At 40.9% G+C, this 121,492-nt stretch overlaps 8 protein-coding genes and 1 long non-coding RNA gene across 20 annotated transcripts; 3 read left to right on the top strand and 6 right to left on the bottom strand.

Annotated features, from left to right (window-relative positions):
* Positions 1-977: 977 nt before the first annotated feature.
* pum1 (pumilio RNA-binding family member 1) lies at positions 978-28,471 on the bottom strand. Of its 2 annotated transcripts, none has more exons than XM_023285132.3 (23): positions 28,320-28,471; positions 24,156-24,328; positions 20,759-20,881; positions 20,311-20,379; positions 18,248-18,353; positions 16,633-16,826; positions 16,100-16,272; positions 15,717-15,981; positions 15,525-15,618; positions 14,248-14,346; positions 13,992-14,134; positions 13,454-13,592; positions 13,122-13,256; positions 12,346-12,645; positions 11,963-12,205; positions 10,024-10,294; positions 8,104-8,233; positions 7,751-7,885; positions 6,898-7,035; positions 6,108-6,233; positions 5,792-5,913; positions 5,005-5,197; positions 978-2,708 (listed from the first exon to the last, which is right to left on the bottom strand). In XM_023285132.3, the coding sequence occupies exons 2-23, from the start codon at positions 24,315-24,317 to the stop codon at positions 2,577-2,579; spliced, it is 3,492 nt and encodes a 1,163-aa protein (XP_023140900.1). In that variant the 5' UTR covers positions 24,318-24,328; positions 28,320-28,471; the 3' UTR covers positions 978-2,576. The 2 variants fall into 2 exon arrangements, with proteins under 2 accessions (XP_023140900.1, XP_023140901.1); XM_023285133.3 differs by having other exon boundaries at positions 18,248-18,350.
* A 2,119-nt stretch (positions 28,472-30,590) lies between these two features.
* On the bottom strand, positions 30,591-37,979 carry nkain1 (sodium/potassium transporting ATPase interacting 1). 2 transcript variants are annotated; one of them, XM_023285136.3, is made up of 8 exons: positions 37,843-37,979; positions 37,178-37,543; positions 36,212-36,349; positions 36,016-36,096; positions 34,918-35,115; positions 34,627-34,687; positions 33,348-33,429; positions 30,591-32,487 (listed from the first exon to the last, which is right to left on the bottom strand). In XM_023285136.3, the coding sequence occupies exons 2-8, from the start codon at positions 37,229-37,231 to the stop codon at positions 32,478-32,480; spliced, it is 624 nt and encodes a 207-aa protein (XP_023140904.1). In that variant the 5' UTR covers positions 37,232-37,543; positions 37,843-37,979; the 3' UTR covers positions 30,591-32,477. The 2 variants fall into 2 exon arrangements, with proteins under 2 accessions (XP_023140904.1, XP_023140903.1); XM_023285135.3 differs by having other exon boundaries at positions 37,738-37,957.
* A 3,227-nt stretch (positions 37,980-41,206) lies between these two features.
* On the bottom strand, positions 41,207-50,191 carry snrnp40 (small nuclear ribonucleoprotein 40 (U5)). Its single transcript, XM_023285158.3, has 10 exons — positions 49,955-50,191; positions 48,132-48,261; positions 47,897-47,990; positions 47,188-47,353; positions 46,929-47,051; positions 44,205-44,325; positions 44,037-44,119; positions 42,530-42,591; positions 41,659-41,762; positions 41,207-41,505 (listed from the first exon to the last, which is right to left on the bottom strand). The coding sequence occupies exons 1-10, from the start codon at positions 50,063-50,065 to the stop codon at positions 41,456-41,458; spliced, it is 1,044 nt and encodes a 347-aa protein (XP_023140926.1). The 5' UTR covers positions 50,066-50,191; the 3' UTR covers positions 41,207-41,455.
* A 1-nt stretch (position 50,192) lies between these two features.
* On the top strand, positions 50,193-55,056 carry zcchc17 (zinc finger, CCHC domain containing 17). Of its 5 annotated transcripts, none has more exons than XM_023285144.3 (8): positions 50,277-50,321; positions 51,098-51,167; positions 51,853-52,030; positions 53,121-53,221; positions 53,321-53,412; positions 53,489-53,589; positions 53,717-53,856; positions 54,148-55,056. In XM_023285144.3, exons 3-8 carry the CDS (start codon positions 51,892-51,894, stop codon positions 54,313-54,315), a joined length of 741 nt encoding a protein of 246 aa, XP_023140912.1. In that variant the 5' UTR covers positions 50,277-50,321; positions 51,098-51,167; positions 51,853-51,891; the 3' UTR covers positions 54,316-55,056. The 5 variants fall into 5 exon arrangements, with proteins under 5 accessions (XP_023140914.1, XP_023140912.1, XP_054874100.1 ...); XM_055018125.1 differs by lacking the exon at positions 50,277-50,321 and adding an exon at positions 50,523-50,650 and having other exon boundaries at positions 51,098-51,192; XM_023285145.3 differs by lacking the exon at positions 50,277-50,321 and adding an exon at positions 50,524-50,650.
* Positions 55,057-58,760: 3,704 nt separating this feature from the next.
* Positions 58,761-62,701, bottom strand: fabp3 (fatty acid binding protein 3, muscle and heart). Its single transcript, XM_023285137.3, has 4 exons — positions 62,494-62,701; positions 60,594-60,766; positions 59,196-59,297; positions 58,761-59,115 (listed from the first exon to the last, which is right to left on the bottom strand). Exons 1-4 carry the CDS (start codon positions 62,564-62,566, stop codon positions 59,062-59,064), a joined length of 402 nt encoding a protein of 133 aa, XP_023140905.1. The 5' UTR covers positions 62,567-62,701; the 3' UTR covers positions 58,761-59,061.
* Positions 62,702-69,871: 7,170 nt separating this feature from the next.
* Positions 69,872-82,024, top strand: dclk3 (doublecortin-like kinase 3). Of its 2 annotated transcripts, XM_023285141.3 has the most exons (7): positions 69,872-70,101; positions 71,646-71,860; positions 72,441-72,572; positions 77,146-78,339; positions 80,375-80,507; positions 80,593-80,760; positions 80,847-82,024. In XM_023285141.3, the coding sequence occupies exons 1-7, from the start codon at positions 70,035-70,037 to the stop codon at positions 81,515-81,517; spliced, it is 2,580 nt and encodes an 859-aa protein (XP_023140909.2). In that variant the 5' UTR covers positions 69,872-70,034; the 3' UTR covers positions 81,518-82,024. The 2 variants fall into 2 exon arrangements, with proteins under 2 accessions (XP_023140909.2, XP_035810901.2); XM_035955008.2 differs by lacking the exon at positions 69,872-70,101 and having other exon boundaries at positions 71,051-71,860.
* An 858-nt stretch (positions 82,025-82,882) lies between these two features.
* On the top strand, positions 82,883-93,648 carry zftraf1 (zinc finger TRAF-type containing 1). Of its 2 annotated transcripts, XM_023285142.3 has the most exons (7): positions 82,883-83,379; positions 83,645-83,979; positions 85,060-85,154; positions 86,937-87,080; positions 88,161-88,372; positions 88,535-88,713; positions 91,305-93,648. In XM_023285142.3, exons 2-7 carry the CDS (start codon positions 83,692-83,694, stop codon positions 91,515-91,517), a joined length of 1,131 nt encoding a protein of 376 aa, XP_023140910.2. In that variant the 5' UTR covers positions 82,883-83,379; positions 83,645-83,691; the 3' UTR covers positions 91,518-93,648. The 2 variants fall into 2 exon arrangements, with proteins under 2 accessions (XP_023140910.2, XP_023140911.2); XM_023285143.3 differs by having other exon boundaries at positions 82,883-83,979.
* A 1,307-nt stretch (positions 93,649-94,955) lies between these two features.
* arpp21 (cAMP-regulated phosphoprotein, 21) lies at positions 94,956-105,551 on the bottom strand. Of its 4 annotated transcripts, none has more exons than XM_035955009.2 (20): positions 105,396-105,551; positions 101,197-101,358; positions 100,887-101,075; positions 100,732-100,770; positions 100,562-100,627; positions 100,352-100,463; positions 100,014-100,152; positions 99,378-99,515; positions 99,190-99,289; positions 98,987-99,082; positions 98,864-98,901; positions 98,702-98,758; positions 98,177-98,367; positions 97,550-97,690; positions 97,347-97,465; positions 97,122-97,196; positions 96,874-97,038; positions 96,368-96,470; positions 95,611-95,717; positions 94,956-95,452 (listed from the first exon to the last, which is right to left on the bottom strand). In XM_035955009.2, exons 3-20 carry the CDS (start codon positions 101,046-101,048, stop codon positions 95,294-95,296), a joined length of 2,007 nt encoding a protein of 668 aa, XP_035810902.2. In that variant the 5' UTR covers positions 101,049-101,075; positions 101,197-101,358; positions 105,396-105,551; the 3' UTR covers positions 94,956-95,293. The 4 variants fall into 4 exon arrangements, with proteins under 4 accessions (XP_035810902.2, XP_023140921.2, XP_023140922.2 ...); XM_023285153.3 differs by having other exon boundaries at positions 100,887-101,052; XM_023285154.3 differs by having other exon boundaries at positions 95,611-95,714; positions 100,887-101,052.
* Positions 105,552-114,105: 8,554 nt separating this feature from the next.
* LOC129350716 (uncharacterized) lies at positions 114,106-119,936 on the bottom strand. The gene is made up of 3 exons (XR_008604200.1): positions 119,362-119,936; positions 118,605-118,674; positions 114,106-118,518 (listed from the first exon to the last, which is right to left on the bottom strand). It is a non-coding gene; the product is annotated as an uncharacterized LOC129350716 (long non-coding RNA).
* Between the last annotated feature and the right edge of the window lie 1,556 nt (positions 119,937-121,492).

Below are 121,492 nucleotides of genomic sequence, written 5' to 3'. Positions count from 1 at the left end.
GGGAATTGTGTGTCTTGGAAAATTCATCTGTAGCACACAGGATAAGCAGTAATACAGGGTCCACCTTAAAGCTTTGTACTTTTGGGTGTATTTTGAAACACTTCAGTGTCAGAGTCCAGAGGAGCTGCTTGCTTTTATCCCAACTGATCTTCCCCCACAGCCTAAAGCTTAAAGGACCTTTCATACGGTTTAAGAACACTGCAGGTAATGCACCCTTCACTTCTCTTCTCGGGCTTTTGTTATAGTCTCTTTTAAGAAATCCACGGCATTAACACCACCAGCATCACACCCGACTTGGCTCGTTTTCAAAGCAACATCCTCCGCGGCTGCATCCGGTCAGGCCCGGCAGACAAAAGCCAAACAGGCGAGAACAGGTTTGTCTTTTGAGTCTCCTGAAATGATGCAACCGGAGGATCACAAGATGGATATTTTTGACAGACACCTGCTAAACTCCGCAGCGCAGCCTGATAATCTCCCGTCACACTCGGTGCGCTCGTTACTCTTGTCAAAATCAGCGTATCAGGCTACTGAATGGAGGCAGTCATGGATTTACTTTTACCCCAGAAGCTTTTCACTGTTGCTCCTCCAATCGTGATCATATAATTATCTGGATCGTCAGTCCAGGGAGTCAAAATAATAGCCACATTGTTATCGGTACACACGACTTAAATATTCTTTACCGGGTGCAGTCAGCCCTATTCGGCATAGCTGGCTGTCAGTTAGAGCGGTGCCATATTAAGGTGCCAGCCTCATTAATCAGCCGCATTTATGGAGAAAGTGGAGCATCAGGAGCAGGCTCCCTGGTCCCCTCTGTGACTCATGCTGAGCAGTCGCATCACTGCAGACATGTTCATTCAGATGAGTGGAACAGACTCAATGGCACAGATGCAGTTTTCATCCTGTTAGAAAATGAAAACACTGATGTCCCTTCATCTCTGCAGAGTATCAAACATACAATGAAGCACACTTGAGACGGCTCAATTTTCAAAGATTTTTTTTGTTCAGTTTGGTTTCAAAATAAAGATCACACAATTGTTTAGAGACAATCTACAACAGGAGTTACAAAAAATAGTTGCCCAGGCAATAAGCATACACAGGTTCTGTTAACTATACACATATGGTTACAGGTGTGCTCGTAGTAAATATACACAAGGCTGCTCCAAATGTACACCGCGCTGTGGCGGGCTGCCTCTCTCACCCAAAAGGACATGGACAGTATGATACAGCACTTACAGCACTAGAGAAATGCCAAAAAACACAAGAATCTCCTCTGTACAATCCATGGGTTTACCCCTGAAAAGGGTCATGGGTAATTGAGGGGTTTCGGTGGGGTTTAAATGAATAAAAGTTAATTCTCCCACCCGGCCAGCATACCCATCCGCATGACACATTTCATGGGGTAAAGCATTCCTATAAAAAGATCTTAAAAAAAAGTCAAAAAGTCAAACAAAAAAAAAAAGCTTTAAACATAAACCAGAAGACACCACTAAGTCTAACAGAACGTGTCCGATTGGGAGTCAGTGGGAGATCGACGTCTTAAGTTAAGCAGTGACGAGATAAAGATAAAACCAAGCGTGGCGAATCTTTGTACAAGTACTACGCTGTATAGAAAGGGCTTTTCAAAACAAAAATTTGATATTACAATTTACAATATACAACAACTCATATGTCACAACCAAGGAAGTGAGAATATACACTGAAATGCACAGGTTTTTTTTTTCCAGAGTGAGCTTTTTTTTCTTTTTTTCTTCTCATACCAAAAAGGGTGGTAAAGCACTTTTACATTACAAGGGTTTACAAATGTACAATTATACAGTCAGAAGTATGTGGTCACTACTAGGATACATTATAGATACAGATTCAACATCAAAAACCAGAAAAACTACAAAGTTTTATATATATATTTATATATATATGCAAAGGTCTACACCAAGTATACACGTTATATTTATAGAAGCAAGACCAGAAAACGAATCTCCCATGCTAAATGATCTGTCTGCTGGTTAGCTGATGGCGTGTGTGTGTGTGTATTTGTCTATGATTCTGTGACGTCAGACAAATTAAATACTCATTCCATCTCATAGTGGTAAATAGCTAGGATGGGAGGAGGAGAGGACACTAGGATTGTGTGTGCAGCAGTAGCAAAAAAGTGAAATGATTTCTGAGTTTATCAGAAACAATGAAAAGAGGAAATGAAATAAAAATTTTTAAAAAAAGGGAGTGAAGCGATGAGTGGATGACCTCTCTCTCCACCCCCTGTCCTCCTTCACCCAGTTCAGCAGGGCTGGGCTCAGGTGGGGGAGGGGTGACAAAATAGACACAAAAAAAAAATAAGGCTGCCTGTAGCAACAGGCTCCTCCCGATGGGTTGTCATGGAAACAGTGGTACGGGGGTAACTCCACGTCCTCTGTGGGTAGGATTCGGAGGGAGAAAAGTGGGCAGGGTGCTTTCTTGAAGGGTCAGACGGGGACAGTGGGGTGGGGCTGGCAGACGTGATGGCATAAGGAAGGTGAATCGAAGGGTGGGGGCAGGTCGGTGGTAGACATGATTTCGGGGTGGGACATGGGGGTGGGGTTTTACATGATGCCATTAGGAGGGCCACAGAGGGGACCCAGGTCAACGCCGTTCTTCATGTAGTACTTCTCCAGCTTGGCCAGGATGTGTTTTCCATACGTGTACTTCCTCAGGGTGGAGATGTGAGGCCGGATCTGCACAGGAAAACACAGGTTGGTCAAAATGGACGGATGCACAATACACAACACCTTTTTTTTTTTTTTTCCTCTCCCCTTTCTTTGTGCAGAAATCGCATACTGTCAGAGCAATCTGGGTTTTTTTTTGCCAACATCAAACACCCATTTATCTGTATTTAAGTCAGTCTCTGCTGCGTTGCCTGGGAAACCATTGACCAGAGGAAGATCGACTGATGTGCAGTCAAATGAGGAGGTTTGTTTCTCCTGCTGATGTCTTTGGGGGTTTAACAACTGAAGATGAAACAACGGGTCATTCAATCCAGTCAGTGATTATACATTTGCAAATTTGAGAAGAGCTCATTCATTCTACATAACTGTAATTTATTTACCGCTGCTCTATTTCCATTTGTGAGTCATAATAAGCTATTTCAATTACTTTTTGATATGCATGACGTGTTTCGATTGATCCTGAACACATTAACAGTAGTTTATGTAAATAATCTAGATTAATAAACAGCATATTCCAAATAGATTTTCATCTGTTAAAATGTATATTTTTGGTGCACTCAAGAGCACGTACAGTCTCTGGGATGCTATTTAAGTAAAATATTCAAAAGCTGCCATTACCACAACACTGACCCGTCTGCACGCCTGAAAGCTCTCTTCTTCAGATGTTGTATTTTAAAAAGGCCCATCACAGCTAATCATGTCTATACAGCATCTCCCAGCATGACACAAACTGTGTAGGCAGCTTTCCAGCGTAAGCTGACATGAACTTTTACAGGAACTGCCCTGTAATCAGCCCGTACAATCCTTCTGTTTCCATTATAGTGTAGGATCCAACAGTTTTGACAGCGACATCAGCTCTGAGGCGCCAAAATGACAACAAATAATAGCTGCTGGATGTAATTCCACCTCTGTGAGCGCACAGGAAATAGAACACCAGAAGTTTATGTTAAACTATGTGGTCAGTTTTACATTGATGATGGTGATGTAAGAGAGGACAACACTGCTACTCAATGAGGACGTTGAAATGGCAGAAAAAAATAGCGCTCACAGTCCTCTCCAAATTTAAGCAGTCAGTGTCGAGACCTGCACAGCATTGAGATGTATCTACCCTGGAGTAGATAAACACTGCCTGGCCAAAAGAAAGTCGCCACCTGGATGTAACTAAGCAAATAGGTAAGAGCCTTCCATTGGATAATTACTGCAGTGATGAATACGTTTCAGCTGCAACAACTTATTTAACCCTAGCTGATGCAGTGAGGAGCTTCTCATTTCTTAGACAGCCATGTTGGAAGACATATCCTGTGATAATGGAAAGGATGTTAATCTGTCTCAGAAGGGTCAAATTATTGATCTGCATCAAGTAAAGAAAACAACTAAGGACATTTCTGAAACTACTAATATCAGGTTAAGAACCGTCCAACGCATTATTAAAACCTGAAGGATTGTGGTGAACCATCATTTTTGAGGAATAAACATGGTCGGTCATGTGGTCTGATGAGTCCAGATTTACCCTGTTCCAAAGTGATGGGGGCATCAGGGTAAGAAGAGAGGCAGATGAAGTGATGAACTCATCATGGCTAGTGTCTACCAGCCTGTGGGGGTTAGGTTTATGATCTGGGGTTGGTCAGGCTCAGCAACATTATGTTCCTAAAGAATGAGGTCAGCTGACTACCTGAATATACTGAATGACCAGGTCTTTCCATCAATGGAGTTTTTCTTCCCTGATGGCATGGGCATGCTCCAAGATAACGATGCCAGGATTCATGGGGCTCACATTGTGAATGAGTGGATCAGGGAGCATGAGACGTCATTTTTACACATGGATTGGCCTCCACAGAGTCCAGACCTCAGCCCCATTGAGAATCTTTGGGATGTTCTGGAGAAGACTTTGCACAGTGGTCTGACTCTCCCATCATCAATATAAGATCTTGGTGAAAAATGAATGCATCTCTGGACAGAAATAAATGTGATATTGCAGAAGCTTATCAAAACAATGCCACAGCGAATGTGTGCCATACTCAAAGCTAAAGGCAGTCCAACAAAATATCAGTGTGTGACCGGGTGGTATATTTTCTACCATGAAAACAGCCCTGAAAGAGGTTCTACAGGTTCAGCTTCAGTGGTCAGAACCTGCACAAATGTTTGGCCCACTACAATGGCAAAATTATAATGGAAAATTTCACTGAATACCACAAGGCTTGTGAGTAACTGCAATAAACCTTGGACTTGAACAAGTCTGGACCCCACATCCTTTATCCCAGTATTTTGATGCGACACGTACAACAGCTCCTGCCCCTCCACCAACCTTATGCATTACGATTTTGCGCTGCGTTGGCTCGGCCACATCAATCATTTTCTGCACCACGTAGTTGGCGTACTGGTCCTTCATCATGGTGTATAAGGCACTGTGGGGGCCCTCAGTCAGGCTGCACACTTCATCTATCAGTACTGCCCGTTCTGCCCGTGACGCGTGGGTCACACACTTCTCCACCACATTACTGGAGACAGAAGAACGTGGATTTAACAAGAGGCACATCATGTTCATAACAAAAGAAAAACACTAGTAGTTTGTTATAGTTTATCACGTTCACAAGAAAAAGTTTTGTTTCCTCTCAATTCAGACAGTTCGCTTTTTGATAAACAAACATGTTTTACACCAACGTGTTGGTCTTTGCATGCGACATACCTGTCACCAGTTTGAAGCTGTTTGCCTACATTTAAAAGCAATTTCAGAAAATGTGCTGTTCCTCATTAGTGTGCAAATGTATGCAGAAACAAGTTCCAGAATCTACTCACATCATTTACACCATATGGGGTACTTGTGATGTAACTATGAAGCTTCTACTTTACGATTCTGAAGTAATTATGCTCTGAAAAATGTGTCTATGTATTCAGAGTAACAACATAGTGTCCCACATGAAATGTAGCATGGTGGGAAAACATTTTAAAAAAATATGAAGGAAATAAAAACTCAGTTCCAGGTCTGGATGCAGTTGAGAGGAAACAAAAGGAAAACCTTAAATCTTATCTTATAAAAGAAGATGGAATACGATGATACCTAAAAGTGTGTGTGTGTTTGCACTGGAATTTACCTGGCAAATTTGTGCTGGCTGAGTCCCAGTACATTGCCTCTGATCTCAGCCACTATTTTACTCTTATCCTCAGCTCGACCGTGCTCCAAAACGTGCTGGATCACATAGTTGCCATACTGGTCCTAAATAAAACAAGCCACAGAGACACATTAACTAAAACGTGAGGAGGACAGCTGGTGCCTCTGACGTCACATCAAACATAGCCAACTTCAAAAATCTGGAAGCTCTGAGAGGAGCTTCATTTGAGCCAACTTGAGGTGTCAAGATTGGTAAAAACAGACAGCACAGAGTGCTTGTTTGTATGTTTATGTATTACCTGCACTAGCTGCTCTGTGTGTTGATGGAGCTCCTCGAGAATAGGCAGCGTCTGTTCAGGAAGGCAGTGTTCGAGAATGCGCTGGATGACTCGGCAGCCATAAGGGTGAGTGGAGAGGGCAAAGACCTGAGAGACACATGTAATATACATCGTCAGTCGTCTCATAGACAAACACACAGCAACAGTGAGGTGAACATGGCACTCATGTACCTTGATTCAAATTCCTCTCACTTGTGGTGAGAGTGTACATTGAAAAGCAGAAGCAAACTATCAGAGGAATACTTTCACACACCCAGACCACCCCTGCAGGGAAGGTAAAAACTAATTCCTGACATGCTTTCAGTTGCACAAACAAATCTGAGCCACCAAGTGGAAAACATGCAATTACACAACATGCTAATGCTTGAGAAGCTAAACACTCGCACATCAGTGAGATTTACTGTCAGAGCATCTTAAGTGATGTCTCAAAACTGAAACCTTTCATGCGTACTTAACAAAAGGATAATGCACAAATAGTCAAAATCTGTCTTTTAGCACTTTATGTTAATGTAACATTTAGCTAGTGGGTAGAAGATGGCTGTTGCCACTGGGCTGAGGTTCTGTTGCCAAGGCAACGTACTCTGTCCCTGAAAAGGACTGAGTATGTGTGTCTATGTACTTTGGCGGTGACAATATGCTTGCTGCCTCAAGGCAGCGACAGTGAATGTGTATGTGGATGTCAGCCAAGCACCAGCAGGCGTCAGTGATTGAAAGTGGAAATATTTTTTGAGCGAGCACAGAGGGGACCTACCTGTCCCTTAAAGGCGTCAATGATGAAGTGCAGTGCGTGAGGCTGGACACATTCGATACACTTCTGCACCACGTGGTTACCGTTCTGATCCTTCACACACTTCAACACATGGCCGTCCAGTTCCCGCACCATCTCACTCTGCAGGGAGGGGGAGGAGGAGGAAGAAAAAGCAAAGCAAGAGGGAGGCAGAGTGTGGAGAGGGACATGTAATTGTTTATGAGAAATCAAATCTTACCTGAAGGCATTTTGCAAACACTCTGTCATTTTTCACTGTGGCTCACAGCCCAACAAATAACACTGGGCTTTTAACAGGTGCCCTGGAGAAATCTACCGGGGTCCATTAAGAAAAGATGGATAAGTTGCTTTCTCACATACACACAAAGCTTACCTTTTCCGAAAACACTTAATTTAAGCAAAATTATTTCCTGTTGATATGAACATAGATTTATTTTAGTACCCGCAGTTCAACATTTGCATATAAACTGTGGTGTCATTAGCCTAGAGTGCTTGTAGGGAACCTGCTGTTAGACAAGACAGCAACAAAATAAAGTAGATGAAAAATGCTATTTCAGCTTGAGAAGTGCATCTCTTCATTGATGAGACATTCTGCTTGATAAAAAGTTGTGATCTATGAAAAATAAACGCTCATTCACAACTGAATTACGAGCATATGTAGCGGATATGCTTGAAATTGGAACACTAGAATATTTTGCTCATTTTCCGTCTCTTAGTAAAAACCAAATCACAGCAGGGCTGTGACAGGATGTGTTTAATTAAGGTCATTTTAGTGCAAAGGTACAGTCTGTTTCCCTTGTTTACACTCACACATTCAAGCGGGCACGGGTGTACTTACAATGACCTGCTGATCTGAGGGGATGAACTCCAGAGCTTTCTGAATGACCCTGCAGCCGTACATCTGCAGGGCCAGAGACAGCACGTGACCTCGGATCCTCTCTGCCAGAGCCAGCTTCTGGTCCAGGCTGCCAAACTGAAACACAAAACAAGCTCATAACTCCTCTAATCCATTTGACAATAAATGACAAAATGGAGCTCATTTAACACATCCAAACAGGCTATGAAGCTCATAAAAACCTGGTGTTGTTCTGAAGAATAACTGACTTGGGATTTTCCCACGTATTCAGTGTTGCTGGCTCAAATCACACATGACACACTCACTGGTGAGAAATATCAGCTTGTCATACGCACCTCGAAGAACTTCTGGATGACATAATTTCCAAAGACATCCACCATGAGCTGGTAGGCCGCCTGGAGTATCTCACTGAAGACAAGCTGGCGCTCCGCTGAACTTGCTCGCTCTAATTTCAACTGGATAAACCTTAAAGAGACAAAGAGGATGAGAATTAAATTGACGTCAGACATCTTTTAAATTAGACTCGGCAGATGTCTTTTGTACTCATTTTGTTTTCCAATTCTTTATTTTCGTTGAATAAAAGCCACATGAGAAAGTATACAGACCACTTTCTTAAAATCCATTTAGTACATAAAGGGGATTTAGAAAGTTTGGATGAAATTGAAGACAAATAAACACATCAGAGAGTGACAGAGCAATAAAGTGAGACAGCTGCTCCTATATCCTTAACCTGAGGGAACAGTTAGACAAAAGGAGATGAAATTCAGAGTGGAAAAAAAATAGTGTTGAAGGAACCGAGCAGCCTGTGAGGTGACGTGATGGATGCCAGACCAAAGAGAGAGATAAAGAGGACAGTGATGCTGAAGAAACTGAGGAAAGAAAATGTCTGGTATGTGCACACTGGACGTCTTGATGTATTTTTAGACTATTTCAGTGGAAAAGTCTGCATCTGAGGCATGGCCGGTTAAACCCCAACAGACCCAGAAACCAGGACCCCAGAATGGTCTCCGGGGCCCCCTGCCTCTAAACTAGCACATCACTGGACTGACTCAGAACAGGGCAGAGATGGTGACAGATTAATGATGCTTTGGTCTTAATTGTTAAAATTAATAAAAGTCATTTAGATATACAGGCTAAAGCATCACAAAACACACAAAAGAGGCCACGTCTTGTACATTTCTTGTGTTTTCGCACTCTTAGCTATTCAGAGCCTTCACCAGCATTAACTGAGCATAAACCTAAAATATGGAAGGGTAGTTTTGTCAGTGAAGGATAAACAGGAATGTCCAGAGGCCTTTGACATGGAGACAACAACGAATCCAGCCTGTTCACAGAATCTGTTGAGCGCAAAAAGAAACATGAACTTTGATCCAGCAACTTGTCCAGGGTTGTTTTCCAGAACTGCCTTTAGGCTCCTAAACAGCACAACGTTTCACTCCATCCCACATGTAATCAATGGTCAGTTTGGGAGAAAAAAAAGCCTTATCAACCAGAAATATGGTTGTACTCACACAATGTGGGACACATCCACTGATACTTGATTTTAGGATTTGCTGACTGAACTGAATGCTCAGTGTGACTGCTGCTGCAGCCCTCATTTACACACCAAGTACCAGAGTATTAGACAAAGCTTATTTTTTTTAAACACTAAATTTTCTAAATAAAGTGGCACAGATGGATGATGCAAGCTGACGGCATGCTCATTGATCAAAAGACTAGCCAAAATATCGGTAAGTTGATTGGCAGAATATAAATCATTAACAACTTAAATTAATTAAATATTCAGTTAAGTTTAGGAGTTGCAGCTTCTCATTTGTGAGGATTTGCTGCATGTCATTTGTAAACGTTCAGGCATGCAAAATAAGCAATTTGAACTGGCATATTAATCTATGTATATAATCATTAGCTGCAGCCTTTCTTTGTATTTACCATCATTACAATTTAACACACGTTCATTGTACAATGCGGTATAGCTAAAAACTAATACTGTACAGTAAAACACAGACTGCAACCAGCATTTTATTGGACCTATGTTCTCCTATGTGATATTCAGTTAACCTACTGGACAGCTGTTATTGCGGTATATTGGGGCCTTCAGCGGTCAAATTTTGATGCCGGATTGACAGACATTATTGTGATGTTCTCTGACTTGTCTAAGAAGCTCTTTAATCAAGTTGGGACAGACTTGGAGGGCACTGGTGGTTCATAAGTGCTTTGTGTGATATTTCGAGCTAAAGTGATTTGGTGCTGCGTACCTGCTGCCGTGCTGGTCCTGGCTGAACTCCATGATGTGGCCAGCGATGTCTCGGAGCTGCAAGTTGGGGTAGCGGTTGTTCCTGAAGTCCTCCAGCAGGCGGCTCCGGCCCGATGGCATCACGTCTGACATGCCATAGCGTAGCCGTGACGACGGGAACAGCTGGCTGCTGGGTGAGAAGAGGGAGGAGCCTGAGCTGGCAGCGCTGCGGTACTTGGCCTCCGCTCCTGGAGCTGCAGAGATGAAACGCCCGCTGCCATTGGTCAGGCCTCCTGAGGTGTCAGAGAGAATAGGGAGTTGATTGTCACAAAATAAAATAATTACCAGGCTCAAGACAAGCTGCCACATTATATTAAATTGAGTGTTAATACAAGAACAGTAGTAAAAATTATCAACATAATACCAATTCCATGCATATATTTAAGAAAACTGTTTTAAATATAGTTTCTTCCTACATATGCAAACACATAAATGTGCTATAGCGGCAAAAACAAGACTTACATGAACACATGAACTTAAACATCTTTGTCTCGTCAAACACTGCTGCAATGACGATTCATTGCATTGGTTAAGATGGATTTTTTTCTTAATTGATGATACTGCAGCATTAAAATTTTCACACTGTGTCATAAAAATTACATTTGGGCTCTGCAGCACAGAAACATAGCACTGGATGGCAGCACTGCCTAAAATATGAAGGTGCCCATAAAAAGTGTGTCCAAAATCCAAATTAAATTCAATGACACCACACACTATTATTTCAAAATTATTGACCTCCTTGACATAGCCTAATTGAACAATGATGAGTTCTGTTGCAGGTTTAATGCATTATACAGCTGCAGTAGGTGTTGTTCTGAAAGTGCTCATGACACAGAGTCAAACCTGCTGTATATGTAAAATTAAAACAAATCTGTAAATGCACATAAAGCAGCATTCTCAAGCAGCATATGAACCAGGTGGTAGCTAAACACTTGTCATATGTTTGCTGGAGGAGAATGAGTCAAACCCTATACAGACTATAAATATGCCACTTAGAGTGTGTACTCGGTGTAGCTGAGAATTTCAGTGCTGAGTTTCCCCTTTTAAAAGACACCATTTATCGCAGTTTATATTCGTACAGTGTGACACCTACAAATACTTGAAAGCAGCCAAAGGTAAGCAATGGATTGTGGTGATAATGAAGCCTCAACTTGGCTGTCAGTTTATTTGACTGTTGTTTCATCAGACTTGAGTGGACTGTTTGCATTACACTCCACTTTGCCAACTGTCAATCATGCAAAACACAGAGGATGCAACAGAAGCCATGGTGGGTAATTAAATCTTCAAAACAAACTGCCTTACAAGTCTACTGTCACATTTTAGTCTTCTGGCTTAGAAAATCACTAACTGAACAGCAGCTGATTTTGAGCTAAACAGGACATGTTTAACATCTGAATTTTTAAAAAAATTGAAGCGTCTAAATGCCATTTACATTCTGCACTACACAAAAACGCACATATTACATTTTTAGGATTTAAGATTACAAGACAGTAATGTACAAAAATGTTCAGCTTACACCAAATACTGAGCTATTACATGCCTGGACATTTGCCAACATTATCTACATCAAAACCCTACATAGGTTCAAGTCCTGCTCAAAACCATTACATACATAAAGCTCAGTAAACCTAAAAATAAATTCAGCTCATAAAAGTCTGGATCATGAAGGTTTTATAGGTTTACTTAACACAACAAATGTTCTTATAAATTGTGACACACATCGACTAACTTAAACCAACTGCTTAAAACCAACTATAAAATGTTGACGTTAATTGATATTTTGCAGAATGTAAATATAGTTTCCACTGAGTCACAATCATGACAACAGGTATTTCATGGGCAATAACAAGGCACACAACATCTTACTGGTAAGCAGTCACCAAAATCAAAGAGAGACTCACCAAGATTGAGGTTGGATGAGGAGCTGTGATTGGACAGGGAGGGTGGAGGAGTGAGGGAATGGGAGGGCCCCTGATTGGGTAGAGGCATGCCCACAGGGCCAGGGGATGGACTGAAGCCCAAGGTGCCGTTATAGAAGCCTCCGTGGCCGATCGGGGTGAGACTGGAGGGTGTGCGTTTGTACAGCTCACTGTTGCCTGTCAGGGAGTCCCGTCTGGAACCGCTGCCACCACTCGAGTTGGCCACTAGAGGGAGACAAAGATGTGAATTTCAGCATAGCGTCTACAAGAAGTAAGTATTAATCAACTGCTGTGCTGTTTGTTTAAACTTGACACAGCTACATTTTAGTAGAAGCTATGACAGAGTGAAACTGATGTACTCCTACCTGCAGTGCCAAAGCCTCCCAGAGTGGCCCCGAGAGTGGCACCAAGGGAGGATGAGGCAGGCTGGCTGAAGCCCAGGGAGGCAGACCCTGGTCCAGGCTGGGCAGAGCCTTGTGAGAAAAGAGAGGAGCTCTGGGAAGAAGAGCTGAGGGACGAGGATCCATAGAAGGAGCTTCCTCCCAGAGCCCCACCAGGGCCACCCTGCTGCTGAGGCTGCTGGGATGTCATGGCACGGAAGGGACCATTAGCACCCCCACCTAGACCACCGTTGGCACCACCTGCAGAGGCTGCTGCTGCTGCAACTGAAGAAGGAAACACGAGTCGGATAAGGGTACAGTAAAAGGTCAAAGTGATTTCAGTTTTAACTTGGAGTATAATGATGTCCTGTCAAACCAATCTGCGGAAATAATATTTAAACAGTTAGGCTGAATAAATGTGTGTGCATCAAATAAAGTAATTTAAAGTATGTTCTGTTTTAGCTCCCCAACAACGCTTTAAGTCAACAACAATACTGATGCAAACCCAGCTTGATTCTAAAAAACACTGACTCATGGGAACCACTTGTACTGATCTAACCCTAGACCTGAAGGTACAGCCTCGTAATCTCGTAATTGCATACTCTGGCTAAATGGAACATTCAGAACATGTTTTTAAGGCCACAATATGTAATCTGTTGTTTTGTGTACATAACAATCTTCTTTGTCCTGCAGCCTACAGTGAATAACACAAGACAGACAAGTCTTCTGACTATGTGCTTTACACAAATACAGTGTGTTACCTGCTTGGGCTGCAGAAGGAGATATGATGACAGAGGCAGGGGCCATGAGGCGGACAGGGCCACTCCTGGCTCCAGTGTTGACCACCAGGGCCCCTGTCTGATCATAGTAGGCTGCAGGCGCTAAGACTGGGTACCCTGCAATGGAGACAGCAGCAAAGACAGATTGAGAGTGGACCTAAATTGATGTTGTTCCCTTCATGTTGATGGAGGGGGAGATGACTGCTTCTTGTTTGAAGATTCACAACAAAGATATGCTGTAACGGAATGTCATTGAGTTTGTTGGCACTGCTTCGTAAGTAATGGAAAACCTATTTGCCGAGTTTTGCACTCACCAGGGACTCCTGCTGCTAACCCCTGGCCAAAGGCAAGGGCTGAGTTGACTGCTGCTGCTGCAACCAGCTGGTCATTCTGTTGACCCTGCTGACCTTGGCTGGGGGTCAAAGGCCGCTGGCTTCCTCCAGCACGCATCACCTTTGCAAATTGAGAAAAACGTGCATTTGAATTGCCTTCACCGATATGCAAATTTATGCAAAACCTGCTGTACTGAAGTCACACAGTACTCTGAGTTCATCATGTATGACTCTTGTAGTTAATGTTGTAAGTTTTAAGACACATAGTGGCATGTAACAGCCAGAATGAGACCACATGTTTATAACTACATAGGAATATATGGGTGAAGCACAAGCATATTAAGAACAGCAAAGGCTGATAATCTATGTAAGCTGGAAAGGGTTTTCTGTCTATAGATTTAACCTGAGCAGCAGTAGGACTGCCTGCACATTTCATTTGGCACATAAGAAGAGCTCTGACAGAAACATCTTGAACCAGGGTCAATCAGTGCGTCAGATTTTTGGCGTGTAGCCGACCGACCTGCTGTTGGTTCTGCTGGCCCTGGCCTGCCGCCTGCTGATTGGCCGAGCTGTTGGCTGCAGCAGCTTGCTGCTGGAAAAGGTTGGCAGGATAGACCCCCCAGGGGGTCACACCGTAGTACTGAGGAGGCATCACTGCTGGCCCTAGACACAAACAAATACACATAATAATTGTAAGAGAGGATGACCGTGTTTAAGTGTATGTGATCAACAGCATCTAAATTGAGCCGTGGGTGTGTTTCAAGCACACGTCTCACCAAGTGTAGCTGCTGCTGCTAGTCCCGCTGCGTAGGGGTCTGTCCCTGGTGGAGCCGCACTGATGATGTAAGGATTGGGCACAAATGCTGGGGCCAGACCTGGAAGACACATGGAGCGGAAAGGTGAGCCAGACCCAAGAGGTTTTACATAACACATGAAGTAAATTCAACAAACTTTCTGGAGTTTCATCACATGAAAAACCTGAAAAGATACTCTGCAAATCCCTATCTAGACTGGTACACGGCCAATGTTTCCTCAAGACATATAGCTACTCTGTTTATTTGTTCCTAAATGAAAAACGTTAGTACATAATAAACTGTTAAAAAAACATATCTATGGACATGGGGGACATTATTAGGAGAGAGTTATGCCCTCCCAAAAGTATTTCTTAGGATGTGTTGTCTGCCTTAAGTCTAATGTTTTTATTAGTTGTTCAGAACGGCTGCACTGGAAGTCCCAGGAAAAAGCTGGTGATCATTCAGAGGAGGATAGAGGGGGAGATGTGATATACTTTAAAAGCAGTGAAAAATGTACCTTTACAGGCAATCTCTTCATGGAGACACTGCTAGTGTTGCATTTCGATTAACTCAGGAAAAGGGTCATAAATATTTGAGTAACAAATGAAAAGAGTGAGAATAAAATGTATGGTGCCTGACTTCTCCCACCTTCACACAGCTGGCTAATAATGGTATGAATCGGGTATGAAAGTCAGAGTGTCTGTTTTAGAAGTTAGAAAGATTTGCCGAGACAGAAAAATTCGACCAGCCAGGGCTAGCTGGTTTGGTGTTCCTGAACTTTCAAAATAAAATACTACACAAAGCAAATTAAAATAAAAAACAACAACATTTGTGTCCTCCGAACTTTCCTACTCAACTAAACAGACAAACCACATGATTTGTGATGACGCATTAAAGATAATGCATTGGTTGCACTACACATCTTGGAGTGTTAAGTTACTTAGGAAACAGAGGACGGCATAGTGAATGAAGAACAGCAGAGACTGGACTGACATCCTTAAAGAAGTGTCAAACCAGCCTTTAGCCTTGAGTTGAAGTGACAGGCTTCCAGGAAACAATAGGTATAAATAATCCTGTGATCTCATAACTTCAAGCAACTCTGTGAGAATATAATTATGATTCAGATCATGATAGGCTCACATTGACAGTGAGAAAATGTGTGAACTAAATGTAAAATATATCTCAAATAATAAGCTGTTGGCATTTAGGTCTCTTGCACAAATGTCCCTGTATATCCACAAACACACACACACTCTTACCAATGTGAGGCTGCTGTGCAGCTGCCAACGCGTACTGCTGTTGCTGGGCTGCTGTTAACTGCTGCACTGCTAGGGCGTTGTTTCTCTGAAACAGCTGCAAACAGCATAAGGACAGGTGAGTCATGGTTTAATGTCACGTGAGCCTAATCTCACACAGCTACTGAATAATGCATATAAGCCTGTAGCTCTTACCTGTTGCTGGTTAGTGTAATCAAATAAACCCACAGTGGGTGCAGAGTCCATGGGCATCTGAGAGTTGTAGTCAAACTGAAGTGGCTCCATCACCGACTCCATGGGGTCCATGGTAACACCACCCTGTTCCACACCAGAGAAGTCCTCAGGAGGTTTGGGGCCTCCACCACCTCCCAGGGGTGTCAAGCCCTCAGCCCCTACACCCCCAGGACCTCCCAGCAGGTCACTCTCAGGGCCAGGAGCCGGCATGTTGCCTGGGGGACGACTGCAGGGACGAGAAAGAAGTAGAGGTTCAGTTTACATCCAAAGGATGTCTATAGAGCAACATAATCATTTCTCTAATGAGGTGTATGCATGTGTCATTGTGTCATACAGAGTCCTACCCAAACTCTTTGACGTCGACGTCGAGGCCGTTCTGTACTGGCAGCCCATTGGGGTTGATGACGTCGCTAATCACATCAGATTCACCTTCTGTTAACTCTTTTAGTTTCTCTCCTTCAAATGTCGTCTTTGGCTTCTCCCTCTTCTCCTCCTCCACCTCTCCATCCCTCTGTCCCTGCGTGAAGGAGAAAAAACAAGAAATAAAACTGATGCAACAGAAGTGCAGGGGTGCTCATGACATGACAGTGATAAATGACAAACACACGGAGGTAAGGAGCCTGAAGGTCAGACTGACATGGACAATGTGACAGACAACAATGTCCCTCGCCTCTCGACGGAGGACAAACAGTGGGAGAAAATGACAGACTGGTGTGTTGAGGTTATGGAAGCAATGATTGTTGCTGAAAGACTTACACAAAAAGCGACAGTTATCATGATTAGGAAAACTGAGATGGAGGGAAGAATTCAAGTGTCTGACTAAAGAGGCTGTGATAACACTTATAGACAGGAAAAGAGAAAACATTTCCAGACTTACATAGGGTCCTTTTCGGAGGCAGGAATCCAGTTTGTCAGCCGGCGAGGAGGAGAGAACATACTCTACCATGCTAACTCCTAACCCTCCGCTCTCAGACCGCGGTGACATCACAGAGCCCACCCCAACTTCACCTCCGCCATGGAAACCCTGCCCTGGTCGACGGGACACCATGATTGGCTGAGACACTGAGTGATCTGTCATAAGGGGGACAGGGTGTGATTAATAACATTCATGCACAAAGGAACATTATGTATGATTCTCAAAATGTGCAGCTTAAAATGTGACTGCTTCAAACTAGTGCTGCATGATTATGACTGAAAATGATCATCACAATTAATAGCATTATCCTTTGCTTTTAGGGACATTATATTTTTATTGCACTTTAACATTTAAACAGCACCACTTTTGCTCATATGTTGTGTTACATTCCTGCTAATCTATAAATCCATGCATCAAAATAAGACAGGTCCTGCTTATTTACGGTGGACCCCCAAGAAGCAAATATAAATAGAATACTACCAAAACTTTTTAACTAGAAGTAAAACAATAGAACACTGCACAGCATTGTTAGTAATGATATCTAAATTGACATTGGACAAGGATGGGAATTCAATGAGATAATGTTTCTGAAATGATTCTTTATAACCTTCGTACTGCTGTATGTTGTGTTTTTTCATCTGGCTGAACAAGTTAGTTGTGTTGCTTTGCAGCACCGACACGCTTTACATATAACTTCAAATTCTTGCCTCAAATCCTGATATATGAGTTTCATCTTGCACGTCTCTGGACTGCAGCCACAACTTGCAGGAAATTTTTGCACAGGTTGCTGCTGCAGGCTGGCATTTGCCGCGGTATGACAGTTTTCCAAAAGTGAAACCAAAACATCTCTGTTGCTCCCCAGTGGCTGGCTGTTAGTTTTAAAGGTGCTTAGTTTGATATGCAGCAGAGTTCTCCAAGAGCAGAGAACTTTTTAAATGTCAGTATTGCAGCTGATCAGGTTCATTTCATTGTGGGTCGTCTGAACGTCTGAACATTCCCACAAATTTTGTTCAGCGGATGACACCAGGAGCCTAGTTGAGTTTATATTGCAATGAAAAATGAACCCACTATAAGTTAAAATGCAACAAGAGCAGAAAACACTCAGAAACTGCTTTGTGCTCAGAAGGTTATGCTGTATGTTATCAGCAAACTGTTCAAATACCATTATGGACATGTAATTTATCTTGTACTGTAATGCACAATTCAATATTAAAACTTTCACTTTCTTCGCAAAATTGAACTGATGCACAAGTGGTGTCAGACTGGTCCAAAAATGCACTGACATTTCTTTTGTCATCATGTCTACAGAAATAACTACAATGTGTTAACTTGATACAGCAGAAATCTCAAACCTCATCACCATCTGGAAGAACGTAAGAGTGATTTCACTTTGACACCATCTTTTGATTCTGGCAGGAATCTAAATATATATTTTCCAACTCCAGATAGTGACTACTGTGGTGATTTTGTGATGCGCTTTTGCAAAGATACCACCATGTTTCACAAGTTTTTCTGCACTCATAACAGCCTGCTGTCTGCCACTGTGTCACAAACACATCCTCTGACTGGTATTTACCTGAGGCGCCCCATGCACTGTCCCTCCACTGGTCCAGGAAGATCCCTTTTGGTCCATCTTTCCCAGAGTCATCTGTCTCCCAGAACTTCTTACCAGTTAGCAGCTGCTATAGAGACAGAGGAGAGAAGAAATAGGGAAATAAAGACAAGGTTAGTCTGGTTACACAGATACTGCAAGCATTTGAAAAAGGAGGCAAAATAAAAATCATTCTATTCACAGGTAGAGGAGTACTACTCTTACCACTACAGCATATCAATTTGGTACTTTAACAGTATTCATATCTTTTCTTTTAGTTATTTTTTACAAATTATGAACAGAATAAGCATTGTTTTAATTTGCCTTTTATCAAAATTTCTTTTGTTTATTCTTTACTTTTAATAAAAAAAATGTAATACAAGATTTTTTTTCTTTGACAGTATATTTACTATGAAGTATTAATAGTTTTGCTTAAGAATAAAGTTCAAATCAATTATTCTGTCACTTGCAACAAAAAAAAAATTTAGTTAGTGAAAGGATGTAAATGATGCAAGAGTTTACCTGCAGCACCCAAATAGCCACAGCTGCCCTGCAACTGAATTTGTGAGTGACAGTTCAAAGGATAACCTCTAAATTATTTTCAGACTGAATTTCTAATCCAGTTGTAGTTAAACAAGCTGCTGGCTAATGGTTACTTTTAATCTTTAACCCATGTTTGTATAGTTCAGTTAACCCTGCGTGAGGGCTGTAGGCTAACAGCACACATAACATCATAAGAGCAACAAGAGATCAACTGTGAGCTCAGCAGTCAAACCGGGGAAACAGCAGAAATGCATCACAAAATTGTTGAGATAATATGTGCATGATAACATCTATTTAGCAATAATAAAAAGGAAATCTATTTTCCTAGTATCTCCACCACTGGCAGCTAAATGGATGGCATTAGAGGTTATTGATCCTCCAGTATTTAACTTCAGGGCATGTTTAATGCCACGTTTCAGTACCTATCGCTAGCTACACAGAAACAGTAAGCTTTTATAACCAGCGATGTGAGCAGAAAGGTAATTAAAATGGTGCTGTCTCACAGGATAACCTGTAAATTGTTTTTGCTTTTGCTTTGTCCGTATTGTTGGTGTCAAGCAGTCAGTGATTCATTGCAATTTCCAGTAATACGCACATCTGTGGAAAGTACTTTGACCTCTGGCTGAACCCCAAACAAATATGTACCGACCATTCTAGCTGTATGAGTGAATCAAAAACAAAATATCGCACTGCAGCAATTCAGGCTAGTGTGCTGAAGCAACTATTTTTACAAATATATTTAAAATGTCATTAATGGGTGTGAACTGTTTTAACTACTGTATGCACTCTAAAGAGATTATGGCCTCTTATCAGCAGCGGGTAAGTTTCTCCCTTCACGCTATATTACACTCAGCACCCTTTTCATTGTAAAAATACTTTATTTCTAATGCGACCATTATTTTCAGGCAATAGCGGGCAAAAACTCTGGGCTGCATGAGGACTTGAAAATTTAAGAACTGTGAAACTATGTAATGCAATTTTTTAAACTTCATAAGCTGCAAAAGTATATTCAATCAACATGAAACACAAACATCAACTGTTAAGCTATGGCCCAACATTAGCTGTATTATCAAATAAATACCCACACCAGTTAGTCCAATCAGCTTAAATTAGGCACCTCTGCTCAATCTCTTCTTGTCTTTCAGAGCTCCATACTCTGGATAAACAATGCCAAATGAACAATTTGTTCACCTGAAAAGTCTTCTGATAAACAATAAACTCTTTCCTTGGAATTCCTGTTTTTCCAAGTTTGACTCTTTTCAGGCCATCAATCACACATCTAATCAAGCTACAAAATCTAGGGAAGTCATTTTATTGTCAAGTGTTGACATACTGCATCTGGCCTCATCAAAAGCAGTCTTTTAAATCTCAATTTCTAAATCAAAAGTGTGGTGGTACACTGTGAGTAACTACAACCCAAATCCTCCTTTAAAAAGCTTGAGCACTGAAGCTACGAAGTCATCTTCTTGAAAACATAAGACCCTGACCATCAACTTCAGTCTTACCTCTCCCATAGCGCGTCCCTCCAGAGCCAGAGCCTGGAAGTCATGGTTCAGCTCATCCATGGATCGCACCTGCAGACAGAGACCCCAGTGAGACAGGAAAAAGAATCGCAAAAATGCCTGACATATTCAGCCAATTTATTAAACATAAACTCACCTTTAATTGCCAAAGTTAATTAGTAATTATCGTAACAAATGATTTGCCTCCAACATTACAGAAGCCAAAACTGCACTCAAAAGATTGTTCAAATCAATTAAAATCTACACTATGTAACTGAATCAGTGGCTATGAATGGAAACTCAAACTAATAAAGACTTTCTCTTTATCCCACATGTTATGCCATGTTAGCAACAACAGCATTTTGCAGGCAGAGAATGTATTCATTTTGATGCCTGAGGTAAGCTTTTACAGCTGCATAGGTCGTCACTTGTGAAACACTAACAAACTAACCTGGCTATCATGGATGTTGTCTCCAGTGGGCCAGCGATGTTTGCCGGGCTGTTCGCCATGCTGCCGCTGAAAGAAATAGTCTACCATGGCATCATCCTGGGAACGTCCAGCGCCCGCCACACCCTTAGAGACACACAAGTACAGACATTAGACTGAAATTACTGGAGAAATAAAACTATAGGTAGGATTTAAATTATTCAACAGTGTTTTATAGACTTGATTATCAGGAAAATACAAACACCCACAGATTTTAGCATGCCTAAGTTCAAATACATGTGGACTACACACATCAGAAATCTGCAACTGAAGAGTCAAATACCCCTACTAGTAGAAATGCTGTGGGTGACAAAGGTAGACCAATAAAAATGTAAATACTGACAACACAACAAAATCCTCTGGTATATTGTTTTCAGCAAGATGACTTGAGTCTCTGTGCAACAATAAAAAAGTGTTTCATTTTTAATTTGAATGGAGAACAAGTAATGGACACAAGTACCTCAACATCTCTGCCACAATAGTTAAGTGATTCATCTGCAGGAGGTTAAAGAAAATCTAAACAATAATACACATGTGGAAACAATCCGATGTTTTCAGCCAGTTAATTAAAAACTATTCATCCAAACATCTTTTCCAACCGTAAAACCACATACCGAGGAGGTTCAATTCATCATAATATGCATTTTTAAAACTCAGCATCATCAACAAAACATCGATGTGGGTCGAGGTATTTAGGGAAACATCCTATTTTCTAAAATTCAAAATAAGAGGCAGAATTTCTTTTCAACAGAAAATCTTAAGTTACCTTCCTCTCTTACTCATTTTGAGGGTAAACACAAACTTCCCCACAAAACACTGCCATCAAAGATTCAACAGTCAACATGTACTGGAAACAGCTGGGTTTAGTCATTTGCTGTACACGCAAAGCGTGCAGTAAGACATAACCACAATGTCAGTCAGACTAAATTGCTACTTATCAGAAAGCCTACAAGGTTCTCTTCAGGATTAGCCATGAAAAATACTAACCTTGTTATCAAGAAATAACTGTTTACTATCACCTGACACCATCTCGGGACCTTAAAATGTTTCCTTTGCTATGCAACCACTGCATATCACAGACTATCGAAGCAGAGGCACCACATTCTTCAGGCCTATCACTGTGCAGGATGCTATCAGAATGGGGAACCACATTTCAGACGACCTCACAGTTTACTATTCAACTAGTACAGGGCACTGCAGATTAGTTTTATCATGCAAAGTGCATAACTCTGAAGAGACTACTAACAAACACAAAAACTAACAACCACTAAGACGGACATATTGCTAGCTGACTATTAAGTATTACTGTAATTCTATTATGTCTACAACAATTTTAATTTAGCAAATATTTTCTAAATCAGTGACTTAGTATTTCCATTTGTAAAATGTAGATAAACTAATATACATGAATATTACGAGATCATAGCCCAATTGACCAGAGCTCAACATCAATCAGCTAATTTTTTCTAAAAGACAGTACAAAAAAAAAAGACTACAATTATACAAAACAGGAATATGCAAAATGCTCGTCTAGGAAGCCACACCAATCAAATATTTAATACATTTACTATCTAATTAAATTATTATTATTAAATTATTATCAAAGTAGGTATTCATTCATTTTTTAGGTCACTGACTTATTATTTTCAATTTTATTCTGTTATAATTACAAAACCCAAGAAAAACCTAATCTGCATTTCACAAATACAACACAAAATCTTCTAAAAAGGTCACACATGGGAAACATATTCATAATCAGCTTAAATTTTGAACATTACACCCAGCAGTCACTCAGTGAAGGCATACTCTTTGACCAAGCAAGTCTCATATCTGCAGCATTATTGCTTTGTTCCAGCATGACTCGGCAGTCACAGTGGGGAAAACGACATCCACTTCTATTTTGTGATTATTTTTGTCACTAGCCAGCCTTGGGTGTCTCTATTAAAATGGCACAGTATTTGTGCTTTATTTCTAGAAACATAACTAACTTTGTGGAACAATATTACCCGTATGTGTATAGAAGTTTCTACTTGGAAGCCATAATGCTGTCAAATAGAGGATCTAAATGATGAAGTAGGCTCTTGTCGGTTTGGCTTATGCCCTGCATTTATTATGCCAGTGATGCTAGGTATATAAGCAGGGCTGACCTCACTAGCATCATTTGGTTAGCAGATAACAGCCAACACACTGCAACAACCTTTAGCCCAGTAAGATAAGGTTCCAATAATTTCATGAGCTGTTCTGAATCAAATACAAAGACCAAAAAACTTGGAAAGAATACTATACCCTTATCGGTTATTTCAGACTGCACCCTTTCTATTGTTGTAATATGCTGAACGTGACAAATACAGCTGCTAACAGTTGCTTATTGGTAAAGTTAAATAGATGGACATTTACAGATTCACCATCTCTTACCAATGTACACACTGTAATCATTATTTGGTTGTTTTTTATTGAACTGATATATGGGTTTAGCTCATAGGAACCCTTTTAAAGTACTTTGACATCACGAGAAGCTTGGCAACATGATAAACTTGCTCAGAACTAAGTAGGTTAGTATGTTCTGACTACTGCCGTTAACTACTGTATGATAATGCAAACTAATAAACACAGGGATAATTTGATGACTCACAAGACCAGGGTAATGTAACAGCATTACCAATGCCAGAATAGCTGTGGAATAACAACCAAAAACACTGACTGAATGGCCAAACAGTCATTGAGAATTTTTAGAATACAGTGTTTCTAGTAGCCTGTGTTACCACACTTTACCAGTGCTGTGTCATGCCAAACTATGATGCTGTTAAGTAGTTGGGCCAAACACAGCCAACCTGTGCCAGTTTAATTCTCAGCACCTAAACTGTGGATATTAACTGGATACAAGACAAAAATTTCAGTTTGTACATTCTCTCTGTGTTCAGCTCGCAGTACTTTTTTAACCTTCTGCCTTAATTTGTGTTGTTTGGAACTTAGTCTCACTCCAGTGTGCCTTACTGTATTCTTCATTTATTGTTTGTTTCAGCTGTACTGCATCTGTGCTAAGTTGCTGCTACAGTAAACTGAACATCTGCTGTTGCTGCTTCACGCGAAGATATTTCCATTGGCGAACCAGCGTGATGCCTTTATTGTGAGAAAGTTAGACTACTTATAATGTGTTTATGTCAGAGTTAGCTGAGCTTCATTAGCGGCTCATGTAAACAACTTTACCCATATGGGTAGTGCAGCTCTACCCATCATGGCTGTTTACAACAAGGCTTAGTGCAACTAGCCCCGCTAACAGTGGAAAAACTCTATTAAAATACAAATGCATCTGTTCATGAATGAATAAAAGGTGTGAGGGTGTCAGGGTGGTGGGTATTACCTGCTGGCTGGGGGGTGTGGCCTGAGGGGTCTGCCCAGTTGGAGGGGCATGTCCTCCGCTGCTCAGCACCACGGGCATGCTGGGAGATGTACTTCTATGGTGGGGGCTGAATGAATCCTGCCAGAGCACTGCTTTCCTCTTCAACACACACACACTGCTCATTCCACCACAGCCTGTCCAGAGAGAGATACATCTGTCACACAAAAACCATGGCATACCGGTTCAATACTTTGAGCAAACAAAATGTTTGATGAGTTCTGACCAGTTTAATGCAGAATTTATTCATAAGAGGCCATGCGGACTCTAAGCACAAGTGACAGTTTAAAAGATGTACCTACCTAAAAATAATGCAGTCTAATAACTAACTCCCCTGCAATAAATCCATCATGGAGATTCTAATATTCATTTTTTATTGGAGGCTGTAGATTAAAAGCACATCTGCTCAAAGTGCATAAATGAGAAGTGACAAGCCTATTGCAATACTCTTACACAGCACCACAACCTACAGTCTACACAATGATCACAATATTGAATCAACATCTCACCTCTATACAACAGCTTCCACAAAAAAATAACACTTTTGTAAACATACATTTTATGCAGGGTCACTGCACTGACTACATTAGCTGAGCCGTACCTAATAAACTGGTAGGTGAATCTGGTTTTAAGCATGCAAACCTCCTTTTGTTGTGTTGCAGCAACAAATTGAGTCAGCGATGCATCAAGTCTTAATAATAAAGTCAACATCAAACAATAGCACTTGTACAGTGAACTTTTATTTAAAGTCTTATGCCAGCATGCTGACTTGTACCTTAGTAGCTAAAGTTCACAGCAATTAAATTTTGACAAAGACAAATTATGATCCGTATTCTACACATTAACAATATAAGGTTATGAAAACAGAGATGGCTGCAGACATATAGTGTAAAAGAAATCTCATCATTTGCATGTTATTTTGTGAAGTCAGTGCCACAGTTCTGTAAATCTTTTCATAAATCATTCCCACATTAATGAGACAACCAAGTCATGTTTTTACATTTGAATGGAGCCAAATTTCATTCAGTGATTTTAGAATAGGAGCAGCCTCCCACATTTGACCACACAACAGAGATGCAAAAATACATCAACAACTACTGCATGCAAACCACACTTGGCTGCCAGTTTATTTGCTAAATCACACAACTGCACTACAATAAAATCTACCTTCATGATGGCCAAAATATATTTGCATTCCAATCAGTAAGGCTAAACATTAGAAACACCTCTAGGTATAAAACAGTACAATTCAACAGCACCACAAGCCACAATAACCATAAAAGCTGAACCAACAACTTGCTTCAATAGTTTAGCAGCCATTAATTAAATTTGTGACTCCCCAGAAAATGGCCTACAGTGCATGCTCAAGTTTGTAGACTGCAGCCACATAAGAGACAGCACCAATGTTAATCATACTGTAGGTGTAACAGTCTTGGGGCCAAGTGGCAGCCTGCTATTACAGCTACTTAATTGCCAACAATCAGAACAAGAGTTAGGATAACAGATACAGATATAAAACAGAGAATCACTTTACAAGCCAGCCCTGGCGACAGATGATTCAACTGCTGACCTGCCTATCTGCAGTAGCGTGACATACTGTGAACTTCACTGCACCACTCTGTACTTTTACTGAAACCAAAGACTCGTGCATGAACTGCCATCACATGGACCACAAAGATAAAAGTACAGGAAACTTGTGAAACTCCTACAAACTTCTCATCCCTAACCAGTATTTAGACTAACATCCCAGTAATCTGAATATACTAAAGGTCATTGATTAGTTAGCCTTCTCTGGGTCAAGGTGTTCTCTCTGTAGACATGCGTTTGCTATGAAACCACAAAAAAGCATGGCTTTGGGTGCAACATGGTGGCAGATCAATGCTGTTGCTCACTGTAGAAGTCCACGTGGGCACAGCCTCATCACAAGAGTACACACTCAGTTGTCATTTTATTGGTGTCAATCATTTAATACATGAGTTCTACAAAAAAATCCCACTTTCAAGATCACAATGTCCAGTTTTTGTTTAAATTTTTTGTGGTATGTGTTTAACATTTTATCCATCCCATATATTTATTTTATTAAAATAGTAAACACTATTTAATCCAACAGAATACAGTTCAACAGTGTCATAAACAACAGCGTCCTTGTATTAGATGGCACTAACTAAAAAAATTTCCAATAGACTGAGGTGCATAAGTGAACTTAAAAAGTTCCATTTACATAAGGGGGGTTAGTGACGTTATTTGCAAAGACGTGAAGACAAACTGATGGCCCGTAAGTAGAAAAATGGAAAGAGACAAACTTATTACAATACACTTACACAGCACTGCAATCTAGAGCCTCCAAATTGACCACAATTTGAAACCACACCTCTCTATAACAGCTCCCACAAAAAATTACCACCTTTGTAAAGGTTCAATTTAGGGCAAGGCTGTTGTATTGACTACATGACTTTAAGTGTACCTAATAAAGTGGTAACCAAGTCTGGTTTCAAGCACGCAAACCTCTTGTTGTCATGTTGTAGCAACAAAAATATAGTCAATGATGTATCAAGTCATAAAACTACAATGTGATGTCAAACAATTACAATCTAATCCAATATATTTATTTTAATGAAAACTTTGACACACCGGTTAATCAAACCCAATAAAGTTTAATAGCATCATTAACTACAACCGCCTACACCGTGTTGGTCAAAGTTAGGTGCTCTTTCGAAACCTGCACTGCATAAATGGCGGGACTTTAATAGTTAAGACTGCACAGAGAAGGTCAGTGACTTAATTTGACAAGAAATGAAGATAAATTGGTGGTCCTTTTAAAAAAAGGAACCTTGTTACTCAACTTGGGTAATGACTGAAGGGCAGATTGTCATTAAGTGCAAAGTGGTAAACCCAAGAAATATGCAAGCTGTTTGGTGGTCATGGGCAACATTTGGTTTGCAGCAGTCAGAGGGATATAATTTGTATTTTACAGCCTCTCTTATCCAACAAGCTCTAATCTCTGTTAAAATTAGCAGTTTCATATTAGTGTCCCTACAGGCCACGAGGAAATTACTAGCAGTTCCTTTTACACTGAGCCATATACAGTAATTACCTGTGCCAGACACTGACACTATGAATCCTCAAACACATGCAGCTTTCTCTGCTGTAACCACTATGCAACACACCCCCCTGCACAAAGACAAAACCACGAGCTGACCGGCTGAACAGTCCCATAAGATACAAACAAACCAGCCTGCCAACCGATCGTTCACATGTGTAGTGCTGTCTTTGTTTTCCTGCTGCACTCTTCATTCGGCAATAAGGAAATGTTAGCTCTTTATTCCTCTGCTAGTGCTCGAAATCCGGCTGAGAAACACCCGGAAATCCACCACACGGCACGGCCATTCGCCTAAGAGAGGCGCACACGGCTCGGTGTGCTCCAAGTTTAACTCAGGCACACTGTTCCATAGTCTAACTGGGTTAATCATTCAATACCGGGGATCAATCCACCGCATACCGGACACAGACAGGGGTGTGACAATACGAGCAGGCAACCTGCAGCTAGCAGGAGATAACGTTAGGTGTCTCAACACAGACAGACACTTCTCCCCCAACAGACATGACACATCAAAACCAAACACAATATGTGATGGAAAAACGGTCGTGACAATTACCGGGGGTTTCCTTTACATGCATCTGCCGCCACTCACGCCAGCCTGGGATCTGTTATGGAGGGTCCACTGCCCATGTCTACCAACAATAACACGGCCTCCCGACACAAGCTCAGCCCGGGCGAACCGGTGGCTAAACACGGGTTCCACGCAATGTTTTTAACGGTGGCAGCAGCCTCCTAACATAATTATTTTGTTATTAATAAACACCCGGAGGTCTCCACCTGTCTGCCGAGCCCGGAGCCCCACAGGTCCCGGTGACGCGGATGCTAACAAAGGCCCGAGAGCTGTCTGGAGCGGAAGACCGACACAACGGGAGGAAGAAGGCAGCCAGCAGAAAGGGAGGCAGCCGCTACAGCCTCGCAAAATACTCCCGTTTAGCCCCTCTCAGAGCCGCCAGAGCGACAATACCGGCACCGGTAGGTGGATAACTCATGTCCCGTGCTACCACGACCGGAGACGAGGCGATACTCACCGGCGGAGAGGGTGGATGGTCGCGGATTTCGGCCCCAGTTTCTCTCTTACACCCCAGGCTTTCACTCCGACAACATGGCGGCTCGACGGAGGAGCAGGCAACAGCGCTGCATGACGGGAAAGGATGAGAGAGAGCATACGGTTCATTGCGCCAACCGGGAGGGGAGGGAGGGTCACACCGGACCGGTCCCTTTGTTATGTGTGTGTAGAGTATTTGTATTGTGTGCTGTTTTTATTAGGAGTTGTGTTTTGACCTAATTCACATGTTTTTCAGCGGGAGAAAACTATATAATAAGTCAACAGATATTCGCTGTATAATGTAACTGAAAGGGGGATAATAAAATACATCTGCAATATCACAAGGAAAATATTTAAAACTTTCTATATGCTATTAGTGATAAAATTGCGCAAAAATGACAATATCATGCATTATTATACGGGGATATTATATGATTTTGTCGCGGTGGGCTGTACACAATGTACCGGGGTCTCTACGGTAACGGGGTGCTTGGCAGCCATGGCAACGTGCTGCGCCACACGGCCAGAGAGTGTGTGTCTGCTGGACGCTCCGTTACACCTCCGGAATGTAAGTGGTCGGCGGGAACAGGGGGGAGAGAGTGTGGCCCACAAAACCAAAATACCCCAGCGGACCTTTGGGAATGTGCCAACGGCGACCCCGAGGCTGCAGACCGGGAGGAAGACTGTCCTGAACCGGTGTGTGTATGACGTAATGCGGATGCAGGAGATAATGGCTGCCCTTAAAGAAAATCTATGGTAACCATGTGGACAGTCCCTGGACTGATATATATATATACACAGACCAGTCATCCTGCGGTAAACAGACACAAATTTAGTAATCTATGAAGTATGCATATGAAGTCTTATATTATTTTTAGACATACAAGATAAATAAAACAAGATCAGTCTCTTTCTTTACATCTTAAACACATTTGCAGCGTCAAAATATTAAATTTGAAACCTGCAGGTGCCACTTGCAAAGTTGGAAGAAGGACAGAGATCTTGAGCTACAGTCGAAGTACTTATATCAGAATGAGTGTACAAATACACATGAATTTAAATGTGTACTAAAGTGAAATTACACAAAAGGTAACATCAAAATGTACTTAGAGTACGAGAAGTAAAATGCACATTATTCAGAATGGCTCATTTCAGATTAATAATATAGTTAATGACACATTATTGTGTTCATTACTTTATTGTTGAAGGTGGTAAAGCTGATTTAAGTACTTTATGGTTTACATGTTGGGTATAACTTGTGATATATCTATATTATATCTACATTATAATCTAGATAATCACACCCTATTTTATTTGATGATTATATATGATTTAATATTATGAGACTAAATCGCCAAGGTCTAAAAAATTATAAAGAACTGAAGTTATCCAATAATTAGTGGAAATGCTCAAGCAAAGTACAAGTAAGTCAAAACTGTTCCACTTGTAGAAGTGGAAGAAACACTGAGATCTTGTAAATAAATACCACAGTGTGGAATTACAGTTAAAAGCAAAATCTATTTTTTGCTTTCATAAAATTCCAAATATAATAGCATCAGAATGTATGTAAAGTAAGTAAAATTATTATTATGTAGAATGGCTCATCTCAGAATCTAGTATATAACCAGACTGTAATTATCAATTAATAATCAATTTAATGTTGAAGCTGATTTAACTACTTTAAATGGTTTATTTGCTGTTTATTTGTTTATTCCCCCCCCCCTTTTATCAGAAAATATGCCAAACCGTAATCTAACAACTTAAATTTTGATCAGTACTTTACTAGTAATTATTAATACATAACAACATTTTGGCAAAAGGTACTACAGGTACTTTTCTGTAATTATAAACAAAAAAACACTTCATTTCTATGTGATCTTTCTATGGATTCATCATGACATTATTTTCATCATCCCCACAGAATATCAATTTAACACTTTAAAATTAATGGAAGTAAAAGGTCACAGTAAGCTCACTCTTTACCACTGCAGTGATAAAAGAACTCCCTTCATGAATATTGTACTGTTATGTTTGTAATTTTTTACTGTCTTTTTGTGGCATTTATCACATTGTTTGACAAACTAATCCTCACTGTAGAATATCAGCTCACTAGAGTGCATTATTTATATAATCCTCTAAACTAATCTGGCAAAAATTCTGTACTTCATAATCCCAATACTAATATATAATCAAGGAATGAAAGCATTCAATTTAATAAACCTTCGGACACTCTAGGTGACAGATGACAACAGAATTTAATGTAGAAAGTGTATTTTTATTATTTCAAACTTCATCTTACACCCAATAAGGTCTTCATCATACCTGTCTCCCTCCTTCCCTCTTCATGTCTCCAGTTACATCTACAAAAACTCAGAGCGTTTCACTATGTACGCACTTTATCCTCCTTTATCTCTATGCTCTGAGCAGCGAATGAGCGTCAGGGCCTATGTCGTTAGTGAGATGATAATGGAGAATATTAGCTGCAGATGGGTTAAAAAGTAGTGTGAGGATACGCAAAAAGAGAGAACAAGAGAAACAGGTACAAAGTAAAACTTTGCTGTGTAACCCACTCCCCGACTCCCACCCACCCACTAATGCAACCCCCTTTTATTCTAAATGGAACCAACAAAACAATCATTGGCTGGTTATTTACATGCACAGTATCCCCACTGCTCCCACCCACCCCCACAGACATACTAATGCCTGATCCCAAAGCCATCTGCAACCCTAATCAACAGTGGCACATGTACAACAGGTTAAATTTATTTACCTGAAAACAAAACAACCTGGATATTTGACTTGATTTTCTGACGGATAAGGCTGGTGATATTCTGTTTTTTTTTTTTTTTTTAATTTAACTGTGATCAAATCTTATGTAAAAAACAAAACCAATCAGGAATTGATCCCTCTAAGAAATACCGTCTCCAGAGCTGAAGCCTGATATAGCTTTTTCCTCTATGCAATACCGCTCTATTTTTGTCCAAAGCTATTAAAAACCCATCAGTCAGCCGGACCGTTGCACTGGATGACACTCCTTTGTTACAAGAAACTTGGACACTGTAGTTTATTCTGAATGAATCACACACACCGGCCCGCTTCTCAACAGAGCAGCGTATCCGCAGCTGAAAATAGTCCCAGTAAATTTACAATCACTACACCTGTTTGAGTGACCTTTGCTAAAAACCACAGTGTCCAGCTGCTGCAGGAAATAATTTGTTCCTTTTAAAAAAAAAAAATAAAGTAGAAAAAATGGGCTTGAGTGCCACAGACAAGCTGCTGGGAAGCACTGAGACGGGATAACACATTGACTGTTTTGGTCTTTTCATGGGATTTTTTTACAGTAATAAACATATAAAATATCACCAGCCTTGTCCTTGCCCTTTCTACTCCACCAGCCCTGGTTTATTACCTCCACAGGCCCAGGCTGTGAGGTGAAAAGCTTAAATGTCAACAGTGGGTTTTAATAGCCAGGCAGGAAGGAGAGATGGCTTTGGGAACGGGAATCATAAGACTGCTCTAGTTTGACATCAACACATTCTAAAACGACAACAGGTACGAGCTGTGCCTCTTTTTATTATGTGACCCCACCCACATCCCCACGCACACACACACGCACGCACGCACGCACGCACACACACACACACACACACACACACACACAGGAGCACCCACCCCAAAAAAAAATAAAAAATTCACAGGGGCACCAAGTGGTAAGAGTCCAGGGTGCAACCACGAAGCACCAGCTAGTCCTGTGGAGTTACACAAGTACACGCACAAACACACACACGAGTGGGAGTGTGAAGAGCTGGCAGTTTAGTGAACTGTGTCTTCGGTGATTTGACAGACGTGTCCCAGCTCTTGTTCTCTGCATCTCCTCTGCCCTCCACCACGTCTCCTTCATCTCACCGCACCATCTGGCATGCTGGTTTCTTCCCTGAGCTCTGTACATTCTATTCAGGGCTGTATTTGTCAGACACAATCACACATGCACACACGCACATACACCTGTCCTTCTGGGTGGGGTTATGTCCATTCCTCAGGTAAACTGTGACACAGAGAGTGAGTGTAATCAAGGGCGACCGCCGCTTTCCATCCACAGTGACACCATCAGGGGTTGGCCTGAAGGGGGCGCTAGCAACGGTTAACCAGCCCTGGGATGCAGAGAGGAGGACATCAGCGAGGTTTACAGCCAGGCATTCATGATACAGTATACTGCACTTTGATATGATTACATAAAAGGGGCACTCCATCCATTTTACACATGACGCTGAGTTAATCGTCATTGATCAACAGTTTCATAACATCTTTATGTGACTGTGTATGAAGCTTTGTAAAGTCTTGGGTAAACATTTTACAGCTGCAATGATCAATCAATCAGTTGATGACTACTAAACTTATTCCTAAATATTTTGATTCTGGCAATCAATGAATCAGTTTAAGTATATTTATGGGTATAGGAAAGCCAAAATTCAGTGATTCCAGCTTCTCAAATTTGAATATTTTCCAGTTTCTTAACTCCTTTATAACAGGAAACTGAATATTTTTGGGTTGTGGACAAAAAGAGACATCTGAGGACGTTATTTTGGGCTTTGGAAAACCATGACTGACATTTTTCATCATTTTCTTACATTTAACCAATTAATGAAGAATACAATCAACACATTTATCTGCACTGAAAATGATCATTAGTTACAAACAGAAAAACTTTTTAAACAGAAAAACTGTTATAAAATGGGAGATTTGGAGTTTTAAAGACAAGACAAAGATGCTGTTAAGTTGTATTTTATGCAATATAGGGTCCAGTGTTTGCCATACAGCAGCTAGTCAGGAAATTTTGACCTCTGCTACTTTGAAATTTAAAATTATTTTTTAAAAATCTGTCTCTTTTGAGTCGCCCGACTTTATAAAATTGCAGTACCAAATTGTTGGAGTGCCCTTTGAAAGACAAACAGATCAAAAATAAAGACATTAAAATTGAATTAATTTGGAGGATGTTTTATTTATAACTCACGTGTAAAGAGGCTGCAGTTGCAGATGAGAGGACTTCTGAGGAGGCTGGTAGCCATAAGAGTCGAACCCACCGATGAAGTCAACTTCAGAGAGAGAGAAAGAACAGAGATGACATCATTCCAAGTGTTGTCTTTCGAAATCAGATTGTATTTTAATACCTGAAGGCATCAGATTGTATCATCTAATATATTCAGTGTACCTTCATAATACCGCAAACCTACTGTGACATCAGTATCTGCAGAGATGCATTTCCAATCTATCCCCCCGATACATCATCTCTGTCATTGCCTCCGTATCACTGATGCATTGTTCTAATCTTTTTCAATCGATTCAGGGAACAAATGTACAAGAAGCCAGTTGATATAGAAAACGGTCCCAGATTGTCTACATTGTTACACTGTTTTCTCCAGAGGCAAGATATTTTCCTGAGATGTTGAATTATTACATTATATTTTAAGATGAAATATGAGCACAGTGAAAATATCCCCAGGATTTGCTAAATTTACAACACGTTACACATGTTTTGCAATAAAGTCGTGCAAGACAGATTAAGAAAACTAAGTCAAAGCATTGGCTGTCACTAGCTCATTGCACAGATACTGGTATGTGGTATATACTGTATGTCAGCTGATAAGGAGCAAGAAAAGCAAGTTTTTCCATTGAAATGCGCTAACAATTATTTTTTTTTGCACTGTATAATGTCTCACTTTGTACATATGTTGATCAAAATTACAAATTTAAGGCCTTAAAAAATCAATATTGGTTAGACTATAACATAAATGCATCCTAAACAACTAGTAATAACAAGTCATGGTATTGTTACTTTAACACATGCATGTGATTATGACAGCCTGTTTTTAAGACATCACAGACACAGCATGGCCTCCTTATACATCAAGCTTCTTGTTACAGAACCTAATTTCTTCTATTGACTGCAAGTAAAACACAGGTGGGAAAAATCATTCAGACACACAGATGGCACACCCAAGTCGACAGACAAGTACTAGCCAGCAGACAGACGGACAATCTCATGGCGGGAATTTCGTCTCTAATACTCCCCGCAGATGGAGAGCTCAGATCACCCAGAGGGAATCCTCTGCAGAGATAACGCTAGGCATGACTCATGCAGGAGGAAACGAGGCGATAGCATCACTGACAGTCAGAGCCACGGATCTCTAATACAAAAGCACTTTCGGCAGCATGACAAGTAAACCTAATCAGCTAAACAAGGCGTTAGAAGACGATCAACAAGCTTTTAGGGAGAAGACGAAAGCACTCACAGCTGTCCTCGTCGTCCTGGAAGACTTTGCTTACGTAGCAGGCATATACGAAGCCAAAGAGCTGTCGGGGAGAAGAGATGGTCAGATATAAGATGATTGTTGTTGTATAAGCTGAGTCACTGCTGACTTAAGAGTATCTGTCCGAAATTTCACAGAAAATGTTTTAGAGCAATGTGGAGGGTCAGCACAATAATGTGTCTTATACAGCGTTTGTAAAATTTCAGTACTGTGCTGGTGTGCAAAATCAAAAATCAATGCAACAGAAAGTTACTTGAGTGTTAAGATACGTACAGCCAAAAGGACCTGAATGGCTGAACTCAACACCTCGATGTACTGGTAGTCAAGCAGACACCCAGATACGGTGATGACATGGTGGTCATCAGGGGCCATGTGGGAGTCCAGCACTGGCGTTACCAGGCAACCAGGACCGTGCTCCATCCACCACGAACGATGAAGGGATGTGTTGAAAGTCATGAGAAAGTCTCTGTCCTGATAACACACCGACACACACATACATATTCATGAATGTACGAATAATGATTATTCTCATTAAGTGCACCTCCAGCCTATTACAACATTTCAGAACATAGTGACAATCCCTGGACACCAAAGTGGAATCAGTCCTCAGATTGGAAAAACTGTAACCAGAGAACACTTAGTATTAGGAGTTGACCAATGTGTTTATTTTTTTTTTCCAGGGTTGATATTGATACAGATCATTAGTAATCAAGGTAAACAATATTTGGAACTAATACACATCTGCAGTGAAAATGAAAAGCAATCAACTTTACCACAAAACTTTTTTCAAAATGTCTTTGTTCAGTTGTGCTTTGGGCATGTTTAAGAGTTATCACTCAGTATTGATCAGTTGTTACCCACGACATGCAACCAGTCACATAAGGACTGCCTCCTCCAGTGACAGTGGAGGATGCATTAGACCCAAAATAGCACATTTCTGAATTCATTCATCATGAATTGGTCAAAAAAACAAACAAAATACTGATAATCAGAAAAATCTGAATATTGGATACCAGCAGTCCTTAAATAAGGACCTGCTGGGTAAATTTTGGGGATCAGATTACAGAAAAGACATACATATTTAGGTCTCTAAAATATGCTAAAATAAAACAAGAAGTAATGCCACAAAGCGTTCACTCTTACAATAACCTGGCACCAGCCTGTTATAAAAAATCTAAGTCTAATATATGCAGGCTGTGATGAGGAGTTGCAAATAAACACAGCTTTGGTTCAAGACAAACCATAAAGGTGCAGAAGTCATTTGGAAGTTTAATTGATTGTTAAATGACTGACAAATCTATGAATTGACTTATTGTTTCAGTACTAAAGAAGAGCAAAACTGTTGTTTGTCGCACAAATACTACAACTTACTTGAGACAGGTTTCCAACCTCCAGGTAGAAACAGATGATGAAGGAGTTCCAACCCACCCAGAGAACCAGCCAAACTGCATACTGGCAAACAGAAACAGGGGTCAGTATTTGTGTGAAAGTAACTACACACATGGTTAAGTAAAGCCATTAGTAAACAGGAACTGTGACCACAGTGGGATGCGATGGATATACTCACAAAGATGAGGTATCTGAAGCGAAACTGCACGGTGCCGAACATGCCCAGGATGACAGCCATGATGTGCAGGAAGTTGGCCAGAATAGGGGCCCACTGGTAGCCCAGAAAATCAAACACCTGCCTCTGGAGGGCCGCCACCTGGGGGGCAGGGGGAAGGGGAGGGGTCAGATACACACACACACATTTGCACATTAGAAAACCAGCACGCGTAAGTGAGCACATATGCAAATGAAACACAACACACACAAGTAATCAAGGTTTCACACACACCAGATACACACGCACACACACAGACAGTGACAAGGACACACATACACAGGTCTGCCGCAGTTGTTTCCATGGTAACTGCCTGGAGCACCAGCCAGTCCAGTGACTGTAAAAAGAGGAGCACCCCCAAAAAGCTCCGCCAAATGAATGAGAATCTACGGGCCAAATCCCCCTGCTGCACAACAACTCATCAGCCTGGCAAACAATGGCTTCGACAACTAGCCCACTCACACTGCTGCTGTTTCTACCTGCATCACAATCACTGCAGGAACAGATGATGCCGACTCTTATTACACACTTATTACATTTTACAGGGGTAGTCTCAAGCTATCTGAGAGCACAAAGAACATCTAACTTTAACTCCAGAATGGAGACCAGATGGTGAACAGGGCCTCCTTGTCCTGTGTGTGTTCTTAACATTCACATGGTTTTGCCTGAATAAAACTATCACCCTTCTCTTTACAAACATAGACCATCCTGACACCAAAGCACCCCCTGCCCTGTTCCCCCTGCTTCAAAGACACACACCCTCCCTGTAATGTGACATGGACCCCAGCAGCTGCAGCTCAGAGCTGCTGTTTTTAGAGTGACTGTACAGAGAGGCTGGACAAAAATGTCTGATTACAAAGTGTAGTGTGCTCTAATTATGTCTTCTTGGTGAGTAGAGTGGTGCTCACACACACAAACATGCACACTTACCAACTGCAATGAACATATCACCAGCAGCGTGCATCTTCCGTCGCACTTCCCCATTTTGGAGGGCTCAGGACGCGGCTTGGAGCCGCGGAGGCTCCGGGGGAAGGATGGATCCCCGGTTAGATCCAGACTGCCTGGTTGCCTCAGCTCACACCATTCCCGGCTGAATAGACTTGCCCAAGGCCGCCGCCTCCTCCAGCGACGCTGGTCTGGCGCTGGTGCTCACAGCCACTGACCCATCTTGGCCCCTGCTTTAGTCGGTAAATACGGGCGGTTTTCAGGAAGGAGAGAGGTGAGGAAGAGGAGGAGGGGGTCCACTTCACGCCGGCCTGCTGCGGTCCGACCACCGCCGAATCACCTCGGCCACACCTTCCGAAGAGGGGACACACAAAGACACAAAGAGAGACGGAAAGCTGTCATAACGTGCCCCGGGCTACACACACAAATGAGCATCATATGATACCGGATCACACGGGGGCGGCGGGGAGGAGGGGACCGACCCCGCAGTGCTGCTAACGTTCGGCTACATGCGATCGGACACAAAGCAGCCCGTTGTGACTCACGGTTTTCTCGGAGCGGGAGAGTCCTCGTTCCCCCCTCAGCCGCCGCCGTCTGGATCCCGTCCTCCTCGAGGAAGACGAGTCAAGTCAACGGGCGGTTCTGCTCACCGGTACCGGGGTTCTGGGCTCCTTCGCTCCGTTTCGCACTGTCTTTTGTCAACAATCGGTGCCGGGGCGAGCGCAGGAGGAGCCGGGGGTGGGGGGTGGGGGGGGAGGAGGAGGAGGAGGAGGGGGGCTCTCAGTCACCGCGCGACCCCTTAAGGAGGAGCTGCATGGATTCTGCAGATGCGCGTGCGAGAGTGCGCGCGACGGAGCGGCAGCAGCACCGCGAGGCTCTCGAGAGAGGATCACAAAAGAAAACGGGGTCTCGCGCAGGGTGAGGAGATCCAGACAGGCTGAGGGGGAGAGCAGCCGGAGTGTGACCGCCTCACCGCACCGGCAGAGCGGACTCACAGAGGAGCCTCCGCCGGCCCTGCGGTGCCGCTCGGCTCCTCAGCCTGCGGTTATGGAGAGCGGAAATAAACACAATTAACAGCCTTGTTTAATCTCAGCTACCACGAGCCCGTCCAACAAAGCGAACTTCATGTCAGTTCACAAAACTATCCGAGATTAAAAGACAGATAAAGACCGTACGGGCTATCACACGCCCTTATGACAATCACTGCAAGACTCTTCATTATATGGTTGGTTAGAATTACTGCTATCTGTCCCACCATCACTTCACTCTCAGATAATAAAACAGATCAAGCAGTTTGCCTAAAGCACATTCACCTGCTGGACTTACGTTTTTCAATACATAAACTGTTGTTCTAGTCCATGTTGTTGGTTAGTAGGTTCTTTTGTCAGTTTTAACTGCTGTGTTCATGAATTATGTAAACTATGTTTGAAAAGTGCCAAACCTAAGTTTTCGTTGCTATCTATTATAAAAAAAAAACTCAAAAATATTCCGTTTTAAAAGACCAACCAACTATCCGCAGCTGAAATTAGTCCCAACAAATGTGCTATTTATTGCTGCTGGAGTGACCTTTGTTAAAAACTAAAGTGTCTAGCTAATGTGGGAAACTCATTAACCTTTCAAAAAGAAAGGAAAAAAGCAGAATAAATAGCTTTGAGGCTGAGAAACTATTGTAAAGTATTGAGACAGAATATACATGCTGATGGTTTTAGCTGAATTCATTCAATTTCAATTTTTCAATTTTTATCTTTATTGTCTCCTGAGGGAAATTTGCTTTGCAGGTGGGTAAAACAAACACAAAACATAGCAACACAACTCCAAACACAATCACTATTCGTGGCATTTTATTCAAAGTAATAAGATTTCAATTTATTCATAGAGAACTTTTTTTGTGTTTTTTGGTCACCTTTAACTTGTTTACTAATTCCTTATGTAAAGCACTTTCAGCTGCATTTGTTTGACAGTTGCTAAAGTTAAATCTAATTTGCTTTCTATAGTGCAAAACTCTAAAATATTCTTTAAATAAATTAATTAAATTAATTAAAAAAACAAGAATAAATAGCCTTGGGGCTGAGAAGCTGTTGGAAAACACTGAGAGACAGAATACACTTTGGCAGTTTTGGCCTTATTAGTGGCATTTTATTGAAAATAATACAGATGTAAAGTATTAACAATCTCATTTTTTTAGATTTATTTACTACTTTGAGCTGACTGCGTTTGAATCGTGCTTTCTACAGTGCATAGCTCAAAATTATATATAATGGACTAACGGACCGCTCATGAAAGCGCCACATCCGCCGCTAAAAATAGTCCCAACAAATGCTCCATTTACTGCTGCTAGTGTGACCTTTGCTAAAAACTACAGTGCCCAGCTGTCATGGGAAATTATTTAGCCTTTTTCAAAAATAAAGCTGCAGAAATAGCCTTGGGGCCGAGTGCTGCAGAGAAGCTGGTGGAAAACACTGAGAGACAGAGTACACATTGATGGTTTTGGCCTTAATCATGGGATTATATTTGGCTCATAAAAATATACACTTACCAGCCTCATACTTTAAGAATGTCACCATTCCCACTTAACCACCTGTTTTATTACCCCACTGGTGGTTCAGTTTTGTGTCAAAGTGTTTAATTTACTTGTGTTTGAAATGTGCTAAACTAACTTTGCATACTAAAGAGCAAAACTAAAAAAAAAAAAAAAAAAAAAAAAACAGAAAAAGAACAGATGAAATTATTTAAAATCAAAGGCCCACTTATGCAATAAATCCAGGTTTATTATGTAATCAGACTGAAGAAAAAAAACTGGAACAGCTGTAACTTAAAAAATGCTAATTAGTCTGACCTAATTCACACACAACTACAGAGAAAATAAACCACACACTGAAAAACATGAAGCCCAAGATATAAATAAAACTGCATTTTTTAAAGAAATAAATGCAGGGTGTTAATATAATGAGTCACTTTCACATTTTTGCTGGTAGATTTAAAAAAAAAAAAACTATACACAGTTAAACAGTCGAGCATTATAAGATATGCAAAGTGTAGCGTCTCTTGGGAGCTGTAGAAAGTTTATTAGAAAACTGCAACCAATTAGAAAAGCTACAGGGAAGCATAAATGGCCAGAGGCAGTTTATAGTGTGTTGGAATTACACATTTAATTCCCCCATTTACAGATCCTTTGAGAATTAGGACAGAAATTTACAGATCTGCACCAACATCCTGAACATACTGGCAGAAATGTGATAGTCTTGTCCTATTTCACATTTAGCCTCCAATAAAAGCTCAACTTCTTGTGTTAACCTCTAAAAAACAAACTCTCCACGTGTAGCTGGATTCAGTAGATTATAACTCTCAAAGTTAAAGCCAGTCAAAAATGTAGTTGCATCAGAGGTACAGTGTTTTTTGTTTGTTTTAGTCTGTAAGGCCCAAATATTTTTTAAAAAATAGCAAAAAAATTAAAAACTAAACAAAAAATGATCCATATATATATATATATATATATATATATATATATATATATATATATATATATATATATATATATATATATATATATATATATATATATATATATATATATATATATATATATATATATATATCCAAAATGAGAAAAAATTAATTAAAAAAATATAAAAAAATGAACTAAAAAATATAAATAATATATAAACCCAAATACAGAAGAAAATGAGCAAAAAATAAAGAAAAAATGATACACACATATATATATAAAACTAAAAAATATAAATAATATGTATGAATATATATATATATATATATATATATATATATATATGTATAGAGAGAGAGAGAGAGAGAGAGAGAGACAGAATAGTATTTAAAAAAATAAAAACTGATGTATTTCTGTAACAGTGGGTTTTACAGGGTTAAATAGTAGTGGGTGAAAGATATAACCTGATTTTCATGGTGTGTCTGTTCGTTAGTTTCATGAATAAAACCAGCAGCAGGTCAAGTAAAAACTTGGCTGAAATGCGGCAAAGCATCACAGTGACAAAACAGTTTTTTTACGGAACACTGAAGTTTATTAAAAAGAAATATGTCAGAATAAAAAACAAGCCATTGTGGGAGGTTCTTGTGACTGAGCATAATAAACCTCAAACGCACATCCTGAGGTTGTTCTGAGACAAGCAGAGGCATTTGAAACTACAGAGACTCCTGACTCACCATCCAACGCCACCCATCTGTGGCAGGACACTCACACATACACACAATTAAGTGTACATACACACACACGCACGCACACACACACTACTGGATTTCTCCCATGTACAGACGTTTATCACTGGAGCCCGACAGCACTGTGTGGAGAAACGAAGGGGAAAAGATGATTATACTCATTTTGTGAGAACTGTTTACTCTCAGTTTGGAGTTAGCTATTTCTTGTGTTCGTTAATTAAATAACAGAAGTAATATGGAGTGTTATCTCACACTAAAGCAGCTGTTTGACTCACCTATAGGCTCCTCTGGGTGGAAGGCGACTTCATTGACAGAGCCGGCGTGGCCCGGCAGCTTGTACAGGATTCTACGAGATGTGGTGTCCCAAATATACACAAATCTACAAACAGAGAAAAAAATCGTTAACAGAAGTGACTCCCGATTCAGACATTAAAAAAAATCCACGTCATCCTAATGGTATTTACATTTATGATAATGCAAGTTAACAAAAAATTCAACCTAGTGTGACACAGTTCATCAAATCTGACTAAACAGGAGTGGTTTATTAAAAAGAAAACATTCTTTATTTAACATTTTAATGAACACCATTTTCCACAAGTCACAGACCGCGGTGGATTTAAAGTCTACGGGCGAGTTGAGCGCAGAGATTACAGCTAGACGATTAGAAAATGCCATTAAAGGGGAGCGTTAGTGGATTTTCTGGGCATGAATGAGACTTGAGTTACAATAATGATAGAAGTAAGGGCACTTCTGTAGCACTCAATTTTTATGGGAGTAGCAAATTAGTCATTTAACAAACGATTGTAACTTGATTAATTGTTTTCTGCTACCGCATTAGTAATAATTTACCCCTATAATGTACAATAAAGGTGTACTGTAATTCTAAGATACAAAAAGTTTCACCCTCTGATATCAAGTGCTGTGCTCGATCCTTATTTAACTTTGGTAGTAAACAACTGGAAAAAGCTGCATTTCAGAAATGCTTAGTGGAGACTGCAGTGAATCACAGAAGTTAATGGCGCAGCAGCCAGTCAGCACTTTGTCTGTAGAAAATCCCTGTTGCAAGATTCTCTCATATAATAAATATTATGTGTGCGTGTGTGTAAGTTTGTTTATTTATTGTGTATGTGTGTGTTTGCTTCTCACCTGTCGGCTGAGCCAGCAGCTATCTTACTGCCATCAGTAGACCAGGAGCACCTCAGCAAATTCTAAACAAGAAGAAAAGCGGCGTTAATGTCCAACTATTCCACACGTGAGCCGCCGTTTTCATAATGTGATGAATGAGCATCAACAAGTAACCAGATGTAAATACTGCAGCTGGAAGGCACTTGTGTACAAATGTATATACTGAATCAAATAAGTGTGACAGGATTAAAGTGCAGTTTAACAATCTAAACCCAAAGCAGCTTCTGGGTATTTGTACACTGTAGGTTTATTTTACACAGCAATATAAAGTTCTATACATCTATGGAAACAGTACAACGGTGGCTAGAAGCAGAGAGAACTCAAAAACGTCTTCTGTATAGTATAACAACGCTATAATGCCATAAATCCGCTTTTTAAAAATGATGAATTTCTTAATTTTTTTTATTTTTACAAAAGAAATTTAAAAAAAACAAATTAATACATATAACATTTTTGCCAATACTGGAAAAAATTAATGACTCCACATAATATAGATATAATCTGCTTCCGTACTTGTCTCCTCTATTATCTGTGAAAACACAGCCTGCAGTTCATGCCAGTTCAGCCCCAAAGTCCCTGAATTTTGTCAAGTGACTAAGAAGTACAGAATTTTTGTTGTTTTACAAAATGTGACTTAAGCAAACAGATTATTTTTAGCGAGATATGTAGAATAACGTGAGTTTGATTGATAAAAAGACAACTTTAGGTTCAGATTTGGTTGGAGTCGTTCAAGGGCCATCGAAAATGAGAAGACTGTTTTCTTTTTTGTTTTTTTTTTTACAGTTGCTGGCTTAGATAAATAGTGTGATTTTGTCTTTTTAAAAATCTTTTTAGATAATATGCCTTTGCAACCCACCGGTGGGTGCAGGGGTCAGAGGATTAATTTAGTTTTTTTTTTTTTTTTTTTTTGCATAAAGTGACTGTTTGGTGTCCTTGCAATGTCTTTGAGACATTTAAAATCTGTTAGTCTGGGTAGGGAGTGTAAAAGAAAGCACTGTGATGTTCTCCCATTGGCGTGGGTTACTGTTTTAAAGATGCAAGTTTTGGCATTTTGGTCATCACCAACTTCTTGACCATATCTGGATAAGAGGTTGGATCTGCCACGCCCTAAAACATATCCTGCTTTATCTGCTGTTTTACTCTAAATGCGACTATCATCAACAAAATAAACATCATGCTATATCGAAGGAGACGTGAAACCAGCGACTGAAACCATAAAGTCATTAGGAAAATGTTTACTGAGGTCATAAAATAAATGAGATTTAGGGTCATTTTCTCCTCTGTACAACCCATGCCGGTTATTAGAAAGAATACAGGTTTAAAGCACTTCTGCACTGGCTTCAATTTCTAGCTTGTTCCCCCTTGGTTTGGGTGTTTACAACAGTGAAAAATAGTGTCAGCATCTTTATTGCAAGTAAAGCACATGTTCCACTGATCATAAAAAGGGTCACAGAGGCATTTATGTTACCTTCTCAAAGTTATGAACGTTGCCCTGGAAAATCTTCACACATCTCTCCTTGGGCGCAAACGGTCGAACATCCCAAATACGCACTGCACAGAGACAAAGGCGTAAGCCAAGAAAATGCTTCTTCTATAGAAAATTCACTGCTGACAGCTGAATAAAAGGAAATAGTACCTGTGTTGTCCATGGAGTTTGAGAGAAGGTACGATCCCTCAGAGCTCAGGCTGAGTCCAGTTACTGAGTCACCGTGACCGTGCATGTTGTAGATCAGCTTATTCTGCCTCAGGTCCCACACCTGCACAACACAAACAATAGCTGCTGACAAGGTTTTACCGCAAGGAAGTATCGAGAGCAAAGTGGAGGCATGAGCTGCTATGTCACTGTCAGGTGTGTATTCATATCCAGAGGGCAAAGAGAAATTGTTATGAATGTGGTTGGAGTCAGAGGGACAGAAAACAGATGCACATAAACACACTACAAAATCACAGAGGACTCTACAGCAGAGTTTGTACACAGAAGTGGGTTACAAACAGATTTGTGAGTGAAGATGATGCAGCAGAAGAGTGAGGTGGCTTCACAGTCTACTGACAATGAGCCACTAAATACTGCATTTTCCCAGTTACAGATATAACTCTCTCTCTCCTCATTTTCTTGGAGCTGAAAGATGCAAAATTTTTTCTATTTCATATTCTTAGGCATTTATATCATAGAAATGACAAGAACTGAGTCACAGCCAGCAGAATATAAGAAACTAAGATGAAGCAATTGCTGTGTTACTTCTGCTGCAGTCACCCTTAAAATCGCAACAAAAGCTACCAGCTGCACTGTTAGACAACATCTAGTTATACAGGGTGTCCCAAAAAAATTGACATCATTTCATCACCTAATTATCCGTTTGCGCGTTTTGCTCAAAAAAGTGAAATAATTGTTATTTTTCTGCTTTCAGGAATAGACTGGGACTGGACACCATTTACTGCAACAGAAAAGGCGTTCTGTGTATTGAAGTACACCCAAACTCAGACAAATGTGAATGGGCAACGTGAATTTGTTAGAAAATTTCATAAACAAGCGCTAACAGGAAAGCAGATTTGGACGTGGCATAAGAAGTTTCAAGAGGAAGGCTGCTTGTGTCGGAAAAAAAAGGATCTGAACAGCCGGCAGTTTCAGAAGCGGCGCACACATTGAACATTTGTAAGAACTTTGGAACATTCTAAATTACCATTGCCCCAAATTTATTTGAAATTTGTAGAAAAAAACATTTTAAGTCCAAAATAAATCCTATTAAGCATCATTTCTCCTGACCACGTAGTCACTCCGACATGGACATCTCCAATGAGGTCAGTTTTTTTTGGGACAACCTGTGTTATTATGCTGGGTTTGTCTTGCTTAGACTAATTTTGTCAACAGGGACATCACCACAACCAAAATGATAAAACATCTAAACCAATTCTATTAATTCGGGCTTCATTTACTGAAGCATTATGGGCATTTTTGTTCGTCAGATGGTCAGAAATATCAGGAAAATGTGCACATTTCTGTCAAATAAGATCACACATATTCACTGTATTTACTCTTCACTGACTGATGTTGCTCAATGTTGTGCACAGTCTCCCTGCAAATGCCTACTCTGAGCCAGGAAAATCCATGATTATATCCATAACAAATGTGACTGGTGTTCAAAACTTTTCATAGTCATTAATGTAGTAATTAAAAGACAAGTGCTGTTCCATCACTGACCAATTACAATACTTCATTTTTGGATAATAAAGTTACACTTAATTAAATGTGATCGCGTTGTTTAGTCAGTAGCTATTTGTAGAGAAAGAGCATTTATCTGTATCGGGTCTTTTCTGACTACTCCCATCCAGTCAAGCTCAGCAGACACACACAAACTTTTATTTTCAGTTAGATATTTACAGAATGGAAAGCCTTAAATATTTTTGGTAATTTTCATGCTTCAGTCATGCCCTCTTGAGAAACTCTTCCCTCTCCAACAATGATGTAGTGCTATCAGCACGATGGCAAACAGTCATATCACACAAGCTATGCACTCAAAATATACATGACCAAACCATATATGTAAATGCTATTCATTTCTACAGACGCTACCTTTTTTAAAAAAATTTCGTGCTTAGAAACAACAGACCAGCTTATAAAGCACTTGGTTTAGCTTCATTTTATCAATATTTCAAATAATTGCCTAAGAATATGAATTAGAACAAGGTTTGCATCTTTCAGCTCCACAGAAAGGAGAAGAGAATGAGGAGAGACTTTATTTCAGTAATAAAAGTAGTACACTTTATTGCGAATAAAAAAATACATCCAACTAAAAATACTGTATTTTGTGATACTATGCTGCAACACATACATGGTTATAGTGTTGCATGACAGCATCTTTATTGTGAATAGTCTGATAATTGACCTGGTTGATTATCAGATCTGATATTCAGGATTTTTCCAATCATAAGCATCATTATCGATTTCAACCAATTCCCAATAAAAATAAGTGAATTTTAAAATGAGATATTTTGCCTCTTATGCAGTCGCTTCACTCCATCTGTAGTCACTCTGGGTTCTCTTCAAACGGAGCCGTGAAATGAAAAACTGGAGCTACCAGCAATAGAACTAAATGAGTGACCTAATTTCAATCATGCACATGTATGTGCATGACATAGAGTAAAGTCTTTGCTTGGTAGTTCTCTAAAAATGTGCCTAAGAAAAATTATTGTAAATTGCTGTTAATGGAATCAACTTTTACAATAATTGCACTGATGATATTTTATATATTTATTCTTTTAAATTAAGGCCAATATGTTTAATCAACAGCTAATTTGAATTTCACATAATATTGTTTAGTCTTTTTTATGCAGAGGATATTTTGAAGTACAATATTATTACCTTGATGTCGTTGTCGATGCCTCCAGACAGGATCTGATCACTGGTGTCATTGAACGTCACAGCCAGTACCTGGTAGGTGTTCTGGAAAGTGTGGATGGCTCCTTTCTTACGGATGTCCCACAGCTATCATATAGAAACACACATATAAACTATATAAACAGCTGTGCCCCAAAAAGTGCAACCCATAAGTGACTTTCCCTATCAAAACAACTCCGTGAGCCATACGTCAATTAAACCATCTCCTCGCTGGAAATCTCACCTTGACGGTCCCATCATCACTGCCAGTGCAGACCAGCTGGGGCCCACGGCGGGCTGGATAGCAGGTGTTAACAAAGGAGGTGTGGCCCTTCAGACGCTTGATCCTCTCACCTGTTTCACTGTCCCACACACCTACAGTCTTGTCTGTGCTTGCTGAGAACAGCACGCTGAAATATAAAGTAAGGAATCACAGTTGGTCATGTCTGTATCAAGATGCTGGATAAAAACGTCAATTAAGAGGCAGAGGTTTGATGCGATCCCTTGCTAATGATCTCAGTCAGCTGGTAACCATATGGGAAATGTCAGTTGCTCTCCGTGGTGAACAGAAGCTAGAAGAAACAATTAGGTTTGCTTCGTAGTTCAGTTCAGACCAATATGAGTGGCGGGTAGCTGATTATGTTTCACATTTACAAACTAAAGCTCACAAATTCCACCTCAGATTCACTGTTTTATTAAGAGATTTTATCTAAATAATACTAACTAGAAGTTTTGACTCGTGCTTCAGTGGTTTAAAGTCAGAAAGAATCAAGAATAATTACCTAATGTATTCTATGTAGGTGTTTAAGACAGGCTAAATTAGACAACATTGATTTTTGATGCAAAAAACAAACTGTTTGGTGATTTACAAGTTCAAAAAAAAAATCAGTTACGACACTTTTACTGGGCAAAATGTATCTCTGACCTTTTACATCCCAGGCAATCGTCTTTACCTTCCATCTGTGTTGTAATGCAGCTCCATCACTGCTCCACTGTGGCCCTTCAGAGTGGCGTAATTCTCACAATCTCCATACACATTCCACAGTACTGCAGCAAAAAAACACAGTGTACATCAACTTATTCACAGTCACTGTTACAGATTGAATACATTTTAACAAAGATGTGTCACTGACGCAAAGATGCGTCTCTTGGCTGCAATGGTTTAATTGCAAAGTGTTAATAACTTACATATGAGCCTGTCAAATCCTGAGGAGGCCAGCGTGGCTCCATTGGGGTGAAATTTGCAGCAGTAAACTTCACCCTCATGGCCACACATCAACATGATGGGAGCCTGCAGGCTGGAGCTCCGTGGAGGGCCCTATGGGAGACACATCAGTGCTCAATACCCGACTCTAATGTTAAGACTGAGATAAATACAAAACAGTTGCCTTAACACCATAACAAGACCTTCTTTCAGCATTATATATGTTATATGGACAAAAAAACTGTAGTACATAAAGTCAAAAAAAAAAAAATAGTTTGACGTGTCATCTGTACACTGTTTGGCCAGCATAGACCAATGATAAGTTATGTCTGTTTCAATAATGTTAATGTCTGCTTAGGTAAAATATCTAGTTAATATTTATCACAATGGACTGCATGATGATAGGGTCATTCAATCTAAAATCATCAAATCTTTAAAACACTTTCTGCTCGACAATCTTCAACTGGCATGACCTTTTAATTACAAAAATTATGGATATTTATTCAGATATATTTAAACTTACAAAATAAAATTATGTAAATTGACTGTCAACTTGCTTTCAGTCCACTTTTCTCTCACATTGAAATTTGTGGATATGTTTGGATGAGGGCTGCACAGTGGTGTAGTGGTTAGCACTTTCGCCTTGCAGCGAGAAGATCCCTGGTTCGCGTCCCGGCTTTCCCGGGATCTTTCTGCATGGAGTTTGCATGTTCTCCCTGTGCATGCGTGGGTTTTCTCCGGGTACTCCGGCTTCCTCCCACAGTCCAAAAATATGCTGAGGTTGATTGATTACTCTAAATTGCCCGTAGGTGTGAATGTGTGAGTGCTTGTTTGTCTGTATATGTAGCCCTGCGACAGACTGGCGACCTGTCTAGGGTGTCCCCTGCCTTCGCCCGAGTCAGCTGGGATAGACTCCAGCCCCCCCGCGACCCTAGTGAGAATTAAGTGGTGTATAGATAATGGATGGATGGATGGATGTTTGGATGACAATATCTCGGGAACAATTAAAGATGTTAGCCTGACATTTTACAGTTATTTCTATATGCAAAAAGATTCCAGAAATACCATTTTAAATATCCCTAGTTTATCATAAAAAAAATTTACAAGCAAATCAGAGATGGATGAGCAGCTGATGATTTGAGCGGGAATAACTCAATTAAAAGTTTATTATTTTCAGCTAACATTTGCTAGAGGTAGTAATCAGACGTGGCAAATGAGTATAAAACTAAATCAAAACTTAACATTTTGACCTATGTGAAGGTAGAATCTAAGGCAAAGGCGGGGGGATAATCTTGTACCTAAATATACATACCTGTAACAACACATCATTTCACCATCATTTGTGTTTCACTGTTTCTGCTACTCAAGTTTAATTTCAATTTGGTGTTCATGATAGATTATTCCAAAGTAAATTCTCAAGTACTGCAGATCACTTTGGGGGGAAAATCAGAAACAAGTGTCCATTACAAATATCAAACCAGATAATTACAATGTCAGACATTAAATTCTGAAATGCAATACCTTTCCCAGTCCTAGCTGGAAGTGGTTGAAAGTGACTTAAACACTTAACAGTATTTTCTCCTCCTGAATTCCTGCATTGTGATGTTGTTTTGGTTACCCTTCTATCTAGCATGATAGTACTGTTTATGAACCTGGAAACAACTTCCGGCTCCATTTAACGCCCTTAGGGTCACACTTGTGCAGTCGATAATGATGGTTTGTATCATTTATCGTTATGTATATATGTTTTGGTTGCTAGTTTCAGGGATAACTTTAGTCACCGGGTAGCGGCAGCTACTCTACGTACCGTGGCCACGAGTTGCTGAGACTGAGCAGCCGCCACCAGCTCCGTCCGGGGCCGCTTCACGGCGGCGGGAACCACCGCCATATCCGCCACCCTCTTCTTAGGTTCAATCATCCCGGTTTAGTCGACAGGAAACCGCAAAAGTGTGTAACTTTAATGCTAAAATTTACAAAAATGAATGGACGTATTTCATGAGAGACTTCGACTGAAGCAGCACCAACGAAGAAGAACGGAGATACAAGTGCTTCCGCCCACTAGGAGTAGTCTGATTGGTGGAAGTTCGCTCCGGCTGCGGTGATTGGCTGTTCCTCTTGTTGTCCGAGTGGTTTGCACCGGAAGTAGAACGGTTTGAGTGCTGCTAATACGAAAGGTAATAATGTTTTATATTTTCTTTTGAATTACTGTTACTTTATGTACCGTTTGTCCTTTATAGACTTTAAGGTGGAAAAATCGTCTTGTTTTGGTGTTTTCCGGTTACCAAGTATGTTCTAAAGAATCATAATGCTGTAATCTAGCTAACGTTAGCCTGCTGGTAAACAAACAAGTTTCTCTGTTAAAGCTACAGACTGTGGTTGCAGTAGATCTAAAGTGAGTTGTCTGTAGCTTTTGTTATGTCCAAGAGGCTCTGCATGCATTCATACCTTCTGAATCTCAAACCAGTTACACAGTAGTGTGAGGACTCTGCAGCATGTCAGCAAGGTTGGAGAGATGAAAGATTTTTATATTTCGAGTGGTGCTAATATAGAAGTATAAAGAGGTGTACTTGACTACTGAAACCACTGAAAATTAAATATATTTAACCTAGTCATTATTCATGTTATGAAAATTAGTATTAAATCTAAAACTAACAGAAAGGGAGGCTGTTGTTTCTTTTAATCTGTAGCTTTTGGTTTTGACAACTGTCAATAATAGTATGGATTTGATCTAGATAAAATTACAAACAGCAAAATATGACATCCAAACCCTCTGTAATCAGGATGTTTTTTTGTAGTTTACCTATATATTATTATTACAGATGACATTTAAGATGATGAATGATGATGAATTTATGTCGAATCAAAACCACAGTTTGAAACAATGCAAGTAGAGAATTGCAAAGACTGCAATTTAAGATGTACATTGTGCATTTTTTTTTTCACTCTACAGATTGTGCAATGCTTGGATGCTGCTCTTGAGTGACCTGCATATTTCAGTGCCAGGGAATGTTTACAGAAAGGTCCTATTATTTCCTTATTGGAAATGTTGAGTTTTTTTATTCTTATTGCTTTGTTTATTTAAATGAACACAGCTACAGCTTTTGTGATGATAATTTGCTATCTCTTATGCTATTAATATGCTATTAAAATGTAATAAATATCTGTTGTAAGCAGTTTGTATTTTAAAGTTCTCATCTTTGTATTAAAAATAGAAAAAAATTTGAAAATCATAACGCAAATTCCAATATCTGTTTGAGAAATCACAATTAGATATTTCCCCCCAAATTGTTTAGAACCTAATAAACAGTTATGAAGTAGTATCCCTAAGACACTGACTGAACTATTAACCATGTTTGTTGTCTCTGCTAAAATTATTTAATTTCTAAAAGTTTATTGTGAAGATGCATTTTTTCCTCCCAAGAGATTATTATTTCAGGGAATATGGCAGATATGGAGCTGTTTAGAAAAGCACCATTACAGTGTCTTTTTTGTTGATAAAAACAAGGTTAAAGATGTTTTTTATAAATCTGTTTAAATTTATCGTGATAAAAATGTACAGTATTGATACGTGCTACTTTTCTGCGTGCTTTCAGTTAGTTTGCACCCCAAACAATCATTTTTGGGCTCTCTACAAAAGCTGTCTTGGATTTGAAAGTAGTTTATTGTATTTTTATTATGCTACAAATAATGAAATATGTCTTCTAGATCCAATAATTCATATGTGTGATCTACCTCTGTGAGACGATGTCTGACCGTGACGGCCCACGATCAGAGCCGGCTGGACTGGACGGTCTGCCTCCACTCTACAGCATTGCTAAAGGAGAGGTGGTGTCTGTGCAAACCTACGGCGCCTTTGTCAGACTACCGGGATACAAGAAGGAAGGTTGGTAGAACAAGAAGTACTTGCAATAATACAAATGCTAAAAAAGCCACAAGTGAGTAGCAGAGGCTCGAGGAATTACACAAAGAGAATTAGAAGACATACAATCACAAGAAAAACACAGAATGTGTGCAGAGGATGCAGGATTCTTTCCTAAAGTTGAGTGTATAGTGCCTGTCTCGGTCCATGACAGTGCTGCTTCGGCCAGACTGAGGAGAAGAGACTGCATGGCACCAAAGCTGCATAATGTTACTCAAGTAGGATTTCATTGCATATACAGAATCCCTTCTCTTATTACAAGAAGATGTTGGATGGTTATCAGAGTTGTTTTTTGGTTTAAGGGCACTAAGGTAGTCAGCATCCTACAATTCTGAACACATAACAAAGCAACAAATGATGTGGAAGAGTAAATATTACAGTATGAGCCCATGTTTTTAGTATGTTGACTATGGTTGCACAATCAAGTTTGCATTTTAATATAGTTAATGCAGAATAATTCCCAACAGACTATAATAGAAAATGTATGAATGAAAGGTATTTCCTAGAAAAGGAACAAGATGTGCATGTTCAGACAGGACTTAAAGGCGGAGGTTGGAATAAAGAAAGGTTGTTAAGAAGTGGGACAGATTGATGAAGTGGGATGTCTGTCTATATTTACTCTAAGGTTACTTCTTTGATAATGAAGAATGATTTATTGGGGCTGTGGCACAATTGCCCTTGACCTAAATGTTCAGTTAAACGCCAGCAGCTAAATTTCACCACTGGAGGGCGAACTGACTGACGTCTCAGAAGTGGCTTTGAAAATGTTTTAAATCGAAATAATTTATTTAAGGTAGACCTGGATTAAAGTGCGAGTCAGTCAATGAGAAATATACTTCAAATTAATGCAGCTAATTCTAGTTAATGTTCTTGTATGTCATAAAAGCTTTCTGATTGCTAGAAATAAGGAATGTTTGTGTCTGAGTTTCTTTTATCAGCAAAACAAAGGTATGTTTTTGTGTCTTAATCTTTTGAAGGTGATTTCGCCTCAGAGTTGATGTATTTTTTACATGATTATATCTATATGGACATACATTATCTGTTACACATGCAGGTCTGGTACATGTGAGCGAGATGTCGGCGTCTCGTGTTGAGAGTGCCTCAGAGATTGTGGATGTGGGGGAACAGGTGTGGATTAAAGTCATTGGGAGAGAGGTAACACACATACACACACACACACACACACACACAAAGTGCTGTATGTACATACATTGTCGAAGCAGGATGATTACAGCATTGTCCTCTGCTCGTCAGATTCAGGGTGACAAGGTGAAGCTGTCCTTCTCCATGAAATCTGTCAATCAAGGAACAGGGCGGGACTTGGACCCCAACAATGTTATGGCAGAGTAAGTGCTCACAGTCTCATTGTGCGTGTGTGCGCCTGTACAGGTGTGTGTCATTATAAATTGTGTGTGTTTGTAGTCAGGACGCAAGGAGACGTAAGCAGTTTAGAGATCAAACCGGCAACAGGATCACACTGGAAGCTGTGCTCAACACAACGTGTTCAAAGTGCGGCTGCAAGGGTACGACAATAACACAAGCACTACAACTGCCAAATCTAAAGACAATGAAGACAAGACACTGGATTTATTTCATGTAAGATTCTGTTGAGTAGTGCAGCAGTTTATAATTTATCATTTCTCCTTTCAGGTCACTTCACAAAGGACTGTTTCTCTGCTCCGGGCTTGCAGTATGCTCTTGTGCCTGAAGAGGACGATGAAGAGCCACAGCAGCAGCCGACCTCCACAACTGCACCACAGAAAGACTCCGACAAAAAGAAGAAAAAGAAGGTGAAGATGACAGATAGCGCCCAGTGTGACTCTCACCACTTCTTGTCTGAGACGTCTGACACATGAACCCACACACATCTCTGTCTGACACTGCATGTCTGTAGCTGCAGCTTGAGAGTGTTGCATGTGATTTTGTGCTGATATAATGGAAACAATTACTTGTGTGTCACTTAGGTTTAGAGGTATTGAAACATTCTGTCAGCTTTTTGTGTATAGCACCAGCATCTTTTTTTCCAGGTTCCATGAGTTGCCACTCTAAACGATTTTCCCTCTTGTGTGTTTGCCCTCCAGGAAAAGAAAATGAAGAAAAAGAAGAAGAGGGAGAGAAAGGAGTCAGACAGCAGCAGCAGCAGCAGCAACGAATGTAAATCCAAGAGGAGGCGCCACGACCACAGCCACGACAGAGAGGACAAAAAGAAGAAGAAACACAAAAAACACAAGTCGCACAAACACAGCTGAGACAACAGCACAAACAGACACACATCTACAGTCACACACACACTGCAGCTATCAGACAGACACACAACAGGAAGTAGGGAGAAACAGTGACTGACATCCAGCTGTGTGTCTTTTAATCACATCTCCACCAACAGCTTATTATAAAAACCTTCATGCATTTAAGTTAAAGTTTCAATTACTGTCTCTCCATATTATTGGAAGCAGTTCCTGGAAAGTGCTGTAAAAGCAAATAAGTAGGTCATGTGACAATCCCCACTTGTCCTGAAGTAACCTCTGGCTCCCCTACAGCAGGAAGAGTCTACACATTATATGTAATCCGATATTTGTAAGCAATATGGCAGCAAGTGGCCACCCCTTTCCAGATATTGTGCACAGCTATCCGGTTTCCAGTAGTTATCTGGGAAATCCATTTAGCTGACATGAGAGTAAAGCCCACTAAAATAGTGGGGGTGGGGGAGCTAAAGATCCTTTAAATAACACACACACAGACAAAGCAACACACACAGGAAAAAGCTGAAACACAAACGGGAAGTGTAGCGTGGCACATGTAAGTGAGCGTAGCGGGATCCTCATAATGTGGTGACATCCTGAGGTTGTGAGCCACTTACTGTGTGTTTGTGTGTACATCTACACGTGTGTGTTTTATCTACAAGGGAAACCTCACAGCACACACACAGCCTTCTTCCTGCATGTCAACTGTTAACTCCATTAAAGCTGTCTTTGTTTGTAAAGGTAACAAAACGCCTCTTGACCTCTTTGTTCGAGGACCTTCAAGTCGTAATGTTGCTGTCAAGGTCAGTCCTTCAGGGACCAAAACACACATCAGAAATTCTCCGGCTGGGTCTGCTCCACCCAGGGGTCATATTAAGTTAATGTTTTCAAGTCAGGTGGGTGTCTGAGGGTTTTACGCAGCACAGATCTCAGACTGGGTTATGTCCCATGAGGGCAAGGTTGCAAAACAACAGAGTAACTTTTTGTTTGTTAGAAAGGAGAAAGACAAGATACAAGAATGTCAGAGAATCAACATCTTGCTTCTTGTGCGCTACTTTGACCTAGTTTCGGGCTTCTGTTTGTGGGGTTGTAGTGTGATAGATTGTTTCCAGCTGCAGTGGTTTGAAACGGCTCCAGTGCTCTCCATTGTCATTGACTCAGTTCACCAGTTAGCCACAAGGATCTTCTTCGTTTTCTTACGTTCTCCTGTCTCTTGCTTTAACCAGGCAGATGTGTAACAAATTTAATATGATCTCGACTGAGTACAACCAGAAGTTTGTTTTATTATTGCCTATAATTTGAATACGACTGCAGGAAACAGAAAATGCCAAGAAGTGAAATCTGCATCTGTTCACAATGAATTACAGTATTTCATCTGACCTTGGAGTGATTGGAAGTGTTTTTTCTCGTATAGAACATTCCTGGAATATGTGATATTTCTGCTTGAAAAAAGAAAAACCAAGTCTAGAGGCTTTCTGTGTGAATTAAAATGTGTTTAACAAAGCTACAATGTACACCAAACAGCCACAGAACCCTTTGATGCACAACACTGGTTAAAAGTGACCCGTACTCAATGGAAAATGGGTATCTCTTCTTGACCAATGTTGTGCTTCAAAGGGTTAAAAACCACTGAGGGGTGAAGAGAATGACATGCATGATTTCAATACGATGTGATGCTGTGATGTGAAACACTCGGCCCTGACATTCCTGTGGACGTTACTTTTCCACCTACTTACTTAAACATTGTTGCAGATCAAGCACAACCCTCATCTCAGCAGCCTCCCCCAGCTGAACAATGCACACCATCAACCCATGAAAACTGCTCATGTCAAAAAAGCAAAGGTGTTGTCCCGACTTATAAACTCCCAAATCTCAGTCCGATTAGTACTAACTCCACTCTGCAACCCACAGACCTGAAAAGTGTACGTATGTGATGTGACCACTGCACCTTTTTGGATTAATACCTTCACAAGAGCCTACAGACATGCAGATATTTACAAGCATCTTTATCTTCTTCACCGTCTAAGGTTAGCATGTCAACATTTTCTCACTACTGCTAAGTAAACTGTACACATGATATGTACCCTACCAGTCAGAAGTTTGCTGCTTTGCAACCCCTTGGCATTCTCTCCATGAGCTTCATGCAGGTAGTCACCTGAAATGGTTTTCACTTCACAGGTGTGCCTTGTCAAAGTTAATTTGTGGAATTTTTTGCCTTCTTAATGGGATTGGGACCATCAGTTGTGCAGAAGTCAGGTTGGTCCACAGTTTACAGCCCTATTTGACAACTGTTAGAATCCATATTATGACAAGAACCAATCAGTTAAGTAAAGACAAACGACAGTCCATCATTACTTTAAGAACTGAAGGTCAGTCAGTCTGGAAAATTGCAAAAATTTTGAATGTATCCTCAAGTGCAGTCGGATAAATCATTAAGTGCTTCAAAGAAACTGCCTCACTGAGGACCACCCAGGAAAGGAAGATGAATAGTTACCTCTGCTGCTGACAATAAGTTCATCCGAGTCACCAACCTCAGAAATCACAAGTTAACAGCAGCTCAGATTAGAGCCCAGATAAACGCCACACAGAGTTCTAGTAGCAGACACATCTCTACATCAACTGTTCAGAGGAGACTGACCAATCAGGCCTTTATCGTCAAATAGCTAAGAAACCACTACTAAGGAAAAGCAACAAGTATAAGAGATTTGTTTTGGCCAAGAAACACAAGAAATGGATGTTAGACCAGTGGAAATCTGAGCTTTGATCTGATGAGTCCAAATCTGAGATCAGCAGTATCTTTGTGCAACATAGAAAAGGTGAACGGATGGTCTCTACATGCGTGGTTCCCACCATGAACCATGGAGGAGGAGGTGTGATGGTGTGGAGGTGCTTTGCTGGTGACACTGTTGGGGATTTATTCTAAACTGAAGCCACACTGAACCAGCATGGCTACCACAGCATCCTGTAGCCACATGCCATCCCATCCGGTTTTCATTTAGTTGGACCATCATTTATTTTTCTACAGAACAATGACCCCAAACACACCTCCAGGCTGTGGAAGGACTATCTGACCAAGAAGGAGAGTGATGGATGCTGCATCAGATGACCTGGCCTCCACAGTCACCTGACCTAAACCCAGTCCAGATGGCTTGGGATGAGATGGACCACAGAGTGAAGGAAAAAGGGCCAACAAGTGCTCAACATCTCTGGGAACTCCTTCAAGACTGTTGGAAAACCGTTTCAGGTGACTACCTCATGAAGCTCATGGAGAGAATGTCAAGAGTGTGGAAAGTAGTAATGAAAGCAAAGAGTGGCTATTTTGAAGATTCTAAACTATAAAACAGGTTTTGACTATTTGTGTCTCGGCTATATTTTTACGAGTCCTTTATATTTCACTGTATACTGAGTTTAAACAAAGGCGCAGTGAATGAATGAATGAATGAATGAATGAATGAATGAATGAAGGCTACATTCACACTCTTGCATTGACATTGTGCATCACATTGTGTACCTTTGGAGGAGGTGCCTGGTCTCCTCCTGTGAACTTTCACCCCTTCACCCTGCGTCAAGTTGGCAGTGCATCACTAACACATGACACCAGCCTGCTGAGGGAAGTAATGATACCAAATTAGAAAGAACACATACAGCTATTACAGGACATAGCATTACCAATACGCCTAGCACATGCGTCAACAAAACTTTCCTCTAACAGATCCAGGGCAAAGGCAAGATACACACTTGTATGTACACACACAAAGAGAAGCAGGAGCTGTTGAAGGGGCTATAATTAACCTCCCTGTGAGTCCCTGTAAAGCCAGCTGTGATGGAAACTGTGGTCACACTCGCTGGGTCTACTTAGATATGTGTGATCGTGTTGCTGAACTCTTTGATCCTGCTGCTTCTTTTGAGACAGAACCAACAGATTGGAGCACTTTCAGGATCAACACACTCAATTTAGTTCAATTCAGCTTCATTTATATAAGGTGATATTGCAAGATATTCCACCTCCAGGTAGTTTAGGTCAAGATTTCATAATATTATAGAGAGAAAACCCAACAATTTTCCTCAGCTGTGACTTCACAACCTTCTCCTGAAGCTCTATGAATGAAACTTTACAGAACTGTCTGCTGATTACAGCTGCAAATAAGTACATTTTAATAACACTTGATTATTCAGATTCCTAAATAACCGAGAATAATGTGAAAAATTCTGTGTTTGAGTCAAGATGAAGTAATTTTTGGCCAGAGAACAAAATCTTTGCACCTGGAGCTACTATCTGCCATAAATGAGCATCTGGAAAAAATAAAACACACACCAGAGAAGTTTTATCGCTTCATTGTCATTTTGTCAGTGTGGATGCTTTTATTTAAATTTTTTTTAGATTTCAACAGACAAACTTTCCAGGCTTATCAGAGGCACCATGCAAAACACATTTTCGAACACAACAAAAGAAATGCAGCTCTGGATTTTTTTATTTATTTTTTTTTGAGAGAGAAAAACAACAACAAATCCTTGGAATTTATTCAGTGTTTCTTACAGTAGAAGGAACAACATGTCAAGAGAAGAACGGGGAGGTCACAGTCAGCAGTAATGTCAGTACTGAGTACAGTATAAAGGAACACGGAGGGGAATCAGCAGCAGCCGTACGAAGGAACACTCGCTCGGCCGGGGTTGAAGTGGTGTTACGTAGTCTGGGGTGCAGCCGGGCTTCAGCTGACACGAGTAGAGGTTTCAGGTGGGACTTGGTGTTGGGTTTTACTCTGCCCTCTCATAATGACGCGTGCAAACAACGTCTCCGAGGGTGAGTGTCTGCGGTAGAAAGAGAAAGAAAGTTAAAATACAACTGAAACGGATGTAGTGTAACGCATTTCGTGGAAGGATGCACTGACCAGTGTGAGGCTGTTTCCGCTGACTTCCCTGACCAGGCTGGTCTCTTTGCCGTCCCACCTCTGTATGTGCACCAGCTTCCCACTATCTACTGTCACGATGGACTGCAAGTAGCAGAGATACAATCACAGTTAACACACAAAATCACATCATCCAAATATATGAGGTTGTCTCTGTATTTTGAGCTGCTTGCTTTGCTTGAGTCTTTCAATTTTATCCTACTTTATACCTCTTCTTCATCTCATTTTAAAGCCAATTATGGCATTATTTACTCTCGATAATCAGCTAATAAACTGGTTGTACAGATTAAATATTTAAAATCAGCACAACTGCAACAGTAAAGGGCATATTTGGTCAACCTCTTTCAAAACTGTTACAACATGTTAGGTAATAAATGTAGTGCAACAGCAGGTCAAATACGAGTTGTGAAGTCAGGAAAGTGACAGTAAAACATTTATGCTACACTTTGCATCAGATTTTCTGAGTTACAACAACTTCTAATGATATTAATTTTGACCAACAAACTATATTGAGTTGGGGGAATTTGATTTTGTCCTACAATCAATTGTACTTCCTTAATAATTGGTAACAATGAACACAAGCTTTGAAGTTTTTACAGACAAAAAATAAAATAATGAAGTTATCAAATCAATTTAAATCATTTACCACAACCAGAAATTTGTATACAATCAATTTAAGAAATCTGTTTAAATTACACAAAATATTAAGTTGGTCCAGTTACCAACATTATTATGTCAACACAACTCACCAAAACAAGTTCGCAACCAAAAGGTTTATCTAAATAAGTAAATCATGCATTTAAATAAGTTAATTGCACTTTTTAGAGTGCAATATCTATAAACCATCTTAAACTGCAGGTTCTAGTTTATAGAAAAACTCTAAATATGCTGTTTGAAGGTGTGAATTTCAACATTTACTGTACCTTGAAATCATTACTTTACCTCTGCATCCCTGGGAAACTTTGCCTTTAATCTCCAATATTTACTCAGCATTACTCCTGAAACCACAGTTCATGCGTATTTACCCTCAAAATAAGATAAGGATAAGAAAGGGTTTCTGTGGCTCAGTTCTTGAGTTATGGTTGCAGGTCTTTACATGACCAGTCTATTTTCTCTGACCCTCACCTCTGACCTTTCTGAACCTCATAAGGCCTCTACAAGAATGATGAACCACAGATGTAGGATTCACCATTAATCATCACTGTTGCGCATTTATGGTTGCATCATTGAATTGTAAGTGTGCAGTGAGTTTAACACAGGCTGGTTTTATGCACCGTAATTAAAGATTTAATACAAGAACATAACTGCAAGGCTTCCTGTTTCAGTGCCCGTGTTCTACAGCAGCCTGTTGTCTGTGCAGCGTGATCGTAGACCTCTCACCTTGACCTTCCTGTCATCGGCAGTGGTCTCATCAAATTCCTCTCCCAGCTTGAAGGAAATCTCTGTGTTCTTAATGGTGCTCTGGGTCTTCACAGTCACCGTGTCGCCGTCCACCGAGATGATGGTGGTAGGCTTGGTCACGCCACCGATCTTACGGGTAGCAAAGCCCACACCTGGACAGACCAAAGACAGGAGGGTTCAATGCAAAGTCTTGGAAGAGGAGATGGAAGGTTGGATGGCTTTGCAACACAGAAGCATTCACAAATAAGACTAAAGGGTCAATAAACGTGTTCACAAGCAAAGCCTTTCCCCAACCCACATGGGCTTTAGGCAAAACGAAAAATGGAAATTAGGAGTGAACACAAAATAAACCTGAGGCTAAAGGGAATGCTAGCTTTGCATGTATTTGTTTACAAACTATGACAGCAGATTAAAAAATGAAGAAATCACCAAAGTTAGAACACAGATGTGGACGCCATCGTTGCACTGGGATTCATGAAGACCAATGCAGCAAATTTTGTGGCAGTGTGTCAAGCACCAAAGTTATGTGTCAACCTTGCAGAGGAAAAGTTCTTACTGCTGTTCCTCTGGGGACCATGAATATCTGTTGCAAACTCAGCAACAGTTGCAGAACAGAAATAGTTCCTCACCACCACCAGAGTCCCTAATGTACGAATGGTTTATAGATATTTAGTGGAAAAGTTGACAGCAGCAGCAGTGGATTTGCCCTCTGGCTCTCCTTCAACTGACACGCCACCTAATCTGTGTTTGTCTACTACTAAACCTGCAGCATGTTCTTCAAACACTGGAGTTGACCTGTCTGCCTGTCTGAACATGTGTGTGTGCACAAATGATTACTCAGTTCCTTCTAGTGTGTGTGTGTCTGCGTGTGCATTTTTTTCTATGTATGGGGAATCAAGAGAGTGACTCACACCCGCCATTATTCAAGTAGAAAACTGGCCCTGTTTCAGGCTGACAGTCCTGTTTGTTCCCAGTAGCTACAACAGCAACGTTCCCACAGTCGGTGACAACAAAAAGTCACTGTGTGTGTGTGTATGTGTGTGTGTGTGTGTGTGTGTGTGTGTGTGTGTGTGTGTGTGTGTGTGTGTGTGTGTGTGTGTGTGTGTGTGTGCGGCATTGATCACAGGGATTGGGGGTTAGAGGTTGAAGGGTCTCTGGTTTCTACGGTGACCAGAGCAGATGGGTCACACACTGGCCGTGAATCTTTCTCTCTTGCACGCACACACTTGAATAGTTTCGTGAAATTCTTCACAGTTGTAAAATCCAGAGCACCTGCCCCCATCAAGCACACTTTGTGAGATATGTTGAAGCCTGTTCTCGTCCCACTGGCTGCTAGGCATCGGGACCATCTTAATATTCAACTCCTCCCATCGGCCCAAACAATGAGCAGCTTTCAGCGAAGGTCACCCACATTATACTCAACCGTGAGTGCCAGTTGCTTGCCATTCAGACTTTCCCACAGTGGGGTTGATGTTGCTTCTCTGCGCTGAAAGAAAGCCCCTCCCTCATTTCCAGCACTTAGGCCATGCGGTCAACCACTCTTCCTCCTATTTTCCTCCCCCATTCTGGCTCCCATCTTCTCTCTTTCTGTTCCATCTGCCTCTTTCCACCCACCCAAGCCTCTCTTCTTCTACATCTTTATTCATTCCCCAGTCCGGTCCGCTGCCTCCCTTATTTGCTTCTTGGTCGTCTGCCTTTCTTCTCTGCAGCTACTCAAACATAAACACACCTAAAACCATTTGTCTGTCCTGAGCTGCCCATTTTCACATGTGCTCACATGCAGCAGCAGCAGCAGCACTGCATCCTCTCCTGTTGCCGGCGCATGCGCACACACTCGCATGCATATATGCAGTGAACGCACAAAACACACAAAACTCACCCAGCTCCTTCATGTACTCATCGAACTTCTCGCTGCTCTTGAGGTTCCATGTGCCAACGAAAGCATCGGCCATGTCTGCAGTGGTGTGGAGGAATGAGAGAGGGAGTGAGAGAGAGTGAGAGAGAGTGAGAGAGAGTGTGAGGCAGGCAGCAAGGCTCAGAATGAGAGAGGAGGGAGAGAGGCAGAGAGAGTGTAGTCAGCACCACAGGCCTCGCTGCAATCCTACTGGCTGGATATATACCTGCTGTTCATGATGTCATCAGCCTGTGCAGGGAGGGGGGAGGAAGGCAGAGGGTGAGGAGGAGGAGACAAAGACACTCGTACGAGGAGAGCATGTGATATACTTGGTGTAGTTAAAATAACTCCCATGCAACGTACCCATGGATTTTCTCTAATGGTTCCTCTGCATCAGTTTGTGTTGTGTCTTCCGTTGTTCTTCACATTTACTGGATTTAGGAACATGATTTACTTTAATTTGAGTTTAAGAGAGCAGAAGAGGGAAAGGGGAGCCTCACTGAAGGAACCCACAAGCGTAGAGAATGAAATACAGAGGGGGAAAGGAGGAGGAGGGCTGATGAATGAGCCCCCGCTGTCAGAGATGGAGAAAGAGAAGAAAAACAGACTGAGCCTCAGGCTGGGAGGGGTCATGATTGATTTTGTGCTGAAGGTTGAAAATGTCATGACCGAGTTCTCTGGCTCGCTGCTGTCCTCGCCACGTTTTTCTGTACTTTTGAGGGGGTTTCCACATGGTTTTGTGGGTTGTTTGACTTTTACTGAGCTCAATCTGGTGTGCCAGAAGCAACAAAGAGTGTTTGTGTGCACACTTGTAAGCATACATAACTTGCTAGCATATGATGGCAGACTGAGCAGTAGTTATGAGTGCGATGATAAGGGCGGGAAGAGTGTTGTAGTACCACAGTGCTTATTTTAGACATTGCATTGATTACATTAATTTCCTGGGCACTTACAGCAATGCTGATGAGAAATAAAACCTTTGGTAACATCAAAATTTCCCAAGAAAACTCCAAAGCCATAGAGCTTCATTGTTGTTGCTCTGTGTTTTCAGTTAGACCCCATTATAGTGCAGTAAAAATTCACTAAAGCACTAAAGCATATGGATCATCCTGGCTGAATTCACCACAAAGACACACAAAACCACCACAAAGAGACACAAAATCACCACAAAGAGACTCAAAACTATCACAAAGAGACTCAAAACCACCACAAAGAGCCACAAAACTACCACCACAACACAAAACAACCACAAAGAGACACAAAACTACCACAGACACACAAAATACCACCACAGAGACACAAACCCACCACAAAGAGACACAAAACCACCACAAAGAGACACAAAGACACAAAACTACCACAAAATGACACAAAACTACCACAAAGAGACACAAAACTACCACAAACAGACACAAAACCACCACAAAGACACAAAACTACCGCAAACAGACACAAAACTACCACAAAGAGACACAAAACCATCATAGATACAAAACTACCACAGAGACACAAAACCACCACAAAGACACACACCTGACCACCTTCAGTTTGACTTTTTTTTTTTTTTAAAGTGGTGACTATTGATTGAGTTCACCATGTGTAAAATCTAGAGTCATAGATAACATTACCTTTTGAGTTAAAAATTACTTAAAGAGGGTGGCGTGTCAATTTTTGCGCCTTTTTCTGCGTACCAATCTGTGGAGGAATGTTTGAAATGCCATAGCTACAAAGGTTTTATGGTTGGTGGAATATCGGAATAGAAAAAACATGAACATCACATAACTGGTTTAAATCATTCTATCAAAACAGGGTTGCACCATTAAAGACTATATGTACACACAATTTCAGGACTCCAGCTACATATTTTCTCAAGTTATGGCACTTCAAACATTGCTCCACAGATTGGTGAGTAGAAAACAGCCAAAAATAAACAAAACCACATCATCTTTTGTTACCTATAACCAAAGATTTTACACATTTTACTTTATAACGCGCACAGAAAAAATCTGACAAATATGAGATGGTCAGGCATGAACTTTTTAAAAAGTTTGGTGATTTGAGCTGGAATGACCCGTATTCCTTCACAAGCACAAGTAGTTCCCAACAATTGTGCTGCTTCCTCCTGCTTGAATGGTATTTGATAAAAACGGCACTGTCCAGCTGTTTGGGAAATTATTTAGCCTAATTTAAAAGTGAAACTATGCAAATGTGAGCCATTTCTGAAGATCAAACAGAAGAATAAAGTCTTACCACTTGGCAGTCATCTTATTATCGCCAGTCATTTCAGGCTAACAGGACCAGACTCTTATCAAAATGAATGGAGAGAGAGTTGTGGCACACACACACACACACACACACACACACACACACGCACACACACACACACACACACACACCAGGACTGTGGGCCAGAAAGAAGTCAATAGAGAGTACTGTTACATCACATGGCACCATATTACACACCCTGTCCCACTGCCCTTGTCCTCCAGTGGCCTCCCTCAGGGTTCTTCATTCAGTGTGTCTGAACTGGCATGTGTGTGTGATGGAACGAATCTGTGGCGTGCATGAGTCTGACATCTGACGTGAACAGGTGTGAAACAGAGACACGTGGAAAAAAGAGAAGAGGAGGGAAAGGGAGGGAGGGGCTGAAAGGTTGAAACCATTGAATCGAGCGTCTTCTGCTTTCTTTTGCCTCATTTTTATTTCATTTTAATCAAACTGCTTGTGCAGGTGGGATGTGAAAGTACGGAAATGTAAATGTGCACACGTGTGGCTTATAGTTTGTGCTTACAGTTATGAATAGAAATTACCTTTTTAATTCTTTTTTTTTTCTGGTGGTAAATACTGGAAACAGGAACAACTTTTGTCCCAAAAATAAAAAAAAACGAAAGTTAAAACACAGAACTTGTTCCCAGGCTGTCACCGGCTGTGCAGATGTGTTTGAACATGTGTGCGTTTGATGGAATGGAGTCCTATGATATAGTGCTCTGGAGGCCAGGAAGAGTCATAACTCACACAGACACACACATGCCTGGTGTGAAAGCCATAAACCACAGAACTGCCTGCTAGTTAAGCACACAAATAGCTAGTTAACACGTGAACACTAATGTAATCATCTCACCTCAGTTTCTACTGGTGCGAGTGTACATAACAAAATCAATTTTCCTGGCTAGACTGCTGCTGACATTGTTGACCGTAGATGCGATTATGGCCCCTATACTACCCAGGTGAACCCTGCGCAGACTGTTTGGTCTCAACACACAGGACTTTAGCCAAACGCTTCATTGAGTGTGTGTGCAAATATACACGAACACTGAGCTGACATTGGCACAAAGCTGAACGGCCAAGATTGCTGAACAATCCCAAAAGGGAGCAGAGGGAAGAGCTGGGCAGCCATAAACAGAGGAATGTTGATATGTCTTCCAGATTTCTGAGGGCTTTCCTGTACATCTGTGTGTGACTGTGTGAGCGATACAACTGAATAAAAATGTGGTTGTTGCCACTCCCTACTCTGTCATTTGTTCATGCATTCATTTGGCAGCCTCCCTGCCCTCTTGTCCATATGGAGCTGGAGTAACTAGGCAGAAAGTTAATTACATAAATGGAGGCAAACGCTTGAACAGCATCATGACTCTGCTTGACTCAGATTACAGAGTGAGTGGCAGACGCTTAAACATGCATTTATTTATCAGCACCACCTTTTAATGAGGATTATTCCAGCTCAAATCATCAGGGGCCTTCTGATGAACCATCTCTGATTGACTTGAAACTTTTTTTCATCATAAACAATGGATATTTAAACAGACAATAGACGCTAATTCAGGAACTATTAAAGACTAAATCCTGAAATATTCAGTTTTTTCTCATCACATCACTGATTCTGAATCTGCAATATGGGACAAGTAGGTAAAACTATCTCTTAATTGCAGCTGAGTTGAAAATGTTTTTGTTTTTGTGGTACAACTTGTCAAAAAGCAAAAGTACCGGTTATCGTTGGGCTATTATTAGTGAATCACCGTTGTTTCAGTAGCATGTTACTGTTGTAGCTGCTGCAGCTGGAGCTAGTTTGAACTACTTTATATACAGTTTTATATTCATAGACAGCAGATTGATAAATCAGTAGACAAGTAAAAGTGTTTAGTTACTTTCCACCACTTCAGTATGCCTTAGAAAGTGGTACACTTTTATTTTCGGTAGCAGCACAGTGTTTATATGGGTGCATATTTTGTGTTACCTCTGCAGTCGGGACTGAGATTGCATTCCTCCATTTGCTCCATAAATCCTCCAGTGAGCCAAAAAGAGGAAAAACAGAGTCATTCAAGGACGCCTCACTGAGTCAGGCTTTCCTCCAGCTTTGGATTTTACACGTTATCCAGTTTCATACTGCCGCATGTCACACAGGGATTTTTATAGCTGTTTCATTCTTATATAGATTGGTAGTTTTTCTAGGGAACCATTTGTCCCTGTTCTGGATAGCCATGGCTCAGTGCAGCTCTCCCATAGACTGTATAATAAAGTCTATGGGCTCTCGTCTGCATGCTGGAACATACAGCAGGTACACTGGCCTCCTCTGCTGGTCGCACCGTCCCAGTGCACCGTTTCTATATCAGCCTACAGTTACTTTACTGATTTGGCATCTCTGTTAAGATACGGCGACAATAAAATCATCACTATTGATGAAATCTGAACTATAAAATATTATCTAGTCAAGATTTTGACCTCATAACAAAATCAGTGTGATTTTGACCATGTCAATGAGAATACTATATCAAAACTATCACTCTGTAAATAAGGTGCACCAAATTCCCCCAGAACAACAGCAGAAAAAAACACACATAGAAAGAAACACACAGTTCTAGAGCAACAATCATCAGCACTTTGTTTACAGTTGGAGAAAACACACTCTGTAAGTCTGAGTCCAGGATGAGGAGCCGGAACAGACGTTGCTGCTTCCCGACCCAATATCAACAGTATCCTTGGAGACGGAGCCGAGGAGGGGGTCATGTATTAAAAGATCAAGCGGACACGGTGTGTGAACGCTTGTGTTTCCCTGCATGTGTGCAGCAGAGTATTGGATTCCATCAGTGAAACTATGGTAACTGACCCAGAGACTGGCAGCCCCTCTGCCCCTCCGTCACTGTGATTTTTCACCATAACTATTACTGTCATGGTGATATAAAAGCTCCTGTTAGAGGTTTTTCTTCTTCATTCACCGTCCCCCTCATTGAAACAGAAATGGACCTTAACAACTGAGTGGAGTCAAGTCCTCTGAGCTGTTTCTGGGAATTGAGGAAATGAATAGAGAGAGAAATGACGTGCAGCTGAGGTTCCTCTGTGGGTTTAAAAAGAGGATCTTGTTGGGACATGTTCATTGCTTTAAATCCCTGCATCATCAGGATGCTCCTTGTTTGTTTTCAGTTTTCGTCGGTGGTAGCACAAGTGAAAAATGAAGCATAAAATGTTGGGAGAAATTAAAGGCTGTGACAGACAACAAATGTACCTGATCAAATGCAAAGCAGGAACATTGGTTTACATACTAAGCTGAATCGGTCTTAAATCACTACACAGTTAAAAAAAAACAAAAAAACAAAAAACAACAACAACTGTACGGTAGTTTTCTGTTTTAAAAAAATTCAGTAGATTCTGTATAGAAATTCACACTGTCAATAATGCCAAATTACATTTTTCTCTATATTACTTACTGAGTTATTCATAATTGTTTTCCTCATTCTTAAATTACATGTAAATCTATGTAAACTGACAATAATTATCTTAAATATATAGCACTTTATTTACCGGTTTATGCCCATACTATCAATGTAATGGATTTTCTTAGAATATTAAGGTAAATCTTGCTGGCTTTACATTTCTATACACTTTTACATTCACAATCAGTCAGTCTGGATAAAAATCATTGTACCTTTTTAAACTTCTTTAAAAGAGCACAAAGATGCACTTTTAAGCCTCTCTGTTCTCTAAATGGCCCTGCAGTGACAGTGCAGAGTTTTTGGGTACTACATGGGTTTATTTGTCCTAAATCCTTGACTGGGGAGTCTTGTATTGTCACCACACCGTGCTCTCATGGTAGCCTATATTTTTTGTCTATTTTATTTTTCTTTACATTATGTGATTTATCTTTCACACGTGTCTGTTGTTTTGTCTTTTTTCCACTTTTTTGTTCAATTACTTTTAAATATTCCATCAGTTTTATTTATTTTTTGAGTTTTTATTTTTAAACTCAATTTTGTCTTTTGTCTTTAAATTTATTTATTGTTCTTTTGCCTGTAAAGCATTTTCTTTTAAGGTTCTTGCAGCAGCAACCGTCTCACTCCTTTACTTTCTATCCAAGAGGCTTTTTCATGAAGAATAATGTGTAAATAAACTTGCTCATTTGCTTTGGCAAACTTCATTTATAGTCCAAAACACATCCCTGTTGCTTACAACTTCCAAGAGTTACACTTTAAAAAGAAATAAAAATGAAACTTTTTTCAACAGTTTTCAACTTTATTTCTTTGAACAATTTATTGTTATTTTACAGGTTTTTCCAGTTCTGTTTAATTACAGACAATAACAATTAAAGTATTAATTTAATGTCTACATTAAGATCTGTACTTTTACAAATGGCTGTAAAAGTACACAAATTTATTCACATCATATTATAGATATTTGTTATTTGGGGGAAAAAATGATATATTAGTGATTGTAAAATGGTAGATAACTTTTTAAATTGTTTTAACCTCTAGCTTCTGCATTTTCACAAATAGCATTTAATTCTTTTATAACATTCAACCATAGAAGTACACAATTTTTATTTTATTTGAATCTGCTGAAAATAGTTTACTGATTTTTGCTGTTGTTTTGAACGTTACAATATTCCACCATTTAGTAACGTTTTTTGGCACACCTTTTTCTTTTCTTTCTTTCTTTTTTTTTTTACAGTTTACGTTGGTATAATCAGTCACTATTTTAGCTAAGATGGAGACAGCTGTCAGCCTATTACAGACTCAAGTTAAACGAGTTAAAACAACCAAATTAAAACCACCATCATCTCACTCCTTTAAAAACTTTCTCTGCTCGGGAGTGTCAAGTCCAGACAATAGAACAGGTCAGAATTTTCAAAATAAAACCGTGTTGGTAATCATCCACAGACACGTTGCAAGTCTGCCTGAAGCCAGTTATCTGAAGAAGTTCAAATGTTCATTCAAAAAAAAAATCGTTTAAATAAATAAATAAAAAGCGTGTATCTGAGGAACATTGACAGTATTTTATTGACGCTACTTCCGGTGTCTCCGTTCAGCAGTTTAACTTGACGTGTAACCATGACAACCGCTGTAACTACACGGTCGATCCTTATCGTCCGTTACTTAGTGTGGAGGGACAGAGACAGCAGCAGCAGCAGCAATAAGCAGAGGAATAAAACCTGATGAAGAAAAAAATGAATTAAAAACCGTCCTGACTTCTTTTTGTATCTAGCTCTGGCGTTTTCTCTGATTTTATAATTTTTATTTTGGTGTTATTGTAAAGACATGACGCCCTCACAGAAAGCCCGGTACGGATGCGAGGCGGTGCGGAACGCTAAATGGAGACTAGCAGGTGAGTCAGATGATGGGCTGAGTGGATTTTTAATTACAGTTAACGTAAAAAAAAAAAAAAACAAACACTTTGAGTGTTGTTGTCAAAACTTTGCATAACAAATGCTAATCTGTCCTGTTAACTGACACTTCAGGCTGTGTAGGCTTATGAGAGGGAACTTGTTGACAACTTTTGAGCTGTGAGAAATGTAAAATATCATGACTTATATGATATTTTATTGTTATAGGAGGGATTTTAAGATAAGACCATTTAAGATATGGGTAATTTGTCTTGGGCAGTAGTGCAAAAATCTAAATTTTACAGCTCTGTAGCCTTCAGACAATACTATAAATATAACACTATTCAAAGGAAATAAATAAAGATCGATAGATAGATAGATAGATAGATAGATAGATAGATAGATAGATAGATAGATAGATAGATAGATAGATAGATAGATAGATAGATAGATAGATAGATAGATAGATAGATAGATAGATAGATAGATAGATATAGTTGTTTACGACAGAGCTGTAGATACAAACAATGCCATAAAAAGAAAAACTAAACCATTAGGAACTGAATTTTATATATACATATATATATATTTGGTTCATTACTGTCAAAAACATACACGTACATCCACACATATGTTCAAACCTTCATTCATATTGATACTGCAGTTATAAGGGAACCGTATTGCATCTGAAAATAGATAAATAATGCCAGTGGAACGAGAGCAGTTGATCTAGAAATCAACCTAATGGATCAGATGCATCAACCAAACCCATCAAGAGTCCAGACGGAGCTGTAATTTGTTGAGCTGTGGTGATAGAAGTAGGAATAAAACACCTGAAATTTCCTGAAATGATGAAACAGCGTTCTCTCCGTACACTTTATGAGAAAAAGCTGACCGGCCACAGCTGTGGTCTCCACTGAGAAAAGTTTTTGTGTGCCACTGTGTGCTCTCCCTCTCAGACCAGCGGTGTCTTGTTAAAAGGGGGGCCCTGCATGGTCACATTAGAGGTACAGGGTCTTGTGTTTCTGTCTGTTGTTCTGGAACAAAACAAAAAAAAAAAGAAACAAACCCCCAGCTGAGCGGACGGATAACATCTCTCTGTCTCCCCCGGTGCCAGAAAGTGAAACGTCAAAGATGCTGTGTGTCTCTAATGCTTCATTAATCATGCAGATTCAGCTGAGCCCAAACCAGGTCAGGCAGGCTTTTGTTGGGGTGGGTGTGTGTGTACATACGTGTGGCTTTTCATGAGTTAAGGAAGCCTAAATAATTCAGCCGGTGGGGCAAGGTGCTTGAGGAATCTCAAATGGCCCTTGCACTCCGTGTGATGGAAAACACTCAAATCTGATCAGCCGGATTTGCTTTCACACTCACGCGCCCACAGTCGCACAGGATGAGGAGCCGGTGTTGTGTTACTTATGAGTTTTCCTTTGTGTACAGGTCTAGAAGAAGCCCACCACCGGGACAATGACCTCGGGGTTATTAAGCACACTTTCAGTGGTCCAACTCTTGCTTTCTGTCTTTGTTCCTCCTCGTCTCTCTGCTCCAGTTCCTCCAGTTCCCTTATTGAGGCGTCCTGGTGGGGCAACCCAGCCGTGGCCCGTCCACACCCACCCTGCAGGACACGTCCACAGGTCCCACTTCCCTCCTCCTCCTCCCCCTCCTCACCTTCCTCTCTTCCACACCCGCCATGCAGAGGAGAGCGCCGAGCGGCCCCATCTGGTCACCATCGTCCGTCCATGTGGTCAAAGTACACTACGGAAGGTGAATTCAATGTTTAAATTCAATGTTCAAGGTTCAAACTGGATTCTTAGTGAACCTCATTGGATTACCATGACCTGGAAAACTGAGAATCTAAAATAAGGCACATTTAGTGAAGGGTCCATAGGCTGTTACTAGAAGCTTTCTAAGCAGTCACTTTACTAACACCATCAGCATCATAAGACATTAATAAGAGCAATGTTTGGGTTGAGAAGTTGCAAGAAATCCCTTTCTCTGGTTTTAGTTCTTTCTGTTTGCAGTTATAACACATTGATAAATCCTCAGAGGTCTTCTCTTTGTAAAAAGTCAACAAGCCTGCAGTTATAAATTGTTATTAATAAATGGATTCTGGTTGAGAACTCTTTTTACACTCAATTAGAGCGTCTTTTCTAATGAATTGGAGGCTAGAAAACACAACGCAAGTGCAATCTAAAAGTGACTCCTATTAATATATGTGAATTCCACTCTAAAGTATTGGTAACTGATTTTTTAATCATTAATAAAGCCATTCCTGTCCAAAGCCTTCAATTAAGTCATGAAATCCATAACTGAACTGTGATTTTTGTCTCTCTGTGCCCTCAAGGTGACAGTGCTGTTGAACCGCAGGGGCGTGGTGTCCTTCGAGCAGCTGCTATTGGATATCTCGGAGGCGTTGGGGTTTCCTCGATGGCACAGAGCCAGAGTTACACGCCTCTACACGACACATGCACGAGAGGTGAGGCCCGGCCAGGACTGGGTTAACTCCAAAGGGAGAAGACAAAAATGTGCAGATGGACCCTATGAACCTCCTACACTTGTATCAATACATTATGCTGAGTGACTGCTTGGCCCCAGGTTTGCTGTGTGGTAGTTTACTTGATTAGTCCTCAAAAGTGAGTCAAAATATAAGATTTATATAAATTCTAAGAATAGAAATATCCTCATAAAACCCCAACTGCATGACCTGATGTGCCCTCAGCTGTACCTACAACCCTATACAGTCTTCCTTCACAGAATGAATCAAATGTTTAACCTGCTGCAAATTCCCAGAGCAAATATTTGGTGCTCTGCCACTGTAAACCCCCACGTTCCCTCTCTTTACAATCTGCACAGTTTTTCCACACTGGAAAAGTACTGGGCCCCAGATTGTGCTTTTACCATGAAGCATGTAAGCACAAATAATGACTGTTGTGAAACTAGATGTTGACACAGGGTCCATCTTTAAGACAGATTTGGTAATAAAGGAGGATGTAGTTGTGTATACGGACGACCAACCTTACAAACACTGGGTGTAGATGTTTAAGTGCCCCAGGACAGTAGCTGCTTTGCTCTATTGGTCAACAAACCTTGATCCCAAATATGCCTATATGAACTGAAGCAGAATAATTATTTGGCCAGCTTTATATACATAAATGGGTCAGGTCGCCAAGAACACCAAGAATCATATTGGACGACAGGAGTACAAAGCAAGAGAGTGAACCGAGTTTTAAAAAGTGTACAAAATATATCGATAATCAACTTGTTTTTAAATATCTTTAAAATTGACAGCTGATTTGCTGTCAAAGATGCCCATGATGGCTATATGTGCATGAAACAATGCTAAAAACCTGGGCATAACATTGTATTTCCCAGATGAAAGATAAGAATCACATCTAGTTAATGATCCATTAATAAAGGGATATCCAAAAGAATGCCCCTTAAAAAACAAAAATCATAAACTAAAAGCTGACCTGATTTAACTCTTTGATGCACAACATGGGTCAAGTGATACCCATTTTCCACTGAATATGGGTCACTTTTGACCCACGTTGTGCATCAAAGGGTTAAATTTGGCTGCCATGTCAGGTGGGGAGGCATGATTGAGTTGTTGTGGCCAAAATAGCCTTGTGTAATTGTTGAACTGTGACTGGATTCACTGTGCATGGTGGCACTCGGATTCCATTGCACCACAGTTCAGGTCTTTGCACCGAATGTTCTTCCTCAGACACTTCAGGACGTTACAGTAGAACTCGGCTTTTTGACCCTGGGAAACTAATTTCAAGTGCACAAACACATGAAAGTTGAAGATAACAACAAGCAATCTCCTGGTGTACTCCTGAACTGATGGTCCAGTTTTGCAAACTGCGCATTCCTCCACTGTGAAACCTGTTGTTTCTTCTCCAAGTGGTAGCCCCAAACCCACCTCTCGTCACCACTGATGATCTTCCACATGATGGTTCGATCATCCTTGCTGCTGTTTGACACAGAATGTGTTGTGCTAATGGTCACAACAACATACACTACTGTTCAAAGGTTTGGGGTCACCCAGGCAATTTCATGTTTTCCATGAAAACTCACGCTTTTATTCATGTGCTACCATAATTGCACAAGGGTTTTCTAATCATCAGTTAGCCTTTCAACACCATTAGTTAACACAATGTAGCATTAGAACACAGGAGTGATGGTTGCTGGAAATGTTCCTCTGTACCTCTATGGAGATATTCCATTAAAAATCAGCTGTTTCCAGCTAGAATAGTCATTTACCACATTAACAATGTCTAGACTGTATTTCTGATTAATTTAACGCTATCTTCATGATAAATACTGATTTTCTTTCAAAAATTAGGACATTTCTAAGTGACCCCAAACTTTTGAATGGTAGTGTACATACAGCTAACATTGTGGCAAGATTAATATTGTTAATCATTCATCCGTCCCTCAGACTCCTTAAATGTCTCAACACTGGTCTCTGTACCTTATCAAACACTCTCTAGGCAGTTTAATTAATCAGGTTTTTTTTTAGATTGTTCACACTGGGGAACATATCATGGGCAAAATCAGCAATCAACACCATTGCTAAGCATTTCCACCATGAAACTGCAGTGTGCTGATAACAGTCCCAACAGAATAGACTCAGACTCCCCGGCATTCACAAATAACAAACCAAAGGAATGGATTCTGTCAGGATGCAGCGTTTCGTATCATTGATCTTCCTCAGAATCTACGTGCAGGTCAAGCAATGGATTACGTTAATGTTACAAGTTGCCATTGTGTAACACAGAGCAGTTTTCCAGTGTTTGATGTGTTGGTGTGCTTCAGCTGCAGTGAATTGAAAGGTGAGTGGAGGGACTTCATATATCTGCACATTGTTGAAGAAGCAATTGCAGATCTAAGACGTTTTTAAGCATCTAGAGCAGGGCTATTCAATTAAAAACTGACTCGGGCCGGATTTTCAGACTAAGAACATGAGCTGGGCCGGATGTTTTTAGCAGACAGTGAGCAAAGTTAACCATTTAAAATAAACACAAACAGATCAGATAACAAACACACTGGATGTTTATAAACGTATTGCCACATCCAACAGGACATAAACACAATAGAAGAGCAGTACTTAGTCTAAACCTGTGCTGAAATACTGCTTCTTTAAATTTTACATTTCAAACACACAACTTCAACACATTTTGATAGGTAAATATAAGCACAGGTTAAGGTGCATATGAACATAAAAACTAAGTGCAGATTAGAAACACCATCTTTTGTTTTGGTCACATCTCAAAGTGCATTAAAAGTAACTTGCTTAACAGTAACTTTTCAGAACTTGAGACATTTTTCTTCTTTTGAAATAACAAAAAACAGAGTTTGTCCCTGTCCATATTTGGTCTCATCTGAGACAGTCGCATCTTCAGTGCATATAATCAAAAAAATAAACAGTAGGCACAGTGATAGTTACTATCCCTTTGAAACGAAGTAAAGCTGACATCAAAGTGCATAATAAAGTGCAACTAAGTGAAATAACTGTCAAAACAAAATGTCTTTCTTAAATATTAAACTTATAATAAGTGAACAGAAAATAGTCACATAAATACATAAAACTACATTTAGTGTCTGCTACAGCACGCTGCTTTGTTGCACTTACCATGTCTCGAAGACATCTGTGGCGAGAATGTTTGACGTGTCAGACCTGTTTGATAGCAGATGCCACACTCGTCTTAACTTTACCGTCCGTTAAAACTTCATCCACGACAGCCAACATGCAGTCCTTCACAGTTTCTGAGTCTGTGAACAGCCTCTTTTTCGTGGCCCTTTCCTGAGCTGTGCAGGTCCGCTTCATTGTAGTACAGCTCCGGTTGTAAGATGCAGTCAAACTCTGAATTATAGCCGCTCTCTCATGACATCCCTCGGGAAAGTTTGTCCGAAACGCGGCATGTTTTTTCAACGTGGTGTCTTCGGACATTATAATCTTTCAGCGCTGCAAAGCACTCGTTGCAGAGTAAACGCATTGGTTTGGCGTTCGGACTTGGTGGTAAATAAATAAATACTTATCAGTCCACGCAGGATTAAACCGACGGTTTTCCTCGCCGATTTGTCGTTTCAGGATAGAAAAAGACATGCTGCTATTTTCGCCTGTATAGAACTGCTAATGTTAACTTTTCAAACGCGTCTCCTCAACGCAATGCATTGTGGGTTAGTTGCTAGGTTACGGTAAGTGTTGCATTCAATGTTTGCAATAATGTTGGAATTTTTGTAAGAACTTGTCAGTGTTACTGAAAGATGTTTTTCTGTTTTTCTCGGACCCAAGTCCCAATCACTCGGCAGTTGCTTTAGGGCCACTCGAGGGTTGCTTTCGGGCCGCATGTGGCCCGCGGGCCGCTAATTGAATAGGGCTGATCTAGAGATTACATTCATGAAAAACGTAATAAAATGTAACTTTGATACACAGACATGAGTTTTAGGGGTTTGATCAACGACCGGAGACAGACTTTAACATGAAAACAGTGAAATAAAGGGATGTGCTGACTGTCAGGGTCCCAATGGTCATGTCATCATGCTGCTAACTACTGACTGGATGCTCTTAAATAAGGGTTCTCGCACTTACTCAAAGTCTGCATGAACACTTGGTGGAGAAGACAAGATCTCCTGTGTTTTCAAAGAATAAATTTGATTATTTCACAATGCAAAGCTAAGAAACTCACTTTTTCCACTGTCCTCTGTGCTGCCTGTTAAACTGCCTGTTCACCAGCTTTCTCAATGCAGATCAGACAGAAAACAGCCACATTAAATTCCATGAAAAACTGACCTGTTTTCCACATTTTTTGAAAATCTCTATGCCTCAGGTTTTCTTTCAAGTTTTGATGTGAGCTGTTGACAAGTTCACAATCCTCACTTCCTAACTAAAAGGCCGTGGGAACAAATCTAAATGTTAAAAGATTTGAATCAGGATGCAACAATCAATCCTTTTATGAATTTATAAAGTTGATTTGTGGTCCAAGTCTGCTGCCTGGTAGTTTAAGACTGTATCTAAATCTGCATTTCTTCTCGCTCTATCGTAGGTTAAAGGTGTGTGTGATTTCTTCCGAGGCGAGGTGGCCTTCCTGGCTCTCGGTAAGTCTCGTCCTGAGCTGAGCTGTGTGCAGGACGCTCTGGAGGAGCTGTTTCCTGAACATTCACACTACCGAGCTGATGCACTGCGGGCCTGGGAGAAGAGGCTCTGGCTGGCCCCAGATAAAGCTGCCAAGGCCGACAGTGGATACAGCGAAGGAACAGACAGCAGCAGGACCAACCAGGAGACACACCAAGAGACAAACGCACACGTCAAGAACCACACTAACACTCACACATCTCCGCATACGGACACACACGACACAGACAACTATCATTTAGACTCTCAGAAACCTCATAAAAAGAATTTGTGCAGAAAACCTGCTCTTCTTCCCAACCACCTGCAGAGACTGCGAGTTAGAGGCAGAGTCAGAGAGAGACAGGCTTCTGTTATCGGCCCATTTAAACACGACGAGGGTGTCAGAGAAGCAGACATCTTGTCTCCTACTCTGTGTGACAAGTGCTTAGCCAGAAGAGCTAAACATCAGGGTCCGGAAGTGATCAGTTTGCTGTCTGGGAGGGTCCCGCTGCCTCCTGTGTCGAGCAAGCAGAAAGGAAATTCTCAAACAGAGCAGGAAGGGGGAAATCTGGATCATTTCAACCCTTCAGCTGCTCGGCCAATCAGCAGAGACGAGGAGAAGAGTCTTATACAAGGTTTAAACGCAGCTCCAGATGTGCAGAAAGACACACAGAACAAGGCGACCTTTGACCTTCCCTCAGACGGCAGCAGTGTCACCCTGCAGGACATCGAGCGTTGCTATGAGATTGGACGTGTGATGGGAGACGGCAACTTTGCTGTGGTGCGAGAGTGCCGCCGTCGTGACAACGGCCAAACCCTCGCCCTGAAGGTTGTCGAGCGCTCCAAGCTGATCGGCCGGGAGCACATGATGCAGAACGAGCTGAGCCTTCTGGGTAGCCTGTGTCACCCTCGTGTGGTGCGGCTGTTTGCCCACCACCACACCCACACCCACTCCTACCTGGTGATGGAGCTGGTGAGCGGAGGGGATCTGTTCGAGGCCATCAGCGACAGGGGCAAGTTCTCAGAGGCGGAGGCAGGACTGATGGTGTCGGACGTGAGCGAGGCGCTGAATTACATCCACTGCAAGAGCATCGTCCACAGAGACCTGAAACCAGAGAATCTGCTGGTGGGTATCAGGGCTGGAGGGAGAGAGTGGAGTTTTATGTGAAACTATCTCCCTTTCAGCCAATAAATCTCAGTAGTTGGATTTGCAGATAATTTACCACAAGCCTGGAGGTGAAGAGCAATATCTAAAAACCTAAAAATAGTCACTTTAATATCAGTGAATCTTATCTTACTTTTTTTTTGACAGTGGCGCAATTTGCATGATTGAAGTGAAGATTTTCAGCTTTATTTCAATGGGTTTAACTAAAATATTGCACTAAATGTTTAGGAATTACAGCCATTTCCACATTTCCTTCATTTTCACAGTCTCAGAAGCAACTGGACAACTGACTGATAAACAGTTTTCTGGCCAGTCTGTTTCCTCATTATTTTGCCACTAATGAAGGAGATAAATGGCTTGGAGTTGATTCCAAGGGTTGAATATGCATTTGGCAGCTGTTCATGGAAACTTTTCAATATGCAGTCCAAAGATTTGTCAGTACAAGAGCAGGTGGGCATTACTAGGGTGGAAAACACAGTAGACCTATATGAGGGACAGTAGAAACTTTGGACAGAGGAGGACTTCAAGACTACAGTTATGGTGTACAGTAACGAAATAACAAAAGTTGTGTTACTGTTTGAATACTTAAGGGCTTGACTGTTTAACATGACCACAATATTAAATGATAAAGCAAATTTTATCAGCTATAGGTTTTAAGAAATTATCAGTCACCCAGTTTTTATTGCATTTAGAAAGTAGAACATTTATAAACTGTCATAGGCAGACATTTTTATCACATTTTGACGGTTTACATAGATGTATAGATGTATGCGCTTGGCCCTCTTAATAACAAACATTTTTTCACTACAAATTAAAGTCCTGCACCTCTATAGAAAGAGGAGGAAGAGCTTAAAATGTCTTCTATACAAGATAACACAAATATAATGCTATAAATCATTAAAAGAAGAAATAATAAAAAAAGAAAAAAACCTGGAATCAACACGTATGATATTTTTTGCCCGCAAGTGTTACCAAAACTCAAAAAACAGACGATTCTATATAAGATAGATATTTGCATTTTTAATGTATTGCTATACTCGTCTCCTCTATCCTCTGTGCAAACACTGCCTGCAGTTCACCTGAAAGTTCTGCATTTTTCTCATGTGACTGTTTGCCACAGCTGAGTCAGTCAGAGCTTTTTGTTTTTCACTAAATCTGATTAGTGCAATATGTTTGATTTTTTTTCTTGTCGATTTTTGAAAAAAATTAAACGTACCGGATGAATAGATCTTGATGAAAATCTAATTCTATGCTTGGATTTAGTTGTTTATTCTGACAAAACAGCATGTTACAGATGATACAGATGAGTAGTTTAAAATTTGAAAATCCAATGATTATTTATGTTTTTAAAGTTTAACACTATGATAAATGGGGTCATTTGCAGGTTTTTCCAAAAGAAACTATTCCTTCAAACCCAGGATTCAGAGGGTTAAACTCATTATTATGTGCTTAACTTAACGCACAAAATAAATAAGATTGGAACTGGAACAGAACCTTGTTGAACACTGCAAAACTGATGCACAGATGAAAAAGTGCTATTATAGTAGTATAGTAGACGAGCCACTGCAGGGCTGATCCAAAGATTCAATCTAACTCTCTTGACTAGTATGCTGTGGTCTATAGTATAATGTAAAGTATGTATGGAATGTTATTTATGTGGTGAGAGAATCATATTGTAAATGGAAAAAAGTCACTATCTAGCTTCAGGTGACAAGATTAGGAATTCAGCTTCAACTTTTTTCTGCCAATACTCATGTTCTCTCCACTCTGACCTTCACCAATCTGGGGTATTGACATGTCAGCATAATTTACATCATCCAACCTAATGTGAAGATGGAATTATCAATTTATGATATAAAGTAGGGTCAGTAGTGCAACAGTTTGCAAAATCCAGAATGCATGGAAATCCATGGTAAACGTGGATGCCCTAGGAACTGTTTGCATATATATTATACAAGCTCAGCCTCTGTCTTGTTTTTCTTGTTCCCTTTCCCAGATAGAGCAAGCAGCTGCAGGCATCTGTAGGCTGAAACTGGGAGACTTTGGTCTGGCCATGGTAGTGACTGAACCAGTCTTCACCGTATGTGGCACACCCACGTATGTAGCCCCCGAGATCCTCTGCGAGACAGGTGAGGTCATAATGTGACTTCTGTTTCTGAATATGAGTATTGTTTTCTGATTCTGAAAGGATTTGTTTGTGGTTTTGCCCATCAGGTTATGGTGTAGCGGTGGATATATGGGCCCTGGGTGTGATTCTCTATATCCTGCTGTGTGGCTTCCCCCCATTTCGCAGTCAGGATCGGGACCAGGAGGAGCTGTTCAAGCTAATAAAACAAGCACAACTTCATTTCCTGTCCCCGTACTGGGACCCCATCTCAGAGGGTGAGACGTATAGAAATACACAAATCTCATACATACACATAGTCGCACATAAATATACAATCTGTGTTTTTCCTGTGTGTGTGTAGAAGCTAGATGCCTCGTTAGAGCTCTGCTTCAGACGGACCCCACAGTGAGGCTGACGGCAGAGCAGACCCTCCTGCATCCCTGGGTGAAAGCTATGGCTTCGATGTGCAGGCAGAGGGCACTCACAGACAAAACTCAGACGAACACAGCAGAACCGAACACAGTCCAGACACCAAATGCAGCAGAATCACTGAGAAACCAGCGAGGAATCACGCCGAAAGAGCTCAGCAGAAAAGACAACATGAATACAGGAAGAGGACAAGATGAGAGCAAGACGAATGCAGTCCACATCATGTCTCCACAGGTCAAAGAGGCCACACCGGGTCAGCAGAAACCAGAGTCCACCTCACAAGAAATACAGGATCCATATCCAAACACAAACTCTGCTGAACTCGATCATCTTAACCCCCCGGCAGCCCAAACCGAGCCTCCGTCGATACATTCAAAACAAAACAGCCAGCATCCATCACCTCCAGATTCCCCACCTCCATCCAACACATCTCAACAAACCACAGCGGGTCCCTCAACACAACACAACCCGTCCTCCGACCCAGCAGCAGCTTCTCCAACTCTTCATCAGCACGACTTGACCTCCCCACCCAGCCACCCATGTGAAAACCATAAGGAGCAGGGCGGTCACACCACCGTCACCCATCCACCCACACAGTCCTGATAGCACTGTTCATCTACCATTTGACCGTGTGATTAGAAGAGGGTCATCAGTCTGCTTGTTCCGGACATTACCGCTGGATCCTCGGCTGACCTGCAGATGACATAATTCACTCTCCTGGGATGAATGGGGTCTGATTGATGGAGCTGGATACATCTCATAACTGTGTGTAATCCATTTGTTCTGCAATCATAAATTAATCATGAGATATTATGTAATGACCGAGGTATGAATGTATCTAGAACTGTGTAAGAGGAGGATGGGAAGAAATAAGGAACTGTGAGTTTGTCATTTTAAAAAAAAAATGTTGTGATGTATACATGTAGAGACAATTTTATTCTGCAAACCATGCTGAGTTTATCGTCTATCTGTTGACGCTGACCCATCCTCCTTTTATATTCCTAGAAGTCTATCTTAGGATCATCCCTCTTGCGTTATTTGTTTACTACATGATTACAAAATAGCTACACAGACAGCTGTTGTTTAGTCTTAGTAAATTCTTGAATGCCACCTTTCTGACAGTGTGTTTATTACACTTATTTTGAAATGGGGTGGGTTAATTACTCGCATTGTGTGATGACAGCAAAACAGAGAATCTGCTGCGACGTTTGGTAATATAAAGTGTGGTAAGATCCAGTAACTAATAGTGGGTTTGACTCACACTGAGGACACTATGTGACCACATACAGCTACTGGCTAAGCTGTGTGTACATAGCTGAGGGTGGCATATTGCTCTCTTGCCATTCACACAGACCAAATAAGGCATATCTGTCTGTCCAATGGGAGTGGCTAATCCTGTCCCTCCCGATTGCAGACAGTTGACACTCTGACATCTTGCCCCACCCGCCTAAAAACACACACAACCCCCCATCCTGTGCACATACACCCCTCCCAGGCTGCTAAACCTTATATGTGGGGCACTGATGGCATGAATAAACACATAAATGCATTTTGAGTGCCTAAGGGTTGGGTAAGGCTTTCTCCCATCACTCTGTTTTTCTGGTTGTAATATTTGTGCCTCTTTGCCTGACAAATATACACTGGGTGTCTTACAACCGGTTGAACCACTGAATTGCAGTAACAAGGCCATAAACATGCAGAGCAACACCAGAGCAGCAGAAACAGGCTGTTTTTAGTATTAAAGTCTAGTTTATGCTGTCACACTGTGTGTTGTTGTGCTGATATAATATGCAAATGTTGGCTCATGAACATCTAAACAGTATGGAGGATGGGTGCTTTGGTAGCGTACCCTAAATTTGTCGCATATCAGGTTTTGGTCACCTTTCAAGTGCTGCCATACTCTGACCCGCAGGTGCTCACTACGCATGCGCCTTTAAAAACTCTTTAAATACCCCAAGTCATCTGCCACAACAAAACATTCCGCTGTCAGCCAATTCACGGCTCTGTTCAAGTGTTAACGGCGCTCAGAGGCCTTCACACAGACAGGAAATTTATTTACTTTCAAATGCGCAACTTCTGTTACTGGCCACAATCGAGAACCTACCCGAGTTAATGCGAAACTGACCCGGAGTCTGTGCAGGGTGAAGTCGGGGGAGACGGACAGGAAAAAAACAAAGATGGCTGTGTAGCCAGAGAGACAAGTCCCAACAGAACTGTCTCTATCCGCGGCTTTAATCACCGACACGTCCCGTGGGTCCCGTGGACAGTCAGCCCGTACCGGAGCAGGGACGCAGGGAGCAGCCGAGCTGAGCCGCTGGTGCACGTCGTTGTAATCTGCTGTCATTGCGAATAACGGCGTCGAGAGTGCAACAACAGCTGAGAGTTGTTTTTGTTCTGCTGGGCAAAGGGAGAGGACTGCTGTGTTTTTGTCAACGCAGCTAGCCGCATAGTCTGCTAGCCTCACTGTAAGTCAACAAAACTAGTCGACATTTGATCTAACAGATAGTCAGAAATAGATTTTGCACATGATCTCGTTATTACATTTCGATTGGCTTGTTAAAATCCCAGTTGGTACGTGTATGGTGGCATTAATAATAAGTTAGCTGCATTGCTTCCTGACAGCCTGCTGCCGAGGCGTTAGCTTAGCTCACGTTAGCTTGCTGTCAGCTGACCGTTAGCTTGACAGGTTGTAAGCTAGCCCTGAGCTAACTGCTAATATTTTGGGCTCAGCCTGGTCGCGACAGGTACCTATCACACATTTTGAGACAGCCATCGCCATGTCTTCACTGGAAGAGAGAGACGTGGGCGTTGCGGCCGCCCCTGGCTCCTCCTCGGCCGGCCTTGGGGTCGGGGCCGTGGGGGCAGCGGTGGAGGCTGTCGCCGGGGTCGCAGCCATGCAGGAGGAGGTCGGGATACGACGAGAAGGGCCCGAGCCTGACCCAGACGAGCCACCCAAGAAGAGGGTGAAAATACCCGAGGGAGAGTCAGGGAAGCTGGAGGAGAGACTGTACTCAGTGCTGTGCTGCACCGTGTGCCTAGACTTGCCCAAGGCGTCTGTTTACCAGGTAAACGTGGTGTCAATCACAAACCTCCCCCCATAACCCTAAACTTACCGTCAGACATCAGAAACCAGCTGAACCTCATAACAGGAGCTCACCATGAGTCCCAGCCCCCAAACCCCACTGTCAACCTGTTGAGTGTGTTGGCCAGCTCCATTTACTTTCAGTGATACTGGGTCCAACACAGGCCCTATACTGAGTGTACCTATACTGCAGACTGAGCCATGAGGCAGAGAGATCAGACACAACCAGGCCGGGTGGCCAGCTGTGTGTGCTCGAGTTTAAGACATTTTACTGAAACTTATCCTGAGATAGTCCTCAGCAATAACCACACCCCCAGACCCCAAACAGAACCAAAACCTAAAGTTTAATTATAGCTTTTGCCCTTCCCTTCACCCCACCAGACATTGTCCTTAATGACCTCAAACTGCTCTCCTCAAAGTCAAGTGAGCACATTTCCAATCATTGTCAGTTGTCCACATTCACAAAGCCTTGCAGTGCACACTTTCAACATTTATGGTAAACGTTTATTAACACTGTAAACACAAGTCCACATTCTTTCCATACAAAATATTCTGCGCATAAATAGATATATCCCAACGCACATAACACCAACTTTACTCATGTCGAAAATGCAAAATTCCAGCTCTTCTATGAAAGTTCTTTATAAGTTGCAATCTTGCTGTCATATTTGACAGACTGACAATGTGATTGGCTGTTGTTGCCAATCCATTGTGATAACCAAAATCAGAATAGATGCTAAATAAATATGCCCATCCTTAGCCAAACATATATAATGATGTTACCTCCCAAAATTACGTTTTGATATAAATAGAGGCTAAAACTGTGTGTTTTTCAAAAACATTTACCCAAAGTATCTATTTTCAAGCCGTCCCAGTCAGTAGTCCTTAAATTATCCATTATTATGCTCACTTTTTTGTCATACAATTTGACAAGAGAATATTTAAGTGTCCATTGTAGCGTATGTTTGCCATGTTCCCTGTCTCTTCCTGTTCAACATCCTTGGTAATTCTATTTTTCCACTTCCCTCAAACGCTCTGTTTGACTGACGTTTTTCTACCACAGTGTACCAATGGACACCTGATGTGCGCCGGCTGTTTTATCCACCTCCTAGCTGACTCCCGTCTCAAGGAGGAGCAGGCCACGTGTCCCAACTGCAGGTAAACAAATCAACTGTAGATTTAAGCACGTCCTACAGTCCAAAATATAGAAATGGGACAAATTAAAGGAAACATATACACAAAAGGCCTTAGTACGTGCTGCAAGAATAGCTTCAGTGCACCTTGATATTGACTCTTCAAGTCTCTGGAGCTCTACTGGAGGAATGAACACTATTCCTCCAAAAGATATTCCCTCATTTAGTATTTTAATGATGCACAGTATATTTAAGTGTTGAGCTGGGTTGAGTTTAGTCCTGAATGATGTGTGACAGATGTCTGATTGCGATTTTTCTAACCAAGCCTTGGAGTCTTGCCAGTCTTTTCTTCAGGAGGAAATAACATCATGCGGAGCAGGTCATGTGATCTGGAATTAACACACTTCCTTGAGAGGTGTTTTTGTAATGGGGAACTTAGTTGAAAGTGATTTCTCAGAGACAGATGCAATTTGTTATTTTCCATATAAAATTTGATATATTGGCAAAAAAGAAACATCTGTCATGATTATCTCAACTTAATAAAAAGAATACAATCAAAACAATTTTTGAATAAGCTCATTTCATTATTGTTTAGATTAGAAGGAGATTGTTATTAAATTCAATTGGTTATTTAGTTGACATTTTAGTGATATCCAGTCATTTTTTATTAATAAATGATTGTTTCCATAATAAATAATTATGTAATTTGTAAAGAAATGACCATAATGAACATAAAAACATTAGTTTTTTTTACTTTTAATAAAAATGTATGCAAGATGCATCCAAAGTCCCCCAATTATACATTGACCCAAATACATCCTAAACTGCGGCCTTTACGTGTCGGTTAATGCATTGTTTCAAACTGTGATTTCCGTTTAAAATTGATTATGTGTTTAGCCCTAGTTGAGATCTAATAACTGTGAAGGCCATAGTATATAATTCACATTATTTTCATATTCATCAAATCATTCAGTGAATTCTCGTGCCATGTGGTTGGGGGCAGTATCACTTTAAAAGAGACCACTCCAATCACAATGCTTTTTTTTTTTTTTCATAGGATAAAGGTGATCACGCAGAACAACTTTGTATTGATTTGCAGTGATCCATCCCTCTAAGGACACAAATGGATGCCAGTAAAATGTCTCCCACAGCATAACAGAGCCACAGGATCCCCTCACTTGAGGGGTCAAGCGCTCAGTTTTTTTCCTCTAATTTGTCGTCCATCTGTAGCTACTGAGTCACTTTAGTTAATGACTGTAGCGATGAAGTGGATCTGAACATCACTGTGTATGGATATTGTTACATACAAATGACGTTTTGGTTAACAGTTTAAATACCACTGAAACTTAAGTTGAGACAATTACTTTAGCAGCTAAGTAATTTAGATGTAGGTAAACATTTTTTGTCAGATTTAATAACTTGCTTGTTTGTTGCCTGGTTCTTTTAGCCGATATTGTTCTCATGATCAAAAGTTAGCCTCATATATGATTAGTTGCAGTTTTAATTATTCTCATCTCAGTGTTTTATCTAACAGACATTACAATCAAGATCATTTTCTCTCAAAATGACTTACACATTCATCACTAATGTATGGAAACAGGAAAAAACACCTTGATTAGTTTGCTTAATCTTATATTGTGTTTCAGTTACCAACAGCAAGTGACAAAAGCGCAACTTTCCTATAAACCATACAGCAGCTCACGGTTGTGCATTGGTCTCAAACTCATATGAACATACTGTGCATACCACAAATATTCAATATACCCCTACACTGAGGGATGGTTTGTGGTTTTCTGTGTTTGTGTAGGTGTGAGATCAGCAAGAACCTGTGCTGCAGGAACCTCGCAGTGGAGAAGGCTGTCAGTGAGCTGCCGACAGAGTGTACCTTCTGTCTAAAACAGTTCCCCCGCTCCAGCTTAGAGAGACACCAGAAAGAGGAGTGCCAAGACAGGTATACATCACACACACACACACACACACACACACACACACAAATACACACACACACACACACAAATACAATCACAAGAACACCGGCCGCACTTGTAGTCAACGTGTTATTGAACGGGAGGAAAGAAATGAGGTCCAGTCAAATGTTCCAAAACTATCAAATTAAGCAGCTACAAACTGTGACTGGGTGAGTCCAGCCGCTTTCAGAGACTAAACGAAGGCAGCAGAAACAGCGTGTCAGCAGCACTGTTGTGTACTTGTGTACGCGGTTTCCCAGCACAGTGTCACACGGGGTTAATGTGGGGAAGATGGAGGAGCATGTGAGCTGCTGCTTCTGAGGAGAAAAAAAACTGCTAATGTGATTACCGACTGCGCGCTTGTGATGCTCAGGCCGTGCGTGAAATCCCATGAGGTTGTTGCTATAGCAACAGGTGACCCTGCTTAGGACAGCGGTGCCGGTTCGAGTGTTGCTATGACAACAGCCACGGCAGTCACCAGGTGTTTGTGGTCGGGTCAGACAGAAAATTATGCGGGTCTCCTGAGGGGAGGGGGTGAAGCTGCTATCCTCAGGGATGCCATCATCATTTTTTCAAATGGTGCTCATTTGAATATGAACTCAGTCGTTAATATGCTGTAATTATAACTAGTGATTACAGGTATTTTTGTTGTGAACCCCATTTGACAAGACAAAACTTTTCAGTTTGAACGATGAATTATGTAAGCGTGGCTTTAATTAGCTTTGCTTCATTACAGAGGCTAACTAGTACCTTTCATATTTATAGTACCTCACTTTACTGCAAGAAAGTAGTAAGTAGTCATTGAAGAGCACCTCTACCCATGACGTACTTGATAGAAATATATGTCTTTCTTTCCTCGTGGTTGGCTCTCAGCGAACACTTATCATTAGCACACTGTTAATTTACCACAGTTCACAGCCTAGGTTAATTAATACCTTTGATATTACCACCTTCCACTCACTAAAAGTATTCATCACAGAGCGCCTCTGTAAAGGATCTAATTCATATGAAGCCACGTCTTTGCTTCCTTTGTCTTTAACTCTCTCTTGCCGTCGTGTTGCCAGGGTGACACAGTGTAAGTACAAGAGGATCGGCTGCCCCTGGCAAGGTCCGTTTCATGAGCTGCCAGCGCATGAAAGTGAGTGTTCTCATCCAACGAAGACTGGTACAGAGCTGATGGGAATTCTGGGGGAGATGGACCAGAACCACCGCAGAGACATGCAGCTCTACAACAGCATCTTTAGCCTGCTCTGCTACGAGAAGATTGGGTTTACAGGTACATACATCAAAAAATAGACAAATAGGGTTTAGTGATGGACTTGAAATCTTAAAATAACACCTCCCTTGCACTAGAAATGTTACTTAAACAGCTCTTTATCTCCTCTTTGCGGCTTTTCTCTGTCTTTCTAAATTGTCCTCCACTCGTGTGTCCATCCAGAGGTTCAGTTCAGGCCGTACCGCACCGATGACTTCATCACTCGCCTGTACTATGAAACACCGCGCTTCACTGTTCTCAACCAGACGTGGGTGCTGAAGGCCCGCGTCAATGACTCCGAGCGCAACCCCAACCTCTCCTGCAAGCGCACCCTCTCCTTCCAGCTCATCCTCAAGAGCAAGGTACACTCACTGCTCTATCTGTCCGTGGTTATTTTTAACTTTCTCTGTGGCTGCATGATTTCACAGCCCCTGATGTGTTGCTCTTCGCCGGTTCTGGTCTGGTGTTCAGTTCCAAGGATTATAGTCATTATCAGTCAATGTACTATTATTTAGGGATGATGGCAGTGACAATTTAAAATCACCTGTTCAGTTGACTCATAAATAATATAAAAAAAAAAACAAAAACAAAAAACATAATATTTGCTAGTGAGAAGCTGAAATCAGGCAATATTTTTTGTTTTCTCTCGATCCAGTAACTAATCATTTCAGCTCGGTGTATGGTCAGTAACAAGAAATCACACAAGTGAGGGGAATTGAGGCAGCTTACAGAGAAGCTGGAAGGCTTCATATGCAGGAAAATGAAGAAGAAGTTCAATCTTTGATTAAAAATATGACTACATATGCGAGTACTAGTAGAGGAGTTACATATCTGCCTAAACAAACACAAGTTGGGTCTGACATCACAACACAGAGAATGTGTAATAGGCAAGCTAGGTCTGGTTTAATAATAAGAAACCTGGATCATAACACTGGTTTTGGCACTAAAGAAGTAAAAAATGTGTATTTATATGTATATGATGGAACACAGCTATAATTTTAGCCTGTTGTCACAGAGATCAACAACAATAATGTGAATACATATAAACGATATCTATCAGACAAGCTGGCATCAGTCCCTTCTTGCTTTTCTAACAAACTGACGCTACATTTCAAGGTGCCACATGAGAGAGAACAAGAGCTGACTAATTTAGAAGTTTGCAAACTTAAAAAGTAAACTTAGAGTGCACAGTTCGCATTTTCGTTGAGCTAAATCTCAGACCGATCTGCGATCATTGCTCCCGCTGGCACCTTTACTTAAAGTTACTGTGTGTACGGCAGGAACTGTACCGGCAGTCAGTCTCACGAGGTTGTGGTTCAGACATCCCATCTGGAAGTCCATTGCATCTCCTTCAACATAACCTTTATGTCTGAACAAAGAAGACTTAAGTGAAATCCTGTCACTGAACCTGCACAGAACTGTCCCACTGTTGCATCCCTCTATTCCCCCCTCTGGCATTGCTGAAGCAATGGAAGAGCTTTTGGACGGCCTCTGGGCTTAATTGTCGTAATTGTTTACAACTGTATACATCTTCTTAGGTGTGGAAAAAAGACAGGGAGTCTTGTATTGTCACCACACTCGTGCTGCTGAAGCTCTAAATCAAAGGTGTCAAATTCATTTTAGTTCAGGGGCCACATTCAGCCCATTTGAACTCAAGTGGGCCAGACCCATAAAATCAGAGAGTAATAACCTATGAATAATGACAACTCCAAATTTTTCCCTTTGTTTTAGTGCAAAAACATTTTTGTCAGACTAAAAAACAAGATAGATAGATAGATAGATAGATAGATAGATAGATAGATAGATAGATAGATAGACAAAAATGACAAAACGACAAAAATGGGAAACAAAACAACAAAAGCATGAGAAAAGCAACAAAAGTATGACAAAAAAAGACAATAATCAACAAAAACAAGACAAAATATCCCCACAATGAGAGACAAAATGACAAAAGAACAATGATTTATGATCAAAATGACAAAAAACAACCAAAACAAGACAAAATATTCCAAAAATGAGACACAAAATGACAAAAGAACAATGAACAATTTTACTTTATGATCTAAACAACTTGTCATGGTCTAGAAATTATTTTAAATTCATAGTTTTACAAATTTACAACCTGCAGTTAATGTCTTCTCTGTAATTTTTTCACTTTACAAAGTCATCCCGTGGGCCGGATTGGACCCCTGGTGGGCCGGTTTTGAGTGACACTCCTACTCTAAATGCTGTCTTTGTTCCGTAGATATTTACTAATATTATATATTTATTGATATAAAACTATGGTGGCGGTCTTCACTTGCTGGGTTGTAGGGAGCTCGTCTTGTTTTGAACTCTTTCGTGGAGACTGAAGCCCACGCATCCCCCAGAAACTCTGCCGCTGCAAGGCCAGTGGGAGTACAGTGGGCCGTAACACCGGACACGAAAGCTCTAAATTAAAAAAGGTGTGGACTCATTATGAGAAGAGAAGTAATCCACAAACAGCTACTTAGACTCACTATCACCTACCGTTGCAGAGTGCTGAGGCAGAACACAACCTCTAATATGGTGTAATATGACATTTCATTTGACATTGTTCGAGCACTGCTTTACATGCTTTTTATCAGAATTTCTGCCTTTTTGTCTCATAAAATTGAGGAAAAAAATCATGCATTAACTTTTCAGTTTAGTTATTAACTGTAAATTTAGAATGGGAAAAAACCCCAGCAATTTAGCAATTTGCTCTTGAAACATTCTTGCCGTTATGTAGTTTGTCCACCAGAGAGCACTGACAAGTTAGAATTTAAGGTGAAATTTAAATTGGTCCCAGTGATCAAATAGCCAAACTGATGGAATGTCATCAAAAGATTTAGTTTCTTTACGTTTATGGTGAAAACTTGGATAGATATCAGCCTGAAAAATCCCGTGTGGGTTGCGATCTGTATTCACGTGGATGCGTTTGCCGTGTGCGCAGGTGAACTCCGCCCTGGAGTGCTCCTTCCTGCTGCTGAAAGGACCGTACGACGACGTGCGGATCAAGCCGGTCATCCACCACCACGCCTTCAGCAACGACGCCAACGAGACCGACTACGTCCCTCTGCCCATCTCCGACTCGGTGGAGTGCAACAAACTGCTGGCCGCCAAAAACATCAACCTGCGCTTGTTCATCTTCCAAGTCCAAAAATAAAGAGCGAGAGAAGAGATGAAGGAGGAGGAGGAAGAGGATGAAACGGACGAGGAAGAAGAAGGAGGAGAAGAAGAAGCAGCGGAGTGATGGAAGGCGAGAGAGGATGTAATGATTAAAGAGAGACACCACTGAACCATTGATACCTCTTAACACCTACACACATACACTCATGCTCAAGCACGCACACACACACACACACACACACACACACACACACACACACACACACACACACACACACACACACCTTTACGCAGGGTACTCACGTTTACACACACACACACACACACACACACACACACACACACACACACACACACACACACACACACACCACTAATTACACTTACCTCCTTTTACAAGATAGTGAGACCCCTTGCTCGAGAAAGCTGTGAGTTGCTATGGAGATGGGTGGGCATTGATATGGGATGGAGGGGTGGGGTGTTGGCGGTGGAGGAGGGGGCTCCGAGACGGTTGGCGTGTACCTGCGGACCTTTTCACCCGTGACACCCACAGCCGAAGGTAGCGCACACGCCAACCAAAGCAGGGTTTGCTGGATGTCGCGTGCATGTTTATGTGTGTGTGTGTGTTCGTGTGTGTGTTCGTGTGTGAGTTCAGAGTTCATCGACGGACACCGGAGTGCAGCCCGAACTCTGCTCGCATGTTCAAATGTCCCAAAGACGTGATAATGTGAAAACAGAGCCATTGACTCTACTGAGCTGTTCTTTGGACATGTGAATGGAGGTGGAGGGTGTGTGTGAGTGTGTGTTAATGTGTGTGTTTTCCCCTTCTCTCTCGACACACTTTACACCCGAGTTTCGTCAACAGTTTCCTCCTGTTTTGGCAAAAACGACCACGTCGCGTGTCGGACTTTGCCACAACAGATGAAAGTACCCCCTTCCACCTTCCATCAAGAGGAGAGACGGCCTGGCTGCATGCATATTTTAGTTCTTCGGATTATTCCTCCAGCTGTGGTTATATTTAACCTCCAACACTAATACCATTTTTATTTCTCTTAACCCTGAATATTTAAGTACATGTGAACTTCTTTTTTCTTTTTAGTTGGGTTTTTAGCGTGTGAATGGCTGCCCGTTTGTGTGTGTGCGTGAACAGATCACAACTGTGAGTTCCTTGTGAACGTGTCCCCACGTGAACAACTGTACAATCCTCGAGGACATAACTAGCAAGGCTGGATTACCACCAAAAACCCCTCAAGTTCCACCGTGTCGGTTGCTTTCTGGTAATTTAATCGCTCTCTAATTTGTTGGGAATTTTCGTTGCTCAGGTGAAACACGAACTGGATGGCAGAATCTCTGTAGTTTTACCACTTTAAGGATTATAGCTCGTATTATAATCACATGGTGCATTTTTCTCTCTTTCTTTAAAGGGTTTATTGTTTTGTTCCAAGCTGTTCCTTTAAAATGACCTGATTTCAAATTAATCAAATCAAACACTCCTCAAAATGTCAGTAAAAATCAAATCCTCCTAAATCGGCTTGCGCTTTGTCAAATTACCACAAACTGATTGACCCACAGAAAACCCGAGGACACGTCGTATTGCAGTATAAGAGCACTACTAGGATTCACTCGGCTTCTTGTTGCCTCCAGCCACCAATTTTTTTTGCTCTCGGCCCCATGAGGACGAGTCGACAGCAGCCCAAACTGTGAGAGTCTCAGGGCGATCCGGGCTCAAATCAGCAGCCCTCTTGAGAAAACTTTTTTTGTTCTTTGGAAGCGAGACATCAGGTGGTGATGGATGGTGGGTGTTTGTTCGTGTGTGTGTGTGTGTGTGTGTGTGTGTGTGTGTGTGTGTGTGTGTGTGTGTGTGTGTGTGTGTGTGTGTGTGTGTGTGTGTGTGTGTGTGTGTGTGTGTGTGTGTGTGTGTGTGGGGCAGGGGTGGCAACGGGGAGGGGTTTACCTTACCATGGTGACATATTAGTGTTAGACTTACTTGAACGAAAACGAGAAGATGTTACTTAAAGTAGATCCTACTGTAAAGCAGATAGATCTCTCTCCTCCTGACCTCTACTTCCTGTATTTCTGTGTTTTAATGCTTTGTCTCTATGCCAGTGGACTCACTCATCTCACTATTGGCTGTACATGTGCCTTTTATTAAAGATCATGGAACCTGCTCTGCTGCCTGTGCGTGTCTGAATGTTAAGAAAGAACTAAAATAGGCCGCGGCCCTGTGAAAGCGTCGGTCTGTATAAATTATGCATTCAGCGCTGCGGTTATGAAATCTAAATTTAATTTTAAGGCCTAGCGTGGATGATGGATATGTTTCATTGAATCTGATGGGGGGGAATATGAATCACTTTCAGTACAAAATGAATTACCCGGCGTCGGAACAATAACACATTGGCACTTACTGCTTGCATAAAAGTGGGCATACGGCAACGGTGTAGAACGTCGGCTGCTTGAAGGCTTTAAAAGGGAGCGTTTTATGTAATGTGATGTACCCCGTGTGTCTGTAAACCTTAATGCAGTTTTGCCCTGCGTTTAGCTGTGTTGTGATCTGTTTATTTGAGAGGACGTTTTCTGACGTGGCAGCAGAGGAAGCGCAGGTGTGAATGAAATCAATTCCATTTAGCTGCTTCACATTCACGGTGCTCGCTTGTGCTGAGCCGTCTCTAATGTTATTAGCCGCACCTTTGCTTTATCTGAAAGGACCGAGCATCATTTCACAAAGTCTGAAAAGCTGAAATGATTTGAGTACTCAACTGTCAGGAATTTAATCAGTCAAAATTTTGATAATCAATTAACGCTTTTGGGGGGGAGTTTCTCACAAAGGGGCCCAAATTTTCCAGTCTGCTAGTTTCAGATTTGGACATTTTATTGCTTTATTTATTATTACTAATGATTGTCGAGTCACTAACATTCTGCAGGTCAATCAGAAATAGAATCAATTGTTAGTTGCAGCCCTTGTTAGGAAGAAAACCTGTGTAATTGTGGTCTTTGAGAAGGAGGGGGCGCTAAAGTCTCAGTGCAATTCCACCGTCGGTTTAATGGAATACTGGAAATGTTCGCCATTTGCATAATTTGTGTAAAAACAAGTGTAAGTTTGGAAATATCACTGGTTTAGTCAGTTATCTGCATTAAAGCTCCCACTGTGTGAGCCTTTTACTCTCCTGTTTATGCCCCCTTTAACTAGACGCTGATAATGATCAGCCGTATTAATGCAGAATCCTCGGCTTGCTTGTCGGATGGTTATTCAGGCATTAAGTCAATGACATTCCTCTCCCATTTAAGAACTCAGTGGTAGGTTAACAACCCAAATCTGTGCTTTCCCACAGCGCGCAAATTAAGACTGCTTCTTTTATATCTTATGCTGGATGTGTGCGGAGAAGATGCCCTCAGACACTGTGCTTTATTTCCCGGCGTCTCATCATCTACTGCCATGAAGGCCATCATCAAGTTGAGAGGAAGCAAAGAGTCAGGATGATAGAGAAATGTGACCTCGTCAGTCCAGCCACAGCACTTTATTCTCTTCACACAGTGCATTTCCTTAAAACACAATATATAATTTAATATCAATATAAAACTCCATTTGTGTATATAAATTATGCATTCAATACAGCAGCTCTGAAATATACTATTAAGCTTTGGTACAGTGGTACATTTATCTCTGTGAGTCGGGGTATGTTGTATGTGTGTGTGTGCAAACCCAGGGGGCATCATCAGGAGGAGGGAGGGGTGTAGGTGAGGGTGAGGGGGTTGTGTTTGTGTTAAGTATGTGTATGGATGAGTTCACACAGAAACAAAAGTATCATGGCTCCATCAGTACTGTGTGTTCCAGGCCGGAGCGCTGAGGTTGGTGCAGCTGGGAGGACGGCAGCTGCCGTGGTGGGCGGGTGGGGGCACGACGCAGCAGTAACCCGCCTCCCCACCTACCCCGCTCACAACTTTACTTTGGGGAAAGGACACCGAAACGCCTCCCTGCAGAGAGACAAGGGGGAGAAAAAAAAAAAAAGAAGCAAAGTTGGTTGCAGAGAATTTGCTACCACAAGCACTTTGTGAAGTGCTAAATATGTCTTCTGGGGGCTGAACTGCTCGAGTCTGACACACAAAGACACCTCTGGGTGTTCTGTGTTTACCTGAACCATGCTACACTGATGGGAGGCAACCGGTGAGTAGGTCCCCAGCACAGCTTGGGTTTGGGTGTGGGAAGACTGCTGCACCCTCACAGCAGGGGTGTATCCTGCTGCAAACACACGCATAGAAGAGATTATTAACAATATATATCATTGCTGCGGTTTGTTTAGCAAAAGCTTAATATAAGAATCAAGCAACAAGAGATCATTATAGGTATTTCTGAACAGACTTGAGGACGTGCTGTTTGTTGATTGTCAAAAAAAAATACTCCATACTTATTCCGTCAACGTATAATAATTTGTCTAGTATTATTTATTTTAACATAAAGACTAAAATAAAAAATACGTATACAGTAGTTGCATTGAGGTGAAGCTGGTTGGACACATTTTGTTCTATCAATTCTGTGTTTTCATATAAATCTTTATTAAAAAACACAGCTTTAAAAACACGCTCACTTGTTTTCCATCATTCACCGAGTTCTCTTGACGGACTCGTTTGCATTTTTTGTTCCAAAGTCTTGAATATTTTTGCGCAATCATTTATTTTATAAATGGCCGTGGATGACAGGAGTGAATTGTGTCTCTTCGTGTTTTTGTCAGCATGATGAATAGAAGCAGCAGGAAAAGAGACCGGTTCACTGTGAGACCCTCAGACTACATCTCTGACAGTGTAACGGCCCCCTCCTCTACTGCCGCAGCTTGTTTTCTCACTGCCTTCCTTACACACAAACACACCCACTCGTATTTCGGTGAAAAGTACCTGTTGGCTGTGCTGTTTGGCTGTGGATGTGTTGGGTAGGTGAGAGAGGTCTGCATCCATGCTGAGCTGAGGTAGGGTACTGGCCATAATAATATACAGGCACCTATAGGATGATAATATTAAAAAATTATTCACACTATGGCAAAAAGGACTAACCCTCATGTCATCCTGCGGGTCAAAATTGACCCATTTTAAAGTTTGAAAATGTGGAAAAAAAATATATTTTCAGTGAAAATTCTGATGTCCACATTTTCAACATTTTTGGGAAATTTTTAAGGATTTTTTGTGGATTTTTTGGTTGATTTTTATGTGAATTTTTATGTGATTTTTTTAAAATAAAACTTTTAAGTAATTATCATAAATTTCTTCCTGAAAGTTTTGCAGATTTTCAGAAATTTGGGGATTTTTTTTGGCAGGAAAGTATATTTTTTGGTGCCCGTAAATGAAGACAACAGGAGGGTTAATTCATCCACTTCACTGACATGACAAATGTTGTTTCTCCCTACCTGAGGTGAGGGCTGGCAGTAGCTGGAGGGGTTGGGAGGGGGAGGAGGAGGAAGGGGAGGAGCTGCATAGATGTAACCTGGACCGGGAGGGTAGACGGGTGGGGCTTCACCCGCTGCCTGACAGCTCACTGTCACATGAGCAAACTGTGAGGAGAGATCTTCAATCTGTCGGTCAAGAGAAAGGAGGTCAGACTCGCGCGCACGCTGCAAACGTGCAGCGACTGTTGCAGCGTTACAGTGATACATACTGTCGAGTATGGCTGTGAGGGAGTGACAGGCAACATCTGTGGAGCTGTGTAAGAGACAGACGAGTACTGAACCACCTGAGAGAGACACACATATGGAGACAGAGATAAAGGCACAAACGGTGGCATGTATGTATGTCACTGGGAACATATCTTGCATCTAAAACGCTTCTCGCCATGTGTGCGTGTGTGTGTGTGTGTGTGTGTGTGTGTATATGTACGCGCTACCTGCTGCGGTGACGGCTGAGGGGGAGAGCCCTGCAGCTGAGTCTGGCTCCTGATTGGCTGCTGACTGTCGGGAGGATTGTACACTGCAGGGGTCCCATCGGGGTTGAGGAACGGCTGCCCTGATAGGTCGAAGGTTAAAGATGATAAATGAGTTTTTCTCGTCTAAAATCTTATTGGTGTGTGTGTGTGTGTGTGTTATGTACCAGTGTGTGGGTTCACTAAAATGCTGCCCGGCGGAATCCCGTTCTCCATGATGTAGGCAGAGTTGGGAGCTTGTTCCTCGATGATGGGAGGAGGAGAGGGGTGAGGACATGTGGATGGCAGTCTGTAAAGAGAGATGGAACCTGAGAGAGAAGAGAAAGCAGAGAATAAAGAGTAAGAATAGAAGTGAGGAGGAGAGAAGTGACATTTCAACATCTCAATCTGATAAAAAAAAAAAAAAAAAAATGATCACCCCGCCCCTGTGTGCTAAAAACATACTGCGTGCAGCCCCACAGCATAGCTTTTTTTCTTCCTTCCTGGATATGCGAAGAAGACTGGAGGTGTTGTGTGAAAATTTACAGCTATGGTGTGAAGATTCATGGATTGAGTTAAATTTTCACACCAAAAGAACTTCCACTGCTTTTTGTTAATTAGATGCTGCCGAATAAGGAGCTGATAATTTATAAGCAGTGATTTTCCCAAGTGTGGCATGGCGATGAAGTCTGCGCGCAAGTTTGCAGCTTGAGCGCAGGTACAGTGAAGTGTCCCGGCCGTGACGAATTCACACCTCGGAACGCGTGACACAAGACGCGTTTAAAAAAAAAAAAAAAAAAAAAAAAAGGGCACACCTGAACCTCGTGCGTCCCAGCTGTGGTTGGCGGGTTGGCGAGGTTTCAGCGCAGGACTCGTCCACTGGTAGGAGGAATCGGAGTCGGTGCTGCTCCAGGGTCGGGGGTCGTTGCTATAGCGGCAGTCGGTCTCAGTGCTGCTCTGCCTGCTGCTGCCTGTCCAGCTGGAGCCTGAGCTGTCACGGCTCCCCCTGTGAGGCACATCCAGAATTATCCCACAGCCTTATTACTGCTCGAGAGGAATGCCGTTAATCTGAATGGGGGACAAAAATGGCTTCCGCACCTGCTGATATGCTGCACATAATGATAGGCTGAAGGTTTCATGCTACATTCTTTCACCAAAATGATCTATAAAGCCTTTCCTTCCTGCCAAGGATGTTAAACCTTGACACAAACACACAAATAAATGAAACTAAATCTAGGTCGTCTTTCTGTTTCGGCTGCAGACTTGAAAAGCTCGGTGCCAGCCAGGCTGACCAGATTAGGATGATAAATGACTATGCGAGTGTGCAGTGAGAGCGCTACCTGAAGAGCTGCCTTCTCCTCTGGGTCTCAGCATATGGATTGTACTCCTCCACATCCCTGCACACAGCACACACACACACACAGACATATATTAATGCTCTCATCTAAATATAATAAGCTGAGAAGCACATGGAAAAAAAATTACACTGCAGGCAAGGTTACCTGGTTTCTGCATGGGTGCTCTCCTGGGTGCAGGGTGGCTGAAAAAGTACAGCAGAGAAATTAGCAAGAATCCTCTCTATGTCACAGTAGCCTGGTTTGTCCTTCTCGGTCTCTTCCTCTCACCTCTTGGTTGAAGATTCGCTCTCGTGCTCTTTGGTACTCCTCCTCTCTCTCCTCCATTGACTTGCTTTGCTTGTCCCGCAAGGGGTGGAGTCGATTCTGTAGGGGAGAGAAAAGAGAACAGGTCAAATCACTGATAGAACACGGTCAATGTCAATTATAGAGGAAATTCCTGAGAGACAGGCAGCTATATAGGAGAGACAGACCTGGTCATCTGAGCTGTTGTCTCTCTTCAAAATAAATTTCCACTGGTGGAGCTCTTCTGTCTTGTCTTTATGCAGCTCGTCCTGGAAACGCTGCTCTGGTCTTGAGCACACAAACAAATCTTGTTAGTTTTTTCTGAACATTAAGGATTTACAGGAAGACTCATGAAGACGCATTGCTGCATGCTTACATGCGTGTGCTGCTCGTCCTGTTGATGATGACAGACTTGCCTGTCTGGTCTACATTGTGCTCCATGCCAAAGTAGGCCGCCACCCGATGGACCAGCATGCGGTGGTAGGACGACATGTGAGGGAACTTCTTAAAGGGGCTGAGAATGAGACCGAAACAAGGAAGGATGTGGGGAGAGAGAGAGAGGGGAAGGGTGAGAAGGCATAAGGGAAAGAAGGTACAAGGCAGAGAGGAAGACAAAGACAGAACGAGGGAGCGACAGAACGAAGTGGGAGGGAGGAAATGAGAAAGAGATGCAGAGCGAGAGCGATAGGGAACGAGGAAAAAGAAGAACATCGAGTGAAATTGGTTGAATTTTTTGGCTCAAGTCCAGTTTCATTTCTGGTGGCTCAAACACACCCACACAAAAATAACCGCCTCAATATATTGTTTAGTACAATAAATAAGCTGTATGGACAGAATTCTAAGAAAGGAGCAGAAAACTTACAGCATTTTAAATGTGACTAAAGCCATGCTTCATCTTTAACAGAATTTAGCTTTGATTCAGTTTTCATTCCTGCACATTAAACAGGTAGATAGCTCAGTCAAGACTCAAGGTTATGTCCCCTCCTCCACACTCTCCTTCACACACACACACCTATCGCTGGTGATGAAGTCGATCATGTCCTGCTCCAGTTTAAGCAGCATCATGCGGTCTCTGGGGTTACTGTTGAGGGTGTCGACGATAAACTGGTGCAGATCTATGCCGGTGGAGTCGGTGTACTCCACGCTGGACTCTGGGAGCGACACAGGCAGGCAGGGTGTGTTACAAGACGGCACACGCACAAAAAAACCCAAAAGCACACTGCAATATTAAAAACCCCAGGAGAACTACATCTAAATAGTGGCACGGAATCCTGCTTTATTACATTTTATTTGCCTCTCTCTCTTTTATGAGATATCACTAACACACAAAACACACACATACACACAAACCTTTGGACAATGAATGTTTCTTTGGATCTGTGATCTTGTCGTGCTCCTCCTCCTTACAGGAAGTGCTCTCGTTGTCATGGCAGCTAGATGAGATGCTTGTGTTTGGAGATTCCTGGAAATAAACAGAAGAAAATAAAGAGTAATTTCGAGTGTGGTGATGACAATAGGGAGGTGGAAGAATCGAGGATGGTGTGTGTGTGTGTGTGTTACCATTGATTCTTCAAACGGTGAGGACTCCTCGCAGATAGCCATACTGCGCACTAACTTTCCTTTGGCCTAAAATACACACGCAAGCAAGCAATATTACAAATTCATAGAGTCTATTGCAATCGATATTTCAGTGAGAATGAATAATGAGAGGCAGGATTATTTTAGCTTACCTTTAGTTTTTTCTTTGGTTGCACCTGGCTGCAGTGTTTCTGCGAGTGAGGACATAATTCATTATAAAGTGAGCATGTGAGCAGTGTCCGTGGGGGGAGGATGCATAATTTCAACACAGTGCATGGCAGTATCTGTTTAGTTTAGCATCACTTACCTGCTGCTCAAGCTTCTTTATGCCACTGTGACTCTCCTCATCCTCTCTCTGATTGCAGGGGGGTAGACATGGCGGAGGGGAGGGACAGATGACGGCGTCACATGACGTCACATCGCAGGGTTTTAGGAGGACATCTGTACTTTCTACTGCTGCCTCAGTCATCCTTCTGGAAAACACAAATCAGACAGTCTGAGAGACTGTCAGGCTGTGCAAATAATGCCTGCTTTTGTATACTTGAGTGCTATTTAAAGATGTCTTTGCCTGCATTTGCATGGCTCTGTGTGTATGTGTGTGTGTAAACAGTTCGTACCTATCTGGAGTTGTTTACTGGAGAGCCTCACAGGTGAATGATGAGGTCATATATCCCATGTTCCCACAGGGCAGCCAGAAACGCAATTATCGTCTCCGCCTCTGCTCCCCTTCTCAACCACTCCTCTCTCTGCCGGCCCTTCACTGGTCAATGGAAAATAGCCTGAAGAGATCAAAAAGCACAGGAGAAAAAACTGTGTTAGCGGTCAATGTACAACAGAAAACACCACTACACTGCTTCACACAAACTCACACACTCACTCATATCAAACGCCAGCCAAAGCATAAAAGCATAGCTGCTGGATGTGACATCAAGTAGCTAAGCTTGTGTGTCTGCAAGTGTGTGTTAACCTCTGTCTGCGCTTCCCAAATGCTCTCCTGGTTTGACAGTTAATTGCTGCTTTACAGTACTTAGCGTATTACTGTAAGCATGCCTGCGCATCTGTGGCGGTAACATATAGGCCTGTGCTTGGATGTGGCATTTGCATGTATATTTACACGTTATGTGAACTGATGTCTGCTGTGTGTGTATGTGTTTGAGTGTGTCCTCGAGCTTTTCTTAGAAACAGCAGCTGTGGAGAGTATCATCCGATCCGGCAGCACTGATATTCCCAGAATGCCAAGCCGAGCCTCTGATCCCAGTGGTGAGAATATTGCTGAGACCAAAGAGATAGACGCACACACACAGGAGGAAGTGGCATTCCACCATCTTCTCCAGAGGGCCAACTGTGTTCAGTGGGGACACATTCCGCTGTAACACACAGCTCAAGGGGACACTTACTGCTGTAGCACCAGGGACAGAATAACGAGCTTAGAGGATGCCGAGTCCCACAACATGGTTATTTAACACTCGACTGGAGATAATAGCGGTTTTTTAAAAGAAAAGACCTCTGTCAGTCCATGTGCAACCAAAGTGGTGTTTACTTCCCCTACAGCTTCAGTGAAACACTGTAACATGACAGCTGGGAATCCATCCAGAAAAAATATTCTTAGAACGGTAGAGAGGAGCCTCAAATCTTGGCATGTGTTGGTTTAAAAATTTAAAGTAGAAATATCATTGACAAAAATGCTACAATTTGCACAGTTTTTTGATAAATTATTTTACAAAGGAGGTGAATCATACTTTAATTCAGATGGTTAATGTGATAAGATTTTTCTATTGACGTAACTGTATTGATTATTGCTACATTCATATTAAAGGGCTATTTCTCGGTAAAATGAGTCATGTTACGTAACAAATCCTTAAGCTTAAGGATCAGGAAGGGTCACTGGTACGTATATGTTGAAAATATCCTCTTTTCAAGACAAACATTTGATCGTCATAGATTTTTTCCTTGTTAGAGACTATTGAGTGTTAGCTTTTGCTACTTTTACTTGTCTTACATGATGATAAATTGAACAATTTTGCATTTCAGAGTGTTGATCAACAAAACAAGCTATTGTAATTATAAAAAAAATGTCATTTTTTTCACAAAATTTTTAATATGTTTTAGACAAGCTGATGGCAGATTATTCAATGATGAAAACAAGAATTTCTTGCAGCCCTACTGTTTCTTACAGATGAAGTATTAACGGTAACACAATACTACAGAAAATCAGTATCTTTGTCTTACTGTGGAGGTCTACTGCAGCCTAGGGATGAGAAAATGGTTCAGAGGCACATAAACACTGAAAAGGACAGAATAACTTGGGAGACTCCCTAATGCGCTGTTGGCGAGTTCTTGCTGAGCTGTCCTTCAGCCAAACACACCAGCTTCACGAGTGCTGCACTGTGGCTGACCCTGACCTCAGACCTCACTGAAGGGAGGGGCATGAAAAAACAACACATCTCTGCAAATTAATGCAATCAAAGAAAAGAGAACCATGCCGGTATTGTTTTGTATTAAACCCGTGAATCTACACCGATAAGAGAGGAAGCAAGAAGACAGAGGGAAAAGGCGGATATGGACCAGATGCACTACACGCAGAAAACAAGATGAATGGGAGGCGAGGGAAGCAGGGGATGAAGAGAGATGAGGAAACGGTCTGTAGGGACTTCAGAGGTGAAGAGGGGTGAAGGAAGGCGATGGAGATAGAAAGAAGTGAAGAATTAGCGATAGAGAGGCTTGCAGTGCAGTCTGTCTCCAGGCTTTTCAGCCGACGGCCGTGAAGAGAGGATTTGAGTGGAGCTACCAGTTTTTGAGCTGAGCGCTGCAGAAGTGGCCAGCCGCCCGGGGAGAAGGTGTGACACGATCATTAGCGTGTGACGGATGGCGGCGGGAGGCAGGGAGCGCCAGCACCCGCTACATCATCATCCATCTGCTGCTCTCCCTGAAGCTTCCAGCCTCGGAGCCACTTACTCACCAGGACACCTTTCTTCTCCAGCCAATAGCTGCCTGGCTCATCTACACTGACACACAGGCAGGCCAGTGGGAAAATATCCAAAAGCTACTTTAGATGGCCATTGTCAGCTAAACCAAGTTATATTAAGTCCTTAAGCCTGGAAAAATCCTGTTTGTAATTCAGACCACTGAAAAATCTCTTTCTGAATTCCAAAGCTATAATTACCAGTGGTACTTGTATCATTTAAAACTGAAGTCTACCATTGTAGCTTGTGTGCCTCGGTTTATTAGCCTGCCCTCTGTACTTGTAGATATTTATCTGTAGATTTTGCCATGTCTAAGGACAATCTACTCTGCTTTCTTTTTTTTCTTCATTTGCACCCCTCCATCTGAAGAAAACCCATAAAAAGCTAGAAATCATCACTGCCTCCGGTCACAGAAGCTGCTGTTTGTGTTTTGTCTCTAAGGTTGCAGCTGAATCTAAAACGAGATTTCATATATTCTCTTCCTCAGCTCAGGAGCTCATTAGGAAATGGCTCAGACTAGAAATGAGAGAGCAGGTCTCTGTGGTTTAAAATAATAATTGAGAATTTGGAGGTAAACGCAGAACCTTCAGCGCTTTGTTTACCCATAATGTGCACGGGGTTTGCCCCCAAGCCTCTAATTGGGCTCCTATTGTTTCCGTCTCACATTATATGAGTTTTTTTTCCTCAACAATTTCTGCTTAGATGCATATATCGAATCAGATTGTGCGCCTGCACCTTTTAAATTGGCTGCTAAATTCTATTTTTCCTGGGCAAGTTTTGTTTTTACCTCCTTGCTGCTGCAAATTTAAGTGAAATACAACAGAACGGGCATTATCTAGCACTTCACTCTGAGACAAGCATCAGAAAGTAGGCTACAGATGTGAGATTTAGGTTACATCGACCCATCCTCAGCACCTGGGCAGCCACAGCAGTCTTATCACTTGTGACTTGTGGGCTCCACAGCTGCATTGCTCTGCAGCTGAACTGGAGGGGGGAAATCACCTACTGCACATACATGCAACACAACAGAGTGGCGTTTAAAGGGCTATTTCACACAAAACCAAGCTTAGCAACTCCTTCCAGCTTTCTCTGAAACCGACGGCATCTTAAACACGCCGCACGGAGGATGCGGGCAAAAACAAACAGGTGGCATCTTCACACACACAACTCTATGGCATCCTGTTGACCCACATAGCAGGACGGACCGGCGTTTGACCGGGCATCCACTCCGCGACTCTCTCCCGGTGTTGTGAATGCGGTCAGAAAGCCGGTGGGAGCCGAGCCGTGTGTGTCGCATTACCGTGACCCAGGCTAAGCTGACACACCTGGCTATTTTTATACCGGGCGCGGGGAGGAGAGGACCTCCTGCTCCGGGACTTCACCGCGCTGTCAGCGGAAGATGCACGGACTTAACGTGAACCCATTCAAACAGGAACACGGGGCAACTTAAACCGCGTTTAAACTCACATTTCAACACGCGCAAGCAATCGGAAATACAAAGAAAGAAGCACCAGTACAGAAAATGGCTGATTTCTTTTTTTTCTTTCTTTAGTTGACCGTTATCATTCAGCGGTGTCGCTACACACTCGGGGGGAAATGCGACTGATAGCAAGCAGCGCTCCGGGGCGCAGTTAGCCAGTTGGAGCTCCTAATTTAGCCGCTGTCACCGGAGAATTTCCGGTAATTTTATGAAAATCATAAATTCGAAAAAAGCCCAAGACGGTGGTGTGGTGTGATTAATACCGCAAAAGTAGTACAAAAGATGGACACATGAAAAGAGAAGCGTCGATGACCGTCAAATTCAGCTAACGGCGGAGAGCGTCGCCGCGCGGTGAGGACGGCCGTTAGCTTACCGTCAGGTGTCTTCCTCCCTCCGCGGGTCTTCTTCTGCCGGTGTAGCCTTCCTCTACTGACCGACGGGGACTGCCGCACCACCCGGCGTCTGTTGACTGTGAAGGTGCGTCTCTCCTCCTCCGCCTTTTGCCCGTCTCTGTCGGAGCAGGGAGGAGGGAGGAGGAGCAGGGGGAGGGAGGGAGGGGCGGGACGACAGTTCTGAACCCTGAGCCACGCGCCCACACAACAAGCAAGGAATGCACGAGAGCCCGCCCATCCAGCAGCCCACTCACCTCTATCCGAGTCGCTGTCTGTCTGTCTCTCTGTCCTCAGCTCAGCACTGCAACACTTCCCCATCATACCTCAATTACTGCTAAATATATCCCCCCCTCTCCAGCTTACAGTCAGCAGGGTAAACCAGGTAAGAAACCCTCCCACCTCCACGTTTCCCCTCATGAACATCACAGTCGGTTCTCGTTTTGCTGTCTCGTTTAGTTTGCTGTCGCGCTAGCTAGCTAGCAAGCTTAAATTCTGAGCTACTGTCAGCTAAACATCCCTGTTGAGTCTACATTACTTACATTTAATAATCTTAAATAATATTAATAATTATATAAAGTTCGAACTTTATATAATATTAATAATTATATAAAGTTCGAACTTTATATGAACATCAGTGAGTTCTCATTTTCCTGGATGGTAGTGACCTCACTCATCTTCAAAAGACGTGTTTTTGAGCTATGTTGACCCGTGTGTTTTTAAAACTCTAAATATTTATATACAAACTTTTGTTTACTGTTAAAAGAGTGACATGGGATGTTGTCCTCTACTATAAACAAAAACATTACAAACCCCTTTTCCGTATGAGTAACTGGGAAAGAATATATGAGGAAATTTGTGCCACTAGAAACTGAATCTGAATCATTTGTATTTGAAGTGCTCAACAACTGTAACTGTGTTAAAGATTTGAAATTGATTGTCATAATTTGAATTTTAAGTCAATAAAGTCAAACCAAATTCTAATTTACTGAATGTAATGCTTTGTAATTGCACTTAGCTGTTCTGCAAATGTATTTGGTCCTCACTGAAAATTCAACTCTCTACATTCAGTTTTCATAATTCAGATTCAGTTCTTGAAATTCAGTTTCATACAAGAGGCCCCCTTCAGACATCAGGAATTTTCAATATTCTATCTTTGATAATGTTAGATATAAGATATAATAAACTTTACTGATCCTTCACTGGGGAAATATTGAAATACAGTACAATATCTGATAAATTATGTATGCTATTATCTCATATAGTAACATAGCTAATCTGCAGTAAAGAACATATTACTATTTGTGTAAAAGGCTGACTTTAGATGAAGCAAATAATATACTGCTATATTAGCTTGCTATAGCACTAGCTAAGTAGCTGGCTTTAGGTTATGCTAATATTTTTTTATGCTGAATTAGCTTGCTGTAGCACTAGCTAACTAGTTGATTTAAGGTTAAGCTAATCATGTTGCATGCTATATTAACTTGTTGTAGTACTTGCTAACTAGCTGACTTTAGGATAAGCTACCGGTAATCATTTTTATGCTAAATTAGTTTGCTGCAGCACTAGCTAACCAGTTGACTTAGGGTTAAGTCGATAATGTGCCAAATCAGGTTGCTGTAGCATTAGTCGAAAAGCTGACTTTAAGTTAAGCTAATAATGTTATGGTATATTAGCTTCCTGTAGCACTAGCTAACTAGGTGACTTTACATTTGTCTAATAATGTTATGCTACATTATCTTCATGTAGCACTAGCTAACTAGGTGACTTTACATTTGTCTAATAATATTATGCTATATTAGCTTCCTGTAGCACTAGCCAACTAGGTGACTTTACATTTGTCTAATAATGTTATGCTACATTATCTTCATGTAGCACTAGCTAACTAGGTGACTTTACATTTGTCTAATAATATTATGCTATATTAGCTTCCTGTAGCACTAGCCAACTAGGTGACTTTACATTTGTCTAATAATGTTATGCTACATTAGCTTCCTGTAGCACTAACTAACTAGGTGACTTTACATTTGTCTAATAATATTTTGCTATATTAGCTTCCTGTAGCACTAACTAACTAGGTGACTTTACATTTATCTAATAATGTCATGCTACATTAGCTTGCTGTCCCTCTCCCTAGCTAGCTTTAATTCTGAGCTACTGTCAGCTAAACATCCGTGTTGAGTCATCATTACTTATATTTAATCATTTTAAATAATATTAATAATTATGTAAAGTTCTAACTTTTGTCCTAGACTCCTATATTGTATATACGTTAGCAATAATCGAACAGTTTAAAAATAACATTGTGTTATCTATTTTTCATGTCATAGTTGAAGTCAGAGCCACAATAAAATTTAAGATTATAGTTAATCTTATATACTAGTAAGAAGTTTAGATTGCTCAAAGTGACTCCTGAGGTAAAATTACCCCTGGAGGCATCTTCCCCCATCAGAACATGCACTGTGAAAATTGGCATAGATTTCAGTAATTTCCTTCCTGACCGCCAAATATATAACTACAATTTAAAAAAAAAAAAAAAAAAAGTACTATTAATTTAAAGATTTAACTGAAAAAGAAAATGAAAAAAGTCAAAAAATGCACATAATGTCCACATAAAATATCTGTATTTTACAAATGACTTTGTTTTGACAAGATTTGACTGTAAAATTACACTCAAACCAATGACGGAGACAGACAATTTGCATAGGGATGGCTGGACTGAGAGCATTACTCCCATTAATGTGGCACAGAAACTGATGTCTTGAACTCTGTAAACCAAATTGTCATTTTGTTTTGGTCAATTACATTTTTCATTAGCTTATAGGCATGGCTGCCATGTAGAGGTACACCATGAGGATGATCTTTTTTTATGAAACCCTTCATCAAAATAAGCCTGGCACGGCTGTTGCAAGTTACACCTTTTAAATTCTTTGTATTATAATTGAAATTCTGCAAAGTTTAGGGTGTACCTCCTATTCTGTGAGTGTGTCTGTGGTTCTCTAACATGCCTCTGTTGTGGCAGTGTGGGGTGTCACAGTCAAACACTTCATTTCCTGCATTCTGGTCAATTTTTATGCTCCAGTTTGTGCCTCTCAGAATCAATTTATGGTGCAAATGTCTTTGTTTATGTGAAGGAAAGCACAAAATTCAGGCATGAGATGACAATTCAAAATACAGTGGAACATAATGCAGTAAGGCTTTCAGGCATTCTGTGCTGCCTTTAAATATTTATTCTTCTGCAGATCAACTTTTCTCATTTAATATGATCCCTGCTGAGTCAACACACATATAGACGGGATTTACTCTTCTGTCCTCCTTTATCTCTCTTTGTTTGGGGAAAATAACCTCTTTAAATGTGCATGCAGCACCTATTCTCATCAATGACAAACTAATTCATTTTAATTTATTCACAAACCCCTGGATTTTAATAGATCATGTGGGTGTCAGCAAGATATCTGCTCATGATCAGAACTTTCTGTGCATTCCAAATGTGTCGTACATATCTGTGTTTGAGATACTGGAGAGAACCTGCTTGTGTTGGAGGCTTTGCTGTGTCTATGAGGAAACGTTATAGGGGGATGTACACCCTGCGTCAACCTTGAAATCTACGCCTGTGGCTGCCTACACAGTCCCTATAATACACGCTAATAGCACACTCAGAGCCCATTTTAGCCATTGTGAGTCATTTTACTCACACTTACTTGATACTTTTCTAATAATACTTAAGCTTTTTTCACTTCAAAGGCAATTTTAGTGCAGGACGTGAATATGTGCAGTTCAGTTCAATTCAGTTTTCTTTATGCAGGGCAAATATACAATATAAAGCATCTGAGACACTTCACATAGTAAGGTCAAGACCTCACAACATTATATTATGGAGAGAAACCCAACAAATTCAATGATTCCATTTGAACAAGCACTTGCAATGGCGGAAAGAAAAGCTATTAGCAGGGAGGGCAGCCACACTGGAAAAAATTCCCCTCTCAAAAAAAGAAAAACAAAAGCTTATTTCAAGGAACTTTTAAATTGAAATAAGTGAAAAAATCTGCCAATAGAACAAGTGAAAAATGGCTTGGTAAGATTTCTTGAAGTAAGATATGATATTTAGAATCTTACGATCTCAAAATTAGCTGGGAAAACTTATTTTAAGCTATATTTTACAAGGATTGTCAAGCTTAGGTGTCTTAAAATAAGCAGGACATGCCAAAAAAAGGCAGTTTTTCACTCAAAAACCGATTTTTGCTTTCATGTAACCTCCTCATTTGAGATGTATTAACCCTCCTGCTGTCTTCATTTATGGACACCAAAAAATATTGTTTCCTTGTCTGAAAAAAATCCAAAAATTCAGCAAAAAATTCCCCAAATTTCTGAAAATTTGCAAAACCTTCAGGAAGAAAATTCTAATAATTCCTTAAACGTTTCCCTTAAAAGTTTTATTTTGAAAAAAAATCCCCCAAATTTGGCAAGAAAATTCTTGTAAATATTTTCAAGAAAATGAGTAAAAATCTTCCAAAAACATCCTAAAAATACCTAAAGTGATTAAATATATAAGTAAAACTTCTAATATTTTCTTTAAGAACATTCACATAAAAATCAACCAAAATCCAGCGAAATTCGCTGGATTTTGGTTGATTTTTATTTGAAGGTTCTTAAGAAACATTTGTAGCTTTTCTTTTTTGCCACCAAAAAATGTTCAAAGATTTCCCAAAAATGTTGAAAATATGGACATCAGAAGTTTCACTGTGAAAATATATTTTTTCCCCACATTTTCAAACTTTAAAATGGGTCAATTTTGACCCGCAGGACGACATGAGGGTGAAACTTGTTTTGAGTTTTCTTGTAAAATTAAGCTCAAAACAAGATAATTTCAACATTGTTTGACTTAACGAGATATTTAAGATGTATTGTCTTAAAACAAGTCCCTCCATCTTGCTGAAATGCCACTTGTCAAGTGAATTTATCCTAAATCGAGTGGGATGAGACATTTTGACTAAAAATAATACAGATAGACTTGGTAAGATTTTGAATTTTTACAGTGCATCTGCCTTGACTGGTTGGGGAGAGGGCAAAAAAATATGTACTGGAAAAGAAAGAAGATGCCATTGTCAGATTATTCTTTCAGGAATCACAACAAACTGCACCCTGAAAGCATCAGTAAAATAAAGATTTGTTTAGCCTCTCGTGTGTTACCTTGCATTGGGAATCCAAAGGATGGACGTGTTTAATTTTGAATTTATTCAAAATTCATTTCATTCATGTATTTTACCTTTAATATTGCTAATTAAATGACATTACATGGTAGAAATCTGTTCTCACTTTGACATGAAAGAGTCTTTCAATTAAAGCCGCATTTGTTTGATCATGATTAAATGTTAAATAGCAATGAAAGGAATATTTTTTTAACCAGAATTCCATTTTAATTTTTCAATTAAACTTACCATATCCAATAAACACTACACATTAAAGTCTAATCATTTTATTAATAACAAGAAGACACTGCATTAAAAACTACTATTAGGTATATAATGCAGGCTGCGTCTCTTGGCTCTTGTGATGATGAAGCATATACTGTATGTACAGCAATTTATATACACTCCACATATATACGGCCCATGGATTGTGCAGTTAATTAAAAGTCTGCCACGACGCAACGTTACACCATTCAAAACAGCATTTAATTACAAAGACAAGAGCTGCATATGCACATCTATTGTATGAGAATAATTAGACAGCCTATTATAGCAGAGTCTGGTTATTTTACCTTGATGAATAGCAAATAAATTAGTGGCTGCTTTTTATAGTCTGTTCAGTGATAGGAGGCCCAAGCATCCTTAACCCCCATGTCTGTTTTGCACTGGCCATTAGTGCTACTCTGCCATTTATCAAGCAAAAAGTGTCAAAACCACCATGTAAAATAGTCTGTTACAAGGAATTCAGATTGTTGCTTGAGCATAAGTACAGAATTATTACCAACAACTTGTACTACAAATGTGTCTTTTGCAGAATGGTTCATATTGAATTCTTTTGGTTGATGCATTAAAATGATGGAATTGGTTTAAATGGAACTTATGTGAGCTTCCTTGTACACTGAGTAGCTTTTATCCTTTAAAATTCATCATATTTTATGAAGCGATCATACGTTTTATGGTATGTGAAATCTCAGTCTGATAACTTACCAGCAGTGAAGGAAAGTAGAAGGTAGCATTTAACCCTCGTGTCGTCCTGCGGGTCAAAATTGACCCGTTTTAAAGTTTGAAAATGTGGGGGGGAAAAAAAATATTTTCACAGTGAAACTTCTGACGTCCACATTTTCAACATTTTTGGGAAATCTTTGAATATTTTTTGGCGGAAAAAAAAGAAATGTTAAAAATGTTTCTGAAGAACATTCACATAAAAATCAACCAAAATCCAGCAAATTTCGCTGGATTTTGGTTGATTTTTATGTGAATGTTCTTAAAGAAAACATTAGAAGTTTTACTGAAATATATGTAATCACTTTAGATATTTTCAGGATTTTTTTGGAAGATTTTTACTAATTTTTTTGAAAATATTTACAAGAACTTTCTTGCCATATTTGGGGGATTTTTTTAAAAAATAAAACTTTTAAGGGAAACTTTTAAGGAATTATTGGAATTTTCTTCCTGAAGGTTTTGCACATTTTCAGAAATTTGGGGAATTTTTTTGCAGAATTTTTGGAATTTTTCAGACAAGGAAACAATATTTTTTGGTGCCCGTAAATGAGGACAACAGGAGGGTTAAAGGAAACACTTAAAACTGCACTCAAGTAGAGAAGCTGAGTTAATACAATAGTTTAAATGAGTAGTGAAAACCAACAGATAAATTGCTGTTATTTGGTCCAATTGGACATGGAAGCTTGATTGTTGCTAAAATTTTAGAAGCACTGATGTCAATTTGAGGTAAATTTGAATGTATCGGGTCTACTAATATCTGCCCTCATGTCTACTGTTTGTGTATTTGTAGGTCTTCATCAGCATGTGTGTGCCAAATTACCTCTGATTCCGAATCATCCGGCCTGTTCCTTCTACGGTTTCACCACAACAGACGCAAGCAATAAGGTATCTTGTTACGTGGATGACCACATGTTGAATGTTGCCAAGTCTTATGTCTCTGCCAGGTCAGTTTTAGACATACTGAGGTCATATGTCCTGATCCTATGATGGGCACGGCTCTGACTGCAGCCATCCTTCAACGACATAATGAACCAATGGGCCTGGCTGCACCTGCTTAGATCTGAGGGTTCTGTTAATCTCCCCTTCATTCCCATGCAATGTGTGTGTGCTTTAATCTGGCCCCAGATGTTCAGTTAATGATTGATAATTTGATTAGACTCATTAATTTAGACACAGATAAACAGATAAAAATGCAGACTTTTCTTAGTCATCTTGCATGGTTGATAATCCAGCCTATTTGGGTTCTTCACTCCAATAACAACAATAAATTCCAGCTTCACCTTTACTTGTTATTGTTCCTTTGCAGTTGAAGGACATATAATAAGTACAGTCAGTGTCATTTATGTGCATGTAGCTTCTTTTCCTCATCATGGATGTCCTACATGCATAAAAAGCACCTTCAGCTTGCTGCAAATCAGGAGCTATGCAGCTAATTTAAACAGGATTTATCTTCTGCATTTTTTTAAACACATGCCCGGTAGAGAAAGCAATCAAGACCAAATGGAAGAATCAACCAGAAACACAGATCTGCGAGCTGATAGGAGTATCAAGTCCCGAGCAGATTCATTCTTGTTCCATTAATTCTAGTCTCATTCAGTTCAAAGTCATTCACAGACTCCATTATTCAAAGACAAAATTACACAAGAAGATCCCTCCGATATGTGATAAATGTAGCTCGGAGGAGACAAAACTACTTCACAGACTCACCCTTTGTCCTAAAATAGAAAATCTCTAGTCTGAACTTTTTAAACACTCTGTGAAGTTGTTAATATCTATATTGAACCAGACCCTGCTTTCATAGTTTTGGGAGATTCTCTGAACCAAATTCAACACTTAAGAGGACAAAACAACAAATTCCCTCTTATCATGTAATCGGCATTAAGAATACTCTCCAGTGCACAAAAAGGAAATTCCCATGGGCAAATTATGTCTCAGATAGTTAGTCAATATTATTTGAAAGTATAAAGTTCTTGTCAAAGGACAGATGGAGTTAGATAACATCTGGCAGCCTTTTATCTACTACCTAGAGAGCTAGTATTAATCCTGGGGATCGAGAACTGTATTTAGATTTGACTTTTATGCTATTTGGCATTCTTTGAATGTCACTTTCACTTTCATCTACTTGTTCTGAAAATAGATAAAATTGACCTTCCCATAAGCGAGAATAAATACCATATGGCACCAGCAGCTCTAAGTTATTATTTTGTCACTGTCAAGATCAAGAGTAAATATGGCTTTTGTGTTAACCTTACATATACGGTATGTACAACAGAAAACACTTCACACATACTGCAGATATGACCTTAGGGGTAAAACGCCAAATAGACAACAACCACAAACTACGGAGATGACTGAGCCTCAGGATGTGCGTCATCCAAATGCTAGCAGACATTGCTGTGTGTGTGCATCACTGGTCTGTTTCTGACACACACACACACACACACACACACACACACACACACACACACACACACACACACACACACACACACACACACACACACAGGTCTGTCATGTTTTAATGACACTTCACTGACTGAAAAGACGATTTTACATCATCCACAACACAAATACAACTTAATCAAATTAGAGACTTTTTTTTTTGTCCACTTGAACAGTTCATCCATGGACAGCTGGCCTGCATGCAATCTAAAATTTGAAAAAAGAAGTGGCATAGCGGAAAGACACACACACACACACACACACACACACACACACACACACACACACACACACACACACACACACACACACACACACCCACACACACACACACCTGCTGTTTGCTAGTTCTGGCAGGATGGCTGACATGTGTGCACCCAGGACTGCGACTCAGCGGCGCTCGTTTCCCGTCGCGCGTGCACAGAAATACCACTGTTGTAGTCTGTTACATAAACTCACTCATTAGAAAGTGCACAGCTGACTGTGTGTTAGCATGCGCGCGCGTGTGTGTGTGTGTGTGTGTGTGTGTGTGAGAGAGTTGTAGTGTTACATCGGTTCCAGCGCCTCACTGAGGTGCAGAAACGTCTGTTTTAAGGCCTTTACTGGAACTGGGGTTAGAGTGGCCCTGTTCTCAGGGAGGCAGTAGACAGTGAACTCACTGACTCTTCTGGTAGACATATAAAGTAAGGTTTTACAATATCAATTATTTATATACAAAAACATTCACAGCACACTTACTAGGTTACTCAATAGTGGGTCCATTATTAATTTTACAAGTTTTAAAAACTTTTTATTTCCCATGGTGTATACTATTTGGATGAATTAACATTTAGGGAAATATGCTAATTTGCATTCTTGCAGAGAGTTTGATGAGATTCATATCTGCTAAATATGAAGCTGCAGCCAGCAGCTTTACTTGGCACAAAGACTGAAGGATATAGATATTTTGCAAAACAAACATTATTTTCAATCTATATTTTCAACCTTTGGGCACCTCGTCCACATGGAAATAGAACTTAAGTCACCCAAATGCTTTGTAATGCACAGATTTAAAAACTAAAAATCAATTCCTGCATGAACGGCGTTGCGTTGTGTAATGAGCATGTATCTGGAACAGCATCACTGGAGATATGGCAGATACGTACAACCGGCTACAAGTTTACAGCTTAACTTGGCATTGTTGCACCACTTCACCCAAAAACACAAGTTTTCTCTGCTATTAGCTGTATGATTGATAGCCAGGCCTGTTTGTTTTTGCATTCTTGGTTGTGTGGATAAACATTTTTGTAAGTGGAAGGGAAAAATTTCTATATAGAAAATATTTATATTAGTATGTTCAGGACCTACATACCAAGAATTTAAAAGTTAGCTAATTACCTATTACCTGTTGTGATATATTGGTATTGATCATAAATGTGATATTTAAAAACATGAAATACTGATATCATGCTGACAACACACACGATAATATCCTAATAATCCAGTGCCAGTAACTATCTGGTTGGCATTCCAACGTAGCAGGTGGCGGTATTACACCTTACAGCTGGTTGCCACCACCCCCCCAAAAAGGAAAAAAAACGAAGAGCACGATGCCAGAACTAGCCAGCGTAGCTGCTACCACAGTGGGTGACTACTTCTGCCGTGCAAAACCATGTGGAGGAGATGACAGACGAAAGAAAGAGGCCTTACATGCACCCAAAAAAAGCATTTTTAAAAAAATAGTCAGTAGATATTGCAAAGATTTGGTCGACCAAAATGGTTTTGTCAGTGTCAAGACAGATTATTAATAATTAAGGAGCGAGATAATGATATTTGGAATCAAAATCTTGATGTCAAATTTTGGAAAAACATAGTATTCAACAAAAAACTATATATATATTACATATATTTAATTGAAAAAGAAGTTTTTAACATTTAACCTTCAATGTAAATAGGCCAATCAGACAGTGCTGTGGGTGGGACATGACTCGAGAACACACATGGATCGCTACAGATAGAGTATTTTGCATTGTTGTCTATTATTATGATGAATTATAACCTCAGTCTAACAGAATTTTCCATATTTAAGTCATAAATAAATGTTTAATGTATTGACTATGGGTAAATTTTCCCCTCAAACACTCTGCAGCATCTCTTCTCCTGATCTATTTTGACTGGTGGTCGCCCAGATACCCAAAATATTAACTCTCCCTGCATGTGATTTCTTAACTCTCATGTTGATGCAGTTTTCAACTAGCCTCTATGCTACAACAGTATAATAGAATTTCTGCACTAAACTTCTGGTTTTTGTGTGGCAGCCCAGATTCTCCAGGAGCCCCATCTGGCCGCTCCTATAAAACATTTCTGGAGGTGCTCCTGCAAACTCTAGATAAAAAAAAAAAAACCAATGGGCCTATTTCCCAAATTCTTTTTAACATATTTATTCAGGCTTTTCTGGAGGTTGTTTAACTGCAAACGAGGAGAGACAGTTTTTATTTACCATGACATCATGACTGTAACTTAGACCGCTGCCCATGTCGACATAGCTATCTGCTTTGATCATCAGTGTGTGTAAATGTCTGTGTGTGCATGGCTGTACAAGAGATCGAGTGACACCTCAACAAGTGAAGCTCATAAATATTAATAGGGGCCTCATGAATATTCAGGCAACGGCCTATGAATATTTAAACTATGATGGAGCATGTGGCCGGGTGACTAGACAGCCACAGACAAGAAACAGACAAATAGACCTCCTCCTTTGCTTCCTAACCTCAGTGAGACGCAGCGGCGCAGCCTTTCTTTAAAGCTACATTAATTCTAATTAAGAATACATAATTTTCATGATTTTGCTTTCACGTGAACTCTGGCTCGGGATAAGAATAATGGTCGCCACGCTGCACAGGACCAGCTTCTTTATTCAAATGAGGTAAACATGCTGAGTGGAGGCTTCATAATTCAAACCCTGGAAACTCTCTGCGTTGTAATGATGGTGTAGATTTTAATAAAGTTAGATCTGGGCATTCTGTTTCATCCCTTACTGGCTTATTTTAGTGATTATACTTAACTCTGATAGTATTCAGCTGCTAATAATGTCTTCTTTACATTCCCACTTGCTGTTTTATTATAAGACATAACCAGGATCAATTCTAGGGTATGTACTGTTTATTGGTTGCTTCCAATTAGAGCTTAGAGTGACTGTGGACCTCTATATTACTGAAATATCCCCAAAAATGTGACAATATTCTAGTGATTATAAACATACAAGTGGCCCAACATGTTCATATTTTACGCCACAAATATAAATGTGCATGAGTTCCACTAATTAACATTCTTATACACCAGTATCCCCATAGAAACTCATTTTCTGTGTTAAAAAGGTGAGGAAAGGTTACGTCTTAAAATAGCATATAATCTACCCGGAGTCACAATTCTGCATCACAACAAGGATCACATTAGTAACACAGATATCATCATTCTCATTGGTAGGATGCAGGCAGATGTCACAGACGTTTAAGCCTCGCAAACGGCTAATTCGGGTGCAAATATATGTGAAGATGGAGAAACTGTTAACGAAACCAAAAGCGTCAGGAGTACAGTTTGCATTCTGAGGTGCAGGATTTGTGAAGGTTTCGAACGTACAATTCACTGATTTCACACAATGACTCACACTTCTAATTAGAGATATCACACACTGCTTTGTTTCCCACCCACAACAAAAGCATTAACCTCAACTTTATGCAATGTCCTCTGGTTCAAACTACACCTATATCTGGGGTGGAGGGAGTGGGGTATCTGAGGCATTAAAAGAAACAAACAGACAAACAAAACCCTGCTGTAACACCCTCGGGTAAAGTGGATGATGAATTTAGATGCAGTGCGTCAGCAGTCAGAATTACAAAACTCCGAGCACAGTGAGGAATAATACGGGTTCAAACGTGGGTTGGACTGAGAGTGCAGATTGTGCTAAAACAGTTTAGGTGCTCAGGAGAGCTGTGAAGGAAGCATCTCGCTATGAAGAATCCACCCGACTGGTTTTATTTTCTGATCAATGACAGTGACTCAGTGTGGATCACCTTCCGCTACATGGAAATAAGCCAAGGCGGCTTTGTGCCCTGTGGACAAACTTGGTGTGCGTAAATGTGGCCACCTACACACACACACAAACACACTGGGAAGATGCACGCTGGATCAGAGTGCATCAGAAAGTGTGTGTGAAGGTGAAGGAAGTGCACCTGTTTAGTGATAGACCTCAGCAGTGCAGTGGCTGTGTGGGTTTGTGGTCTATAACGGATGTTTGACAGGCTGATGAGCTCTGGCACTCACACACACTCTGCTTCCTCCACAAATTCTCCCCTCCTCTGCCTGTCTTCTCATCTCTTTAGGCGGTGGGCGTAAACTCCCTCCTTTTCTTCCTAAACGCCGTCTTTCCATCTCCACTCTTTCTCTCCAATCCGTCCGTGCACGTTGCTTTCCGCTGATTGCGAGTTTGACAGGTCTTCAGAGGAAGAAACACAGAGGGAGAGGAATCAAACAATCTCCTCAATTAGACAGCCCACACAAATGCACGTCTGAACTCCATACCATCTTCATCAGTTGTCGCAGTTTTCATCTCTCAGTCGCAGACACCTTTGTTCCCCGAGTCGAAAACACACTGTTCACAACAAAGGCAGAGAAAACCATTTAGCTTTGAAGAACAGGAAGCCGCGACAAGCTTTTAAGGTTTATTTGCATCGAGAGGAGGGAGTCTCTCTCTGCTTTTTCTGCCTTAATTGACCCATCAGTTTGCCTGAAATTTGCAAAGTCTACACAGCAGCCACTGATGTGAGGGCATCCGCAATGCAAATGGATCTCCGGCTGATTTTGTTGTAAGATTTAATATAATCTCTCTCTTAAAGAGGTCGGATTTCTGCAGTTTAAGTGCAATTAACGCTGAGAGGTGAGAGCTGCTGTTATTGTCCTGCGCCGTGCAGTTAATGAAGCACAGTGCTGAGTGGAAATGAAAGGATCCAGTCAAGGTTTCTGATGTAATAAGCTTGCAGGTTTGAACAGGAGCAGGGAGTAAACACAGCCTCTTTGGTCTTATGTCACCGAGCAGACTTTCAGCTGTCACTGAGCCTTGATGACTAAACGCCATAGAAACACACTTAATCTAACGCTGCTGTTGAAGCCACACACTCAATGTGAAGAGCGACAGGCTGCTACAAAGGAAGAGAAAGTAAAAAAAAAAAAAAACAAACACAGGAACCAAAGAGGAAGCGAAGTCCATACAGAACCTCCGGACAGTCAACAATGGGGATGAGTCAATACTGTAGTAATACTGCGGTGCACTGCAGCATACCTGGAGGGGCTCAGACCTGTTGATGCAATCAGTGGTGGATGTCTTCAGCTTTCACTTTGCTCCCATCCGTCTCCTCTCCACTTGGCTGTCACCCTCTCTCGCATCCTCTCCCTCCTCCCACAACTCCTGCCTTCTTCCTCACTCCCGTCCTCTCTCTTTTTCTTCCTCGTCGCTCATTGTTGCTGGGAGAAAAGAAAAAACTCCAGTTCTGCAAAAGTCAGTTCTTGGAGATCAACTGTATTTTCACAAGTCATTCATACCGTCTCATTACGCTGTTGTAGTCATGAGATCTTTTGCATTTCTGTGTTGGTATCTTTACAAGGCAACATTTACGCCTAAACAAAGTGCAGTGGGGCTTTTTTTAGTTCAAGTGTGGCAAACTTTCTTTCTAGCTTCATTTTTCTCCCCTCCTCATCCATCTTCTTTCACATACTGTACATCCTCCTCCTCCCCCCCTCTGTCTCCCATCATCAGGGACTCAATCTTTACAAATCGTCTTCATTTCCTCTCCTTCTCTTAATCCTTCTCTCTATTTTTCACTCCATTTTTCACTGCATCCTCACTCTCATCCCGTATCGTTGACCTGGAAGCCTCTGAGCTCTGGGTTCTCTCAGCCGTGGGCATCATGACCATAAGCTGAGTCGCAAGGCTATTTATATTTGTTCCTAATGAGGTGAGATTTCTCTCCGCCATAGCAACAGTCTCTATGGATACCCTGCACTTGGATACCAGATCCCATTCTGTTTTAAATGTCTTATTATGGGCTGCGCCTCCCCCAAACAGACAAGGTAAAGAACTTTTACCTTGAAATAAGTGAAAAAATCGGCCAATAGAACAAATGAAAAATGGCTTGGTAAGATTTCTTGAAATAACATGATATTTAGAATCTTGAGATCTCAAAATTAGCTGGGAAAACTTATTTTAAGCTATATTTTACCAGGATTGTCAAGCTTAGTGTCTTAAAATAAGCCAGACATGCTTTAAAAAAAATAGCAATTTTTCACTCAAAAATAGATTTTTGCTTTCATGTAACCTCCTAATTTGAGATGTATTAGACTTATTTTGAGTTTTCTTGTAAAATACAACTCAAAACATCATTTCAAGATTGTTTGACTTAACAAGATATTTAAGATGCATTGTCTTAACCGTCCTGTTGTCCTCATTTACAGGCACCAAAAAATATTGTTTCCTTGTCTGAAAAAAAACAGCCAAAAATTCCCAAATTTCTGAAAATTTGCAAAACCTTCAGGAAGAAAATTCCAATAATTCCATAAAAGTTTCCATTAGAAGTTTTATTTTTAAAAAAATCCCCCAAATTTGGCAAGAAAATTCTTGGAAATATTTTCCAAAAAATGAGTAAAAATCTTCCAAAAAATCCTAAAAATATCTAAAGTGATTACATATATATCAGTAAAACTTCTAATATTTTCTTTAAGAACTTTCACAAAAAAAATTAAACCAAAATCCAGCAAAATTCGCTGGATTTTGGTTGATTTTTTTGTGAATGTTCTTAAAGAAACATTTTTAACATTTTTTTTTCACCAAAAAAAATGTGAAAAAATTTCCCAAAAATGTTGAAAATGTGGACGTCAGAAGTTTCACTGTGAAAATATATTTTTTTTCCACATTTTCAAACTTTAAAACAGGTCAATTTTGACCCGCAGGACAACACGGTATAAAACAAGTCCCTCCATCTTGCTGAAATGTCACTTTTTGAGTGAATTTATCTTAAATCGAGTGGGATGCAACATTTTGACTAAAAATAAGACAAACAGACTCGGTACGATTTTGAGTTTTTGCAGTGCTGCTCAGTTATTTTTTTTTTCCTTTTTAAATCATCAGCTTCTGCAACTAGCAGAAAGGGGAGCAGAGACCTCTACAGGTGCTCTCATTATTTGATCTGAAAGACACACACACACACACACACACACACACACACACACACACACACACACACACACACACACACACACACACACACACAGGGGGAGGATCTGATGGGTGTGCTATTGATCAGGTCTGAGCCAAGTTGCAGCACAAGACCCAGGCAGCCGAGCTCAGATCATTAGCGGGGGGCCCTGTGTGGTCGGGGTCACGCAGGTGTTGAGACCAGCCGTCTCATTTCCTGCCA

This window comes from Amphiprion ocellaris, chromosome 15 (assembly GCF_022539595.1).
Source record: "Amphiprion ocellaris isolate individual 3 ecotype Okinawa chromosome 15, ASM2253959v1, whole genome shotgun sequence".
NCBI lineage: Eukaryota > Metazoa > Chordata > Actinopteri > Pomacentridae > Amphiprion > Amphiprion ocellaris.
Note: the sequence above shows the minus strand (reverse complement) of the source record. Positions and strands in the feature narration are given on the sequence as shown.

What these genes read in the sequence shown, in the direction of transcription:
- dclk3 (XM_035955008.2), top strand. Translation starts at nt 71,564, where the DNA reads ATGACCTCGGGGTTATTAAGCACACTTTCAGTGGTCCAACTCTTGCTT. An exon ending in TGAAACCAGAGAATCTGCTG is followed by an intron (nt 78,340 to 80,374) that starts GTGGGTATCAGG and finishes TCCCTTTCCCAG; the next exon opens with ATAGAGCAAGCAGCTGCAGG. An exon ending in CTGGGACCCCATCTCAGAGG is followed by an intron (nt 80,761 to 80,846) that starts GTGAGACGTATA and finishes GTGTGTGTGTAG; the next exon opens with AAGCTAGATGCCTCGTTAGA.
- zftraf1 (XM_023285142.3), top strand. Translation starts at nt 83,692, where the DNA reads ATGTCTTCACTGGAAGAGAGAGACGTGGGCGTTGCGGCCGCCCCTGGC. An exon ending in GCCACGTGTCCCAACTGCAG is followed by an intron (nt 85,155 to 86,936) that starts GTAAACAAATCA and finishes GTGTTTGTGTAG; the next exon opens with GTGTGAGATCAGCAAGAACC. An exon ending in CGAGAAGATTGGGTTTACAG is followed by an intron (nt 88,373 to 88,534) that starts GTACATACATCA and finishes GTGTCCATCCAG; the next exon opens with AGGTTCAGTTCAGGCCGTAC.
- pum1 (XM_023285132.3), bottom strand. Translation starts at nt 24,317, where the DNA reads ATGAGCAGTGTGTGTGTGTTGAAGAGGAAAGCAGTGCTCTGGCAGGAT. An exon ending in ACAACATCCATGATAGCCAG is followed by an intron (nt 20,380 to 20,758) that starts GTTAGTTTGTTA and finishes CTCTGTCTGCAG; the next exon opens with GTGCGATCCATGGATGAGCT. An exon ending in CAGTGCATGGGGCGCCTCAG is followed by an intron (nt 16,827 to 18,247) that starts GTAAATACCAGT and finishes CCCTTATGACAG; the next exon opens with ATCACTCAGTGTCTCAGCCA.
- arpp21 (XM_035955009.2), bottom strand. Translation starts at nt 101,048, where the DNA reads ATGACTGAGGCAGCAGTAGAAAGTACAGATGTCCTCCTAAAACCCTGC. An exon ending in CACCGTTTGAAGAATCAATG is followed by an intron (nt 100,464 to 100,561) that starts GTAACACACACA and finishes GTTTATTTCCAG; the next exon opens with GAATCTCCAAACACAAGCAT. An exon ending in CCTCACAGCCATACTCGACA is followed by an intron (nt 97,039 to 97,121) that starts GTATGTATCACT and finishes CTTGACCGACAG; the next exon opens with ATTGAAGATCTCTCCTCACA.
- fabp3 (XM_023285137.3), bottom strand. Translation starts at nt 62,566, where the DNA reads ATGGCCGATGCTTTCGTTGGCACATGGAACCTCAAGAGCAGCGAGAAG. An exon ending in TGAGTACATGAAGGAGCTGG is followed by an intron (nt 60,767 to 62,493) that starts GTGAGTTTTGTG and finishes TGGTCTGTCCAG; the next exon opens with GTGTGGGCTTTGCTACCCGT. An exon ending in CCGATGACAGGAAGGTCAAG is followed by an intron (nt 59,298 to 60,593) that starts GTGAGAGGTCTA and finishes TGCTACTTGCAG; the next exon opens with TCCATCGTGACAGTAGATAG.
- snrnp40 (XM_023285158.3), bottom strand. Translation starts at nt 50,065, where the DNA reads ATGATTGAACCTAAGAAGAGGGTGGCGGATATGGCGGTGGTTCCCGCC. An exon ending in ACGTTCATAACTTTGAGAAG is followed by an intron (nt 42,592 to 44,036) that starts GTAACATAAATG and finishes CTTCTTGTTTAG; the next exon opens with AATTTGCTGAGGTGCTCCTG. An exon ending in GCTGCTGGCTCAGCCGACAG is followed by an intron (nt 41,763 to 42,529) that starts GTGAGAAGCAAA and finishes CTCTGTTTGTAG; the next exon opens with ATTTGTGTATATTTGGGACA.
- nkain1 (XM_023285136.3), bottom strand. Translation starts at nt 37,231, where the DNA reads ATGGGGAAGTGCGACGGAAGATGCACGCTGCTGGTGATATGTTCATTG. An exon ending in TGATATGTTCATTGCAGTTG is followed by an intron (nt 36,350 to 37,177) that starts GTAAGTGTGCAT and finishes CCTGCCCCCCAG; the next exon opens with GTGGCGGCCCTCCAGAGGCA. An exon ending in AGGTTGGAAACCTGTCTCAA is followed by an intron (nt 35,116 to 36,015) that starts GTAAGTTGTAGT and finishes GTGTGTTATCAG; the next exon opens with GACAGAGACTTTCTCATGAC.
- zcchc17 (XM_023285146.3), top strand. Translation starts at nt 51,892, where the DNA reads ATGTCTGACCGTGACGGCCCACGATCAGAGCCGGCTGGACTGGACGGT. An exon ending in TTAAAGTCATTGGGAGAGAG is followed by an intron (nt 53,222 to 53,320) that starts GTAACACACATA and finishes TCTGCTCGTCAG; the next exon opens with ATTCAGGGTGACAAGGTGAA. An exon ending in CCCAACAATGTTATGGCAGA is followed by an intron (nt 53,413 to 53,488) that starts GTAAGTGCTCAC and finishes GTGTGTTTGTAG; the next exon opens with TCAGGACGCAAGGAGACGTA.